Here is a 143,496-nt window from a genome sequence, read left to right as displayed (position 1 = left end):
AAACCAATGACGACTCTAAGGAAAAGTTGAAGATTGAGGGTCCATTAATTGTTAGTTCTGTCTGTGTATAATTATACATGCAATCATACATCTATACGTACCTATAAACTCCCCCTTTGAGAGGAGGAAAATACAATTGGGTTCACAATGTGGCGTCCTGACTCCTGAAAGCATTTGACAAGTAGTCATTTGGCTAAACATGGTGTCACGGTGTCAGGCAGCCTATGTCTATAGCTTTACTATGTTGTTTACTTGAAACATGATTATCTATTTTTAACAACGGCTTAAAGACAGTGATAAAACAGCATTTGCAGAGGGCACTGCGGAGACAGATTAGCTTACAGCTTGGGAAGAAATTCATGCATCTTTTAGTGAATGACAGCCTTGAGTTACCCAAATTCTCTTCTAGAGGTATGTAAGCATCCTCTACTTTTTTGTTGGTGGATTAAATCTTTTTTGAAACTCAAATCCAAAAATGGCATTTTCATTATGGCACCAAAAGTGCCATAATTCAGGTTGCTCACTGCTTTTTTCCCTCGGCATTCACAGCGGCTTGAACTTTTGTCCTTGGCATATTGTGCAGTGAGCAAGCTGAATGCATCACTTTTGCCGCTGTGAATAGAGTACTGCACTTGGCTTAAGGGTGTTTCCAGTGTATATATTCTCTTAATGGAGCCTCAATAGTGTACGAAATATGGAAGAAAAACTGAAATAAAGAGCACACACACAAAGAAGAAGAAACATTACTAATGGCACTAGGTATATGCTTGTGGACCTAATGGTTTAACCCATGCATAATATGCACACTATAAGCTCCTCAACTGGAAAAATGGCTAGTGCTGCAATTCCAAACTTTTGGTATAACGGCAGAATCATGCACTGACCAGGTATGGATCTGGTGGTGGTTGCATGTATGGATATAAACCCAATTTAGGTATTTCCTGCACAAGAAGATCTCAACATACAAATAATTGTGCAAGGAAAAGTACAGATTGAGGGACTTGAACCCAAGACTTCCCGTGAACCAAAGGTTTAGTACACAATTAGGCGCCATCATTTGGCAGTCAATTGATGATTTTCTCTTAACTAGGAGAGATGCATCTGTACAGTAGTTTACAATCTTGCTTGTCTATCTCCGCAGATTACTGTCTCCGTCAATTGCCATTGCATGTCTATGTTTTACAACTTAATGGTATGTGATAATGTGTTTGAGGCTGCAGATCAATCAATGACTGATAAGGTCCATGAAAGTCCCAAGAACCGGACAAGGAAATATAAGCGTTCTGTTTCAATGAATGCAAGAAAAGTTGTTCTCCTCTTCTCTGCCTTGTAAGCTCAGACCCATCATATCCTATCCTTTAATTATGATAGAAGCTCATTTTAACACTATTTACCATGAATTGCAGTTGAACATTGTTTTAATTAGGTCTTAGATGTGGAACTTTAAAAGGATAATGGCTTTTTTTTCTTCTTTTCTTTTCGTGCCAATTTGTTGGGAGCATGTTACTTGAATGAGGCAACAATGTGTGATCTAGTCCTTAGTCTTTTGTCTCCTTTCATTTTTATGGATCAGTAGACAAACGAACAGGCGTGCAATTACCATGACTAAACTATTTGAATAATGGTCTTGCTATTGTCAGCCCATTGGGCTGACGATAAGCACACTAGAAAACAAGAAAAACACGTATTTCTGTGTATTTTTTATACCCTTTAATACACATTCACACACTCACTATTGTCAGCCCATTGGGCTGATTTTAGAATTTTCCTTTGAATAAAGCCAAGATGAGATCTTGTTGTGCATAAGCTTTGCTGGTATTATATACTTCTAGTGAATTAGCTCAGAGTATGTAAGTGACGAATGCGGGGATATGCATTTTTGAGGTAAGATAACTAAGACACAAGATATGTTGAAAATTCCCAATGAAGAGAGATACATGAGAATGGTTTGAACTGGGGCAGGATGATTATGTGTGAAATATCAAATATGGTGGGAGAGACAAAAGCAGAAGTATGTGTAGGCTAGAGTATTAACCAATCAAGTCATGTCCAATTATAATGAACTTCAGTAGAGTATTATTAAGACTTGTACAAATAAAAAGGCAGCGATTGGTGTCCCTAATCATAATTGTCTAAAGTATAAGGGATGTAGATGGTATGTGAGCGGATTTAGGCATATCCAATTCGACATTTGGAACTAGTGAGAGAAGCAATATGAAAGGACAATGACATCCTTTAGTTGTATGGAACATGAAAAGGACTAGCAAAATTGCATGGGAGTCTCGTATGTATCTCAACAGGCAGGGGTAAGCATGATGCCTTGAGTTGAGACCAGTTTTTCCTTTTCTATGAAGTCACTGATACTTTATCCTACCTCCTTTGGAAATTATTTCTTCTTTATAGCTTGTTATTTCAGCTTAGGTTTTAATGTTGGAGCTTCTGGAATTCGTAGCAAAACTAACTAAAGAGAAGTGGAGGCAGAGACAACATTTCCAATAAAATATTAGGCCTCTGAAAATTCGCATGGGAAAATGATTCGTCACATTTTTGCATGACTATTCTGCTGTTGGACATGTGTTTTCTTTCTTAATTGAATAGAATTCATTTATGCAAACTTAGGTAACTCTACTTCCAGTCCTTTCCTGATCGTTGAGTTTTCGATTTTCTTTTCAGGTCCAGTGTGGGAACAATAATCCTCATATACTTAACACTCAGAGTGAGACAGATTGGTGACGGCTCCATTCACAACTGATGAGTTCTACATTTCCATCCCCTCCGGTGTTTGATCTTCCTTTTGTGACCGAGTCTTTCTCTGAGACTGCTGTTAGAGTTTTCATTTCCATTTCTGTTTTTTGTTTCAATTTTAAGCCTCCCTTTCGAGTTGTCCTTTTTTCTTCCCTGTACATAGATGAATTTGAATTTATTGTTCTTCTAATCGCTATCCAGTATTTTACAAGCCATGCGGCCCATGCTACTACTGTGTCTAGGACTTGAGGGGAGCCATACACATCTTTAGCTAAACCAGAGAATAGTCTTTCCGGGACATGAGGAAGAATTTTTACGAGTATTATTAGCGAGGCACCAAATCATGAGTTCAAATCCTTTGCATAAAATTTTCCATGTTGTTCTGGTGCATTTTTTGACAGTTGGATCACGTGAAATTTTAACACGTGATCCAATTGTCAAAAAATGCACTTGAACAATAGGGCAAAGAAATTTGGATACGGAAGACCTGAGGCCTGAGGGGTCAAATTACGTGCTGCTAATGGTTTTTCAAAGCCAATGCCAAATTTTGAATTGCTAGAATGCCAAAATACTCAGAATTATCTGGTGAAGAAAGACTGTGGCCCATCAAGAGAGGTAGACACTCTTAAGATTTGCTTGAGCCAATTGCTGTGCCAAAGACATGATTCAGCAAAGTTATAACTTTTTGGCTAAGAAATAGGGATAATTTTTTTTGTGAAATTTTGTTCAACTATGGCATTTGACGAAGGAAATGGCTTTTAGGTTGAAGCTGACGCAAGTAAACTTTAACAGATATTATAGCACCCGAATGAAGGCTCTCAACACTTAAGAGTCACTCATCAATTCACACCAATTCAAGCAAGAAATTGCAGAACAAAAAACTCTACCAAGAGGACCGTGTGCTGCTCCAGGGGAACCAGCAAGCCACGGCGCCACCATCACCACTGCAGACTGCCACTAGTGCCGGAACTCTTCTCAGGCTTGAACCTGCCACCGCCATCCTGATTATCGAGCCAAGGCAACCTGTGTTTCCAGTTTGACTTGGATGGTCACTCCTTGATCATGCTGCTCTGCGGAAACAAATCCTGTGATGTCGACAGTGGCCTCTTCAGAGTCACGTATGCCTTTTTGTAATTCGGTTTCGCAATCACCCAACCGCCCCTATTTTTCTTCTTCCCTTTCATGTTCAGGGTGTTTACCTTCTCGACCTCGAATCCGTACCTGGCCTCCAAAACATTCTTAATATCGATCTGTCGATCAGATCATGCAAAGAAACACAATAAATACACATCACCAAACCAAATCGACTCTGTAGCCCAATTAGTTATGGTCAATACATGAACTAGGAACCCATTGAGCTCTGTCGGGTGCATTGTCGTTCCTGATTATATCCCAATAAAAATAAATTGGGAAGGCACTACAGAAAAGCTATAATTTCACTGATTATAGCCTTTGACCGAGTGCAGAATAACCAAAACCAAATCATAGAACCAACTCTAATTGATTGACACAAGACTCCAATTAATTAGATTTGGTTTTTCATACGTATATATGTATACACTGGCACACACACACACAGAGAGAGAGAGAGAGAGAGAGAGAGAGAGAGAGAGAGAGAGAGAGAGAGAGAGAGAGAGAGAGAGAGAGAGAGAGAGAGAGAGAGAGATTTGACCTTGGAAGCATGAGGGATGGTTTTGAGGGAGATTTCTTTGATGGGTGAGAGAGAAGATGGCATGAGAAGCTGAATGGGGAGGTCGAGTAAGCTACCGATACCCATCTTTGCTCGTTTTTTCTTGTTTGTGTTTCTTTCTTTCGTTCCTTGCGGTTTTCCGGCGATCGGAGAATGTCGTTGAACCCTGCAAAAACCCAGCGATTTGATTTTGTTTCGTGGGGAGTCCTAATCAGGTGAAGTTATGTTTGGGCTAAAACGAGGAGATCGTATTGGGCTTGTGATGGAAACCGATGGGCTAACTAAAGGGCCAATGGGGACAAACACGTGGTGGGTCCGGGAACGATGACAATCGTGATCGCATTAGGGTAACGATTTTCTCACTCATCTTTTTGATAAATGCGCTCTATTATAGTACTATTTCTTTTAATAGGAGTTTTTTCATATATTACTAGTACATTCATAAAAAAGGAAAGCATGAGAATCATCTGTCTTGATTATAAATCTTATACTAACATAATAACAATGGAAAAGTTTTTTTTTTTTTTTAATCAAAACAATGGAAAAGATAGGAAGCATCTTTTTTATAGGGTGTCGTTTTAATAGTTATTATGAATGATTACACAGAAAACAATGCCACGCACACTAGTGGATTATTATAGCTTCTTTCTTTTTGGCACAAATATTCTTTGCATAGATGGGTCAGTGGAGCCCGCTTTGGGGTCCTCAGAAATGATTTAATTCTTTAATTAATTTTAAAAATAAGTATTTATTTTTTGAATTAAAAGTGATGTATTATTAGAGAATGACTTATCTCGTAAAATGAAAAATAAATACTTAAAAATTAAGAATCTTAGGGGAACGAGCCCTTAATCAAATACATGTAAGTGCTTGATGATTAATTTGGCTTTATTTGAGATATTTGTAATGAATTCCGTTATATAAGTGCCAATGGACAATTATAATTAATATATAGTCTTTTTCATTTTGTAAAAAAAAATCTATATTAATAACAGTCCTTGCTTTCAACATATACAAAAATAACTTATGAGGAAGACCTTGCTCTCAACATAAGAGAAGGAAGCTGCTATCTATGATTTATGTATATTTTATTTCTCACACATCAACCAAGTATTTTTACAATAAAAATTTCTTATAGTTGGAAATGTAAAAGCCTAATCTATTGAATTAGGAAAATGCTAACATCCACTCCGCTTTAAAGACGGAGGATATTAGGTAAAAGGTGTATTGATTTATAAGAAAAGTGTATTGATATATGTGAAAGTGTATTATTAATATTCGGGAGATATGTATTGATATCCGGACTTATTTAAAATTATTGACATATTATCCTCGAACCTGAGGTGAGTGGTATGCAGGAGGTGCACAATACCGTGCTGTGCACAATCTGAGCTGCCTGTTTGGCAATCCAACGGTTCAAATTTCATCTCGGTAATGAACAGCTCGGAGGCTATATGGTGGAGATGACATCTGAACTGTTGGATTGCCGAACGAACAGCTCAGATGGTGTACAACATGGTGTTGTGCGCCTCTTGCACAGCACCATCCCCGTTTCCAGTGTCACGACCGATTAAAATAAGAGCCTTGCTTCCCCGTCCGAAATACCCCGGACAGCCCCACCCCTTAACTAATGCTGTGTTCCCGAATTGCTCACACCTGAAAAAATAAAATGAAGAATAATCAAGTTACTACGGTGATAGAGCATCTTGTCAAAAAAAAACTTTTCATCCACACTCCATAATAGTTGCTCGAAGATGGTATTGCTCGAAGCAGCAATGGAGCATGCACAGATCACCAAATATTTAAAATTCTTTATTTATTTATTTACTTAATTTCATATCTTTATTTATTTGATTAACTCAAATTATATTTTCAATTAAATTTGACTTTATATTTAAAGAACTTTGTATTCCCTGCGTCCCATTATCATTGTCCATTATTCTGTTTCTCTCTTTTATGTCTTTTGTCTATATCTTTTAGTGTGAATCTTAAAAAATATGCAATATGGATCTTGTTTGATAGATCTCGATTAGTTCTATAATACAAAGTTTTCAAAATTATGAAAAATATTATAGATTGAAAGATATAAGCAATTAAAAAATGACACGCAATTCAATAATGGACAATGAAAATGTGACGGAGGGAGTATTATTTAAGAAAATTTGTTAGATGCATGGTTCCACCACCATAATGGCATGGGTGGTACAGGGTGTAAAAAAACTTGCTCGAACCAATTCAGCGAGCGTAGTAGCTTGTCTGCCTAACTCCATGCTGGATAAATCACATCGTATAGATCCTTATTTTGTCGAATGTTACGTTCTCGATTTTCAATATAAATAAATAAACATTTTCGACAAAAAAATCCTCGCATAAGATAAATAATACCCAAAATAGTTCCCACCTGTTTAATTTACAAACAAGTCCCCAGTTTAAGGAAATATACAACTTTGGCACACCAGCCCCAAAATAGACTTAAGTACGAGTACGAGTACGAACAAATTGTTAAGTCACAAATGGTTTGGTCAAAAGAAAATTCCTGAATGAATAGTTGCAAACCCATTTTTATCAAAAGAAAGTCAATTACAAAGATGATTGAGTAACTAGAATATAGTTTGCTTCTAAAAATGTCTTCACATCTCAACACTCGATGTATACACTGTAACGTCCTTTTTAATTGAGGTGCTTAAATGTTATATTTAATAACCTAAAGGACTAAAGTGCGATTTTTTTTATTAGAGTGGTGCATGTGTGCCGTGTGTTTGTGTGAGGTGGTGTGTGTGTGTTTCCTTTTAAAACAAAAGAAAAGAAAGAAAACCCATCAGGAGAGGTTCCAACGTGTGTGAGAGAGAGAGAGAGAGAGAGAGAGAGAGATCAGCCGGTGGAAGAAGGAGAAGAGAAAGGGGAAGTGAGAGCTAGGTTGAATTGGAAACTTTGTAAGGTAATTCATGATCTTCTTTACTTGAATTTATGATTTTGTTGTTCAATTCCCTACCTGGCATCTAGTTAGAGGTGAATTGAATTCATGGGAGAAGGGTTTTTGAGGTTGGAATTGGGTTTAATTTCAGAAAATTCGGGGTATGATATGAATATGCATAACTGTGTTGAACCAAATTGAAACTGTTCTATTTTTGACGAATTTATTCAAGGTACCTAGAAATCTTCTAAATTCTTGAAAAAAATCCTGAAGGTTCATCTGTGAGTCTATTGCATCGTGTTAAATTTTCAGAAAATAACTCAAAGTGGTTTGGCCTACAAAATTCGTGGACTGAACTGGTGTCTGATTCGCGTCTGTGCAGACAGCACAGACACGTGTTGGAAAAACGGGCATAACTTCTTGCTCGGGTATCGGTTTTACGCACCGTTTCTTGATTCCGAAACTAGACTCGTATATCTTTCTGAATATGTATGGGTTGTGTCGTGGTTCTTTCTAGATTATAGCAGTTTTTGAATTAAAGTTCAGGTTTTGGTACTTCTGAAATTCTGGACAGCTTTTGGCTTGTGTTCGTCATGAAATTCCTCAAGATTAAGCATGCTGGGTGGACATGGGTTCTCATGAGTCTTAAACATGGATCAATTGGTGATGTTTTGGTGTTGGAATTATTGGAAAATATTGAGTATGTGATTTTTAATGAGCTTTCGATCGCAGACTGTTCTGCTGAAAACTGTGAATTCTGCTTTAGATATGTAACTTCATTTGAGCGTATCCTGGTCATTCAGACTCTGTTTAGGACAAATTTTATATCAAAATTCATGTACCGGAGGTGTACTTTCTAATGGTGGTGGTTTCATAATCTGGTTTTAACCCTATAAGAAGTTATAAGCAGAATACGACAGGCTGGTCATAGATTTCAAACCAAATGTAGGGGTTATGTGGTGTTTGAGTGTTACGCTTGTTTAGGGACACTTCTAAACCTTTGAGATAGACATGTTAGTATGCGTTAAGTATTGTTAATCTATTGTTGGTATTATAGAGTATTGTTAGGAGGTAGTTTTGACGTTTAAGCGTTCAATAAACTGATATGGTTAGCTTGTGGTTAGGTAACAAGCCGATCAATTGGAGAGATTCCGAAACTGTAAGTTTGGCGTACCTCGATCGATACAAGGTGAGTGTGTCTGATATGGTTCTTCCCAATAAAATGTTGCTGTGGTGGTGAGTGTATATCTTGCTAATCGTAGTAAGCTTTCGATATGGTTATCTTTAATGAGATATTGCTGTAATGGTGAGTGTATATCATGCTATTGTTGTTTAGCTTATGATATGTGAGTGTTTGATTCATATATGTTGTTCTATATTGAATTGAACTTGATTGTTGGCTTAGTGCCCGGTGATTGGCTTAATGCCAAAAGGCTTTATGCCTTAAATTATTGGCTATGTGCCCGGTGTTGCTCTTAATTTTTCGATAAACTGTTGACAAGTTGAGATTATCTTTTAGCTGTTGGATATTACTGTTATGTTGTAATTGGAGGATGTGGTGATTATATCTGTTATGTACATTTGAGTATCTCAGATATGTTGAGAATTTATATTTTGGTTGTTATTTATTCGGTTGTTGCTATATTTTGTTGAGCATTTCTACATCTCACACACTCTGGCTTTCCTTTTTGGTCTGCCAGGTAGCAGGTTGCGTAGAGTAGGTCCACTACCGGTCATCGTGTTGAGAAGTGTTTGGGCTAGCATTAGATGATGTGGATGAACGAGTTGGTTGTAGGTAGTAAACTAAAAAGTTGATTTATGTAAGTTATAAATAAGTCGTTGGTGGATGTATTAAAGTGTAAAATTTTTAAAGTATTGTAAAACTATATTGTTGTTTAGTTGTGCGAGATCGTGGTTGGTTGGTCGATACGTCGACTCATTTTTATGTTAAGGTGATAAGTCTTCCGCTGGGTGTTATTCTGACAGGTTGTGAGGTGTGGTTCGGTTTTGGTGTGGAATGTCACGTGGTCGCGTCGACTCGGGCCCACATTGGGTGCCGTTTGCGGGGCGGGGCGTGACATACACCCTATTGGCCGGCATTTAAACCTGAAAAGAAAGATTAGGTTGAGTTATACTAATCCAGTAGAAAAATCTTTACAAAATCTATATATGAATGAGATGATAAACGTAGACACAATGAATCAAGCTAAATGACAAGTCCTTTAAGCAAGATGTAAGTTATTAATGATTCTAAATCTTTAGAGCATAAGGAATAAGCACGCAATAATACATCCAATAACTGCTTGTAATAACGCCATTCATTAGTATCAAAACATTCTCACACATATACATATGCACATTCCTTCCACCAAATTATCACCCCTTGCGATTCTGTATTTCCATTCCTTGTGTTACAGTAAACTCCACCCCTTGCGTTACAACAAATTCCACACATTCCAATATAAACAAGCACGCCACAAGTACCTCGTAGGCCATAACAACCAAGACAATAAAGAAATGCAATCCTTAAGCCATAAGGTATTTCGCCCAAACCATAAATAACAATCAATTACTAATATCACACGAATTCACTTCATAACATGTAAAGAAAGAGAGAAATCTCTACCAAAGTGGATTTTGAGCAAAATCCTAAGTCTACCAAGTGTTATAAGCTTGAATCCACCAAGAACAAACTCCACCCAAGCTTTGCTACAAGATCTAGAGTAGATATAACCCAAAAATAATATAAATAAGCATAGATCAACAAGTGATTGAGAGAAGAGAGAGAAAAACGTGATTGAGAGCCAAAGAGTGAGAGCAAGAACACAAAACTTACCCCTTGTTCACCAAATGCAAGAATCAAGTGAATTTGACGTAGGAATCCCTTGAATCTTGAAAATTTGAGGTAGAAATCAAGAAATTTGAGTGAGATTGGAGTGGGGTAGGTGAGAGGGGATGTTTCCAGATCTATTTCGTGGGTTTTGGGTGTAAAAAATGGTAAAGGAGGTATTTTATAGTGGGCTGAAAAGCGAGCTGAAATTTCAAAAAATCGACAGCAGGTACTAGTATTAGGCGATTCCTAGCACCGATACTGGAATCCCAAAAATGCCAAACGACACAACTTCTAGACAATGGGTACCGGTACTGGGCGATTCCTAGTATCGGTACTGAACCCAAAAAATATGCCAAACGACACAACTTCTAGACAATGGGTACCGGTACTGGAAAAAATGCAATATCGGTACTGGTTGAAGAAAAAAAATGAATTTTTTTTATTGACGGACGTCGAATCAAACTCCGCTTGCTACCAGCACCTCCAATCATCATTACAACTTCAAAATACGATATTCCACATATTTAAACGGTTAAAGAAAATATAATAATTCACGGGTCTTTACATCGAATCTCTTCACTAAGCTCCTCTTGTTCTCGATCTTAATTATTTTCACTATACCCGATTTGCACGGCTATTGCTCTGAATCCATAATGATCGTCACCTCGGAAGTCAACAGTGTGGGAAATACAACGCTGATAAGTCTCAGGTAATTGCTGAATGTAAGGATCAGGGATGTGTGGAACTAGAGATTGAACATGGATCGATTGAGTGTTGTGAACCTCTGACCCCCTCCCATGTCTCCCGCTCCCTCTCACTTGTGATGTTGCAGTCGGTTGAGCGACCGGTACATTCAAAGTTGATATAGATGCAACCCTAGATCCTGAAGTGGATGCTTCTGAAAAAGAAGGTATGTGATATCTACTTTGCTCATCTCTACCTGTAGGTCGACCTCTATGTTCTGTATTGTACGATGGAGCTCGAACTGTGCTATGAGATGAATTTGTCATATCAACAAGTTGTAATGAATCCAAAGAATAGCTCTAGGCTTTTAGGATGAACCCAAATAATATCAGTAATTTCGTTGGTATCTGGATTTATAAGAAATTCATGGAGGTATTCTTTCTTAATTAATTGACCTAAGACATACTGAGTAGGAGTTAAACCGCCTAGTTTGGCTTCTTGATTTGTGAAAATGGCGTTGTAAATGCTCTTGATTCCCGTAGTATTTGATGGGTCTTTTTCTTTCAAAATACTAAGAATTTCACGAGGTGCGGTGCTGTTGGCAATGTCGACCATAAATTATTTCTCCATTGGTTTAATCTTGACGGGTACTCGTGGCCATCAATATGTTCCGCTGGTTCATGGTTATGAAATTATAGGAAACCCTTAAACGCCAGATGACACCGCCTGGAGGTATTAGTTTACCTCACAGCTCAAATGGGTAATCTCATTTTTTAGTTCCAGTATTCTTTTGCAAAGATTGCCCTTTAACCATATACCGTGGCAGTTTGTACTTTCCTTTTCTTTCACAACCAATAATGCATTTTGGCAGCTTGGTGGCTTTTAAATTAGTGAAAATTTTAATAACCACCACAATGTCATTTTTCAGACCAACTCTACACACCCAAGATAACATATCTTCTCTACTTTCAAAAATCTATAAAAAAAAATATAACGAGTATGTATAAGTACAACTTTAATCAGTCTTAACATATTTTCTCTACTTTTAAAATAAATAACGAATATGCATAAGAACAACGGTGATAACTAACCTAATCAGTGATAAATTTGGGTGTATAATTGCGACCATCGTGGGAGATGCTCTCCCCACTAGAAACATCATTATCAAATGACCAATTATCTGAAATTGAAAAGTTGTAGTCATCCATTATCCCGCCTCGAATTTTCCGCTGTGACGTTCCTAGAAAAATTGGGATTCTCTGTGGCACTAAAACCAAACACTTTTTTTTTTCTTCTTACAGCAGTTTATGACGAAATCCTAAGGAAAATAGGAATACATGACTTCTTAGTGGAATCTATGTACACAAAACTCTTATATGCTTTTGAAACACAAAGTCCTCCTTTTATAGCTTTTAGAAATAACATTTTTGGCACATGAATTAACATTTTTGGACCAGCCGATCGCCTCCTTATCTTGGCACACGAATCAACATTTTTGTTTCATTTTGTCTGGTCTTTTTGTTAAACTAATAATAGGCCACATTTATTAATTGGCACACAAATCAACATTTTCGGCTTCTTAAATTCGGTGATTAAATGGATTAATCTTTGCAGTACTGTAATTGTCCCAAGAAGATTTTAGACTGTCTAAAACGATCAACGTTGTCCGATCAAGTCTCGAGATATGTCAATTTTCTCATATCGGCGCACACATTACAATAGTGAGGTTGAAGGAAAAAAAGAAATAGATAAATAGATAAATAAGCAAATAAATAAGAAATGAAGTTACATGAACAATATTAAATAAATAAGATAAAAGAATTAAAAAAACAAAAAAAAATTAGTTAAAAGGGAGGGATATTTCGGATAAATAAAAGAGAAAAAGTATATAAAAAATATTTAATAAATAAAAGAGAAAAAAGATATAAAGAAAAAGAGAAAAATATATAAATAAATAAATTAATTAAAAAAATAAGATAAAAGAATTAAGAAATTAAATAAAAAAGAAAATTTAGTTAAAAAGAAAAGATATTTCGGACTTTTTGCATGGGACCCATGGAATGTGTGTCATGAGGTGAAAAAAGCAAATTACTTTATAATGTGGCCCAAATATCTTATGGAAAAGACCCCCCAGAAAATATTCAACTGCACGTCTGCACCCAAGCATTTCCTACAATTTCCAGATTCGCATGTCCGGGCCCACCACAGGAATCTTTCAAAAGCACTGCCCTAAGAGCATCACAATTTAATAATTAAAATTAAAAAATTACTAAAATTAACAATGTGTACTTAAAAAAGTGATTATATTATAATAATTAAAATTAATAACCTCTTAATCAATAATTAAATTTAGTCATTTGAATAATCAAAAATAATAATGTGAAATTTCACATTGTTAATGTAACGACCCTGATTTTTGGTAAATAAAAATTTCGTTAAATATTTAAATTTTATTTTAACTACTTGGATTTGCTACTAAAAATTTCTTTTTAATTTTAATAATCCGTCATAATTAGATTTGAGACTTATAAAATTATATCTTTCACGCCGGAACAATCTAGTCATTTTCTAAAAACAAGTATGCTTATAAAAGCACTTGTATATTTTCCTAACGAGTTAGATAAAATCTTTAAATTATATTTCTTGGCTAGAAATCCTACTTGGCAAGTAGAATTAGTTTCCAACCAATTCGTTAGAAAACCTTAATTACCGTTTCAATCTAGTTACAATTTCCTAATCCTAGATGGACCTTTTTGACCGTTTTTGAGCCTTTTGAACCCCCGAACCCTAATTGAACCATTAGACTATAGGAGTAATCATTTTATTCCTATGTTTAGTCATTTCACTTTACCTAGCATCATTACTCACCCTACCTATTGGATAATAAAGGCAAGGGAAAACTTTAACCTTTGGTCCATAAATGTTAGGGAAAATATTATCCCTTGGACAATAGATTTCCATGACCAGTCATATCAAATTATTACCAATATCCCTTTACCCCTTGGTCCATAATTGTTAGGGGAATTTTTGTCCCTTGGTTATTAGACCTTTGACTTGCCTAAATACATGACAAGACAAGTCATACAAGAATCCCATCATTTTGCTTCCAAAAGAAGCAACCTTAGACTTGCCATAATGAGAACCTAGATTTGACTAGTCATTCAAGCCCATACTTACCTTCTTTAACCAATGGTTAATAAATGCTAGGAGAATTTTTGACCATTGGTTAATAGCAATTAAGTTGCCAATGAAGCCTTGATTTGACAATACAAAATCATGGGCTAAGGAATCTCATCATTTTGCTTCCAAGGAAGCAATGCTAGCTTTGCCATGCATGCACACCTATGTTCTAGTCTTAAAATCCTAGACTTACTTTCCTAGATTTTCTTGGATGTATATAGATACAAGTGAGAGAGAGAGAGAGAGAGTGAGAGAGAGAGAGAGAGAGAAGGCCGGATGGAGAGAGTGGGGTGGAGTGTGTGCATGAGTATTGATTACTTACACAAGCAACATTTATAGCCTTAAGCCTATTTTTTTGACTACATGCCAACCCATTTCTAGTCTTTCAAAGTACAAAGCTAGGCCATGATTATATTCCTTCTTGCAAGCAACCTCCCCATAGACTTGACAAGTCCAAAACCCTTCATGATGACCTAAGATTTGGCCTACAAATGGAAGTGACAAGTCATGGAAGACTTGGCATGCTTTCAAGCTTGATTGGACATGACAATGGAGCAAATCCATGGGAGGGAGGAGAGAAGGGGGGGCCGGCCATAGAGGAGGAAGGAGGAGCTCAAGTGTTGGCTATAAATAGCACCCCATGCCTTCCATTCAATTCACACCATCACTTCTTGCTCTCACTTCTCTCTAGAAACCATTTCTGTTTTTCCAGGCAGCTTACTGCCCTCCACGAATCTCTATTTTTCTCCTGCTTAAAGTAGTTTTTAGAACCAACTCCCTTCGAGAAAGTTGTAGAGCACTTCGAAACCTTTAAGTTAGACCCAAGAACCATCCCAATCGGTGAAGAAATGACAAAGATATTGGCATCCGAAGTTCAGTAAAAATCTCGGATTTCCATTTCCAGACAGCATACTGTCTCTGCCTTTATCACCATTTTTCTCCTATCTAAAGTAGTTTCTAGGATCAACTTCCTTCACGAAAGTCGTAGAGCACTTCGAGAGCTTCAACTTTGACCCAAGAACGATCGTATTCGGCCAAATATTGACCGAGTTACTGCCATCCAAAGTTTGGTCCAGATTTGCAAGTTTCACCGCCCGTAGAAATCTTCCAACTAGCTTATTCGGCCCCGACTAAGTTTCGGATCAAGGTAGATTAATCTCTACTCATTTTCCCTAGTATAACTTTAGTTATTTTGCTTATGATAAGGCAAGTTAAAGTATTAGGAATAAATAGCAAGCTCGTTTTACAAAATCTTGAAATGACATTACGATCATGTAGATTTTCTCTACTCACTTCCCTAAGTATACGTAGAACCCTAATCCAATAACTCTACGTATAGTATAAAATCTACGTTAGAGAGTAGCATGTTCTTGATTCAAAGTATCAATATCGTAGATAAGATTATCTATTGTTTGGTTTCAAGTAAATAAGCTTATCGTTTAAAATGCATGATTGTCAATAAGTTTATCTCACTAATGGAGGTATGAACATGTTGGATAAATGACTTTGTCTTAAATAAACATATGTTGTATTGAATTTCTCAAAAAGTAAGATATAACGATTTTCGAAAGATAAGATTTTAACGCTTGATTTGAAGTATTCATATTTTGATCTTTTCGAGCATGCTTAGCAATATAGAATTGGATGATCTTGTTAGATTACAATGAATGATTTATGGTTGCGTATGTGAAAAGTCCTACCGCGGAGTCTATGCATGAAAACGAGACACGGAAATCGAGGAAATAGAAACATGACACCTAGGGTGTGGTTAACAAGAAAATGTGTTTTCGAAGGAGGAAATATTTTTGAAACTACATAATGACCGATTTTGATGGCATTATGTGAAATGTGTGTGTGGATGTGTGCCAATGGGAACCCGGGACGGCGGAACCATTGTGAGGATACTCGGGAACCCGGAACGGCGGAACCGAGGTTGGGTGTGTGGCTTGGTTATCCGCGGAGAGGAGCCAATGCAAATGTGTGCCAATGGGAACCCGGGACGGCGGAACCATTGTGAGGATACTCGGGAACCCGGAACGGCGGAACCGAGGTTGGGTGTGTTAAAAACGGATTTTTGAAAATGTTGATTTGGTGATAAAAAGTGAAAATGGAGACACGGTCTACGATGAGTTGCGTAGGAGAAACACCGAGAAACATGGACACCGACGATACTTGAATAGTGAATGTGGATGTGTGATTGTTACTATTCGTCGTATATGATTTACTGTTTGTAATTTATGAGTTAGTGGGTAGGGTTTACTCTATTGAGCGTTGTAGCTCACGGTGTTGCCTTTTTGGTGACCCTGACATATTATATGGGTGACGACGCCGGTATAATGTGTCAGACCTCATAGACGAACAGGGTGAACATTATACCTTGGAAGCTTTCGGAGCCGAGGAGCTGGCCAGAATGGAAGAAGAGGCGGAGTAGTAGATAGGAACCCTAGTCTACTCTCCTTTTGTTTAATAAAGTACTCTTGGGAGAATTATGTTGTAATATTGAGCCAGACTCTATTTAGTTTTTCAATAAAATTGCCTATTTAACGTTTCCAAAATTGGGGGCGTTACAACTTGGTATCAGAGCTTTAGGTTCAAAACCTCGGCCATGGGTAGAATGGGTAGATCCATAAGATAGTTTGACCGTTGCACAAACGTGAATTGAGTTTAAGTTTACCGTCCCAAATTGGGTGGAATTCTGTCAAAACAGTCCTCGGATTGAAGCAAGGCGCGGAAATTGGCAGTACCGCCGAGCTGGGAATTCCCGAACAATTGGATGATGACTTAAATCAAAAATCGAATGTGGAACTTAGAAATTCGAAATATATTTTTTGTGTTAGTAAACCTTTGCTAATTGAGCAAATTTTATTTACTAGTTTGTGGAGGAGCCGTTCTTGAATTAATATTTTAAGGGACGAGAGTAGGGGCCTAGCACCGAGTGAGTACCGGGCATAGCCCCATTAGGCCGGCAAACCCCACTCCCCCCTAAACTTCAATTTTCAAATTTTAACCTCCAAAAACTCAAATTTCAAAATTTTAAACTTCAAATCTTTTCCCTCCTCCACCCACCTTTTCGGCCCCTATATATACCCCACCACCACTTCCATTTCTTCATCCCTCTCACCATCTTAACTCCTCCAAATCTCCATCCTATCCTATCGAACCGAACCGAACCGAGCTGAGCCATGGCAACCCGACGACGAGGATTTCCGGAAGACGCCATATTCCGAGAAATGGAGCGAGCCGAAATAACCATAACAATCCAAACCTTATGGTTGCAACTCTTCGCCCTCATTATATTTTGTGCGGTAGTCACAATAGGCATGCCACGGTGGTTCGCCGTGAATAACCGTCTCAACACCTTCTGGTACGGGACTCTCGTCGTGGCCGTCGCACTCGCCGCAGTCATAAAGGAGTACGAACGTCAGTTGCGCCAAGCTTACAACGAAAGATGGTAGAGAATCTCGAGGATGGGCGAGACCCGAACCCAACGACGCCATTTAGACGTATATTAGGCCGATTGTAATCCTTCGGGATGTAGGATGTTAAGGATTAAGATCGTGTTCAACTTGTATTAGGAATCTTGTTCTAATCTATTTGTTTTATAGTAGAACTCTATGTTTATGTTTGTAATTCTATGCTTATGTTGTATGATGTTCTTATCTATGAAAAACCTGCTTTACTTTTAAAAGAGTACCGTTGCATACTATGTTATTAAGCTACTTTTGACTTTTGAAAGATAGACCATTTGCAAAAGAAAATTTGTTTTAGTAAAAACCCCTTTCAATTTTCCCTCGTAGATAGTGAATACGTGCCACGGATTTGGATACGATAACGGAGGACCCTCTGAACGCAGAATAGGTCTAACTAAGCTATGGTAGCCATTCTTAGCACTAACCAACCCTAGGCCTAAGCGGCCGGAACCATAGCCGAATTCAAATTGCATCCTATTTCATTGCTGCTTTGAAAATTGGTTCCCGTTTCAAAATCTCGATGGTTTTTTCTCACCTCATAGCCCTTTCACTAGGAGTAAGAACCTTGCGATTTCGAGTTACGCGCCGTTAGGAAACTAGATTGTGAATAACTCCCTACTAACTCTAAAAAGGAAGGACTACGAGAACAAGTCAAGATGCCAGCACCAACGGTGAGGCCGCTACCGCAAGCAACAAGAGCGACATTGATGCAGAAGTTAAAAGAACATCCCAACGCAACGTTTAAAGCCAACAAGATCAACCAATACTCCTAGAGCTTCCGTTTTAACCCCTAACATCGTGAGATTCCTTAGAATCATAAACCATCGAGGGAAGGCGTGAAATTGTTCGAGGGCTGCGGACGCTAACCACCTATACCTGACGCAAACCGGAAACACTTAGATCGAAGAGTTCGTTTAGATTGGGAATGCTCGAAGGGAACGACAATTACGTCTGCAAGCTAAATCCTAGTAGGAAGTATATACCAATCGACTAGTTATATCCGTACTATTTCATTACTTCTCTCAAATCTCTATTTGAAATCAACATCCTTGTGAAGGAAACCCTCATTGTTTCAAGTAATGAAATCATTCATTTTTACTCCTTACGACACTTATTGATAAGAGTGGCGTAATCTTGGGTATCTTTTGTGACCCGACCTAATTGGCCAAGCGATGCACCCTATGGTGTTACTAATCCTAACTATTATCATTTAGAACCTTTCACTATCCCTCGAATTTTTCGTAACTCTTGAGTTTTGAACCTCGAGAATCATAGCAACCATTTTCTTCTGATACAACTTTTATTGACACTTTCGATAATGATCGGCAATGTCATTTCGCAATAACTAAGATTTGATGATTGGTCCATTCCATCATTGATAACTATTCCATTTCGTTCGTAATCAATAAATTCAGATCATCTCTTGATGATATTCAAATCATTTCGGAAAAACTCCTTGTTTCCTTCTTATGGTACGATCATTCAAATTTGTTTGAAACTAATCTCCTTAGGAGATGGGTACCCTTCCTTGAACTAACCAGGTATCATCAATTCCTTATCAAAAGCTTGCGCTACTTGAGGGCAGCTTAAATCAGTCATTCCCGTCCCGACATCTAGGATTATCTTGGATTTTTGAAATTTCGTTTTCAAGATAGCCGTACCTCTGAAATTATTGCCAGAAGTCGATGCCGCCCAGGTTTATTTTCCCGTGACTGCATAGGTTCTTTCAATGCGTTTGCTAAAATATCTGAGCTTTTAGAATATAGTAAGGCTTGCTTGCTGATGTTCGATTTCCCCCTGAATGAGGATGGAGTACTTATGCTTTACGATAATGAAGCGATTTTGCCCAAGCGATCCGTTGTTTCCTAGTTTAGAAATGGGTTTAATATCGTTAGGTGGGAAGCATGCTGATTTGATAGGGACGTGATAAGAAAATGCTTGTGGGATACGAGTCCGCATGATGATTGGTAGAAGTTTTGCATTTGGCGTTGGTATCTACGATGGAAACTTCATCAAAGGCGTACTACGAGGCAAATTGTTCAACGACTGAAGCAACTTCAACCCCGTCTTGTTAAGCAAGTGATGAGGCTTAATTTGATTAACAAAACATGCAGAAGATTGTGAGAGATGCTTGAAACGCTGTCGTCTTACTTCGAGATACTTCTAGGACCTGCCGAAGCCTTAGACAGTAGCCAGGTGATGCCAAAGCGTTTTGTGGGTTGTCAGAGTATTCGAATCTTGATTAGATCGCTGATTGGCTTAAAACATACCTATAGGGTCCTTCCTGATTTTGTAGGGGCATTTCTTTCATTCCTTGACATCACCCCTCTCCGTTCAGTCATAAGTTGAAATCCTAATTTTCGAGCCTGATCAACACTGCAAGGGTACCTATACCCATGTAGCGTATTCTATCCTCTTCCAATCGAGAATCTACCCTTGGAATGGGAAGGTTTTTCCTAAACTATTTATCACTGCATACTTGTACAAAACTAGAAACTGAGCCCATAGGTTCGCCGTTGAACCTATTATTACTTCAGGAGGAGGAATGGCCGTCAACAAAATCCACGAAGGTTACGTGATGGAGATATCCTCAAATGACGAAGGTGATCACCTCAATATCACGCTATTGGTGGTGACCTGCTCCTATTTTAAGAGGGATAGACGATGATTCAGAGACCAGTAAAGCGACGAAATCTGATCCGTAGTCATGCACCAATTTCGAGGACGAAATTATTTTAAGGGGGATAGTTTGTAACGACCCTGATTTTTGGTAAATAAAAATTTCGTTAAATATTTAAATTTTATTTTAACTACTTGGATTTGCTACTAAAAATTTCTTTTTAATTTTAATAATCCGTCATAATTAGATTTGAGACTTATAAAATTATATCTTTCACGCCGGAACAATCTAGTCATTTTCTAAAAACAAGTATGCTTATAAAAGCACTTGTATATTTTCCTAACGAGTTAGATAAAATCTTTAAATTATATTTCTTGGCTAGAAATCCTACTTGGCAAGTAGAATTAGTTTCCAACCAATTCGTTAGAAAACCTTAATTACCGTTTCAATCTAGTTACAATTTCCTAATCCTAGATGGACCTTTTTGACCGTTTTTGAGCCTTTTGAACCCCCGAACCCTAATTGAACCATTAGACTATAGGAGTAATCATTTTATTCCTATGTTTAGTCATTTCACTTTACCTAGCATCATTACTCACCCTACCTATTGGATAATAAAGGCAAGGGAAAACTTTAACCTTTGGTCCATAAATGTTAGGGAAAATATTATCCCTTGGACAATAGATTTCCATGACCAGTCATATCAAATTATTACCAATATCCCTTTACCCCTTGGTCCATAATTGTTAGGGGAATTTTTGTCCCTTGGTTATTAGACCTTTGACTTGCCTAAATACATGACAAGACAAGTCATACAAGAATCCCATCATTTTGCTTCCAAAAGAAGCAACCTTAGACTTGCCATAATGAGAACCTAGATTTGACTAGTCATTCAAGCCCATACTTACCTTCTTTAACCAATGGTTAATAAATGCTAGGAGAATTTTTGACCATTGGTTAATAGCAATTAAGTTGCCAATGAAGCCTTGATTTGACAATACAAAATCATGGGCTAAGGAATCTCATCATTTTGCTTCCAAGGAAGCAATGCTAGCTTTGCCATGCATGCACACCTATGTTCTAGTCTTAAAATCCTAGACTTACTTTCCTAGATTTTCTTGGATGTATATAGATACAAGTGAGAGAGAGAGAGAGAGAGTGAGAGAGAGAGAGAGAGAGAAGGCCGGATGGAGAGAGTGGGGTGGAGTGTGTGCATGAGTATTGATTACTTACACAAGCAACATTTATAGCCTTAAGCCTATTTTTTTGACTACATGCCAACCCATTTCTAGTCTTTCAAAGTACAAAGCTAGGCCATGATTATATTCCTTCTTGCAAGCAACCTCCCCATAGACTTGACAAGTCCAAAACCCTTCATGATGACCTAAGATTTGGCCTACAAATGGAAGTGACAAGTCATGGAAGACTTGGCATGCTTTCAAGCTTGATTGGACATGACAATGGAGCAAATCCATGGGAGGGAGGAGAGAAGGGGGGGCCGGCCATAGAGGAGGAAGGAGGAGCTCAAGTGTTGGCTATAAATAGCACCCCATGCCTTCCATTCAATTCACACCATCACTTCTTGCTCTCACTTCTCTCTAGAAACCATTTCTGTTTTTCCAGGCAGCTTACTGCCCTCCACGAATCTCTATTTTTCTCCTGCTTAAAGTAGTTTTTAGAACCAACTCCCTTCGAGAAAGTTGTAGAGCACTTCGAAACCTTTAAGTTAGACCCAAGAACCATCCCAATCGGTGAAGAAATGACAAAGATATTGGCATCCGAAGTTCAGTAAAAATCTCGGATTTCCATTTCCAGACAGCATACTGTCTCTGCCTTTATCACCATTTTTCTCCTATCTAAAGTAGTTTCTAGGATCAACTTCCTTCACGAAAGTCGTAGAGCACTTCGAGAGCTTCAACTTTGACCCAAGAACGATCGTATTCGGCCAAATATTGACCGAGTTACTGCCATCCAAAGTTTGGTCCAGATTTGCAAGTTTCACCGCCCGTAGAAATCTTCCAACTAGCTTATTCGGCCCCGACTAAGTTTCGGATCAAGGTAGATTAATCTCTACTCATTTTCCCTAGTATAACTTTAGTTATTTTGCTTATGATAAGGCAAGTTAAAGTATTAGGAATAAATAGCAAGCTCGTTTTACAAAATCTTGAAATGACATTACGATCATGTAGATTTTCTCTACTCACTTCCCTAAGTATACGTAGAACCCTAATCCAATAACTCTACGTATAGTATAAAATCTACGTTAGAGAGTAGCATGTTCTTGATTCAAAGTATCAATATCGTAGATAAGATTATCTATTGTTTGGTTTCAAGTAAATAAGCTTATCGTTTAAAATGCATGATTGTCAATAAGTTTATCTCACTAATGGAGGTATGAACATGTTGGATAAATGACTTTGTCTTAAATAAACATATGTTGTATTGAATTTCTCAAAAAGTAAGATATAACGATTTTCGAAAGATAAGATTTTAACGCTTGATTTGAAGTATTCATATTTTGATCTTTTCGAGCATGCTTAGCAATATAGAATTGGATGATCTTGTTAGATTACAATGAATGATTTATGGTTGCGTATGTGAAAAGTCCTACCGCGGAGTCTATGCATGAAAACGAGACACGGAAATCGAGGAAATAGAAACATGACACCTAGGGTGTGGTTAACAAGAAAATGTGTTTTCGAAGGAGGAAATATTTTTGAAACTACATAATGACCGATTTTGATGGCATTATGTGAAATGTGTGTGTGGATGTGTGCCAATGGGAACCCGGGACGGCGGAACCATTGTGAGGATACTCGGGAACCCGGAACGGCGGAACCGAGGTTGGGTGTGTGGCTTGGTTATCCGCGGAGAGGAGCCAATGCAAATGTGTGCCAATGGGAACCCGGGACGGCGGAACCATTGTGAGGATACTCGGGAACCCGGAACGGCGGAACCGAGGTTGGGTGTGTTAAAAACGGATTTTTGAAAATGTTGATTTGGTGATAAAAAGTGAAAATGGAGACACGGTCTACGATGAGTTGCGTAGGAGAAACACCGAGAAACATGGACACCGACGATACTTGAATAGTGAATGTGGATGTGTGATTGTTACTATTCGTCGTATATGATTTACTGTTTGTAATTTATGAGTTAGTGGGTAGGGTTTACTCTATTGAGCGTTGTAGCTCACGGTGTTGCCTTTTTGGTGACCCTGACATATTATATGGGTGACGACGCCGGTATAATGTGTCAGACCTCATAGACGAACAGGGTGAACATTATACCTTGGAAGCTTTCGGAGCCGAGGAGCTGGCCAGAATGGAAGAAGAGGCGGAGTAGTAGATAGGAACCCTAGTCTACTCTCCTTTTGTTTAATAAAGTACTCTTGGGAGAATTATGTTGTAATATTGAGCCAGACTCTATTTAGTTTTTCAATAAAATTGCCTATTTAACGTTTCCAAAATTGGGGGCGTTACAACTTGGTATCAGAGCTTTAGGTTCAAAACCTCGGCCATGGGTAGAATGGGTAGATCCATAAGATAGTTTGACCGTTGCACAAACGTGAATTGAGTTTAAGTTTACCGTCCCAAATTGGGTGGAATTCTGTCAAAACAGTCCTCGGATTGAAGCAAGGCGCGGAAATTGGCAGTACCGCCGAGCTGGGAATTCCCGAACAATTGGATGATGACTTAAATCAAAAATCGAATGTGGAACTTAGAAATTCGAAATATATTTTTTGTGTTAGTAAACCTTTGCTAATTGAGCAAATTTTATTTACTAGTTTGTGGAGGAGCCGTTCTTGAATTAATATTTTAAGGGACGAGAGTAGGGGCCTAGCACCGAGTGAGTACCGGGCATAGCCCCATTAGGCCGGCAAACCCCACTCCCCCCTAAACTTCAATTTTCAAATTTTAACCTCCAAAAACTCAAATTTCAAAATTTTAAACTTCAAATCTTTTCCCTCCTCCACCCACCTTTTCGGCCCCTATATATACCCCACCACCACTTCCATTTCTTCATCCCTCTCACCATCTTAACTCCTCCAAATCTCCATCCTATCCTATCGAACCGAACCGAACCGAGCTGAGCCATGGCAACCCGACGACGAGGATTTCCGGAAGACGCCATATTCCGAGAAATGGAGCGAGCCGAAATAACCATAACAATCCAAACCTTATGGTTGCAACTCTTCGCCCTCATTATATTTTGTGCGGTAGTCACAATAGGCATGCCACGGTGGTTCGCCGTGAATAACCGTCTCAACACCTTCTGGTACGGGACTCTCGTCGTGGCCGTCGCACTCGCCGCAGTCATAAAGGAGTACGAACGTCAGTTGCGCCAAGCTTACAACGAAAGATGGTAGAGAATCTCGAGGATGGGCGAGACCCGAACCCAACGACGCCATTTAGACGTATATTAGGCCGATTGTAATCCTTCGGGATGTAGGATGTTAAGGATTAAGATCGTGTTCAACTTGTATTAGGAATCTTGTTCTAATCTATTTGTTTTATAGTAGAACTCTATGTTTATGTTTGTAATTCTATGCTTATGTTGTATGATGTTCTTATCTATGAAAAACCTGCTTTACTTTTAAAAGAGTACCGTTGCATACTATGTTATTAAGCTACTTTTGACTTTTGAAAGATAGACCATTTGCAAAAGAAAATTTGTTTTAGTAAAAACCCCTTTCAATTTTCCCTCGTAGATAGTGAATACGTGCCACGGATTTGGATACGATAACGGAGGACCCTCTGAACGCAGAATAGGTCTAACTAAGCTATGGTAGCCATTCTTAGCACTAACCAACCCTAGGCCTAAGCGGCCGGAACCATAGCCGAATTCAAATTGCATCCTATTTCATTGCTGCTTTGAAAATTGGTTCCCGTTTCAAAATCTCGATGGTTTTTTCTCACCTCATAGCCCTTTCACTAGGAGTAAGAACCTTGCGATTTCGAGTTACGCGCCGTTAGGAAACTAGATTGTGAATAACTCCCTACTAACTCTAAAAAGGAAGGACTACGAGAACAAGTCAAGATGCCAGCACCAACGGTGAGGCCGCTACCGCAAGCAACAAGAGCGACATTGATGCAGAAGTTAAAAGAACATCCCAACGCAACGTTTAAAGCCAACAAGATCAACCAATACTCCTAGAGCTTCCGTTTTAACCCCTAACATCGTGAGATTCCTTAGAATCATAAACCATCGAGGGAAGGCGTGAAATTGTTCGAGGGCTGCGGACGCTAACCACCTATACCTGACGCAAACCGGAAACACTTAGATCGAAGAGTTCGTTTAGATTGGGAATGCTCGAAGGGAACGACAATTACGTCTGCAAGCTAAATCCTAGTAGGAAGTATATACCAATCGACTAGTTATATCCGTACTATTTCATTACTTCTCTCAAATCTCTATTTGAAATCAACATCCTTGTGAAGGAAACCCTCATTGTTTCAAGTAATGAAATCATTCATTTTTACTCCTTACGACACTTATTGATAAGAGTGGCGTAATCTTGGGTATCTTTTGTGACCCGACCTAATTGGCCAAGCGATGCACCCTATGGTGTTACTAATCCTAACTATTATCATTTAGAACCTTTCACTATCCCTCGAATTTTTCGTAACTCTTGAGTTTTGAACCTCGAGAATCATAGCAACCATTTTCTTCTGATACAACTTTTATTGACACTTTCGATAATGATCGGCAATGTCATTTCGCAATAACTAAGATTTGATGATTGGTCCATTCCATCATTGATAACTATTCCATTTCGTTCGTAATCAATAAATTCAGATCATCTCTTGATGATATTCAAATCATTTCGGAAAAACTCCTTGTTTCCTTCTTATGGTACGATCATTCAAATTTGTTTGAAACTAATCTCCTTAGGAGATGGGTACCCTTCCTTGAACTAACCAGGTATCATCAATTCCTTATCAAAAGCTTGCGCTACTTGAGGGCAGCTTAAATCAGTCATTCCCGTCCCGACATCTAGGATTATCTTGGATTTTTGAAATTTCGTTTTCAAGATAGCCGTACCTCTGAAATTATTGCCAGAAGTCGATGCCGCCCAGGTTTATTTTCCCGTGACTGCATAGGTTCTTTCAATGCGTTTGCTAAAATATCTGAGCTTTTAGAATATAGTAAGGCTTGCTTGCTGATGTTCGATTTCCCCCTGAATGAGGATGGAGTACTTATGCTTTACGATAATGAAGCGATTTTGCCCAAGCGATCCGTTGTTTCCTAGTTTAGAAATGGGTTTAATATCGTTAGGTGGGAAGCATGCTGATTTGATAGGGACGTGATAAGAAAATGCTTGTGGGATACGAGTCCGCATGATGATTGGTAGAAGTTTTGCATTTGGCGTTGGTATCTACGATGGAAACTTCATCAAAGGCGTACTACGAGGCAAATTGTTCAACGACTGAAGCAACTTCAACCCCGTCTTGTTAAGCAAGTGATGAGGCTTAATTTGATTAACAAAACATGCAGAAGATTGTGAGAGATGCTTGAAACGCTGTCGTCTTACTTCGAGATACTTCTAGGACCTGCCGAAGCCTTAGACAGTAGCCAGGTGATGCCAAAGCGTTTTGTGGGTTGTCAGAGTATTCGAATCTTGATTAGATCGCTGATTGGCTTAAAACATACCTATAGGGTCCTTCCTGATTTTGTAGGGGCATTTCTTTCATTCCTTGACATCACCCCTCTCCGTTCAGTCATAAGTTGAAATCCTAATTTTCGAGCCTGATCAACACTGCAAGGGTACCTATACCCATGTAGCGTATTCTATCCTCTTCCAATCGAGAATCTACCCTTGGAATGGGAAGGTTTTTCCTAAACTATTTATCACTGCATACTTGTACAAAACTAGAAACTGAGCCCATAGGTTCGCCGTTGAACCTATTATTACTTCAGGAGGAGGAATGGCCGTCAACAAAATCCACGAAGGTTACGTGATGGAGATATCCTCAAATGACGAAGGTGATCACCTCAATATCACGCTATTGGTGGTGACCTGCTCCTATTTTAAGAGGGATAGACGATGATTCAGAGACCAGTAAAGCGACGAAATCTGATCCGTAGTCATGCACCAATTTCGAGGACGAAATTATTTTAAGGGGGATAGTTTGTAACGACCCTGATTTTTGGTAAATAAAAATTTCGTTAAATATTTAAATTTTATTTTAACTACTTGGATTTGCTACTAAAAATTTCTTTTTAATTTTAATAATCCGTCATAATTAGATTTGAGACTTATAAAATTATATCTTTCACGCCGGAACAATCTAGTCATTTTCTAAAAACAAGTATGCTTATAAAAGCACTTGTATATTTTCCTAACGAGTTAGATAAAATCTTTAAATTATATTTCTTGGCTAGAAATCCTACTTGGCAAGTAGAATTAGTTTCCAACCAATTCGTTAGAAAACCTTAATTACCGTTTCAATCTAGTTACAATTTCCTAATCCTAGATGGACCTTTTTGACCGTTTTTGAGCCTTTTGAACCCCCGAACCCTAATTGAACCATTAGACTATAGGAGTAATCATTTTATTCCTATGTTTAGTCATTTCACTTTACCTAGCATCATTACTCACCCTACCTATTGGATAATAAAGGCAAGGGAAAACTTTAACCTTTGGTCCATAAATGTTAGGGAAAATATTATCCCTTGGACAATAGATTTCCATGACCAGTCATATCAAATTATTACCAATATCCCTTTACCCCTTGGTCCATAATTGTTAGGGGAATTTTTGTCCCTTGGTTATTAGACCTTTGACTTGCCTAAATACATGACAAGACAAGTCATACAAGAATCCCATCATTTTGCTTCCAAAAGAAGCAACCTTAGACTTGCCATAATGAGAACCTAGATTTGACTAGTCATTCAAGCCCATACTTACCTTCTTTAACCAATGGTTAATAAATGCTAGGAGAATTTTTGACCATTGGTTAATAGCAATTAAGTTGCCAATGAAGCCTTGATTTGACAATACAAAATCATGGGCTAAGGAATCTCATCATTTTGCTTCCAAGGAAGCAATGCTAGCTTTGCCATGCATGCACACCTATGTTCTAGTCTTAAAATCCTAGACTTACTTTCCTAGATTTTCTTGGATGTATATAGATACAAGTGAGAGAGAGAGAGAGAGAGTGAGAGAGAGAGAGAGAGAGAAGGCCGGATGGAGAGAGTGGGGTGGAGTGTGTGCATGAGTATTGATTACTTACACAAGCAACATTTATAGCCTTAAGCCTATTTTTTTGACTACATGCCAACCCATTTCTAGTCTTTCAAAGTACAAAGCTAGGCCATGATTATATTCCTTCTTGCAAGCAACCTCCCCATAGACTTGACAAGTCCAAAACCCTTCATGATGACCTAAGATTTGGCCTACAAATGGAAGTGACAAGTCATGGAAGACTTGGCATGCTTTCAAGCTTGATTGGACATGACAATGGAGCAAATCCATGGGAGGGAGGAGAGAAGGGGGGGCCGGCCATAGAGGAGGAAGGAGGAGCTCAAGTGTTGGCTATAAATAGCACCCCATGCCTTCCATTCAATTCACACCATCACTTCTTGCTCTCACTTCTCTCTAGAAACCATTTCTGTTTTTCCAGGCAGCTTACTGCCCTCCACGAATCTCTATTTTTCTCCTGCTTAAAGTAGTTTTTAGAACCAACTCCCTTCGAGAAAGTTGTAGAGCACTTCGAAACCTTTAAGTTAGACCCAAGAACCATCCCAATCGGTGAAGAAATGACAAAGATATTGGCATCCGAAGTTCAGTAAAAATCTCGGATTTCCATTTCCAGACAGCATACTGTCTCTGCCTTTATCACCATTTTTCTCCTATCTAAAGTAGTTTCTAGGATCAACTTCCTTCACGAAAGTCGTAGAGCACTTCGAGAGCTTCAACTTTGACCCAAGAACGATCGTATTCGGCCAAATATTGACCGAGTTACTGCCATCCAAAGTTTGGTCCAGATTTGCAAGTTTCACCGCCCGTAGAAATCTTCCAACTAGCTTATTCGGCCCCGACTAAGTTTCGGATCAAGGTAGATTAATCTCTACTCATTTTCCCTAGTATAACTTTAGTTATTTTGCTTATGATAAGGCAAGTTAAAGTATTAGGAATAAATAGCAAGCTCGTTTTACAAAATCTTGAAATGACATTACGATCATGTAGATTTTCTCTACTCACTTCCCTAAGTATACGTAGAACCCTAATCCAATAACTCTACGTATAGTATAAAATCTACGTTAGAGAGTAGCATGTTCTTGATTCAAAGTATCAATATCGTAGATAAGATTATCTATTGTTTGGTTTCAAGTAAATAAGCTTATCGTTTAAAATGCATGATTGTCAATAAGTTTATCTCACTAATGGAGGTATGAACATGTTGGATAAATGACTTTGTCTTAAATAAACATATGTTGTATTGAATTTCTCAAAAAGTAAGATATAACGATTTTCGAAAGATAAGATTTTAACGCTTGATTTGAAGTATTCATATTTTGATCTTTTCGAGCATGCTTAGCAATATAGAATTGGATGATCTTGTTAGATTACAATGAATGATTTATGGTTGCGTATGTGAAAAGTCCTACCGCGGAGTCTATGCATGAAAACGAGACACGGAAATCGAGGAAATAGAAACATGACACCTAGGGTGTGGTTAACAAGAAAATGTGTTTTCGAAGGAGGAAATATTTTTGAAACTACATAATGACCGATTTTGATGGCATTATGTGAAATGTGTGTGTGGATGTGTGCCAATGGGAACCCGGGACGGCGGAACCATTGTGAGGATACTCGGGAACCCGGAACGGCGGAACCGAGGTTGGGTGTGTGGCTTGGTTATCCGCGGAGAGGAGCCAATGCAAATGTGTGCCAATGGGAACCCGGGACGGCGGAACCATTGTGAGGATACTCGGGAACCCGGAACGGCGGAACCGAGGTTGGGTGTGTTAAAAACGGATTTTTGAAAATGTTGATTTGGTGATAAAAAGTGAAAATGGAGACACGGTCTACGATGAGTTGCGTAGGAGAAACACCGAGAAACATGGACACCGACGATACTTGAATAGTGAATGTGGATGTGTGATTGTTACTATTCGTCGTATATGATTTACTGTTTGTAATTTATGAGTTAGTGGGTAGGGTTTACTCTATTGAGCGTTGTAGCTCACGGTGTTGCCTTTTTGGTGACCCTGACATATTATATGGGTGACGACGCCGGTATAATGTGTCAGACCTCATAGACGAACAGGGTGAACATTATACCTTGGAAGCTTTCGGAGCCGAGGAGCTGGCCAGAATGGAAGAAGAGGCGGAGTAGTAGATAGGAACCCTAGTCTACTCTCCTTTTGTTTAATAAAGTACTCTTGGGAGAATTATGTTGTAATATTGAGCCAGACTCTATTTAGTTTTTCAATAAAATTGCCTATTTAACGTTTCCAAAATTGGGGGCGTTACAGTTAATTTTAACAATTATTTAAATGAATAATCAAAAGCTGACGTAGTAAATTTTGATTATTTACTTTTAATTATTACATTGAAGGTGCTTAAACCCTAATTAAAACATTGGTAAATACTAAATGGAATCTTTTGAAAATCAGGTCCTAATCGACGGCTGCGATCAAATTGAGAAAGCGATAGTATATCGCATGAAAATTCAGCAGCCTGCGTCCTTCATTTCGCTTAAGTCTTAACGCTGTCTACGAGTCTCTCGCCAGAGGTCAGAGAGAGAGAGAGAAACTGAGAATTTTGCACACAAACAGAGAGAGAGAGAGAGAGAGAGAGAGAGAGAGAGAGAGGCGACATGTGCGGAATACTAGCGGTTTTTGGCTGTGTGGACAACTCTCAGGCCAAACGGTCCAGAATCATCGAACTATCGCGAAGGTAATTTCAAACTCAGTTTTGTAATTTCATTTTGGTGTCTAATTTTGGTTTCTTTTTTATTCCATTTCCAATGTGTGAACCTTGGCCGGTAGTGCCGAGTGGTTTGCTCTCTTTTTAGGACTTATTGAGTCGTTCGAGTTGAAAGAATTGATTGGAATGTGGATTGGTCAACAATGAATGCTCGGATTTTTGTTGATTATCCGTTTGGTTCATTGGCTTGGCTACGGAGATGAAAGGGAGTAATTTGATTGTCTTACCAGTTACCAGGAACTTTCTATAAACACCCAGAAAGAAATAATAGGAATTTGGAAACGGTAAAATTCATAGGGCACATATAGGCAATGAAAGAACAACCTTTCTAGGACCCACACATACACTGTACACAAATTTTGGTTTGGGTTTTGAGGGAGGTTTGGGGTAATGAGTGAGGAGAGATAGGTAGAGAGATGAGAGTAATAATTGTAGAGAAAACTTGTTGTTGGGTTTTGTGACCCAAAGCGAACACGAGTCTTACACACACATACTCACATGAGTGGTGGGTCCCATAGACACTGCACGTAAGCATTTGTTTATGTGTGTGTGGTGTCAGAAATTTTAATGAACGAATGGTTAACAAACATGTGTGGGCGGTCACACTACATAATTTCGGTTATTTTGATCAAATCCTCCTATAACGATAGTGATTTTTTTTAATCCTATGGGTTGCCTCACATCTGCGTTTTGGTCCATCCCTTTGTAAAATGCCTCAATTCTGATGGGTTAAGGAACACAGATATTGGAGATATATGAGAAGCTCAATTCAAGTACTAGATAAGATATGTTGACGTGGTATGCTTGTTGGATTAATTTTTTGGTGGTAAATAATGCTTGTTGTATGACTAGAGGTCGTGCTTGTTTTAATTTCATGTGTTTGTTCTGTTGAAGTTGGTTTCCCCGTTGCTAAAATTTGCTTTCTACTTTTGTTTCTGTTTCGTTTTGCCTGTTGCTTGAATTGTGGACAGGTCTATGAACTTCCCTTTCGTGATTAACAATGTCATTGAGGGCAACCTCTGAAAATTGAACTTAGTTAAGAAGTATTGGTGGCAAAAGGGGCTGAGAAAAGTAAATTATATTGTAAGGCTTGATAACATGCAGAGTGCAGTGGTTTCCGATGGGATGAAATAGGGTGTTTGGACTTACAGAGCATGACTTCTCATGTTCTGAAACTGCTATTGATCTTTTTGTTTAAAATGTGCAAGTATCTTTTCTTTAGGATGTGGATGTGCTGTTACTGCTGGATTTGGTATCAATTTAGAATGGGATTAGTGTTATTATTTACCATGATTTTGGATATGTAGATTGCGCCATAGAGGTCCTGATTGGAGTGGCTTACATTGTCATGACAACTGTTACCTTGCTCATCAGCGATTAGCTATTGTGGATCCTGCCTCTGGTGATCAGCCTCTTTACAATGAAGACAAGACAGTTGTTGTCACTGTAAGTCAATTTCTGTCTTTTACCATGTTCTCATTGCACCAGTTTGGGTGTACAAAAGCAGTTCTTGATATGCAATTTTGATATTTGAGGATATAATCATTTTGCATTCCTATACTATAGTCCTAGTGGTAACATCTTTTGTGATCTAGAGTCTTGTACAGATGTCACACATTACATGTTGATGTTTGGATAAATATAGTATTTGTTCTAGCTTGACTATTTGTATTTAGAAGATTAACTTCTCACTTTAGCTTGAAAACAATATAGAGCAAAGGAACAAGCATAGGTCAAAAGTCATTTCTTGGTTCTTATGAGCTCAGTGGCATATATGTAGTACCAGTACCGGGTTGTTGGAAAAGGATGACATTTAGGAATCCACCTTATGATCTGGTGTTCACCCTACACATTTAGTTGGGTATGAGTGACACGAACACTTTTATACGACTGATGTAGATACCAAGGCTGAAACCTGTAGGGTGGCCTTGCTGATTTTCAAACATAGATACGACTTACGAGTAAAATTTAGCATCTGTTTTCGGCAGTAAATAGAAGGATTACATGGATGGATTTTTTGGAGTCCACAATGATGGAAGTCATGGGAATAGAGGTCTTTAGTGGAGAGTGGCGTAACTGCCTACCAAGATGAACTCTGCTTGATGCCAATTTTTGGAGGAGAAATGTTTGACGGGTAAGAGTTTTTACTTTTAGGAGCTGATTTTGGCTCTGAAGACAGATGTTTGTCTTCTGTGATTTAGTTTTATTGGTTTATGGTGTTTAACGTGATGTACCATGAGTAACGTGTGAGGTCCATGTATGAATGTTATTCCAAGTCTATAGAATATGCTTAAGTCAATCTGATTTGACTGGGCCTGTTTGATAAAGCTGAAATATAAGTACTGGAGGTTTTTTAGTGGCGCATGAATTTGGAAATTTAAATACATTTTTCTTTTGATAAATAAAATCCAGTAGAACTTTTCCCACCTGAAATTCTGAGATCAACATGTTAGTTGAGAATAAGATTATAAACCTCATTGATTCATAAGATTACGATATGTGGTTCAAAGAAAATTGAAAACTGTACTACTCTGGGAGTTTTTTTGCTTTATCAAATTCGTCCTTTATGAATTTTCCTTTGCTATATCAAGCTGCCAAATGTCGGATGGGGAAAAAGGTTTTGTTAAATTTATCTATTTTTTTCTGAGCTTTCTGCTGACAGTAGTTGTGTTATGTTTCTTTTTCCATTCCCTTTTGTTTTTCCACCCATTGCAGTTTCAGCTTTGTCTACCTATCTTTAGTCCTCTCAAGGATTATCAGTGTATCATGTAGGTTATAAATATAGAAATCCTGTTCTCATTGCCATTTACTTGGTCCACCCTATGGCTTTATGAACTCAGTCCTCATGCAGTCATGCTTGATTTCTGTTGCTTCCTTTTTTAGGTTAACGGGGAGATATATAACCATAGAAAGTTGAGAGAAAAGCTGATGTCTCACCAGTTCCGAACTGGAAGTGATTGTGAAGTGATTGCCCACCTTGTAAGTGCTTGACTAAATGTTGAGAAGAAGATCACTTGTTTATTCTGATAGAGATCTTTGATGTTTGGTGCTTTTCTTATATATCAGAAAAGATGTCTACTTCCCTAATTGCCTAAATAGAGTAGTTGGTTATTTTTCTCAATTACCCCAAAAAAAGGTTGTTTCATTTCTTTCTTTGTTTTTCATTTTCACTTTCTGGATCAAATTGTCCTCTTTCTTCTCAATTGTTTCTTTGATTTCATCACTTATCCTAGTATGAAGAATATGGAGAAGAATTTGTGGACATGTTGGATGGGATGTTCTCCTTTGTCCTCCTTGACACCCGTGACAAAAGTTTCATTGCTGCTCGGGATGCCATTGGCATTACCCCACTCTACATGGGCTGGGGTCTTGATGGTATGGAAGTGTATTTCATCAGTTTTATGGTTTTGTTGTGACATGTAAATTAAATCTTGTCATTGTATATGCGATTTGCTCTTTTATACTGCTGTATCAATACTATGTTTATTTTCGTGTAATCAAGTTGAGAGCTCATCTTCTGGTGTTTATTTACTTGACGACTTATTTTGCATCTCTTTTTATGAATTTGCTTGGGTTGGCAATCTTGACCCAGACCGTGACGTTGGTTTGAAGTTCGGTGTCAGTTTATTATGACTGTGTAAAGGATCAAAGTTCATGATTTTGCATTGTCAGTGGTTGAGTCGAATTTCTGATTGTAGTTGTCATATCATTTTCTTTTTTTCTATACCACCACTGACTAAGGGCTACTTTTTTTGTGCAGGTTCTGTTTGGTTTGCTTCAGAAATGAAAGCGCTAAGTGATGATTGTGAACGATTCATTTCCTTCCCTCCTGGTCACATATACTCTAGCAAACAGGGTATGCACATATTAACTCATTCTGGATTGAAGTATTTCTGCATTTAAATTTTAGATTGTATGGACTTTCTTAGATGGTTAACTCATTAGTCCAGCACTTGATTCCATAGCCTTTCCTAGCAATTAGTGATCTGTATGGAAATGTTATGATCTATTTAGTCTTTCTTTCCTGTGCAGAAAGAAGTTTGCCTTTCCCAAATAAGTGCAACTCCATATAATTAATTTTCAAACGAAGCTTTAATCACATTAATTGCACAATAGCAGCATTTTGTTTGTGGAAGCAACTATACTTCAAGGAAAAAGGACCTAGAAGACAACAGTCATTTTGTTTAGCGGTAACTATGTGACATTTTGAAGAACTGAGAGGGTTTTCTAGATTGCACCATCATTCTCTGTTAGACTGTTACTGCTATCTACCTCCGTTTTTCACTCTATGAACTGTACTGATTGTTCTGAGTTCGCAAGCGATGCTAACTATTTAGTTTCTTAATGCGACATTTCAGGAGGGCTCAGAAGGTGGTATAACCCACCATGGTTCTTGGAACATATACCTTCCGCTCCATACGATCCCCTAGTCTTACGTGAGGCCTTTGAGAAGGTTTATCTCCTATACCCCGTTATCTCTTCATTAATTTTGTTTCTATTTTGTTAATGTACTGGCTCTGATTCATCATGGAGTATGAAAGAAAGGAAGCATAGTGATGGCTAAGAAAATCTAATATTGTACCCATTCTTATTGTTGATCATGAGATCTGATTACCTTTTTGTGCTTGGGGCAATGACGTAGCCAATGAGGTTATAACTGAGGCACGTCAATTGCTGGTTGAAAACTATTGTTATATGCAACACCAATTCTACTTATTGCCTTTGTATCAAGTGAGCTCGAGTTGAGATTTAGGAAGGCCCATAATAGGTCTTGTCCAAAATAATCATCACTGCAAGTTTCTACTTATGAGTCATAGTCTAGGATGTTTATGTAGAGAATACATGCACTTGTTGCCTTGCCCAAATTCTCTAGCAAATTGAATTGCTATTGGGCTGATTTTCTTTAATTCAGATTTGGAAAAGCCATTTTCATTGTTATGTGGCATCTTGTAAAGAAGAATCGGGTTCTAACTTATAATAGGAAAGTAGTTTCAAGTAAGACAAAACATGTTGAATGAGATTTTCCAAGATTTCCTTGTACATTGTGGTACTTACTTGGGAATTTCAATATGTAACCATGGGTTTTATGAATGTTTGCTATATTTTAAGATTTTGTGGGACCTTTGAATAAAGGGGTTCATGGAGAGAGAAAATTTATCGACTTTTGAGGTGGCAAAGAACTTTCAAAAAGTTTTCCTTGTTGCATTTCTGTAAGTCCAAGTATCGTAGGAACCTACCAAAAGTAGGGGTGTCAAACGGGTGGGTTGTAAATGGGTTAGGTTTTTAATGGCTCATTAACCCATTTATAACCTAATTATCTAGATAATTGGTACCCATACCCAATCCGGCCCATTTCTTTAGAATGAATCTAGCTCGCTCCTTAACCCAATTATATATCCAATTATGCAATCACATATGAAAAAGATGTTTACACACAAAAGGTGGGGTAGCTTTAGTAAATTTCGGTGTGGCATTAGCAATTTTGTTTTCGTGTTGTTAAGTAAATTTTGGTGTGACAGTAGTGATTATGCTATCGTGGTAGTAGTTTGTGTTATTAACTTATTGGGTCATATAGTTTGACCCATTTGACTCAGTTAACCACCCATTTAAGACTCATTTGAGATGAGTCAAACTGGGTGAAGACCCATTGGGACCCATCTCATAAGTGAGTCAGGCTTGATTGAACTTAGAGTGGGTGAGTTTGGATGGTGTCATGGGTTTGCGATATTGACACTCCTAGCAAAAAAAGTAACCGGAGAAAACTTATACAACAATAATAGTACCCGTGTAATCCCAACTGGATGGGGGTATGGGCGGGGGACAGTGTTCTAAATGGCGGCTGCCTAGGCGCTTGACGGCAGCGCCATGATTTCACCCTCGGCGGCTCGTTTGGCGAATTTGGAGATTTGGCGGAACTTGGCGGCTAAGAGAGATTTGGCAGAGCTAGGCGGCGTCTTGGCGGAGCTAGGCGGAGCTTAATTGCCTTAAAAATATTAATAAAATATATTTAAAAAAAAAAAACGCTGAATCACTCAGCGGCGCCTGCCGCCCGACTAGCGCCGAGTGCCATTTAGAACACTGGCGGGGGAAGACCCAAGATAGGCACCTACCCTATAAAAGGTGCAACTTTTCTCCCCCTTGAATTGTATATTCATCTGGAAAAGCGTTTGTTATTCATCCTTTAATTGCATTCTTTTGTGTCTATTTTGTGTGTGTGTGTGTGTGATAGTTAGGACTTGGGAAAAAGAAAAGGAATGCCTCGTTTGTTGCAAAACTAAGTTTTTTAGGAGGTCAGGGGAAGGGCCGTGGCAAGTGAAATACAGATAGTTGTATAGATAACTAACTCTTAAATTACTAATTTTAGAAAGTAAGTACTCCCTCCGTCCCTTTATGTTAGTCTCTTATTCTATTTTGAGATATGCCAAAATATTGGTCCTCTTTGAAGAGTCTAGCCAAAGGTATTTTAAATTTCCAAAGGTGGACTCTCATAAATGATTAGAAATATTCTTAGAAAAAGTGAGAATTGAGGGCAATATGGAAGTCAAAGCTAACTTTCTAAGGAGAGAAATGCATGTCCCCTTAAAAGGTTGGACTACAGGGACTAACATTGAGGGACAGAGAGAGTAGAAAGCTTGTACATCTAACACATTATGTTCCATTAATAATTGGTTGTTCTAGGTAAGATGGTCTTATGTGTTGCACATTCCCTCGTTTACTGCGACCCTGCTTATGTGGTGCAATGTAGCTGTTCTGTGTACTACAATGATCAGTTTGATATGCAGAAGAGTCGGAGCTGCAGATCTGCTCTTTTTCGTATTCCATGACCCCGCCCTTTCTTTGTTTTCCCATAAGAGGAAAAAACTTTCTGAATATTAAGCTAGTATACTTGTTCGCATTTTACTTTGGCTGATGATTGACTATATTATTTTAGTTTACGAATTCAATTTTCCTAAGATGTTTCTGTTTTTTGTGCAGGCAGTGGTCAAGAGACTTATGACGGATGTTCCATTTGGTGTACTTCTGTCTGGAGGTCTTGACTCATCACTTGTTGCTGCTGTGGCCTCCCGCTATTTGGTTGAATCAGAAGCTGCTTGCCAATGGGGATCCCAGTTACATACATTTTGCATTGGGCTAAAGGTTATACTTTTCTGATGTTAAAAAGTTATCACTGGTGCTTTTCACCTTACATGTTCATGTTTATGGTGAAAAATTGTTTGTCCATCCATTCTAACTGTGCTGTCAACAATCTCTGTTACATAGCTTGTGTTACAATCTCTGTTACATAGCTTCTGTATTGGGCCTTGGGTCTCGGCACACACTTAGGCAAGCCTTCAACAAAAGATATTTGCTTTTCCATTGGCGCTTTGTCTTCCTTTTTCTTTCAATTCTATTTTTTCTTTTTTTCCTCCCAATTTTATGGACGCACAATTAATGTTGCCTCATGGAATGGCGTATAGCTGTTTGCTGAGTCAGTCTCTCCTTAATCTCGTTTCCTAATGAAAATAATGGCTACCTTGAGCTCATCAATTCTTGTAATACCTTCACTTTTACGCTTCTTATATGTTTGGTCCCACTTAATCTTTTAACTGATACAATGCCTATTCATAGTTAGGCATTACTCTTGCTATTGACTCTTGATTTTAAATAACATGTTGTGGAGGATACCAGTCATTTTTTTGTAAACAATTTTTAGATGCCTAAGATAATCTGTAGTTCATAAGATTTTTCAGCAAATTACCTCTAAGGATAGAAACATTGCACTAAATTCCCATTAAGGATGAACTCAGTTTTTAGTGGTTTAATCACTTTCATAGGGTTTAAGGTTTTAGGCACTTCATAGGGTACCCTAGGGTTTAGGTTTAGGCACTTTCATAGGGTTTTAGGGTGCACTTTCCTATTAGTGGTTTAGACACTTTTATAGGGGCAATTTTGAGAAAATATTTCAGAATCCTTAACGGTGCATTTCCTTTTTTTTTCTGGAGTGCACAGGAAGAGGGGGTGTGGGGGGGGGGTGTTCAAAATAGGAGCTACACGTAAAAACCTCAAAATTTTTGTTGGTAAGTAAATGGAGTTGTACCAGAGATATAGCTCATAATGTGCTGAATGGATTTTTTTATTCAGAAAATGTGACATGGATGGTCTTTGTTATAAAGATGGACTTGAAGTAGGACATCTTGGTGGTTCAGTAGTTCAATTTTCTTAGGTATGGATTTGCTGCTGCGAATTTCAATCCGTGAAACGTAGCAGAGATGTTACTCTGGTGATTAGGCATGCTTCGCATGAACATGATGGTCCCAATTTTTGTCATTAAAGCCAGTGCGTGGACTCCATATCATGTGTTTTGTTTGTAACATTTTACAATTTCAATTCGCATGACATGAAATATTTTTCGTTGGCGTTGGGTAGGTTTAAAATGAGCAGAGGGAGCTATAACGGAAATTTTGTTGAATTTCTTGTTCTGGGTAAACTCATGGAAAGTTTTCAAACTTACTCATACTTTCTACTTTTGCTTATCAGGGTTCTCCAGATCTGAAAGCTGCCAGAGAAGTAGCAGATTACCTTCGCACTCGCCACCATGAATTTTACTTTACTGTTCAGGTATGGTTTGGACTTTTCAATTAACGGAAGAAAATGAACTCATTACATATATCCGCTGTAGGGCCCATTCTCTGGATTTTCATTTGATTTTCTTTGCTATAATAGGAAGGCATAGATGCACTTGAGGAAGTCATTTATCACATTGAAACTTATGATGTGACCACAATTAGAGCCAGTACTCCAATGTTTCTTATGTCTCGGAAAATAAAATCCTTGGGAGTAAAAATGGTTCTTTCTGGAGAAGGTTCAGATGAAATTTTTGGTGGTTACTTGTATTTCCATAAAGCACCTAACAAGGAGGAGCTACACCAGGAAACATGTCGAAAGGTATTCTCAAACAGTTTTTAATCCCTTCTCTGACAGAAGTAGTTATATTGTGCATGATAAACTAGTTCACTAACGTTTATACCAATACCAGTTCTGATGGATCCTTGATGTTTTATCAGATTAAATCTCTTCATCTGTATGACTGCCTTAGGGCCAATAAATCAACTTCAGCATGGGGTGTGGAGGCCCGTGTACCTTTCTTAGATAAAGAGTTCATCAACCTAGCAATGAACATCGATCCGCAGTGGAAGATGGTAAACTACAGGAATCCTGAATTTTAATTTCACATTAATTTTCTCTATATGAACTCCAGATTAGTTTGAGCTGCTGCCTGCTGTAGTAAGCAACAGGTTACCAAAATATTCCCGTCACTTTACGCAGGAGATATTCCAAATAATTTTAGAGGATATACGCCCATGGTCTCAACTTTTTGTTGAATGCTTTCATTTCCTTGCCTTCCTTCTCGATCAGGCTTGCTATTTAAAATAAAATAAAAACTACGTAACTTGAGGACGCAAATTTGTAGTTTTCAAATGCGGGGGACTAGAGGTCTCCTTATTTATCACTGGTTGTTATAGGATTGTAGTGCTAGATGCTTGATCAATTTTCTCGTTGTTTATTTACATGAGTGTCAGAAGGGCCCGTCTGTGGCTGAGCATCAGATTGGACATAAATCCGTGGGGACCACATATCTTACGTCCGGCTGAAATTTGTGTGGTCATGTGTGACACTCATATAGAAGTGGGATATTTAAAACCTTGGGAGCTGTGGTATTGTTCATCCCACCACTTTTTAGTCCGATGACAATATGTCTTCTATGGGATGAGGTGTCCCTTCACTATTTGTCCTCTCAAACCACTGGGACCTTAATGTCTCCCACTTTCAACTGTAATTTGTCCACCTTCAACAAGTTTTCATGGAATCTTCCATAAATTTCCCGTACCCGTGTTGGATCAGACATGGCTAATAAATCTTAGCTGAATGTGCTTGGACACGAGCACCCATACTTGAGTCCATGTAATTTTCACTACCCACGTTGGACTCGGACATGTCTAATAAATCTTAGCTGAATATGTGTTTGTTTTCCAATGTGCTTGGATACCAGCGCCCATACTTGAGTCCATGTAACAAAGCCCCCCAGTGAAAAAAGAACTAAATGACTGATGTATGCCTGCAGAATTAGCAAAGTTAAAATTAACAAATGATGCACATACCTTTTATTTACTTTATCGTATGATTGCAGGTTAGGCCTGATCTTGGAAGGATTGAGAAGTGGGTTTTACGTAATGCATTTGATGATGAGCAGAAGCCATATCTACCTAAGGTTGGTGTTATTGTTACCTTCTGTACAGGTTTAAGCATTCTAGTTCTCAAATCGCTTCTGTCTAAAACTAGTATATTCAAAATCCTTCACTTTCCCTGGATGGCAGTCTCAGTGGGAAAACTTTTTATCAGGATATTTTTCTCAGTTGTTGAAAAGTCTCTATTTTGGCTCTAGCACATTTTGTACAGGCAGAAGGAACAGTTCAGTGATGGCGTGGGTTACAGTTGGATTGACGGCTTAAAGGATCATGCAAACCAACAAGTATGAATTTTCTTCACTTGTGCAAATATGAAACGATGTTGAATGTATTTGGATCATCAATTTTGACTTTATTAAAATTTAAATCCATTGTTCTGGAATTACAGATCTAATGATTGTTGGTTGAGAGTGGTAAAGTTTTCCTGGGAATTCATTGTTAACTCATATCTTCTTATTCTCTGTTTGTAACTGGGCAGGTGACAGATTCAATGTTGTCGCATGCAAGCTTTGTATACCCTGAAAATACTCCTACCTCTAAGGAGGCTTACTATTACAGGACCATTTTTGAGAGGTTCTTTCCAAAGGTGGGTTTTATTGATTTCCCCTATTTTTTCTTCTATCATTTGGTCTGTTGGAGGATGGTATATATTTAATTGACTTATCATGCTTTTGATTTACCCTTTTTGCTCTCTGAGATGTAAGTCATCTGTCTGTCAATGTAGGGTGCTAAAATATTCACCAAGATGATAATTTTTCCATGTATATGGAAAGTAATGGTAAACATTTAGGTTATTTGTTATTGTCTTTCACAATTGGTTGGAGGGGAACTGGGAGCCGGAAGCTGCAACTAGCAATACTAGGACTTGAACCCAGGCATGACACTTGATGAGGGAGTGCCGCCTCCACCAGGCCAACTCTGGGTCTTTAAAATCTCTCTCTTATTTGTGTGGGTGTTGAAGAGTGTTATCATATTACGACCATTTGTTTCATTTCAACGCTCAGAAACTCTTATTTTGTTTTTTCCCTGTTATTTTTGATATGCTAAACGAATTTGCTTTTTTGACCAGAATCCGGCGAGGTCAACTGTTCCAGGAGGTCCCAGCATAGCATGCAGTACAGCAAAAGCAGTGGAATGGGATGCAGCCTGGTCCAAAAACCTCGACCCATCCGGCCGTGCTGCTCTTGGTGTTCATGAAGCTGCTTATGAGGAAGCAGTAGAGGCTAAGAATGTTACCGTGATGAACGGACCCCAGCAGAAAATCCAAGGGACCGTAGAGAAGACTGCTACAGTTGCTTAATCATAGACTCTACTGCTTGTTCTTCATACAATCTCCAAAGATCTGTTTCCATTCCGGAAAGGTACTTTATTTGGTTAGATATTGGTGGAAATGTTTCCAAACTATATTTGGTGTTTTAAGTGGTATATTGGTCCCAACCTCATGCAGATCTCACAGCGAAGAGTTGGGTGAAGAAGTTTCCCAATCCATGACTCGAGTTGGTGTTAAAAGAGATGGTTGTTTGTAGCTAAATAATAATCCCTGTCTTGCTTGTTCTTCTTTGTGGCTTTATTTCGTAGGCAATATACTCTTTTTTTTTCCCCTTCTCGTTCCTTTGATCAAAAGTTAGAAAGACTAGTTGGAAAATTATGTTAACCTGTTGGTTTGTCTGATCTTAAAGGAGTATCTTGTTTTTGTATGTGGATAACCCTTTATGCTTCTTCGCGTGTAACCTTTATTCCCTTAATCTCGATTCGTCTAATGACCAAATAATAGCCGGATTTTCATCGTTTCTACTTTTATGGCTTACACTTAATCCGTGGTTATGGATTGTGGTGTTAAACATCTGTACTGTAAAGAGCAAAAAAAGATCTCTCTCTCTCTCTAGGCTAAGAATGCTACCGTGATGAACAGACCCCCAAAAAAGAGCTTTAGAATAGCTGGCATAGATGACTTTGAGGACAATATGTTGAATCTGGGATCACTCTCAAAGTATGTTGTGTCTAGAAGTTGAATTAGTGCTAAAAATGATCCTGGTACAATAATACTCAAGAGGTAATTTTCCATGTCAATGTTTGGATTACTCCTGAAATTATATTTAGGAATCCTTCATTAGAAAACTTTTTAGATGAACTTTTTCACCTTTTAATGGATTGAGCTAGAAATCCAAGATTACTGGTGGGGCGAGGGAACAGATTTTCATTTAGTAAGAAATCCAAGATTACATGGTGGGGAGAGGGAACAGATTTCCATTTAGTTTGAAAATGTAATTCCTTGTTGGATGTACAATTGGACCATATTTGGATGCCCATAATCTTCCGTGGAAATGAAAATTTTATTACCAGGAATCAAATTCAATGTCTATTGGAGTACTAGGAATCAAATTCCTAGCAGTTCAATACCCAAGTAATTCTATTCAGAAATTAGTTATTTTGGAAATTTACTAGAGTCCTAGCATTTTTTATGGATTGAGCCAGGAATCTAGGATTCCTATGAAAATGAGAGGGATCAAATTCCTACTTAGTTTGGGAATGTTACTCCAACTAGTTCTAAACGTATGAATCACATAAATATGGCATCACATTCACATTTCTCCTCAAAATTTGTCATCCAAATTGAGCTTTTAAGAATATTCCAATCTGTTCCAAACAAAAGAATTCGGAGACAATTGTATTTCCATCTCTCAAGATTCCTACTACCCAAACTGAGTCTTGACGTCTACCAGAAGGGGAGATCTGTTCCAGCAAGCAGATAGACATTCAACACAAATAACCCAACCCACAATTGAAAGCAATATAAAAGAAAAATATGAAAAACCCTGCAAATGTTCCATGAGGAGTTTAGACTCAAAAGTAGCACCCGTGCACTGCAGCCGCGCTTCATATGTCACTTCGCCAAATGCTCACAACTGTATTCGCAACATCCATTTCCTAAACTCGTTTAAGAAGCAACAAGAATGTCCCAAAGGCAGTATTTGTAGCAGTGTACACCGAATCCCTTTTAAGATTCCAACCTCCTCTTTGGTTTCCGAAGAAACCAAGAAAACCAAAAGAGGAAAAGAATTGACCAAATAAGAACAAGCAGCATTACAAAGAGAAAGTACAGAAAATTGAGTACTTGTTAGATTAACCGAACTAGAGCAGAAAAAGCTGTGCGAAATTCATGAGTTATGGGGTGATGTGTTTTAAACGTGCTCAAGTAGTTCACGGTATAGTCAAAACTGGCCTTCAACAATCACAAACTCTCATTAGATACACAAGAGAGCAGATCCCATTCTGTACAAGGTAACTTGTATGGCTTGATATATACATCTATGTCTTACACCTGCAGTTGTTATTTAGTAAAGCAAACGAGTGCGCGATCTGAAACATCCTGATCCGAAGACAGATGATTCATGACATTGAAAGAGCATGCTCTGCTTCAAGCAAAGATCATTTACCACCGGGCAATTCCAGGTGTCTCTGTCCGCAACAAAGAGACCATCTCTTCATACTTTGAAGCATATACAAAGCCCCACAACTGCGCAACCGAGACAAAAAAACGTGAATACTATCTTTTCTGTTTTATCTAATACATAGTAGTATAAAGGGGAAGTGAATCTGTATTCACGCTATTTTTTGGGTCAAATTTACCCTATAGAACTGACTGCTTCATATATTATCAATCTCTCAATTGCTCTTCTTTTTTTCTCTTTCCTATTTTCCATCCCTTCCTCATCTCCTATGAAAAATGCTTCAGGTCATTTAAAGTTCGATTTCATAGATGTTTCTACAAAAAACGGCTGCGCAGAACCTTCAGTTATTAAAATAAACCTCTTTTGAACAAACATAGCATATGCATCTTGCTTCTGTTGATTACGAATAACAAATGTTGTAAATGTGTGTGTGTGTGTGAGAGAGAGAGAGAGAGAGAGAGAGAGAGAGAGAGAGAGAGGAGGGAGTGGGAGACAAAAAAGAGCACTAGAGTGGAAACAACCTCAATTTCCTTCACTTCAAAATCTTCAGAGCATGCCAAACAAGAGTTCCCGTATGTGTCTGAGGCTGAACTTGATCCATTTAACCTTGAAAGGCAAGACGAAACTTAGATTCCAATACACCAATTCTATAGGTTTGATTGACAAATGGATAGAAGAGAACTAGATATATTCCAAGAAGAGAGAAACACAGGGAGAGAAAGAAAGAAAACAAACTAGATAGAAGAGGGAGAAGAAATCTCACAGATCACCATCCAAATAAAGTGCGAAGTGACTTCCCCCACCCAAAGCTAGATATTCAGTGGAGCACAAAGTGAAGTAGCGATTGATACCTGCTTATGTGGAGCTTGTCAGTTTACGAATTCACATACAAACAAGAACATGGTGGACTAGTAACAGTCCTTGCTGATTTTGCAATTCTTGTTGAAATTTATACATACTTAGAAGAAACATATTTACTTCACAACCCTAAAGAGAGTATGCAGAGACTTAAAAGGTTTCAATTTCAGCCTCTTGCATAGTAAGGGTGCAAAACTGCAAATGCATACAAAACTTCACTCATTGATATCTGATCCAGGAAGTTCTGAGATCGAAACAGGGTAGGAAGAAAGCATTCATGTCCAAATAGGGTTTTACGCCATCAGAACAACAATCGTAATAGGTATTTGAGAGTTTGTTCAATTCAAAACTGATAGGAAAGTACATGGACTAGTTTTCCAATCGGAATTGCAGGGACCAAAGAAAATTTCCCCCCAAAATTTGGGGTAACCAAACATAATTTGCCTTCTACAATAATATGTATCCCAAAATATTCGATGGACAAGTATCACTTTCTCAAGAGATAACTGAAGCAAGCGTAGTGTGATAATCCCATTCTTCGAATCATTGTGTGAATCATATGAAACCATATAGAAAGGAACAAAGATTATAAAGTGCTTTTAAAAGTAGCTGAAATGCATAAAGAGGAATTCCCTGAAATGTACAGGTGGCATGCCTCTTACCTGTGGGCCGAAATATCACTGGATGTCCTGGTGTATTTGTGAAAACAAATGAATCATTCGTTCCCTGATCCAATTTTTGTGGGTCAGAAAATAAGGTTACAAAATACTTGCTAAATAAGTTTAAAAAGTGTTGTTCAGCAGCACCTGATATTTTCTCTTGTTTGTTGCTCTCAAGGGTGCCTCAACTAAGCCACCAAACACTGCACCTTTACGGTCACCAACAACCTGAAAAATCAACACAAGGCCAACACAAAGTAAAGAGAGCTTACTCATAGAAAAAACTTGAACGTACACACACCGGGTGATCTGAAAGCCCAACTGCATCATATTGAAAACTTTTAAGGAGAAAATATTTAGAAAAACCTATGTGAAATATGTTAGGACAACATAATCATGTCCTCTTAAACTATTGGCAAAGACTCTTAAGCTACCGAAGGTTATGTAAGAAGATTCAATTCAATATAACAAGCGGGGGCCAACAAGCCCCTTTGAAGCAAATTCCTGTGAGAAGCTACAGGACATAGAAGCAACCAAAAAGTGGATGGAATTTTTTCCAGTCTAGAGACTGGCAGATTATCTTCAAAACAAATGATTTCATACAGTCATACTCCTGCTTTCAACTACACAAGTGGAAAAATGAAGAGATTAATTCAGGAGCAAATACGCTAGACGAGGTTCCCATTTGATATCCCCCAACGGCCCAACCTAATGGCATTATTCAGAGATGGGTCTTTCAAACACCTAATCTTCTAATAAAGGGTGCACTACAAGATAATCAGTAATGAAGAGATCAAAAGGGGGAATTTATCAACATTGTCTACTATAAACAACTCATGTTGCTTGGAACCGTTGTGGGAAAATTAAGCAATGGATTTGCAAGAAAACTAGAAACACATTGCAAACGTAAAACATTTAGTCACCAAATTGAGTTGTCGTTATCTTAAAAAAAATAACCATGCAAGTGTACTTTCAATTATGAGGACGTATATGATACTTGCAAATGAGCCACAGCTAATTGTGGGGTAATCAAAGAATTTGTACTATCTTTTCCAAAATGAAAGTGTCAGAATATTCAGGAATCTCTTGCATCATTCCAAAATTTGCCCCAATGGTTTAGAGTGTCAAATGAAGCAGCCACAATCTGTCACATTTATGCATTCTAGCTAACTCAATTTTCACCACAAACAAAGGCTTTCCTTTGTCCATGGAACTGCTTTCAAGCAAACAGTGTTCCACCACAACCTTGCATGGAAAAAATCTCTCTCTCGAATTGATGGTAGTTTATTCATTCTCACCACAATCTGTTTAAAGCCAATCAACTCAAATTGACCATGAGAAAAATTTGAGAGCATGTGGTAAAAGATCATAACTTCTGTTAAAGCATCCAACTCGAAACCAATTGGCAATGAGTGGAGAGTCCATCCAGGCTCATATATTAGTTTTGGAGGTTAAAATTAACCCATGTGGGACAAACTCTAACACTTTCCTGCATGTGTGACCCCCAACCTGCACGTGGAGAGGTAAACAACGGATCCATAATATAGGAACCACAACAAATGACGAAACAAGGTGCACTAAGGCATAAGTAACGGGGAAAACAATCAAGAGAGTCTTGTCCAGAAGCCTCCAAAAGCCTAGCTCTGCATGTTAAAGCATCTAACTCGAAACCAATTGGTACTGAGTGGAGAGGCTTTCTAGACTCATACTAGTTTTGGAGGTTATAATAACCGATATGGAATAATTCTAACAGCTTCCACAATTATCCAAAAATAGATTACCAGCATACTAAGACCAGGACAAAGCATGCTTCTCCTGTAAAGCGTAGCAAGTGAAATGCCGTGCCTCCATGTGCTGCAGAAACAAAAAAAAAGGACATCAAATGAGGAGGCAAACTTTGAAAAGCTACCAAATAAGTCCCAGAAGAAACTTTAGTTTCTGGGAAGGATTCACATTCCAATTGGCAAATAGACTCCATGCTCTCATGATTATACCTGTAGAGTAATACCCAATTCCTCCCCTGAACAAGTACTGGAAGTGCATGATAAAGAGTACTCCGTGTTTTCTCAGTCAGAAGCAATGACGGTTCAGAAATTTCTGGAAGATCGTCCAAATCCACTGATTCACTCATCATTTGCAAAGGAATACCCACATCTTCAACAGCTGTAGAATTGTTACCGCCACTGATTGTCATGTCAGAACTGCCCTTGTTTCCTGAGGCTTGGTTTCGATACCCACCTAATCTGGCAGCCTGATAAAGCGCTCTACCGATGGATTGTTTACCCCTAGAAAATAAACTTCTCTTTCCACTACTTTCTTTGATTGCTATTGAGTCAGATGCTAGTTTGCCACTCCCCTCTTTATTCTCTTTTTGCCCTTCAGGGTTGGAATTAGTTCCAGATTTGGACGATGATAGTAGTGAATAAAGAAATGCAGTAAAAGAAGACGTATCAGGCTCATCAACTGAATCCGAAGAACCTTCTTCCGTAACTGACTCTAGTTGATTTGTTTCTGGCTCAGTCTCATCATCCTGATAAACAGATAAGTTGGAAACAGATATGCCAACAAAATGCAGTGATACTTATGAATTATTACATTTAAAAAACTTCCCACCTCCACAGGATTGAGGGCTTAATTTTATCTATTCTACAGAGCAATGACCACATCATGGTGAATCCTTTGAAAGCCCAACAGATCAGAAAATGCTTCCATTTCTCCTTCAAATTGAACTAAATCCTTTCCGTGCTTGTAATATTTAAAGCCAGCATTGCATTCTTTTTCATTATAATCTTTTTCTCTTCCCTTACTAAGAGATAGGCACTGAATCTTTAAACAAACGGTCTAGGAACACAACTTTAGAACACAATGCCGTTGATTTACATGGGCCCATATGCATCGAACGGCTTTGAACACACGTGTCCGGAGTTTTGTTCAACTTCAGAACACACGTGCCTTTGTGTTCATCTTTAAAGTTAGTGGGACAAGTGGGGTGATCAAGGAACATTAACTCAGAAAATGAGAACGAAAAATCAATTAATTTACAATCGTGTCTCTATGAATTAAAGGGAAATTCGTAGAATAAGGGCCGCCGAGAATTTTTCTAAAAAAAAGTTAGTTGCTAAGCAGCAAGGGATGGTAATGAGATCCAAGGGGTAAACCCAAGTAAGTATTCTGAATATTAAATAAATAAAAACAGGTTGTCAACCCCTAAATAGTGCATAAAGCCATAGGTAAACTAGAGAGTATAAGCAACTAAATCCAGGTCCTAATCACTGGTTCAAACACACCTATAGTGCAGTTCAGCTGAACATGAAATCAAGAAAATAATTACTTTTCTCATCAAGTCATGGAACAACCACCACTAAAGATGCTGACGAATAAACGTAGAAATTAGCCCAAAATTTGTTTATGAAGCTACAGAACACCAACAGCATCTATACCCATCAGGGGAAAACCAATATTTCCAACTGGGTATCCTAGTATTGATCAGAAAATGGAAATAGGCAGGAAATCCATCAAATCAACCAAAAAGAATAAGAAGAAGACGTTACTGATTGGGGGTGTTTGTCTTCCGTGGAGGGTTTATCAGATATTGGGTTGAGGAAGACTGTGGTAACGTCAGATACAAAGTGGGCAGCTTTACTCCTCAGAGAACCACCTTGGTCTTGTTTCCTACCCATTTTCCCTTGCTAATACCACCCCTTCACTCTCTCTCTAGAACTAGATTACAAGACTAGAAGTCAATTTATATTTGAGTAGGTCGCAAGGGATCAGACGCAGGAGAAGAGTGTGGTTTAAGTGAGCCACTTTCTCTCTCTAGCCGTTTCTTGGTTATCGTCTTCTTCTTGTCAAGAACCTACACATAGGAGAGAGAGAGAGACTCATCCACCCCATGACTTGACCAACTCAAAGCTCATGGCAAACGAACAGTTCGAGGGTTTGGACGTGAGTCAGGTTAAAAGGAAACTATTAGGTATATTTTCTTATTTTGAAAGAGAAGAACAAAAGGACTCTGTGGCCCAATGGATAAGGCGCTGGTCTACGGAACCAGAGATTCTGGGTTCGATCCCCAGCAGAGTCGCATTCTGTTTCATTTTTTACCCTTCCAATTCTTGGTTCTTATTTTTCTATTTTATGTCCTTCATACCTTAGGAAAATCTTTTTTTCCCTTCCAATTCTTAGTTCTTATTTTTCTATTTTATGTCCTTCATACCTTAGGAAAATCTTTTTTTACCTTCCAATTCTTAGTTCTTATTTTTCTATTTTTTGTCCTTCATACCTTAGGGAAATGATTTTCACATTCTCCTTTTAACCATTCAGTCCATTCACACTTTTCTTTTTGTTTTTATCCATATGAATTTACAATATTATTCTTGAATGTGTGAAAAAATGTATTGAACAAAAAGGCAAGATAGTAAATTCAATTGAATAAAGACAAAAAAAAGAGAGTGTGAAATGTAAAAAGGGGAGTGTGAGAATCAATTCCCCACCATATTGTAATTTCTTATTTGCAAATGGGAATTGATTTTCACACTTTTTTTTTTTTATATTTTAGTGTTGAAAGTGTGTGTATGTATTTTTTTGGCTAAACGACAAAAAATGGAGTGGCTTACAAAAAAAAAATTGAGTGTGAAAATCAAATGCCTTTGCAAAAGAACAAATTTGAAATACCCAAACACGAAAAACAATTGAGTATGAAAAGTTTAAATGTTCTTTTGGCCTTAACTTAAACTTAAACTTAAAATGAGAATTTTGTCATTATTTGAAATTTTTTCGCATTTGTTAGTTTTGTGCCAAACTTTTGTCGGCTATTGATTCATCTCGATGAGAGGAATCGGAAAAGTAAAATTTATTTACTTTTACCCAAGTATTTTGAGAAATAACCACTTTTTAGCACAAAATACTTGAGTAAAAGTGAATTTTTTTTTACTTTTCTCATTCGTCTCGTCTCGGCGAATCATTAACCTACAAAAATTTGGCGCAAAACTAACAAATGCGAAAAAAATTCAAATAAGGACAAAATTCTCATTTTAAGTTAAGGCGAAAAGAATAAGCGGGGGTGGTAAAACCATGAATTAAGGAAATCGTGCTTCTCTTTTGAGTTACTCCCTCCGTTCCAAAATGACTGATCTTTTTGGGACTCCGTGTTATTTTCAAATGCTTATATCTTTCGATTTACGAAGTTTTATGTGATTTTGAAAACTTTGTTTAATAGAAATAATTATAATCTATCAAATAAGATCCATATTGCATATTTTTTGACATTCACATTTAAAGATATAAGCAATTGAAAATGACACGATTTCCCAAAAAGGTCACTCATTTTGGAATGGAGGGAGTATGTGAAAATTATTTTGACGAAATGGGGTAGAGGATCGATGGAGTACAAAATAACAAAAAATCAAAAGAAAGGGATTACCTAACAACAAAATTTATGAATAAAGCTATGGGTACATATGAAATGTACATACCATGTACATATGAGTTCTGTGGGACCCACTTCGGGTCCCACAAAGATGAGTCGAACCATCCATTATTTTTAAAATATTTTTTATAGAGCCCTGTAAAAAATCAGCTCAACTCAATATCGATAAGGATTTTTTCTGAATTTGTAGGGATGAAACTCCATAAAAAAATATTCTAAAAATAATGGACGGTTTGAATCATCTTTGTGAGATCCAAAGTGGGCCCCACAAAATCCATATGTACACTTCAATATGTACACATAGCAGCACTCGCATCTATATTATAAAACAGGACGGGTATCTTATAGAATATTCTATATCAACGGTTCAGATTATTCCTGTCCAAAATTTATCTACCCATTCAAACAAATCCGACGGTCCAGATTTGTCTTCATCCTTCCTTCTACAACATGGCATTTTGGTAAATATTGAAAATTTCAAGACCACAAAAGGAGCTCATTTGAATTGAAATATCCTAATCAATCATGGTAATCTAATATTACCGTAATTTATGGGATAATTGTCTCAAAATAGGAATTTTTTTTGAAGGGATCCTTTTAATTAAGGCATGATTTGTATTTTGTGAAATGAATGAAACTTAATAAAACATTTATGGTAGTAATGAGTAAGTTGACCTTTCTAATTTCCTTTTACGTAACAGCCAAAAAAAAAAAAAATCCTAGGACGTTAATTTAGATCCCAATTAAGATTTTCAAATTTCAAGTTCAAAAAACATCACATTTATGGACATTAAAATGCAAGTGTTCTTTAATTTTCTCGATTGCATTTCTCGGTTTCAATTTTTCAGCAAACTCCCTGTAAGTGTTCAAGTTCTTTTTCTTCAAAGCCATTAGATTTCAATATAGAATCATTGTTGTCTAACATTACAAGGTTTGGTTCTCTCATATATTGGATCACCTTCCTAATCATTCACATCCCACTTATTTGAACTTTTCTTTCCGTTTTGTTCTTCTTATATTTTGATTTTTGGCAATTGACTTGGTGGGTGTGTAATGATTTTGAATAGGCTACATTTGATCATCAACGGTTTTGATCAACTTTTGTTTCATGGAGTTTTGATCCTGAAGGTGGCACCATGGCACATCTACGACTTTAGTGGTAAACACATTAAATTATTGCATATTGTATTGCTAATTCCTTCAACTTTTCTTCTTTTTTTTTTATTTAAAAAAAATGACTTTTGGTTCATTTTAGGTTTCAATTCATGAGAGTATGGTACTGATGATTAACGATTGTTTTAATCGAAACCCTAATTATTTGTTTGATTTTTTGGGAATAAACTTGGATGTATTGAACTCTTAAAATATATAATGCAATAGCCAATAAAATTATTAATTTGGACATGCAAGAAAATAAATAAGACTAATCACGTAATTAATTTAGAGCTAATATGGGAGGGTGGTTTACATTTTGGACCGTTGGATGGTACATATTTTCCACCGTTGGATTGGAAATCCTTTTAAATGCCTTTGAAGTTATCCTTTTAACCAAAACCCTTTCTTTCTTTTATTATCTAATTTCAGTTTTTGGAAATAATTTTTTAAGCTTGATTGGCTTGATTATAATGACAAGTCTATAATGATAGATTTGAATCTTGCTTCCCTTTAACTGCCGATTTTTTTGGGTAATGATTTTTAATGTCAATTGTTGGTCATAATTTTTGAAAGCTTGATTGGGTAATGGGATAGAATGGCGTTGATTTTTGAAAGCTTGATTGAATACTATTATTTTCAGTAATGAATTTCTACACTAAATTTCCCAAAACATTTCTACACTACACTTATTTTTTGATAGTGGCATAAGGAAAGCCACATAAGGAAACAGATTTGAATCTTGCTTTCCTTTGACTGCCGATTTTTTTGGGTAATGATTTTTAATGCCGATTTTTGGTTATAATTTTTGAAAGGTTGATTGGGTAATGAGATAGATTGGCATTGATTTTTGAAAGCTTGATTGAATACTATTATTTTCAGTAATGAATTTCTACACTAAATTTTTCAAAACATTTCTACACTACACTTATTTTTTGGTAGTGACATAAGGAAAGCAACATAAGGAAAATCATTTCAAATCATTTCCTTATGCAATAACGTGTTCCTACTTTTCCAAAATCATTTCCAAATTAACTACATCAACTAATAACCTCTACCCGAGCATAACCTCTAACAAAAAAAGCTTTTATTTGTTTTTCAGAGTTGTTTACAGAGGGAAAAGGTATCACTAACCCAGTCAATCCAATTCCAGTTCTCTCTCCATAGGTATGGCTCTGCTATGTTCTTCACTTTCTATTTGTTCCCCTTTTTGTTTTGTTTTGTTTTCTATTTCAATACATTTTACTAAAAGTATTTTTTTTCACTCACCCCCAAAAAATAATACCAAAAAACTAACTATTTTTTTCACTCACCAAAACAGTGCGTATATACTAAAAATGCCCCATTACCTACAACTTTTTGGGGCATAAAATTTGTTCTACCCCATTAACCCTCAAATGGGACATTTAGTAAAAAGTGCCCCTTAGAACATGCCTCTTTAGCTGTGTTTAGTTGTACTGATCGTATGTGAAAAATGTTTGAATCTTTTTTTTTAAATAACATAGAAGGAGGAACATAGTTATGTCAATCTTCTTCTTTTTTACTAACGTAGTTACCCATCTTCGTTTTTGGTGTCCCGTTTGCAGGATAAATAATGCAAATGAAATTAATATGCAAATTGACCCAGTTGAAGAGCAAAACATGCAAATTGAACCACCAAATGGTACGACTTTTAAACTACATGCGCTTTTTCTCTACTAATAATACCGACTTCCTGTGGTTTATATATATAGATGAAGGAAGCGTTTGTCGGCATGAGAGTGCTTACGAAGAAGATAAAGAAAAAAATGGTATTCAAAAACTGTACACCGTTCCTAATCTCCTCAAATTTTGTAAGTAGAAAAAATATAAACATTGTGTCATTATGTGAGTGAACTTCACGTCTACAAAAAATAAGTGACAACCCGGTAATTTTTCAAGATAAATATCATTATGTGGTGTTTTGGATGGTATTTTTTTGATTTGATCAAGTTTTAAGCGTTTGAGTTTGTTCTATGCGTTTTAGTTGGTTGAATTTGTTCAATATTTATTTGCGTGTACTGAATGTTCGAGCTGTGCCTTCAGGCACGTGCATGTCCTTCTCCCCGCCAAAGAAACAGATTCCGCTACCAATATTGTTTACCCTAAAGTTCTGCTATAGTTTGCTATATCATACCAGGTACAATAAGTTGTAGAGTATTATAATTTAATTTCCTCTCTTATCATATATCATCCCTTGAACAAATGACTTGGCGTACTAACTGGGCTTCTGTTGACATATAATTCTTTTTTAGGATTGTGATCGAGAAGCCTAGAAGCTCAAAAGGATCAATATGCTTGAAGATTTTTAGTCTAGACATGTTTCATGTTCTCTTTTTAGATGTCTCTCCTCGAGGCACTCATTTTCATTAATGTATATAATTTTTTATTTAATTATTTTCTTCGGTGTTTTGGATGGTGTTTTTTGATTTCATCAAGATTTATGCGTTTGAGTTTGTTCTATGCGTCTTAGTTGGTTAAATTTGTTGTTCAGTTTTAATTTGCTTGTGCTGAATGTTCGAGCGGGCATGCGCTAGTAGTTTTAAAACTCACATGACGAAATTGAAATCAGTTTCCAAAACTGGTGAACTTGCCTAAACCCATTTGGCAAATTCTGTTTTGTTGTTTTATCTTTCATTTGAAGTGCCTGTTATAGCAAATTGCCATGACACAACTTCTGTTGATGATGATGCGATTTAGGCAATTTTGTTGAACACCTAACATCGATCGATTAACAGCCGAGGTTCTGACAAATTTTTGTTCTTTTTTCCTCCTCCAAGTTTTACCATCAGCTGCTATATGTTACAGTACCTTCGTTTACGAGTTCATGAAAATAGTTCTCAAGCTGGAGTCGACGTAAAATTCGCTCGTGCCAACACTGGGAGACACGTAAATTGACGCTTATCATGGGGCGGCATTCTCTCTCTAAAAGAGCTCCTGATTTTTGTGTTTGTGTTTGTGTTTTTAACCCTTTACTTCACCCGATAATAATTTACCGGCCTTTTCGATAGGCAAAAGAGAATAGTTGTTTCACACGTGTTCTCGTACAAAGATGGTAAGCAATTTTTTCGAGGACCTGAATTGGAAATTGTTTGCTGCCTAACTTATCAGTAAGCAAAGCATACCAGATCATCCGAATCGGATCGTCTCTGTTTTAGCTATTTCAGATTGGTTTAGGTTAATGCACAAGGTTTAGCCATTTCGGAATTTTTTAGCCTTGACGGTTCTATTGTGACCCATTTTGAGATTGAATATCTAGTGAATACTGTTTTGTAGTTCTGGCCAAGCACATTGCCAAAAACAGGATGTGATGATGTATTTCAGATGAAATTTCTCTGGAAATGAGATCAAGCTCCGAGGTAATTCGCTTTATGAACCATACGCTAGATATGATAATATCTGCACATGTCCAGTTCAGAGAGTTACCGACACGAAATTGAACCAGCACTTGTGCTTCAAAAAACTCTTGTAGCATTAGAAACAAAGGCCGATGGTTCTTCCAATGTTTTTTATCACCCCGATTCAAACGCTATATATCTTCTAACTTGCAGCCATGTGATGTACCGTTATTGAGGCCGACCATATTGCTGAGTCCGATTACCACCTATTGGGTTGGGACCTCTACTGGTACCAGAACCTCCATATTGACCACCTTGGGAGTAGTTTGGCGGGCCCGCTTCATAACCACTAACTCCCCCTGGATACGGCTGTCCCCGCTTCTGTGGTGGGTATGATGATCTCCACCTTGATTCCCACGATCGGGACCACCGGATACTGGAGGCGGGTAATTGTTTGCGGGCCCGGCCCTATGCGATGGAGGATGAGATTGCCCGGTTTGTGGCCTTGTTGGATGGGAGGGAGGCGAGTGTTGCTGTCGATGCTGCAATTTCTGTCTCTTTGCCATTTGCTTTGGCACTGCTGTTGCCTTTTTTTCTTTGTCGGGAACTTGTGTGATGATTCATATTTAAGCAAACTAGGTCATCAAAGAAGTGAAGAACAACAAAGATCAATTACACAATCAAAGAAAGGAAAGTTGAGACACCTTTAGAAGACAAGTAGAAATCCATCAACCTAAGAAGAACAGACATGTCCATCTGCCTCAGGAGTAAACGTGTATAAAACATGGACCCGTTGAGACACTTCACAAACGTGTCAGACACGCTCAAATACATGTCCAATAATGTTAGTCAAACACTTTGGACACACTAGAGATAAAACTCAACTCTAAAAATTCGGGGATGGTAAAAAACAATAGATGCTTAATTTTGGAATATTTCTTTGGTGACAGAAGAAAGTTTCCGAGTTTTGAGAGAATCGAAAAACTCACGTCAACAATAGAGTGGGATCCGGCGATTGATCAAGGGGATTTAAGTGAGTAGTCCACTATGTTAAACTTGCGAATCATTCATTTATGGAAATCATTTAAACCAAAACTAATAACAGAACTGACATTGATTTTTAGGGAGCTTAAAGTGAAAAAATTGGGCATCTTTTGCGACTATTACAAAGGGGGAATTGGGGATCATGTAGTGTGGGGGTGCACTACAAGGTGGTGTAGTGTGGCATCTCAGCCGTCTGTGTCGGCAATTGCCGAGATGAGATCTGGACCATTGATTGTCGAACAAGAGGCTTGAATGCCGAAATAAACCGGTGCACTACGGGATTTAATGGTACCAAAATTGGGAGGGTCCTTAGCATTTGTAATTTTTTGGAGTCTAAAGTCGTATGCTCAGGGGAAGATGCCACAAGTTCTGGTGTTTCAAAAATGTTAATGGTATAGATGTTGTTGGGGTGCTTATCAAGTTTGTTTTGTTTCTGTTATAGCTGCATGTAATTTTTTCTTCTTCTAATTTTCTGTGAATGTTTAATATTAATAGTTTGACTTTTTATTTTTCGGGCAATTGTGCCATGGCGGCAGCTGCTCAGTGTGTCAATACCATGTTGGCGATGAAGGAGTGCAAAGTCATGCTAGGTTGAGACAATGCAAGAGATGTCAAACCAAATACAAGAAAAAAATTCCCCGATACAATTAGCCAAAAAAAGGGTGAGGCTCATTCCGCTCTTGCAACAAGGAGACCGCATTTATTACTTTGGAGTGGGACTTGAAGACTTTCTCCCGTATAAGGGCTATCAAACAAACAGCATAACTCTAGAACGAGTACGTATATACATCCATTGATTATTACTTTTTAAGAAACGTCTATTTATGTTTTACTAGTTTTCTTCTCCTCCTTTTTTCTTCCCTCCAGGCCCCAAGGATTTGGTTAGGCTCCTATACCTATGTGGGGTTGAAGAAACCCCCTGGATGAGATTTCGACTTTACAAAATTGACGAATCCAAAGTTCTTCATTCTCGAAATTCTTGACAAGCACCCCGTTGTTGGATCCTTAAAAATATGTCTGTTCTTTGCTAGTCTCAAGCATGTACTAAAAAATAAGCTAAAAAGAATAGGTATCTGCTTTTGACTAGTAACGAACGGACATATTTTTAAGGATTCAACAACAGGATGCTTGTCGAGAATTTCGAGAATGTTAACTTTGGATTCGTCAACTTTATGAAATCGAAACCTCGTCCAGGAGGTTTCTTCAACCCCATGTAGGTATAGGAGCCTAACCAAATTCTTGGGGTCTGGAGGGAAAAAAAAAAAAAGAAAAAAAAAAACTAGTCAAACATAAAATTCTAATATGAAAGACTGTTTCTTAGAAAGTACAGTACTAATAATCAAAGAAAGTACATATACTTGTTCTGAAGTTATGGTGTTTGGTTTGTTTAATAGTCCTTGTACAGGTGAAAGCTTCAAGCACCCCCCCCAAAGTATTGAATATACATAAATACGTTCTTCACGTAGCAAGAGCAGAATGGACCCTCACTCTTTTCTGGCTCGTCGTGACAGTACCGGAAAATTTATCCTACATTTGGTTCGACATCTCTTGCAAACTCGGTCTCAATCTCGCATGACTTCACACTCCATTCTTCATCGCCAACATGGCACTGACACATTGAGCAGCTGCCGCCATTGCATAATTGCCTAAAAAATAAAAAATCAAACTATTGGTATCAAACATTCGCAGAAAATCAGAAGGAAAAAAAAAAAGGACAGACATGCAGCTACAGCAGTCAGCAGAAACAAAACAGACTTGATATGCACCCCAACAGCATCTATACCAGCAACAACTTTAAAACACCAAAACCACTTGTGGCATCTTCCGCTGAGCATGCGGCTTAATGCCCCCCAAAATTTTCAGATTCTAGGGGTCCTCCCAATTTTGATACCCTTAAATCCTGTAATGCATCGGTGTATTGCAACATCCGAACCATCTGTTCGGCAATCAATGCTCTAGATCTCATCTCGATAATTGCCAAAACAGGCGACTGAGATGGCACACTACACCCTGTAGTGCATCCCCATACTACAGTATCCCCAATTCCCCCTTTGTAATAGTCTATCAAAAGATGCCCAATTTTTCACTTTACGCCCCTAAAAAGTCAATGTCTGTTCTGTCATTATTTCATGGTTTAAATGATTTCATTAAATGGTTCGAATTATTTGCAAATTTAACATGGTTGACTACTCATTTAAATCCCCCTTAATTAGGGAGTGTTCGGAAAAATAAGCCAAAGTGACTTATTTTTTGTCCCTTATTCAAATTTTTTTCGTATCACTTGGCTTATCCTCATTTTTTTGGGGATTATTGCATCTTCATGACGAGAGGAATCTAAAAAGTATAAAATTTTGATCGAAATCCAATATTTTTTGAATAAAGACGAAAAAAGTGACTTATTGGCTTATTTTTATTTTTATGTGGGTTTATTTGGCTTATTTTTTGCGGGAAAGCCAATGACTTTTTTTAGAAGAACAAGCCCTTAATTGCCGGCAGAAAAATCACTGAATCCCACTCCATTGCTGACGTGAGTTTTCCGATCCTCTCAAAACTCGGAAACTTTTCCTCCGAGTCTTGTTCCATTCTATATTCACTTACCCCGAAGGGTTTTAGGAGGACTCGGAAGAAAAGTTTTCCGATTGCTGTCCCCAATGATAATTTTAGGAGGACTCGGAAACTTTTCTGCCCCCAATTGCTGTCCCACCCCCCTTTGGCCGGCACATGTCCTCCTTCTTCCTCTTCCGATCAATGATAATTTGGGGAAATCTCTTCTGCCTCTTCGGATCATTTGGGGCAAGAAATCCCAATGGACTTCCACTTCTTTTCCTTCTCTCTTCACCTCTTTTTCTTGTCACCCAATTTTCCTCCTAACTGTATAATAATAGTCTACCAATAAAACCCATCTCTATGAATCTCTCACCTAGGTGGTGGTTCTTATTATTAGGAAACAAAGCTTCAACACCGTGCCCCATCACACACCCAAAAAAAAAAAAAACATTTGTTGCGATTTGCTCAAATAGAAACCCCAAAACTAGTCCTCTGCGACTTATAATTTACCTGCTAATTTCAATGGGAAAAAAATTAGCTACGTATTTATTAATTTCCTAATGAACTTTGGACTACTGTGGCGGTGCGATCTATGGGCTAACTTTCTATCACTTTTTATGCTCCAGATACCTGTTATTTAAGAGGCATTTTTGGCATCTTGAGTACTCTTCAAAAAAAGGGTAGCATCAATGAACAACACTGTTTAAGACTACTAGTGGCATAGTACAGCAGCAGAATCTAGAAAAGAGTTTCTATAGTAATTAGACTATTAGTAAGAGAGGTTAGTGCATTTTGAAATATCATGGGAGGTCCTGGCCAGCCATCAGTCGAGAGGAATTACCATAAGGGAAGAACCATATAACATAAGCAATGGTGCTTTTCTTCTTCTAACTAAACAGTTGAATGTACAGAAACACCATCTAGGGAGAGAAGGAACAAACACATGGACCTCTCCAAAAGTTGCGTCGGGGAAACTCATGAAAAATTTACATTGTCAACCTTGACGAGAAGGAATAGGAGGGGAACTGATCACATTAACTTATCCAAAAAATAAAAAATTTAGATTCTAAGGCTTCAATAGCATTAACTTATCCAAAAAATAAAAAATTTGCTTCAATAGCATCAAACTGATAAAAAAGAAAATATATTCATCTTTCTTCTCATTTTCCATCACCTTTTTTCTCTTGACCGTAGCTTTCATCAAATTTTGTTGGGATTAAACCCAATCCCACCCACAACGGAAGAGAATAAATTTAATAAGCACGCACAAAGAACAACACACAATATAAGTGGTTCGGTCCAATGCCTACTTCACGGGAGAGAGAAATATTCACTATCACCAAGGTTTACCAAGAGAAAAGATCTCACAAATGCCATATCTAACAAACTACAATCAAAGTGGAAAGATTTTACCCAAAACTCTCCAACACTGCTGAAACAGAGGGCCACCAACCGGAACAAATCAGCCCATAAAGGAACTCAGAGGCTACTGCAAATTGTTTCAAGAGAGAGTGGAAAGTGGCTCTGCCTTAATCTTCTTCTTAGCACTGTCACAACACAAACACACACACTGAACTCACGGTTTTTCTCTTTTCCCAAAACTTCCAAGAGAAGCTAAATACTAGTAGGCTCCCATGTGCAAATCATGTGCCAAGGGTTGTGTACAATCTTCCAAATAAAATTGCAATCATTCTACACGAATCCAGGGTGCGTGTTGGTTAGGGACAACATGCGTGTTGTCCCTCCCAAAACACGACCTAGTTTTGGAACAAACTTACATGGAGAACAACACCCCGTTTGGCACTTGTTTTTTTTTTCTTTACCACCGACGTTTCGGTGATAAAGAAAAAAAACCCCAAATCTGAACAAGAGGGAAACTTATTCATAGAGGAGCCATGAATAAGCTATTCACATCTCCGCAAAATCTCATCCGTCCATTTCAGCTATCAATGATTGAGATGTATTTTTAATTTTGACTGGTAAAAAATATTTTTTACCCGTTAAAATTAGTTTTCAATCTTGTAACGCCCCGATTTTTCGGAAGCAATATAAAATAAAATCTTAAGAAAATTTGCTAAATAAATATAATTTTCCAAAATAAAGTTTAGCTATTACAGTCACAAGATAAATTTACAGATTCAAAATACATTAACTTCAGAGCTGACTCTAGGCTTGATACAAATCCGAAGCACACTCGATCTTCGTTCCTGATATTCTTTCTGTGTCGAACTGCACCATCTTTGAATCCTCTCCATTGAATCCTGCGCCCTCTGGCAAATTGATCGCCGAAGCAAATGATTTGACAGGATACAGACGTATCCGTGAGTGATAAATCACCCAGTAGAATAATCCAACCCAACCACCCCTTTTACTTTACAATTAGCAGGTAACAAGATAATATTGAATCGAATAAGCCAAACAAATATTCTCCACATAAGCCAGTTCATTACTATCCATAACCTAATGTGAAATCTAAGATCTCTCCGCGAGATCTTTCCTCCCTCAACCGCTAGCCATGCTCGGTCCCATGAGGTCACTTCCCTTTGCTGTCGCAGATACACCTAAGTTATATACCGAGTGTGCACCCCAATAACTACAACAAGGGGAAAGCTTATCATGCCTGAATCACAACTAGGGTTTGCCTATCTTATATACCACTTCACAAATCACTTCACAATCATCATTGGACTCCCGCCAGTCTATCAATTCATCACTGGACACCTGCCAGTTTCAATCTCATCACAATCTCATCACATCTCAAAATCACGCCTGCAGGCAATCTAAAAATAAAACTTTCCAATTCATCCATTATTTAGCATCGTCTAGGTGAATTCTACTCGCATACCACCCCATGTCTCTAGGGTCTCATCTAGCATTCCAATCAAATAATAGTGCAATATACAATTAAAACAAATAATAATTAAAACAAACTACAAGCAAAACAATCACACAACCTTTTATGAATGGGCCGTTGCCCTTAATCTCGTATGGCCAAGATGATAATAAGTAAGAGCTTTTTCAAAGAATTTAAAAAATATTTTTCTAGGCTCTCATTAATTATTTCTAAGTAATTAGATTAATTAAAAACTAATTTGATGCATTAATTAGGTAAAAATATTAAAATAATTAACGTGACCTGATTAAGAGTCCGAGAGGTCCTATGCAACCAGTTGAGTATCAAAAGTTGGGTTCGGAGGGTCGCGGGATTATTTTAAATGAAGACGTTAAATAAAGTGGCCGAAAGTGAAGTAAATAGATAATAAATAATTTACTTATTAAAATATGTTGAGGTTAACAAAGTTTCATATTCGGAAAGTAATGAGTCTAAATAAAATTACTCGGGCATTAATAATAAGGTTTATAAGGTCATAAGGTAATTTTGATTGAAAATACTATAAAAATAACAATAAATAATAAATTAAATAAAAAAATATTAAATTAATCAAGATATCATTTTTGATATGCAAGGGGTCTAGAAAAAATAGTTTGGGTGTTTAAACGTTGTTTGGAATGTTGCAAAGATTTTTGTTTGTAAACTTTGAAAGGTAACTAATAAATAATTTAATAAATAGGTAATTAAATAAAAAAAATATGATCTTAACAAGTTATGATCTTTGAGGTGTGAAAAGCCTAGTAAAAATAGTTCGGGTGTCAAAAATGAGGTTTGGAAGGTCGCAAAGTTGTTTCGAAACATCAAAAATTACTAAATAGGAGTATTATTAACTTAAAAACTTTTATTAATCCACCCAGTCTACCAGATAAATTAAACTAATATAATTAATACGTTTTATACTAATATGATATTACATTGTAAGAAAATAATATCAATTCAGTAATTTTTCATAATGTTAATATCAGAAAGAATGTAAAATAAATATCATAAGGGTTATCTTCTTCTTAATTAATTATAAATAAAGTGTCAGGATAAAAAATAATATCAAATTGGTGAATACGGCAGAAAACGCGCAGTGAACTATATTTTTTTTGTTTGGGACATAGGGTTAAGCATATAAACACTTAATATACTTGGAGAATAGGTTAGATAGGATTATAATACCTTGAATCGGATCGAATTGGTTTAAAAACGAATCTTGAATTTTGCGAAAGAAGACTTCGGGTTCTTTGATGGGAGACTTTGGGATCGGATTGAGGCTTGTTTGGGGATGCTCTGGGTTGTAAGAGGTGACCGGGATGGTTGAATTGAGTTTCGGTTGGGCGTAGTTATGAAACCCACTTTTCTCTCTCTTTCTTTCTCTCTCTAAAACTTCATTGATTGGAGTTTCTCTTTCTTTCTCTCTCTAAAACTCCATTGATTGGAGTTTGGGTTTCTTCTGTTTTTCTCTTCTTTTCTGGTCGGTGGAGTGTGGGAAATATCGTGGTATTTTCGTGGGTCAATGGGGTAGGGTATTTATAGGAGAATTTTGGTAAAAGAGGATAATAGTGAATTTAATGGGGTTGGGTTCATGGGATTTGGAATGGACGAATTGGGCTTGATTTTAGGGTTAGGGAGAAAGTAGAGACTGAGTAGGAGACGGAGAGACGGAAGGAGTTTGAGGTGAGGGAGGAGAAGGAGTGTGCATGTAAACATGTGTGCGTAGGAAAATTTTAAAAAGAATGTATGTATATATTGCATGCATAATTGTATTAAAAAAAGAATTGCATTAAGAAAAATAATTCTAATAATATTATATTTAGAAAAAAAATTTGGTCAAAAATCCGGATCGTTACAAATCTGAACACTTTGATTGCAAAATGGAAGATGCCGTTGATATTTTGGTAAAATCAAATCTGTATTTCATAGCAAATAACGCTTTTTTCTTTACCATTTTTGAACACTTTCATAGCAGATATGCCGTTGATTGCAAAACCCAAATCCTTCAAACCAAAATCTGTATTTCATGCAGTGGTTGTTTTGGTGGGTGGAAGGCAAAAAATGAGTGCCAAATGGGGTGTTGTTCTTCATGTGGGCTTGTTCCAAAACTACGTCATTTTGGGAGGGACAACACACATGTTATCCCTTTCTGGACAACATGCACCCCAAGTTCTACACAAACACTTACACAAACAAACAAAAAAAAACTTACACAAATATTTACAATAACCCACTCATATTCACATTGGGGCTCACACGCACTACACATTCAATGTGTGTGGGACCTACTAAAAGATGTGAATGTGTGTATAGTGTTTGTGTGTATAATAATTGATAAACTGACCCCCAAAAAAGAATCATTTGAGCCTAGTGGGTGGGTTTGGATTAAAAAGTTGAGTGACTTATTTTTATCCTTATTCAATTTTTTTTTGTTGCATTTATTAGTTTTGCGTCAAATTTTTGTGACTTATTGATTCGTCTCGACAAGAAGAATCGAAAAAGTAAAAAATTTTGATTGAAACTAATAGTAATTTTTTGAATAAAGACAAAAATAAGTCAATAAGTCAGTTTTTTAAACTTATTTTTGTCTTTTTGAAAAAAATTATGAGTTGCGATCAAAGTTTTTTACTTTTCTGATTCTTCTCATCGATACGAATCAATAAGTCACAAAAGTTTGACGCAAACTAATAAATGCAATTTTTTTTTAATAAAGACAAAAAAAAATGTTACTATTCTACTTTTAAAGCCAAAATTTTCATGGGGAAAAACCCAACAAACAACCCCTATTGCTCATGAGAAATGCATCCCTCTTCTTTGGCCTCACATTCCTTTACTCAGGTGCCTCGCACTCCCACACCCGAATGCCTTGCACCCCCTCACTTGGATGCTTATCTGAAAACATCGGCAACCAAATTGGTTGCAAAAAAAATTCTTTTTCTTGAACACATTTTCACTTCGTCAACCTTTTCAAAATTCATCACTTGAACCACTTTCAATATTGCTCTCCACGCATAGAGATTCATTTGCTTGCGCCTTTTACACGCCACAATTGTGTAATCTGACGCCTATCTTTTTTGCTTGCTTGGTGTCCAACACTTGCATGCCTATCTCAACACGCCCTTGAAGCTTGTACAAAATTTCCACCATTTTTTCTTGCAATGCTACTTCTATCAGTCTTGAAAACTTCAAGAACTCCATCCCTTGATGCAAAGCTACAACCATTTGAATCTAACATTTCCAAAGAAATTAGATTTTTCCTCAATCACAACACATGTCGAACTCCGGTTAAGCATACAGACCTTCCATTGGCCACTAGAAATCGTACCATTTATATTCCAACAACCTTGTTCACCATGTTGTTTGCCATTCTAACGGTACTTCCATCACAAGACTCATATGAACAAAAATATTTTCTAAAGGAAACAATTTATTACTCTATCATAACTTTTACATTCCCTGTAAAAAGTAGAGTGTAATAGAACATTTAATGCAATTCTATCATATGCCCTTGGAGCACATATTAACAAGACCCAACCTTTATTCATACATATTATAGTAGTAATACCATAATTAGAAGCAAGGTAACATGATAAAAAATCAATCCATAGTTCATTTCGACCATTTATCTTTCAAATACTACTCTTGTTGCAAAATGTATTTTGTAGATATCTCCCAAAAAATATATAGATTCAATAATACATTCTGACCATAATCCATATAATCCGAAAGTCAAAAAATTGAAAATGAAAAGCCAAAAAAGAGCATCCCAAACAACCCTTTTCATTTAAAGTTATTTCGTGTTAAATTCCTTTTGTCAGCGGTGGAGACCATGGGTTTTCCACCATCATCATTACGTGCCCCACCATGCGTTGATGGGTGTTCTAAACTGTTCATCTTATAGGGCCTGCAGAGTGGTACGTTCAATTAAAAATTTAGCTTGGTCAGATATTGATAGGTGTATCGAAATTTGAATTTTGATTTATAAAATCAATGGTCATGAACTGTTTAGCTTTAAAATTATTGACAAAATTAGACCGTCTATTTTATAAACTAAAATTCAACTTTTGATGATACATTTATTGACGTCCGATTAAACTGATTTTTTACATGAATATACTACTCTGTGGCCCTACAAGATGAACGATAATTATAACAATAGACACACAATGAGAACCACCACGGCGGTGGAGGAAAACCCACTGTTTTCACCGCCGGTGGAAATAATTTAATCTCAGTAAAAATTCAGTTTGAGGTAACGTGGCTTTTGGAAAACTTTTTACGTCTTTTTTGTGGAATTTGAAAAACTTTAGGCACCATTTAAATTTTTTTCATTATGGCATACTTCTGTTTTTTCAAAAGTTTTTATTACTTTTGAATTAAAACTATTTAGATTATTCTTCATCTTGACAAGAAAAGTTTAAGAAGTAGGAAAGTATGAATAAAAGGAAAAAGAATAATTGAAGAGATAAAAAATATTATAAACCAAGATAATTTTTAGACTTGGTTTAGATTTTTATTTTTTCAAATTGGGTAATATACTTTAATTTTTTAAAATTTATCTCATCCAAACAAGTTTATAAATAAATAATTCCACAAAAATTTGAAAAAATTCTAACAGCAGAATGAATCAACTGAAAGAATAAATTACGACAAGCCCAAACTTCTTAAGATTTTGCTCTACAAATTTTGGTATTAACAGAGGTAGTAATTTTTGCACTCTCCTTATTTACTACTTGTACTCTTTTTATTTGATCAGCGAAAGTCATTATTTTTATAAGAGAGCTGATTTTGCCACACCCTAAATTGTTAACGCCACACCCCTTTTTGTTTTTATTGAGTGAAGTTACTAAAATACCCTTGGGTTCTTTATGATGCCTATTTTCTCTCACTTGCCAAATGACTGACTTGACCCTTTCTCTCCCGCTACAAAAAAAAAAAAAAAACACATTTTCACTTCTTTTCCCTTGAGATTGAGATCCCAGTCGAATATGAGGAGTCCCCTTTTTCAAGGGCAGCAAGGGAGGAAAAACGTTTGGATAGGTTGCAATCCTATTTCAACTAGTGCACGTCCATTATTCTTGCTTATTCTACCAGGTAAGTGTCGATCCAACTTTACCAGTGACTATTTTCCTTCTTCATCCCCTTCCAATTTATTGTTTATTCTCTTTCTGAGTCAGTCTCTTGTTTGCAAGTTCAACAATGGATGATGATGGTGAAGACCTCTATGACTTGCCACAAACCATGGAATTTACACATGAAGATTTCTCTGAACTGAATGATATAATAAATCTCACCGCCACAACTAACAATGAAGAAATATCAGAGATGTACAAATCATTCAACTCTACAACTGATGTTGGTAATATCCCTTCATTTATGCTTGGGTTCTAGATCTAGCGCTTGGGTTCTAGATCTAGGGCTTTTTTTTTTGAAATTTATTCTTCTTCGGCTTATGCTATAATAGAGGAATTTTACTTGTGAAGTTTTCCCAAGTTCTAATTGATTCTAGGTTCTTCTTGTTTCTGGAAACACTAGGGGTATTCTGCACCTCATTTATATACGACTGGTTTGGTCCCCACCTACTGACTTGATTTTGGACTATAGTTTGATTAAGTCGATTTTTTATACCTACTATCAGGACCCCACATTCATATTATAGTTTGACTACTTCAATTAGTTTAATTTTTTATACCTACTAATTTGCTTAGGTTAATTTCTTATTCGTAGGATAACATTAGAACTCTAACATTGAATATCCACTTTGTGGATTCGTACTTTAACAGGTGGTGACATAGAAAATGAAATGACCAAAGTGGACAATGTCGAGACTAATGGGCTAAAATCATTGTTAATCGAGAATTTTTCAACTCGAGAAGAGCTCCTTGATAGGGTCCGCAAGGTGGGATTAATGGAAGGCTATGTCACAACAATCAGGAGATTGAAAGTAGGTCGTTATGTTCTTATTGGTTGTGATAGAGGTGGGAAATATCGAGCTCGTGGCACTAGTATTTCATTGGATGAAAGGAAAAAAATATCAGCATCTCGCCTTATAGATTGTCCTTTCCAGATAAAGGGAAAAAAGAAAGTTGGTGAGAGTTGGAAAGTGGAGATTATAAATGCATCTCATAATCATGGATTGTCAAGTGATATGTCCGGACATCCCTATTGCCGTCGTTTTTCACAAGAAGATATGTTAAGCATAAGACAAATGACGTTGGCCGGTATACCACCTCGACAAGTCTTTCTTCATTGCGGCTGAGTGATCCCAGTTGTAAAGCAATAGCAAGGACAGTGTATAATGCAAAAAATGCCATCACAAAAGAAGTTTTAGTAGGTCGTACAATGGTTCAAGCATTATTTGATGAATTGGGTAAAAGGGATTTTTCTTTCGACGTAGAATGTGATGGAGATGGCCATTTGACTCATTTGTTTTTTGCACATCCTTCTTCAATTGCACTAACCAAGAGTTATCCATATGTCTTTGCAATGGATTGCACATATAAGACGAACAAATATAAGATGCCATTGCTTGATATAGTGGGAGTTTCAAGTTTTAATGGATCATTTATTCTTGTTTCGCCTTCATGCAAAAAGAGGAAGAAGGAGATTATGTGTGGGCATTGGAAAGATTCAAAAAACTTTTGGGTCATGACCAACAACCTTCGGTGATTTTATCGGATAGAGAATTAGCACTAATGAATGCTATTCAACTTGTTTTCCCAGGTACTGCTCATGTTTTATGTGTGTGGCGCATTGAGAAAAATGTTTTATCGAAATGTAAGTCACAATTTGAAAGTGGAAAAGATTGGGAGACTTTTTTATCTACTTGGACTAATGTGATTGATTCGGTTGATGAATATTCCTTTCATCAAGCTTGGCATCTACTTGAAGTTCAATACAAGGAGAAGGAATATGTTATCAATTATCTCAAGAATACTTGGCTCCCTTTCAAAGAGAGATTTGTAAATGCATGGATAGGGAAACATGCATCCACACTTTGGGCATCGTGTCACTTCAAGGGTTGAAGGTGCACATTCAACGCTCAAGAGATATTTGACAGTTTCCACAGGTAATTTCCGCGAGGTGAGGGAAAAAATTTGTCTTGCAATTGAAAATCAATACAATGAAATCAAGACGAAGATTGCTAGTGAAAAGCTTCGCGTTACCCATAAATTTCAGATTCCTATGTTAAAGGAACTTGTTAGTCATGTTTCCTTCTTTGCACTTGGAGAGCTTTTCAAGCAATGTGAATTGGCTCGGACAGATTATGTCTTGGGTCCTTGTACTGACCATTTCTCAAGAACCATGGGTCTACCTTGTGCACACATGATGAGAGATAAGAAAGATGGAACTTTGCTACTTGATGATGTACATCCACAATGGAGAATTGATAGATCCTTTACTGATATGGATCGTGGAGTAGACACAAATGAGAGTGAAATTGAAAGTCTTCTCAAGAGGTTCCATGATAAATACAAACAAATGCCTCTTGCTCAAAAAGAAGATAGCCACAGGCGAATTGCTGAACTTGTTGATGATGAAATTCCGTTGACTCTTGAACCTAACATTCAACCCCACAAACGATGCCCATTGGGTTCAAAGAAAAGAAAGGGTGATTCCTCTACCACTCGTCATCCTTCAGCGTTTGAGATTGCGGAAAAGACCCGTAAATGTAGTGTTTGCCACCGTGTTGGACACAATAGCTGCACCTGCCCACACAAGGATAAAAGCTCGGACCCTCATTTTTGTCTTGGCCAACCAAGATGTCTCTCTAAATATGCTAGAAACACCATGTAAGTTATCTATTTATTCTATTTCATGATACTTGAGCATATTTTCCTCGACTCATACATGTATCTACCTAGCTTTATTACTGATATACTTTGCAATTACTTTTTTGCAGCTCAATATGAGATCAATACGTCATTGCAGTTATAAGTGAGGTGGAGATCATTATCGTGTTGGTGCTCAATTTTTCTGTTTTTTGCAGAGCACAAATTAGACAAAGACGCATCCACTTTTTGCGGAGCACAAATTAGTTGAATGTGCAGAATCAGTTTGTGGGGAACTTGTTGAATGTTTTTGGACTAGTTGAAGAACTAATAGTCATGTGGAACTTGCTAAATTTTTGTGGAAATGTATGTAGAACTAATGAAATTGCATGAACTGTATGTGATGGATGATAAAGCTTTAATTGGAATTGTATGGTTTTAGTAGTGAAGTATGTTTTTTAATGAAGTTTTTTGGATGTTTTTTTTCCCTAAATCAGTTGCAATAGAAAGGAGAAGAAACCTTTTCTGGGTTTTTTTAGTTCTTGACTGCCCCTTTTTTTCTAACTCAGTTGCAAGAGAAAGGAGCAGATTCGGGTTGTAATTTCTGTGTGCTCTTTTATTTCCTTTGTAGTTGGAGAGAAAGGGGCAAGTCAGTCATTTGACAAGTGAGAGAAAGTAGGCATCATAAAGAATAAGGGTATTTTAGTAACTTCACCCAATAAAAACAAAAAGGGGTGTGGCATTAACAATTTAGGGTGTGGCAAAATCAGCTCCCTTTTAGAATAGTTAAGATTGATACATTGAAAGGTCGGTATCCTCTTTTTAATAAAAAATTACCTGTGGGTCTAGAAAACCAAGACTTAATTCCTATTAAGGATGAACTCAATTTTTATTTACCTCAATTTTTTTTTATCTCATTTGAAACTACAATATTAACTTTTTAATAGTTCACTTTTTAAACGTGCGATAATATATATATTTAAAAGAAGAGTGTGAATGTGTGATTGTTAAAAAAGGAAGTGGAAAACTGAAAATCAGTTTCCTGAAAATTAGTTTTTGCATTTAAGTGATCCAAAAGTTAAAACAAACATGAATCTCTTATCAGAAAGGCTACACACAACGAGAAATTTTCCAGTGCTGATGGGCACAGCCACGTGGTGTCTGTGCCTGCATCCAGCCGTCCAAATGTATTTTGAACTAAAAAATTACCCAAACAAATCTAGGCCGTCCAAAAAATATTTGGACGATCGAGATGTGTGCACGGGCACCATGTGGCCATGCCACCCGGCACTGAAAAATTTCTCCCACACAACAACATGCTGCACTTTTTTTTTTTATCCGAAGTAGCAATGTCATTGTAAAAGTCATACAACATCTACGTGATTTCCATCTAATACAGAGACAAAGATAAACAATAAGCCTAAAGAGGTAAACTAATGCCTAAACCCTAATTACGAGCACAAAGCTCCCAACACGTTATTGCCAAGACAGATCGACCAAAGGCTGGCGTAGGTGAGGTTAGATAACCCGACATTGAATCGCCTCAGTATAACGGATCATCCCTATCTAACAGTGATCCATTCATGTGACCTCTTTCTAACAGTGGTCCGTACATGTGAACTTGTGTGCATCGAAATTGCGGACGTTTGTCGGGAATTGTGTTTCACACGTCTATGTCAGGATGATAACAATTCACACGTCTTTGTCAAGATAATAACGTGGATTTGGACGTCGGTGCCATTCTCCTTTATTAGAGAAAAACCGCAAACGTCAGTGATATCTCCAATCGCGTTTTCCGTGTCCCTGTAGTGAGAGAAAACCGACTTTCTGAGAGAGAGAGAGAGAGAGAATGGCGACTGTTACGATACCTCCATCGGTTCCATCTCCAGCAGAAGACTGTGAACTTCTCCGAAAAGCCTTTGCAGGTCTCCATTTTCTAACCTCCTCCTAATTTCGTTTCAATCACTATGGAATTTCGCAGACATTTTGATGTTTGTTAGCTTCGTCATCATCAGATGGGTGATTTCCGCATTGGATCTCCTCATCATAGTGCATAACGAATATACACATCACGGAATCACCACATATGTACGGTATGAAAATATCTACAGCGTGGATGGTGGTCGAAGCTACCCTTCTAGCTTGATTATGGATCCAAGAGTTCGGTCAGAAATGTTCAGTTTGTGGAGTTCGTCCAACCGATATATCATTTCACGTAAAAAACTAGCATGATCGAACAAAACAGATATGTACAAGAAAGAATCAACGTAACATATATGAGATACTCCTTTGTTATGGGATTTCATCGTAATTAAATAGGATCTAGGATTATCATGATTTTCGCCGATAAAACATAATGCGAAAAACATTCACACACAAGTTACATACCCGGATCCATTATAGAGAAATCGTGTTCTATGTAATAGGTGATTCAAAGAGCTTGAGCCCTTGAACCTGCAGTCATTAATGAAGCGAATGATGTCTCATAAATTTGCTTAAGTCTTGCCTCTTCTTGAATAAGCATACTAGCCAAGTCATTCATATTCCACTTGTCATTCATAGTGTTATAGTTAATCTGGACTAACTCGGATTGAGGAGACAATGATGAACGGTGTTTACTATATAGGTTACCCTGGAAAATCCAAAGGCCCAGATTTTATTGTTCTAACCATAGGAAGAGAATTGTAGAAACCGGAAATGCCATATTCATTGAGAATGGTGAAATCAGTGGGAGTGATAAACCACGAGAGGTGGTTTTTCAGGAAGTTAGGATGCAGGCTCCCTTGCCCATAACTTTAAAAGAAACGGTGTTCATATAGTTATTGAACCACAAAGGAATGATCAGCCACTCCATAATGAGATCGTCACCAACAAATAAATTGTACAACCCTATAAGAAATAGGCTTACGAAGATCCCAAAGGGGAAGGAGATTAACTATTTCAGATGATTGTTGTTTATTTACAAGAATCTGACACTGGGACTCGTGAGTAATCTGGTTTCATTTAAATAGATTAATGTCATGAGCTCTTTCAACAAACTATTACATAGGACATGGTTTTGTTGTAATTGATCCAGGTATTAATTCGTGTGTATGTTTGAAACTTAGACCGTCTATTTTTTCATGCACAAATTTATTTTGTTTACAGAGTTATCCATGTTTGATCTGGATAGTTTTTTTACGTGAATGAGCTATTGGATAGATGAGCTTATAAAATGAACAGTTCCAATCATTGTTGTATCCTGGGCTCACAAAGGTCCAAACTTGACCAGACTGGACCATAAGCAAACTGGATGGGAGCTTCGTCTGTGTATGATTGGCCTCTCGTTATTAAGTTTAATTTTGTTTATGGGAACTTTATTAACCACTAGTGTCACTTAGCTTTTAAGGTCGTTACGAAGAACTGGACGACGCTTTTATCAGATTGTAAATATGCTTTATTGTTCCATACAATCTGCACAATAATATCTTTCACTGTTTGGTTTCAGTATCGCGGTCTTTTATATTTTAGTCAATTTGCAGTAGTGTAACATCTCAGAATATGATTCTGGAGAGTGTTTCCCTGCAATTCGTATCTAGTTCTTTAATAGAACCCTATGTTGGCAACTTTACCTAAGACAAAAGTTTGGGTTTGGGGGGTGATAGTGGGAAAATTGACAGCTAAGTCACAAGGATGAATTGCATTCGCTGTTCAAAAAAAGGATGAATTGCATAAAAATAGCCACATATAGCTGTAACCTTTGCACCTTTGCACATTTCATAAGGCTCCATGTTGAGCGGCTCGGCCAAGATTGTTCTTTTGCACTTCAATAAGCCCTGCCTGAAATGGCCCTGATAGCAACTCGAGGACAGGCGTATTATGGATTTCCATAGACACATAAATAGCCTCTGCCCGAAGCCACTGCAGAAGCCCATTGAAGTGCTGGTCTATAGTTTATCAGTTGGCCCTGCTTACAACTCAAATGTGGGGAACCGATTGAGAAGCTGGAAGTGGTTGACTTCGATTGCTGTTACTGTTACTGTTAGCTGTTTGGCTATCTAATTTGCATTGACTTGTTCCTTAGCTTCTGCAGAGATGTATTGGATAGATTAATGATCTGCTGTTGTGATCCATATCATTGCAGGATGGGGAACGAATGAGGATTTGATTATTCAAATTTTGGCACACAGGAATTCAGCCCAATGCAAGTTAATCCGGCAAACTTATGCCGACCTTTTCAAAGAAGACATATTGAAAGAACTGGACAAAGAACTTTCAAATGACTTTGAGGTCAGTCTTGAATGTACCTTTGTACGTATGAGATACTCTCCATTAATTTAATGCAATGGACAGTTCCATTGCACACCTAAAATGCTGCCACTGTAACTGAAAAGTAAAACTACGGTCTAGATGAAAACCTTATATTTCAAAACTTACCACCGGTTCTAAAATCTTATTAAACTAGTTTAAAATTTCCCCCTCATTTTCTTAGATCTTATTCAACAGGGGCATATGGCTTTAGACCATTGTGTTACTCTCCATTAGCGGTGGCAAATCTAGATCCGTAATGGACCTCCGTCACATTGATGTGGCAGAGGATCTTGGTCCCTCGACTGATTGAATTATTATGCTTCCCAGGGCTGTTTAATTAATTGTTCCACATAAGTCCTCATGTTGTTTATTTATGACTTTTATTCTCCTTTACCTTGTTTGGCTTCCTGTTTATTGGTTTGAGGGTAAGTGAGGAAGCATTTCCCCATTGTTACTTTTTGTTAATGCTTACTGTCCTATTGCTTCTGTTACACAGCGGGTAGTTCTGCTTTGGACAATGGATCCAGCTGAGCGTGATGCATTCTTGGCTAATGAAGAGACAATGAGGCTAAGTGCAAGCAACTGGGTGCTTATGGAAATTGCGTGTACCAGATCTTCACATGACCTGTTTATGGCGAGGCAGGCATATCATGCTCGTTATAAGAGATCCGTTGAAGAAGATGTTTCGTATCACACAACTGGGGACTTTCGTAAGGTACCTCCATAAACTTCCTAGTCATTACATTTGGTTCTTGTGATTACTATTTGCTATGATAAAGTTTGGTGAATATCCGGCCTCTACTGGTAAGAGTGATGCCAAAGAAAGAGGTTGGGCATAGCTTTCATGTGGTGCACAATATGCTCTTTTAAATCCATCTCGAGCATGATCTCCCAATGTTGAGCCATCTTTCCTACTCACTGTTGTGGATCATCGATGGATGATGAGCAAAGAACCCGAGGAGAATTGCTAATCTAACTAGAGGGGCGTATTGAGCAATCCAGGAAACAGATTGATGGTATATTTGTAGTACTAGTGAAATAACTTAATACCTTTGATTCCTACATTTGAAATAGACTGGAACAGAAAAGTGTTTCCAGTGACATGTATAAATTGAACACATCAGATTTAGGGTATTCGATTCTTTGTAATCAGATTCTGTCCCACAAAAGATTGCAGGCATCCAAACATAGGCTTTTCTGAAAGTCAGTACATTGCACTTTTAATGTATTCCTGCTCATTTCCTAAGTTACTTCAAATGAAAAGTCATGTTTCCTTTGACTGCAAATATTGTGTTGCAGTTTGTTTATTTATAGGTTTAATTTTGACATAGCTTTTAGTTCCCCTCCTGAGTTCATTCCGGTATGAGGGGGAAGAGGTGAACATGAGAGTGGCAAAATCAGAGGCCAAGATACTTCATGAGAAGATATTGGAGAAGGCATATAACCATGAGGAGCTTATTAGGATTCTGACTACGCGGAGTAAAGCACAGCTGAATGCAACCCTCAACTACTATAACAATGAATTTGGAAATGCGATCAACAAGGTTTGTGCATCTTCTCCGAGTCCACAAAAAATGAAATCCATTACAACATAGCATTGAAAAGCAATCTAGTCTTGAAATGTTTTTAGTTTCCATAGTTTGAAAAGCTTAAAAAAGTGGGCACTCAACTCAATCGATACTATTCGTGTTGTTGTTGGTAAGGCTTTATGCAGCCATTTACACCCTTACCACCTTTATAGTGAGCAACCACATCTAAAGGAGAATGCTTGTTGAAGTTTCACTTCAAACTTTTTTGGAACTATAAACTCGGAACTTTCCTCTCTGTTTTCGTGTCTGGTTTTGTTAGAAAATACTTCCCAAGTTTTTCTAGCTTGTCATAAATTAGCTTAGAGCCCAAAGCCATCTAGGAAAAGAGTACAGAGAGCCATCTATGAAAAGAGTACAGAGAGGGTGCCATTTTAAGTTCACATTTCACCCTTTGATCTCTGGTCAAGGGTCTGTTCAAAACAAGAAATTAACAGAAGGGCTCTGCTCAAGGATGTGGATAAGAATTTTCTTGTTTATTCTGTCATGGGCTGTATTTTTCAGGATCTAAAGGCTGACCCCAAGGATGAATACCTCACTCTTCTGAGGGCAACAGTAAAGTGCTTGACTTGCCCTGAGAAGTACTATGAGAAAGTTCTTCGATCAGCAATCAACAAGCTAGGGACCGATGAATGGGCTCTCACTCGAGTTGTTGCAACTCGTGCTGAGGTTGACATGCAACGAATCAAGGAGGAATTCCACCGGAGGAACAGTGTCCCTCTGGATATTGCCATTTCCGGAGACACTTCTGGGGACTACAAGAAAATGCTACTAGCTCTGATAGGGCATGGGAATAATTAAACAAGCTTTCCTGGTTGTAGGCAGAGCTGCTTCCCCTTTGAAAACAGTTTGGTGATTCTGCGGGTTTTATTCAGACTCTGTTTTGTCTAATTCTGCAGATTTTATTCGGACTCTTCTCTACTAAAATGTTTTGTCTAATGACAGTATAAATGTGAGGGTGAACCCCTACTGTTTCTCTTTCTTCCATAAAATCTGTGGAATTCAGATGATAGTGAGTGCAACATGGATTTATACCAAACTGTTTACAAGTTGTAGACTGAAAGGGCCAGCAAGTGCGTGAGGCTTCCTCTATCGATTAGTATTTCTTAACTTAGCACAAAAAAAAGAAAAAGAAAAAGAGATTATATTGCTAAATTGTAATTTTACTTTTATATATTTCTTGAAATAGACAAATACACAAAGTGAACCAAAGCGGCCCGAATTCTACTCCCCAATCCTCTCGATCGGGAAACGACCCCAGCGGCCTAGTTTGGATACAGGAAGTAAGTTCGATATATAGTCACGAATGAATAGGAATTTGCCTTTTTTTGACGAGCAAGATAATTGCATTTATATACTAGTAAAAATAAAAAATACAAAATACAAAGAATCGAAACTCCATCGATTCGAAAATACAAGAAAAACAACAAATAATACAATGGTGTTGTCGGAACCTAGGAGGAGGGTATAGAGTCTGGAATTTGCCTTTTATGCATGGAAGATAGTGTGCTGTCAGTTTATAAAAAATTGAGGAAAGGAAGGAAGCAAAAAGCAGTCATCTCGGGTTCCAAAAAATCGCAACACTTGTGTTTTGTTTGGAACACGTGGAAAGAAAGGAAATGAAGAGTAGGTTAAGAATAATTTCCTCCATTTTTTTGGTTTCGGAGGAAAGACGAGAGAAAATGTCAAAATGATGTGAATAGTGAAATCCCCCCCCTTCCCCTCTTTTTCTCCCATTTTCCTTCATAATTCTTCTTCTTTCTCTTCCCTCACTTTTCACAAGTTCCAGCATTAGTTTTTAGCTTGCTATTTGAAACTATCAGAGATGCTCTAAAAAGATTTTGGTTACTTGAACCCCTGCATCATTGTTGACTCTTAGCTTTTAAATTCCGGCAATGTATGTGACAAAAGAAATGCTAACGAGATTCTCAAAGGCCTGAGATATAGGAGTTTGAACTTAGCAACAATATATATATATATATATATATATATATATATATATATATATATATCATATAGTATTGGAGTTTGATATATCTGAAGTCTCAGGTTCGAAATCTTTTGAGTGCTATCAATTTTTGTGGGGTCAGTTCTTACAGGAATTTCCTCCGGGTTTTTTGTGTTCACTGCTAGTGGACAATATATAGGATTAGTTCAAGTGCGCGTAAACTAATTTAGACACTCAAAACCGTGTAAAATTATGTGAAAAATACATTGAAATCAAATAATGGAATAAATTGATTTCTCAATGATGAATGCTGGTCGATGTCACCAAACCACCCCCCAACCCAATTGGCATTGTTTCACAATTTAAGGACAAACCAAGTAGAGAAACTAGGTTTGTTGATCTGTAGCTGTAGGACCCCGGTGCCTAGGCGGTTGCAGATGTTTATATGTTGTCTCCCAAGTCGAAGTCAAAAGACCTGATTTATTCCGAAGCACAAAAAAGAAAGAAAGAAAGAAAGTCAATAGCCTTAAGATTTCTTGTCCCCGTTAAAGTTGAATATATTTATAATCACTCATTTTTACAAACAAATTTGCACACTCATTCTATAAGTATTATCCAACGAGGATTGTCTTCACTGGTCAGGGGTACTTTGCTTCCGTCCTAGAGATGTGAGTTCGATTCTCAGGGGCAAACTAAACGTCTGGGAGGTGAAAGTCCATGTGGGTAGCCTCATGGGCGCGTCCAGTGGTCCACCCTCCTACTTACTTCTAACTGCTATCCGTGGGTGTTAGTTCCCTCCGATCGGCCCTAGGTGGATCTCACTCTCGTTTGGCTGTGGGGATACATCCTATGTCGTCAAAAAAAGAAAGAAAAAAGAAACAAGTATTGGGATCCATTGCACCACCAATGTGTGTGGAGCCCATTAATTATGTGAGTATGTATATAAGTTTGTAAAGTAGTTGTAGAGCGATTGTTAGAATTTGCTTAAATAAATGTTAATGTTGCTATTAGGGTGTGTTCCATTAACTAAAATAAATAGTAGTACTTATTTTTCAAATAATGTGCAGCAAGGACATTAAGGTCTGCAAATGTGTAATGTTTAAGAAAATGAACATTTTTTCACTAATGTGTATCATTTTCATTTACCATAAACTCTTCAGCAGAACCATAAATTTTTAGAGAAAAAGAAAAAAAGAAAGAAATATTGTCCAGATGTGAGTATGAATGAACGCTATGTTCTTAAAATTTAAGAATCATAATGGTGTGTGTTTGGACTATACTATTAGTGTCTTTTCATTCATCTTCTCCGAATTTTTTTTAGATTCATGTTTTTTTTTTAAATTTAATTTAATCATGTAAGGAGAGTGAAACATGAATAGGTCGGCGCCGGGCCTGACTTTTCGGAGCCTAAGGCAAAAGGCAAAGATGAGGCCCTTTACGAACTTTTATAAACAACACATAAAGTAGATAAGTTACTTTCCCGAAATAAATTCAAGTATTTATCAACAAAAAAATCTTAAATAGTAACCCAAAAAATGACGTTTCAAAAACATCACTTAAACCTAATCCTAAAAGATATAACCGAATATTGTAAAATTTTGAAAGCATCACTTAAATATTACTCCCTCCGTCCCTAAATAAGTGTTCGGCGTGCACACCTAGGTATTTAAAAAGATGCATTTTTTATTAAAAAAATTCAACTTATTTTTACAACTTAAAAGAACTCATTGATGTCTATTGATTTGTGGAAAAAAAAATTGATTCTTTTAATGAAAAAATGCGTCATTTTAAAGACTTAGGTTTGCACGCCAGACATTTATTTAAGAACGGAATGAGTACTATACTATTTTTGTAATTTTTGCCAAAAAGAAAAGAGCGAAGTGATTTTGGCCGTATAATGAATTTTACCGAAAGCCTCTTCATCTTTGAAAGCATCTTCTAGCTTGGAAAATTTTATTTTGAAACATCGACCGTTCGTACAATTTAACTTGTACACAGTAAACAAAACAAAAAAAATCTGACAATATTCATCTCTTTTATCTCATTATGTATAATTTTGCTTTAGAATTTTATACTGTAGGTGGTACCAAAATAGGACCCTCTATAATTTGGAGCATATGACTTTAATCGAGAGCCGTCACTGCATGGGGCTGTTCAATTGAGATTCGATCTATCGAGGGAAGGATCCAGTTCAGTTTGTTCTGACCAGTTTGATCCATTTTTTTGCACCCGAGTCGTCCAAATCTATTCTGGGTGTTTTGGGTATTTTGTAATAAAAATAAATCCGAACAAATTTGAGCCGTCCAAAACACTTTTGGACGGCTCAAATGCAACAAATGGACCTAACTGATCTGAACAAATTGGACTGGATCCAATCCCTCTATGGAGAGGGCGATTTGGATTGGTTAAAGATGCAATCAGCATTTACTTCTATTTACAAAGTTTTGTTATCAAAGAGTATTCGTCAACTTTTAGCTTAATAGGTTAGGTACCACGTCAAAATTGTACTAGTAAATAAACGAAAGTGAAGTAAATGGACCTAACTGATCTGAACAAATTGGACTGGATCCAATCCCTCTATGGAGAGGGCGATTTGGATTGGTTAAAGATGCAATCAGCATTTACTTCTATTTATAAAGTTTTGTTATCAAGGAGTATTGTTCAACTTTTAGCTTAATAGGATAGGTACCACGTCAAAATTGTACTAGTAAATAAACGAAAGTGAAGTAAATGGACCTAACTAATCTGAACAAATTGGACTGGATCCAATCCCTCTGCGGAGAGGCGATTTGGATTGGTTAAAGATGCAATCAGCATTTACTTCTATTTTCAAAGTTTAGGTGTTATCAAAGAGTATTGGTCAACTTTTAGCCTAATAGGTTAGGTACCACGTCAACATAGTACTAGTAAATAAACGAAAGTGGAGTGAGAAAATATAAAAGAATCTGATTTTGGACCGCAGAGGTGCTGTTCATGTGATCGCAACAGTTGAATGATATTTTTAATTGTTCAAATTTATTTTTATATTTTCACCGGCAAGAATATATTTTTACCGGTAAAAGTTTCAGCAAATCTGAACCATTGATTATCAAGATGAACGGTTCAGATTGAACTGCACACTCTTCTTTGCAGTTGACTATAGAGAAACCAGATCCAATATGAAATTGCCGACGGCCCCTTTATATATATATATATATATATATATATATATATATTATAGTTCCTTAAATTTTAGTTCTTTCCTTGAACCAGTTCTGCCGAAGATAGTGATAGTGATAAGAACCAAGACAAAAATAAAATAAAAATAAAATTGTCATTTTGAATATCTGCTAGTGATAAGTAACAAGAAAAACGGAGAGATTGACTTGCAACATATTTGCTGACGATTTTGTGAAGTAATCTGTCTACATATCTATTTTTCAAAGAGAAAATTGCCATTTGATAGTGATAAGGGTGAGTTTCTCAAAATAAGCTGAGTTTATTGGCGCGGGTACTTTGTTTACGAGAAAAGGCTCTTTAGCTCCAAAAATTGATGTATGTGAAAAGAATAATCCGTCTCAAAATCCGTGTTTGCTGGGACTAAAACTCTACTCTTTTAACCCCTTTAGCCCTGTTGAAAAACTCACCCTAATGAATTTTTATTTTTATTTTGGCTAAGCCTCCCAGATGAATTTTTAGAGTGACCTAAATAAACTATTTCATTTGATAGTGATAAGCATTGAAATTCATTCGGTGGTCTTGGCCGGGTTCCGTCATGTAGAGTCGCAACACTTTATTCATCGCATATTTTTGTGAGGTTCAATATGTGATGAATAAAGTGTGGACCCCATAAAAAGTTGGTGAAAAAATGTATTGAATCACCAAGTGGTGGTGTCCGAAGTACTTTATAGAGTTACTTACACAAAGAGGGGTAAATTATAAAAAACCATCTCGAGATTTCTAAAAATTATAGATTGCCTCCTTATGTTTGGAAAATTACAAAATATTCCTATCGCATAACAAATCACTCTCTTATTGTTGGTGTATCCGCTAGAAAATTTAACAGAGTTCATCTGGCATCATCAAATCTTAATTATAATAGACCACACTGTTCTTTTGTGGCTTATGAAAAGACTGCAGAAATGTGAAAATAGCCTTCCATAGGTTAAAAAAATATTGTTTGGACTATTATAATTAGGATTTTATAATGTCAAATAGTTACCGTCAAATTTCCTAGCGGCTGCACCACGACAAGGGATAAGTTTAGGTAATTGATCCCTTGCTTCAATCCGACCTCGGATGACAGATCGGGTGAGGCTTCCTTGTCTTTGTATCGGTGTTTATTTCGTTTATTTGGCCTTTTTGAAACCTTTAATGGCGGAGTGACATGGGATATTTTGTAATTTCCGAAATGTGAGGGAGCAATTTGTAATTTTTAGAACCTTGGAGGTGGTTCTTGTAATTTACCCAAAAAACAAAACAAAGAGAGCTGTACCAAAAACGAGAGAGAGAGAGAGAGAGAGAGAGAGAGAGAGAGAGAGAGAGTTGCAGTAGCATGAGGAGATCCTGACCCTACATCTCAGTTAAGAATTTAACTACTTTCCACCGTTGACATAAAAGATGCAGTCATCACTGGATCCCACTTCCCAAATTTTTTTGAACCTTCTCTCTCTCTCTCCCACACTCCACTAGGCCAAAATCAAAGAAGGAATGGACAGAGCTACACCAATAAGAAAACCCCACACATCCACCGCCGATTTGCTGACGTGGTCAGAGGCTCCTCCGCCGCCCGCCACCGACTCCGCCAACGCCTCCCGTCCTCACCAGGTACTTCCATTTTCCGTGTCCGTCCTTTCGGTAAAAAAAAATTCCCGTGATTTTTATATCCTCACATTGTAATGATAAATTTACAGCCGTCGGATGGGATCAGGAAGGTGGTGTTTGGAGGTCAGGTGACCGATGAAGAAGCCGAGAGCCTAAACAAACGGTGAGACAGAGATCTGTTTGGATTTGGTGAATTTTGATTTAGATCTGTTAAATGTTTTTGATGATTTTTCAATGTATCACTTGACTGATTTAAGTTCAACAAGGGATTCGAAATGTAATTTGATTTTCATTTCCGTTTTGTGTGTGTGCGTGCGTGTGTGTGGTCTTGTGAATTTAGCTTAACGAATCAAAAGGCGGACCCGTCTGTCGGTAGTAATTTCCGGATGAGCTTATTTTTATTTTTTAATGCTTCTTGATAGTCAGATGTCTAGGCCCAGGGACGGATTCAAAAATGTCGTTTAGTGGGGCACCTTGTCAATCATAGTAGCGAAAATTTATTTTTCTAGTTAACCACAATAAGATCGTTACATAATTAAGGCATGCAATACAAACTACAAAAATATATAACACATACTTTCACTTAAATTATGTAAAAATAAGCACAAAATGTTATACAAAATTTGAGAGAATATTTTTTACATGCATATCGACAAGTTTTAGAATGATCAATATAGTTTTATTAATGATATTATTTTAAAATATTACTCTTAGACGGTTAAAAATAAGTACAATTAAGAAAGAATCGATTCAAGTAAACAAATAGTTCGAAAATCAACACTTATAAATGCACCATATGACAAAATTGAAACATAAAACTAGTTTTATATGTATATTTTCAAGATATATGCACTTGTTTATGTGTAGTAGCACACTTAATTTTGTAATTATGCGAAATATACGAAAATATAACAAAATCATTTTAGTTTCGAGCGGGGGCACGTGCCTCCACGTGCCCCCCTTTCCCTCCATCTCTGTCTAGGCCACCTTGCGTGCACCTCAACCAATTTAGGCCAGCTTGCGTGCACCTCAACCAATTTAGGCCAGCTTGCGTGCACCTCAACCAATTGCGCGGTGCTGAAATTAACGGTCAGGCGAACCCTCCAGTGGCCCCAATTAATAATTGGAATGTTCGGCCTCCGTGGGATTTGAATATGCAACCTCACGGAGGACAAACACTTATTAGCTTTCTTATTATGCCCACTTGGCCAAACCCAGTGTTCCGGATCAGCTTATTTCCAAACTGTTGATCACATTAGGCTTTCCAAAGAACCAAAAAAAAAAAAAAAACTGTTGATCACATTGCACTATATGACATTTATAAGCTTTAACACATTGTTTTAGCTTGTAGCTTGTTTGAATTTCTACTCCTCGTTTATTAGCTTTAAAAATTAATGGCTTATTATGGAGAATTTTACGCTGCAAACAAACCAAGCTGAGCGCGAGCAGCTCGAGCCTCGGCTCGGCTCATTAGTAAACTAGTTGAGCTTGAGTTTCAAGCTTGTTTAGTTGACGAGCCAAGCTCGAGTTAGTTGTGATTTGGCTCCTTTGCAAAACCTTGGCCGCTTGGCGGCTCATTTTATAGAGGCTCGTTTGGTAACGAACTGGCGTGAACAACTCTATAATAAACGAGCCAAGCTCGAACAACTCGATAATAAATGAGTCGAGCTTGAGCTAGACTAGCTTTGAACGAGCTGAGCTTGAAAACTTCAAAGCTCGGCTCGTTTGCAGCCCTAGATTGGTGATTGCTGAACTCTTTTTTTGGCCCAATTACTAGGAAATGATTCCTCAAAATTATGGAAATTAGAACCCCAAGAGCTTTCATCAAGTCATCAATGCAGAAATCCACAACAATTGCAACCATTCAATCAAACCCAACGACCAAATGAACCAAAGAAATAGCCTATAATGGTGAATAAGTAAGCCAACAAAGAAAAATCCCTGAAAAGAGGGGAGAAATTATGTATACTTACATACAACACAATTCGATCCCCTGACATCCTAATTAAGAGAATACAAAGGTATATGATGGTGGCCAACATAGCTAGACTCAGTTTATTTTGTAGTCTAAATCTCTCACACAAGTGATTATAATGTATCAGGGTTGGTTTCCTATTTCGAACACATCAAATTTATATTTCTTTGACGCAACTGCTAAATTTGCTGCTTTCAGGAAGCCTTGCTCAGGGTATAAATTAAAGGAAATTACTGGAAGCAAAATATTTGCTGGTGAAGATGGAGAGCCAGAATCTGGGGACAGAACAACAGTTCGGACTTATCAGGTACTTACCTTGTACTAGTGTGACCCAAAAACGCATATGAGCATGCCTAAAATGTCATGTTGCAAATTTCCTGAAGTTTCACCTTTGAGTTTTCAGCAAGCAATGAATGGAATAAGCCAGATATCATTTAGTGTAGAGGAGAAGGTTTCTCCAAAGAAACCTACCACTCTCCCTGAAGTGGCAAAGCAGCGTGAGTTAAGCGGGACCCTTCAAAGTGATGCAGATGCAAAAACTAACAAGCTGCTGTCTGATGCAAAGAGCAAGGAACTGAGTGGGAATGACATTTTTGGCCCTCCTTCGGAAATTCCTCCGCGATCATTGGCTGCAACACGCACCTTGGAAGCCAAAGATAACAAAGACATGGTCGAACCTGCACCAAGGAATGTGCGGACATCTGTCAAAGTTTCTAATGTAAGTTAGTTTGTGTCCTTTATCGTTTCTGGTTTTTGTTTGCTATGTACTTTGATATCGCCCAGATTTCCCTCGCGTTTCATCTGATAACATTAAACTTTAGTAGATGTAAAAAATGAACCATCTAGCTGGCCTTCATATTCTGAAATTGAAAACTGTGATTTTAAATAAAGAGTCAGACAACCAGTCCCCTGAACTGGATCACTGCCAGGAGAAGCTTTTCCAGGAATACGTTTTGCTACTCTATAACATTATTAAGCATGTCCAGTACTCATAAGTCGTTACCTTGAAAGGAATGATGCAATATTTTGACCTAGTGGAATATTTGTGAACAGTTCTCATAAAATTTTGAGTATTTAACTTTCTTCATTTGTAAAAAAAAAATCGAGAGTACAAAATTCCTGTTAAAAATCTTCATGTGGTAGTCTTGCCTTTTTCTTTACAATTACGTCTCTTCTTAGATGCAATACTATTTCCTGAAGCCCAAAGTAGAAACAAATTTGTGTAAGTCTTCTTTTGATTGAATGCACAAAAGCATGTTTTGCCTCTAGATTTATGTTGTTATACATAGTGCAAAAGAAATGTACGTCCTTTTGACACTCCCTAAGCTTTCATGCTCCAGTTTCAGAATTCAGACAGTGGTGGAGCCACATAATGAATCATGCTTTCAATTTGCCCATTTAAAAGTGTTGTGTTCGTAGGTTAAATCTTCTATAGTTGTTTATTTGGCTCAGAACTTCCCCTATGAATTGTAGACCACTGGAAGCTCTGCCCCTCTGTGGTAGTGTGCATTATACCTAACATAGTCCTACCCTGTTTATTGAGATTGACAGCATCTTGTGTTATCATCATATTCTATCATGTGCATTGAAAAGTTGCCCGTCTTTGTGTTTAATCTTGTTTCAACCTACATTGCCCCTCCTGCATTGATTTTCTGGCTCTTCCACTGGTTTCAACTCCAGATTTACATTAAACCTCATTTTGAACTTTTTTCATACTGGCAGCCTGCCGGAGGTCAGAGTAACATCCTATTTGGCGAAGAACCAACAGTCAAGACTGCAAGGAAAATACACGACCAAAAGTTTGCAGAGCTTACGGGGAACAACATCTTCAAGGGAGATGTTCCTCCTGGGTCAGCTGAGAAACCACTGAGCACGGCTAAGCTCAGAGAAATAAGTGGCAATGATATATTTGCTGATGGAAAGGCGGAATCTAGAGACTACCTAGGAGGCGTTCGCAAGCCACCTGGTGGCGAGAGCAGCATTGCCTTGGTTTAATGTGTTACCTTTATTTCCTTATGCATTTGCCACGATGTTTGGCCCCTCTATTCCCCAGTGCGCCCCTTGACAGACATTTTTTTATTGGTGAAACGTACTTGGACTGCTAAATGTAGTTTGTTGCATTAAAAACAGTTTTAGTGCTTTAATCTAGGTTAAAAAGATGAAAGATGCATGACCTCCATCATTCTTCTAGAGGAATGGAGTGACCTAACCACTGTGCCACAACAATCGGAGGCCATGGCATGTGTTTGTCTTCTTATTTTTGTTGTGCATTAAACTATCGTGAGTCCAGAGTCCAGAATTCTAAGCACCGTCTATCACATCATATGAAGCTAACAAAAATGATACTCCTACTAATATTTTGCCACATCCCGTTGTCTGGGAGTGAGATGAAACAGATGGAGTACTTGTGAAACATACTCAGATTGGTAGTACAGGATAGATGCAGAGGGCGTACCTGACTCATTCTGTTAGCATAATAGAACAGGAAATGTGTTTTGCAGGTACATATTGTGCATTTTTATCGTTTTAGTAGAAACTAATCAACAATCAACGTGCTGGTATAAATCCATGTTGCACTCACTATCATCTGAATTCCACAGATTTTATGGAAGAAAGAGAAACAGTAGGGGTTCACCCTCACATTTATACTGTCATTAGACAAAACATTTTAGTAGAGACAGAGTCCGAATAAAATCTGCAGAATTAGACAAAACAGAGTCTGAATAAACCTTCCATTTTTTCTACTACATAAGACTTTTGTTACTGGGCATGCATTTACTACAAAGACTTTAGGTTACAGACTTATAGGCATTTACTACTTTACAACTACTTTACAAGACTCTAAATACGCAACAGTAAATTCCCATAATTTCACCCTCTCCGGAAAGAGGACAATATTACCACACTTTAGTTTACAGTACACACCAATAATATGATACAACAACAAACCCGCAGAATCACCAAACTGTTTTCAAAGGGGAAGCAGCTCTGCCTACAACCAGGAAAGCTTGTTTAATTATTCCCATGCCCTATCAGAGCTAGTAGCATTTTCTTGTAGTCCCCAGAAGTGTCTCCGGAAATGGCAATATCCAGAGGGACACTGTTCCTCCGGTGGAATTCCTCCTTGATTCGTTGCATGTCAACCTCAGCACGAGTTGCAACAACTCGAGTGAGAGCCCATTCATCGGTCCCTAGCTTGTTGATTGCTGATCGAAGAACTTTCTCAGAGTACTTCTCAGGGCAAGTCAAGCACTTTACTGTTGCCCTCAGAAGAGTGAGGTATTCATCCTTGGGGTCAGCCTTTAGATCCTGAAAAATATAGCCCATGACAGAATAAACAAGAAAATTCTTATCCACATCCTTGAGCAGAGCCCTTCTGTTAATTTCTTGTTTTGAACAGACCCTTGACCAGAGATCAAAGGGTGAAATGTGAACTTAAAATGGCACCCTCTCTGTACTCTTTTCATAGATGGCTCTCTGTACGCTTTTCCTAGATGGCTTTGGGCTCTAAGCTAATTTATGACATGCTAGAAAAACTTGGGAAGTATTTTCTAACAAAACCAGACACGAAAAAAGAGAGGAAAGTTCCGAGTTTATAGTTCCAAAAAAGTTTGTAGTGAAACTTCAACAAGCATTCTCCTTTAGATGTGGTTGCTCACTATAAAGGTGGTAAGGGTGTAAATGGCTGCATAAAACCTTACCAACAACAACACGAATAGTATCGATTGAGTTGAGTGCCCACTTTTTTAAGCTTTTCAAACTATGGAAACTAAAAACATTTCAAGACTAGATTGCTTTTCAATGTTATGTTGTAATGGATTTCATTTTTTGTGGACTCGGAGAAGATGTAGAAACCTTGTTGATCGCATTTCCAAATTCATTGTTATAGTAGTTGAGGGTTGCATTCAGCTGTGCTTTACTCCGCGTAGTCAGAATCCTAATAAGCTCCTCATGGTTATATGCCTTCTCCAATATCTTCTCATGAAGTATCTTGGCCTCTGATTTTGCCACTCTCATGTTCACCTCTTCCCCCTCATAACGGAATGAACTCAGGAGGGGAGCTAAAAGCTATGTCAAAATTAAAACTATAAATAAACAAACTGCAACACAATATTTGCAGTCAAAGGAAACATGACTTTTCATTTGAAGTAACTTAGGAAATGAGCAGGAATACATTAAAAGTGCAATGTACTGACTTTCAGAAAAGCCTATGTTTGGATGCCTGCAATCTTTTGTGGGACAGAATCTGATTACAAAGAATCGAATACCCTAAATCTGATGTGTTCAATTTATACATGTCACTGGAAACACTTTTCTGTTCCAGTCTATTTCAAATGTAGGAATCAAAGGTATTAAGTTATTTCACTAGTACTACAAATATACCATCAATCTGTTTCCTGGATTGCTCAATACGCCCCTCTAGTTAGATTAGCAATTCTCCTCGGGTTCTTTGCTCATCATCCATCGATGATCCACAACAGTGAGTAGGAAAGATGGCTCAACATTGGGAGATCATGCTCGAGATGGATTTAAAAGAGCATATTGTGCACCACATGAAAGCTATGCCCAACCTCTTTCTTTGGCATCACTCTTACCAGTAGAGGCCGGATATTCACCAAACTTTATCATAGCAAATAGTAATCACAAGAACCAAATGTAATGACCAGGAAGTTTATGGAGGTACCTTACGAAAGTCCCCAGTTGTGTGATACGAAACATCTTCTTCAACGGATCTCTTATAACGAGCATGATATGCCTGCCTCGCCATAAACAGGTCATGTGAAGATCTGATACACGCAATTTCCATAAGCACACAGTTGCTTGCACTTTGCCTCATTGTCTCTTCATTAGCCAAGAATGCATCACGCTCAGCTGGATCCATTGTCCAGAGCAGAACTACCCGCTGTGTAACAGAAGCAATAGGACAGTAAGCATTAACAAAAAGTAACAATGGGGAAATGCTTCCTCACTTACCCTCAAACCAATAAACAGGAAGCCAAACAAGGTAAAGGAGAATAAAAGTCATAAATAAACAACATGAGGACTTATGTGGAACAATTAATTAAACAGCCCTGGGAAGCATAATAATTCAATCAGTCGAGGGACCAAGATCCTCTGCCACATCAATGTGACAGAGGTCCATTACGGATCTAGATTTGCCACCGCTAATGGAGAGTAACACAATGGTCTAAAGCCATATGCCCCTGTTGAATAAGATCTAAGAAAATGAGGGGGAAATTTTAAACTAGTTTAATAAGATTTTAGAACCGGTGGTAAATTTTGAAATATAAGGTTTTCATCTAGACCGTAGTTTTACTTTTCAGTTACGGTGGCAGCATTTTAAGTGTGTAATGGAACTGTCCATTGCATTAAATTAATGGAGAGTATCTCATACGTACGAAGGTACATTCAAGACTGACCTCAAAGTCATTTGAAAGTTCTTTGTCCAGTTCTTTCCATATGTCTTCTTTGAAAAGGTCGGCATAAGTTTGCCGGATTAACTTGCGTTGGGCTGAATTCCTGTGTGCCAAAATTTGAATAATCAAATCCTCATTGGTTCCCCATCCTGCAATGATATGGATCACAACAGCAGATCATTAATCTATCCAATATATCTCTGCAGAAGCTAAGGAACAAGTCAATGCAAATTAGATAGCCAAACAGCTAACAGTAACAGTAACAGCAATCGAAGTCAACCACTTCCAGCTTCTCAATCGGTTCCCCACATTTGAGTTGTAAGCGGGGCCAACTGGTAAACTATAGACCAGCACTTCAATGGGCTTCTGCAATGGCTTCGGGCAGAGGCTATTTATGTGTCTATGGAAATCCATAATACGCATGTCCTCGAGCTGCTATCAGGGCCATTTCAGGCAGGGCTTATTGAAGTGCAAAAGAACAATCTTGGCCGAGCCACTCAACATGGAGCCTCATGAAATGTGCAAAGGTGCAAAGGTTACAGCTATATGTGGCTATTTTTATGCAATTCATCCTTTTTTTGAACAGCGAATGCAATTCATCCTTGTGACTTATCTGTCAATTTTCCCACTATCACCCCCCAAACCCAAACTTTTGTCTTAGGTAAAGTTGCCAACATAGGGTTCTATTAAAGAACTAGATACGAATTGCAGGGAAACACTCTCCAGAATCATATTCTGAGACGTTACACTACTGCAAATTGACTAAAATATAAAAGACCGCGATACTGAAACCAAACAGTGAAAGATATTATTGTGCAGATTGTATGGAACAATAAAGCATATTTACAATCTGATAAAAGCGTCGTCCAGTTCTTCGTAACGACCTTAAAAGCTAAGTGACACTAGTGGTTAATAAAGTTCCCATAAACAAAATCAAACTTAATAACGAGAGGCCAATCATACATAGACGAAGCTCCCATCCAGTTTGCTTATGGTCCAGTCTGGTCAAGTTTGGACCTTTGTGAGCCCAGGATACAACAATGATTGGAACTGTTCATTTTATAAGCTCATCTATCCAATAGCTCATTCACGTAAAAAAAACTATCCTGATCAAACATGGATAACTCTGTAAACAAAATAAATTTGTGCATGAAAAAATAGACGGTCTAAGTTTCAAACATACACACGAGTTAATACCTGGATCAATTACAACAAAACCCTGTCCTATGTAATAGTTTGTTGAAAGAGCTCATGACATTAATCTATTTAAATGAAACCAGATTACTCACGAGTCCCAGTGTCAAATTCTTGTAAATAAACAACAATCATCTGAAATAGTTAATCTCCTTCCCCTTTGGGATCTTTGTAAGCCTATTTCTTATAGTTGTTGTACAATTTATTTGTTGGTGACGATCTCATTATGGAGTGGCTGATCATTCCTTTGTGGTTCAATAACTATATGAACACCGTTTCTTTTAAAGTTATGGGCAAGGGAGCCTGCATCCTAACTTCCTGAAAAACCACCTCTCGTGGTTTATCACTCTCACTGATTTCACCATTCTCAATGAATATGGCATTTCCGGTTTCTACAATTCTCTTCCTATGGTTAGAACAATAAAATCTGGGCCTTTGGATTTTCCAGGGTAACCTATATAGTAAACACCGTTCATCATTGTCTCCTCAATCCGAGTTAGTCCAGATTAACTATAACACTATGAATGACAAGTGGAATATGAATGACTTGGCTAGTATGCTTATTCAAGAAGAGGCAAGACTTAAGCAAATTTATGAGACATCATTCGCTTCATTAATGACTGCAGGTTCAAGGGCTCAAGCTCTTTGAATCACCTATTACATAGAACACGATTTCTCTATAATGGATCCGGGTATGTAACTTGTGTGTGAATGTTTTTCGCATTATGTTTTATCAGCGAAAATCATGATAATCCTAGATCCTATTTGATATTATAGATAATTACGATGAAATCCCATAACAAAGGAGTATCTCATATATGGTACGTTGATTCTTTTTTATACATATCTGTTTTGCTCGATCTTGCTAGTTTTTTACGTGAATGATATATCGGTTGGACGAACTCCACATATTGAACATTTCTGACCGAACTCTTGGATCCATAATATAATCAAGCTAGACGGGTAGCTTCGTCCATCATCCACACTGTAGATATTTTCATACCGTACGTATGTGGTGATTCCGTGATGTGTATATTCGTTATGCACTATGATGAGGAGATCCAATGCGGAAATCACCCATCTGATGACGACGAAGCTAACAAACATCAAAATGTCTGCGAAATTCCATAGTGATCGAAACAAAATTAGAAGGAGGTTAGAAAATGGAGACCTGCAAAGGCTTTTCGGAGAAGTTCACAGTCTTCTGCTGGAGATGGAACCGATGGAGGTATCGTAACAGTCGCCATTCTTCTCTCTCTCTCTCTCTCTCTCTCTCTCTCACAGAAAGTCGATTTTCTCTCACTACAGGGACACGGAAAACGCGATTGGAGATATCACTGACGTTTGCGGTTTTTCTCTAATAAAGGAGAATGGCACCCACGTCCAAATCCACGTTATTATTATCCTGACAAAGACGTGTGAATTGTTATTATCCTGACATAGACGTGTGAAACACAATTCCCAACAAACGTCCGCAATTCCGATGCACACGAGTTCACATTTACGGACCACTGTTAGAAAGAGGTCACATGAATGGATCATTGTTAGATAGGAATGATCCGTTATACTGAGGCGATTCAATGTCGGGTCATCCAATTTCACCTACGCCAGCCTTTGGTCGATCTGTCTTGGCAATAATGTGTTGGAAGCTTTATGCTCTTAATTAGGGTTTAGGCATTAGTTTACCTCTTTAGGCTTATTGTTTATCCTTGTCTCTGTATTAGATGGAAATCACGTAGATGTTGTATGACTTTTACAGTGACATTGCTACTTCGGATAAAAAAAAGAAAAAGTGCAGCATGTTGTTGTGTGGGAGAAATTTTTCAGTGCCGGGTGGCACGGCCACGTGGTGCCCGTGCACACATTTCGATCGTCCAAAATATTTTTTGGACGACCTAGATTTGTTTGGGTAATTTTTTAATTCAAAATACGTTTGGACAGTTGAGATCCATGCACGGGCACCACGTGGCCGTGCCCACCAGCACTGGAAAATTTCTCGTTGTGTGTAGCCTTTCTGATAAGAGATTCATGTTTGTTTTAACTTTTAGATCACTTAAATGCAAAAACTAATTTTCAGGAAATTGATTTTCAGTTTCCCACTTCCTTTTTTAATAATCACACATTCACTCTTCTTTTTAAAAAAAAAAATTATGCATGTGAATTTTCTACATTATCACACGTTTAGAAAGTGAACTATTAAAAAGTTAAAATTGTAGTTTCAAATGAGATAAAAAAATTTGAGGTAAATAAAAATTGAGTTCATCCTTAATAGGAATTAAGTCTTGGTTTTCTAGACCCACAGGTAATTTTTTATTAAAAAGAGGATACCGACCTTTCAATGTATCAATCTTAACTATTCTAAAAATAATGACTTTTGCTGATCAAATAAAAAGAGTACAAGCAGTAAATAAGGAAAGTGCAAAAATTACTACCTCTTTTAATAAAAAAAATTTGTAGAGCAAAATCTTAAGAAGTTTGGGCTTGTCGTAATTTATTCTTTTTAGTTGATTCATTCAACAGTTAGTATTTTTTCAAATTTTTGTGGAATTATTTATTTTATAAACTTGTTTGGATGAGATAAATTTTAAAAAATTAAGTATATTACCCAATTTCAAAAAATAAAAATCTAAACCAAGTCTAAAAATTATCTTGGTTTATAATATTTTTTATCTCTTCAATTATTTCTTTAGCCTTTTAATCATACTTTCTTACTTCTTTAACTTTTCTTGTCAAGATGAAGAATAATCTACTATTGCGATCACTTGAACAGCACCTCTGAGGTCCAAAATCAGATTCTTTTATATTTTCTCACTTCACTTTCGTTTATTTACTAGTACTATGTTGACGTGGTACGTAACCTATTAAGCTAAAAGTTGACCAATACTCTTTGATAACACCTAAACTTTGAAAATAGAAGTAAATGCTGATTGCATCTTTAACCAATCTAAATCGCCTCTCCGCAGAGGGATTGGATCCAGTCCAATTTGTTCAGATTAGTTAGTTACTTCACTTTCGTTTATTTACTAGTACAATTTTGACGTGGTACCTAACCTATTAAGCTAAAAGTTGAATAATACTCCTTGATAACAAAACTTTATAAATAGAAGTAAATGCTGATTGCATCTTTAACCAATCCAAATCGCCCTCTCCATAGAGGGATTGGATCAAATCCAATTTGTTCAGATCAGTTAGGTCCATTTACTTCACTTTCGTTTATTTACTAGTACAATTTTGACGTGGTACCTAACCTATTAAGCTAAAAGTTGAACAATACTCCTTGATAACAAAACTTTATAAATACAAGTAAATGCTGATTGCATCTTTAACCAATCCAAATTGCCCTCTCCATATAGGGATTGGATCCAGTCCAATTTGTTCAGATCAGTTAGGTCCATTTACTTCACTTTCGTTTATTTACTAGTACAATTTTGACGTGGTACCTAACCTATTAAGCTAAAAGTTGAACAATACTCCTTGATAACAAAACTTTATAAATACAAGTAAATGCTGATTGCATCTTTAACCAATCCAAATTGCCCTCTCCATATAGGGATTGGATCCAGTCCAATTTGTTCAGATCAGTTACGTCCATTTACTGCACTTTCGTTTATTTACTAGTACAATTTTGACGTGTACCTAACCTATTAAGCTAAAAGTTGAACAATACTCCTTGATAACAAAACTTTATAAATACAAGTAAATGCTGATTGCATCTTTAACCAATCCAAATCGCCCTCTCCATAGAGGGATTAGATCCAGTCCAATTTGTTCAGATTAGTTAGGTCCATTTGTTGCATTTGAGCCGTCCAAAAGTGTTTTGGACGGCTCAAATTTGTTCGGATTTATTTTTATTACAAAATACCCAAAACACCCAGAACAGATTTGGACGACTCGGGTGCAAAAAAATGGATCAAACTGGTCAGAACAAACTGAACTGGATCCTTCCCTCGATAGATCGAATCTCAATTGAACAGCCCCATGCAGTGACGGCTCTCGATTAAAGTCATATGCTCCAAATTATAGAGGGTCCTATTTTGGTACCACCTACAGTATAAAATTGGGAGAATTTTGCATAAGTCCACTATAGCAGTTTCCAAACCCATCTAGTCCACTTCTAAGTTTCATAATCCACTAAGTCCACTAATAATTTTAATGACAAAAATACCCCACCTAAGAAATAAGGGCCTTGTTTGGCTAACACGAAAATATATTTTTTCCATTTTTTTCGCAATCACGCCACATATAACGTTATATGTGTAACAAAAAACGTATTTTTTGATTTTTCTAGATTTTTTTAATGAAACCTGCTATACTTAACATTTAATGTTATATATGTGACAAATTTCTCTTTTTGTTTTTCCTATTTTTCTTGTATTGATTTTTTAACGTTATATTAGTGACAAAAATTTCCTAACATACAACATTATATGTGTGGCAAAAATTTTCTAACATGCAACATTTCTTTTTGGTTTTTCTTGTTTTTAGTCTTTGACGTTATATGCTGGTCCACACAAAACATATAACATTATATGTGAGTTTTTGAATATCTAAATATCCCAAAAAAAAAAAAGAACATATAATATTATATTTAAGTTTCTGCAACTTTGAATCTCAGGAAAAAATAGAATAGAACATATAACATGATATGTGAGCTTCTGTAGTTCTAAATCTCAAAAAAAAAAAAAGAATATATAACATTATGTCTGAGCTTCTGTAGCTCTAAGTCTCACAAAACATGACATAAAATTATATATTCTCAAAACATCATCTTTCCAACAATATTATATATGTCAAAAAATAACATTATATGTTCACATATCATGCCACTATTATTCTTGTTTCCAGTCGCGCCTTGAATCCCAAGTTGAATGTTGATGAGGCTACAGGGGGTCGAGCTTCATTTTTTCATCGTTTCTTCATCAAAACCTTCATCGGATCCTTCAAAATTTTGATTTTCTGCCTCCGAATAGCATTCTCATAACCTCTATATCTACATATATACATATTCAAAACAACATAAATAACATTAATATATCTCAAAAATGAGATAAAAGCACATATCACACATGACAAAAGTTCACATATAACGTTATATACTCCGTTGTCTATCACTTATTAAATTGGTCCGCGCAGCGGCCTGTTTGACTTGCTTCTGATAATATATGGATATATCCATATGTGCTTTGAGAGGCCGCTGCGAGAACCTATTCAATAAAAGAACATAAAATGTTATTAGTTCCACTTTTTTTTTTTTTAGTTTTACAGGACAAAATCTCATATACAACGTTATATGTTCTCTATGCAAATTGATTTTTTTTTTTTGTCAATACAAGCTTATATATATATAACGTTATCAAGTGCAAATTGTGTCACATATAACATATATGTCTCAGTAGAGAAGATTATCTATAACCAAACCACATCGCTAACCGAGCTTCAAACTACATATTTTCACATATAAGTCGGAGAGGCCGCTACGTGGATCAATTCAATAAGTGATCGACAACGGAGCATATACCATTATATATGACAGAAGCTTATATATAACGTTACACAGTACAAAATGTCATATATAACGTTATATGTTCTCTTTATTAAATAACATAGAATATTTCTAATCTAGAATGTTATATATAACAATATAACGTTATATATTATTATATCTCTCTCTAACTGATAATGTTTTAAAAAAATGACATTAAATAACAACAAAAACACACAAAAATATATATTTTTTGTGACACAAAAAACATACATATAACCTTATATATTTTTTCAAAAAACACAACTTGTTCCAACTTTATATGTCTAGCCCTAAAAAAAATACACATATAACCCTATATATTTATTCAAAAAACTCTAAATATATCAGAAGCAAGTCGGAGAGGCCGCTGCGTGGACCAAATCAAGAAGTGATTGATGAAAAGCACAAATATAACCTTATATATTTATTCAAAAAACTTCAGATCTCTAACCCTAGGAAAAACACATATATAACCTTATGTATTTATTCAAAAACTTTCAAATCTGATGATACCGAACACGGGACAAACAAAAGACCGGATCAACCTTCTTATAATATTTTATTTTTTATTTTTACTACTCCAGATTTCTCTCCATTAAAATAAATAAAAGACTGGATCAACCTTCTTAATATGATAGACAAACAAACTTTAAAGCACGTTTATGAAAAAATGGAATAACGTTATATAATTGATTGAAACTACAAATTTCACACATAACAAGTCAAAAATCCAAATTCGTTCAAGATTAGTTTAAGAAATAGACTATAACCTTAAATATCAAAGAGATCAAGATACAAAACAACAAGTACTACGATGAGGAACAGGTATTATATGTATAAGATGAGATTACCGATTCCGAGGTCTGGGTGAATGGCTCTTCTCCATGACTTCGCGTATGTTCTCCCTTCGCTGCTTGGTGAAACGATTCACGGTGATTTACGGGCCAGTCCATCTCTGGCCATGGTGGCGGCGTCCATCGAGGGCCATGTAGACGGCGTCCATCAAGGGCGGGGGCGGCGACAACAACCGCCTGATGGTAAGCATCACCGATATGGGCAATGCGGGCCCGATCCAGTTTGTGGTGAGTGAGGGAGAGCTCGTCGGCGTGGAGAATTTGGAGGTATCACAATGTATCATAAATAAGATGAGAAAATTCAGCCCCTCCACTCCCTCTGCTGTGTCATTCTACAACAGGAAAATGGGACCAGGAAGACAACCCACCACTGGACTACTGATCCCGCAGCTTTGGTATCGTAGGAACATGAGCAACGAGGCCACAATACGCCATTAGTCGAACCAAACTTCCAACTTCATTATCTATCTGCCGAATCAATCTCCGATTGCCTTCTTAATCGACCGGGACGGTTCACCAGGGGAGGGGAGGAGAGAGAGAGGGGGAGAAGGGAAGCTCAGATCTGTTTTATGATTTAGGGTTTCTCTCTATATGTTATATAGGAGGGTTTTTTGGTCTTGAAAAATATCTCTTGTTAAGTAAATTGGAGTTATTAGGTTAAATAACTATATTAGTGGACTAGAGGGGTTATGAAATTTAGAAGTGGACTAAGTGGGTTACAAACATGCTACAGTGGACTTCACACCAATTTTTTATATAAAATTCTAAAGCAAAATTATACATAATGAGATAAAAGAGATGAATATTGTCAGATTTTTTTTGTTTTCTTTACTGTGTACAAGTTAAATTTTACGAACGGTCGATGTTTCAAAATAAAATTTTCCAAGCTAGAAGATGCTTTCAAAGATGAAGAGGCTTTCGGTAAAATTCATTATACGGCCAAAATCACTTCGCTCTTTTCTTTTTGGCAAAAATTACAAAAATAGTATAGTACTCATTCCGTTCTTAAATAAATGTCTGGCGTGCAAACCTAAGTCTTTAAAAAGACGCATTTTTTCATTAAAAGAATCAATTTTTTTTTTCACAAATCAATAGACATCAATGAGTTCTTTTAAGTTGTGAAAATAAGTTGAATTTTTTTTAATAAAAAATGCATCTTTTTAAATACCTAGGTGTGCACGCCGAACACTTATTTAGGGACGGAGGGAGTAATATTTAAGTGATGCTTTCAAAATTTTACAATATTCGGTTATATCTTTTAGGATTAGGTTTAAGTGATGTTTTTGAAACGTCATTTTTTGGGTTACTATTTAAGATTTTTTGGTTGATAAATACTTGAATTCGGAAATGTAACTTATCTACTTTATGTGTTGTTTATAAAAGTTCGTAAAGGGCCTCATCTTTGCCTTTTGCCTTAGGCTCCGAAAAGTCAGGGCCGGCCCTGACCCATCCATGTTTCACTCTCCTTACATGATTAAATTAAATTAAAAAAAAAACATGAATCTAAAAAAAAATCGGAGAAGATGAATGAAAAGACACTAATAGTATAGTCCAAACACACACCATTATGATTCTTAAATTTTAAGAACATAGCGTTCATTCATACTCACGTCTGGACAATATTTCTTTCTTTTTTTCTTTTTCTCTAAAAATTTATGGTTCTGCTGAAGAGTTTATGGTAAATGAAAATGATACACATTAGTGAAAAAATGTTCATTTTCTTAAACATTACACATTCGCCGACCTTAATGTCCTTGTTGCACATTATTCGAAAAATAAGTACTACTATTTATTTTAGTTAATGGAACACACCTTAATAGCAACATTAACATTTATTTAAGCAAATTCTAACAATCGCTCTACAACTACAACTACAACTACTTTACAAACTTATATACTGTAACGATCCGGATTTTTGCCCTATTTTTTTTTTGATAAAGAAATTATTTTTAATCAAATAGTCTATAGTAATCGATTAATTATTTAAAAAGTGTTATTAATAATAAAATTAATTCTTTTCCTTAATAGATGTATACAAATATAATTATAATTCTTTTCCTTAATAGATTTATACAAATATAATTATCTTAGTTTTATTTTTTACATGTATACTCCTTTCGTCTCTCCCTCTTCTACTCAGTCTCTACTTCCTCCCTGACCCTAAAATCAAGCCCAATTCGTCCATTCCAAATCCCATGAACCTAACCCCATTAAATTCACTCTTATCCTCTTCCACCAAATTCTTCTATAAATACCCACCCCATTGACCCACGAAAATACCACAATATTTTCCACGCCCCACCAGTCCAGAAGAGAGAGAAAAGTCAAAGAAAACGGAGCTTCAATCCATGGAGATTTAGAGAGAGAAAGAAAGAGAGAGAAAAGTGGGTTTCATAACTGCGCCCAACCGAAACTCAATTCAACCATCCCGATCACCTCCTACAACCCAGAGCATCCCCAAACAAGCCTCAATCCGATCCCAAAGTCTCCCGATCAAAGAACCCGAAGTCTTCTTCCCCAAAATTCAAGATTCGTTTTTAAATCAATCCGATCCAATTCAAGGTATTATAATCCTATCCAACCTCTTCTCCAAGTATATTAAGTGTTTATATGCTTAACCCTATGTCCCGAACGAAAAAAATATAGTTAACCGCACGTTTTCTGCCGTATTCACCAATTGATATTATTTTTGATCTCGACACTTTATTTGTAATTATTTACGAAAAAGATGACCCTTATGATATTTATTTTACAATCTTTATGATATTAATATTATGAAAAACTACTGACTTGATATTATTTTATTACAATATAATGCCATCTTAATATAAAACATATTAATTATATCAGTTTAATTTATCTAGTAGATTGAGTTAGTTTTAAATGTTTCGAAATAACTTTGCGACCTTCCAAACCTCATTTTTAATCCCCGGACTATTTTTCCTAGACTTTTCACACCTGAAAGATCATAACTTGTTAAGATCATATTTTTTTTATTTAATTATCTATTTATTGAATTATTTATTAGTTATCTATCAAGTTTACTAACGAAAAATCTTTGCGACCTTCCAAACAACGTTTTAACACCCAAACTAATTTTTCCTAGACTCCTTGCATCTCAAAGATGATATCTTGTTAAATTGATATTTTTTTATTTAATTTACCATTTATTGTTATTTCTATCGCGTTTTCAATCAAAAATTCCTTACGACCTTATAAACCATGTTATTAATGCCCGAGTAATTTTATTTAAACTCCCTACATTTCGAAGATGAAACTTTGTTAACCTCAACATATTTTAATTAGTAAATTATTTATTATCTATTTACTTCACTTTCGGCCACTTTATTTAACGTCTTTATTTAAAATAATCCCGCGACCCTTCGAACCTAACTTTTGATACTCAACTGGTTGCATAGGACCTCTCGGATTCTTAATCAGGTCACATTAATTATTTTAATATTTTTACCTAATTAATGCATTAAATTAGTTTTTAATTAATCTAATTACTTAGAAATAATTAATGAGAGCCTATAAAAATATTTTTTTAAAAATTTTTTAAAAAAAGTTCTTACTTATTATCATCTTGTCCACACAAGATTAAGGACAACGGCCCATTCATAAAAAGATGCGTGATTACGTTACTTACTGATTATTTTGTTTATTATTTGATTAATTGTATGTTACACCACTGCTTGATTGAATGCTAGATTGGACCCTAGAGACATGGGGTGGTATGCGAATAGAGTTCACTTAGACGATGCTAGGTAATGGATGAATTGGAAAGTTTTGTTTTATTTAGAATGCCTGCAGGCGGGATTTTGAGATGTGATGAGTTGGATGTGATGGTTTGAAACTGGTAAAGTAAGCCCAGTGTTGAGTGATGAATTGATACTGGCAAAGTAAGCCCAGTGATGATTGTGGTGATTGTGAAGTGGTGCATAAGATAGGCGAACCCTAGTTATGATTCGGACATGATAAGCTTCCTTTTGTTGTAATGAGAGGGATACACGCTAGGTACATAACTGAGGTGCAATCCACGACAATAAAAGAAAGTGATCTCATGGGACAGGGCATGGCTAGCGGTTGGGGAGGAAAGATCTCGCGGAGAGATCTTAGATTTCACATAAGAATAATGAATAGTAACAAATTGATGTTTGTGAATCTCTGTTTTACTTCTTCGTACCATATTTATCCTGCTGCTTGCTAACTGTAAGGTAAGAGGGGTAGTTGGGTTGGATTATTCTACTGGGTGATTTATCACTCACGGATACGTCTGTATCCTGGTAAATCGATTGCTTCGGCGATCAATTTGCCAGAAGGCGCAGGATTCAATGGAGGAGCGGTCGGACACAAGAGGAATATCAAGAACGAAAATTGAGTATGTTTCGGATTTGTATCAAGCCTAGAGTCAGCTCTGAAATTAATGTATTTTGAATCAGTAATTTTTTCTTGTAGCTGTAATAGCTAAACTTCATTTTGGAAAATTATATTTATTTAGCAAATTTTCTTAAGATTTTATTTTATATTGCTTCCGGAAAGTCGGGGCGTTACATATACATACTCACATAATTAATGGGCTCCACACACATTGGTGGTGCAATGGATCCCAATACTTGTTTCTTTTTTCTTTCTTTTTTTGACAACATAGGATGTATCCCCACAGCCAAACGAGAGTGAGATCCACCTAGGGCCGATCGGAGGGAACTAACACCCACGGATAGCAGTTAGAAGCAAGTAGGAGGGTGGACCACTGGACGCGTCCATGAGGTTACCCACATGGACTTTCACTTCCCTGACGTTTAGTTTGCCCCTGAGAATCGAACTCACATCTCTAGGATGGGAGCAAACCCTTGACCAGTGAAGACAATTCTCGTTGGGTAATACTTATAGAATGAGTGTGCAAATTTGTTTGTAAAAATGAGTGATTATAAATATATTCAACTTTAACGGGGACAAGAAATCTTAAGGCTATTGACTTTCTTTCTTTCTTTTTTGTGCTTCGGAATAAATCAGGTCTTTTGACTTCGACTTGGGAGACAACATATAAACATCTGCAACCGCCTAGGCACCGGGGTCCTACAGCTACAGATCAACAAACCTAGTTTCTCTACTTGGTTTGTCCTTAAATTGTGAAACAATGCCAATTGGGTTGGGGGGTGGTTTGGTGACATCGACCAGCATTCATCATTGAGAAATCAATTTATTCCATGATTTGATTTCAATGTATTTTTCACATAATTTTACACGGTTTTGGGTGGGTGTCTAAATTAGTTTACTCGCACTTGAACTAATCCTATATATTGTCCACTAGCAGTGAACACAAAAGACCCGGAGGAAATTTCTGTAAGAACTGACCCCACAAAAGTTGATAGCACTCAAAAGATTTCGAACCTGAGACTTCAGATATATCAAACTCCTATACTATATATATATATATATATATATATATATATATATATATATATATATATATATATATATATATATATTTGTTGCTAAGTTCAAACTCCTATATCTCAAGCCTTTGAGAATCTCGTTAGCATTTCTTTTGTCACATACATTGCCGGAATTTAAAAGCTAAGAGTCAACAATGATGCAGGGGTTCAAGTAACCAAAATCTTTTTAGAGCATCTCTGATAGTTTCAAATAGCAAGCTAAAAACTAATGCTGGGACTTGTGAAAAGTGAGGGAAGAGAAAGAAGAATAATTATGAAGGAAAATGGGAGAAAAAGAGGGGAAGGGGGGGATTTCACTATTCACATCATTTTGACATTTTCTCTCATCTTTCCTCCGAAACCAAAAAAATGGAGGAAAATATTCTTAACCTACTCTTCATTTCCTTTCTTTCCACGTGTTCCAAACAAAACACAAGTGTTGCGATTTTTTGGAACCCGAGATGACTGCTTTTTGCTTCCTTCCTTTCCTCAATTTTTTTTAAACTGACAGCACACTATCTTCCATGCATAAAAGGCAAATTCCACACTCTCTACCCTCCTCCTAGGTTCCGACAACACCATTGTATTATTTGTTGTTTTTCTTGTATTTTCGAATCGATGGAGTTCCAATTCTTTGTATTTTGTATTTTTACTAGTTTATAAATGCAATTATCTTGCTTGTCAAAAAAAGGCAAATCCTATTCATTCGTGACTATATATCGAACTTACTTCCTGTACCCAAACTAGGCAGCTGGGGTCGTTTCCTGATCGAGAGGATTGGGGAGTAGAATTCGGGCCGCTTTGGTTCACTTTTTGTGTATTTGTCTATTTCAAGAAATATATAAAAAGTAAAATTACAATTTAGCAATATAATCTCTTTTTCTTTTTCTTCTTTTGTGCTAAGTTAAGAAATACTAATCGATAGAGGAAGCCTCACGCACTTGCTGGCCCTTTTCAGTCTACAACTTGTAAACAGTTTGGTATAAATCCATGTTGCACTCACTATCATCTGAATTCCACAGATTTTATGGAAGAAAGAGAAACAGTAGGGGTTCACCCTCACATTTATACTGTCATTAGACAAAACATTTTAGTAGAGACAGAGTCCGAATAAAATCTGCAGAATTAGACAAAACAGAGTCTGAATAAAACCCGCAGAATCACCAAACTGTTTTCAAAGGGAAGCAGCTCTGCCTACAACCAGGAAAGCTTGTTTAATTATTCCCATGCCCTATCAGAGCTAGTAGCATTTTCTTGTAGTCCCCAGAAGTGTCTCCGGAAATGGCAATATCCAGAGGGACACTGTTCCTCCGGTGGAATTCCTCCTTGATTCGTTGCATGTCAACCTCAGCACGAGTTGCAACAACTCGAGTGAGAGCCCATTCATCGGTCCCTAGCTTGTTGATTGTTGATCGAAGAACTTTCTCATAGTACTTCTCAGGGCATGTCAAGCACTTTACTGTTGCCCTCAGAAGAGTGAGGTATTCATCCTTGGGGTCAGCCTTTAGATCCTGAAAAATACAGCCCATGACAGAATAAACAAGAAAATTCTTATCCACATCCTTGAGCAGAGCCCTTCTGTTAATTTCTTGTTTTGAACAGACCCTTGACCAGAGATCAAAGGGTGAAATGTGAACTTAAAATGGCACCCTCTCTGTACTCTTTTCATAGATGGCTCTCTGTACTCTTTTCCTAGATTGCTTTGGGCTCTAAGCTAATTTATGACATGCTAGAAAAACTTGGGAAGTATTTTCTAACAAAACCAGACACGAAAAAAGAGAGGAAAGTTCCGAGTTTATAGTTCCAAAAAAGTTTGAAGTGAAACTTCAACAAGCACTCTCCTTTAGATGTGGTTGCTCACTATGAAGGTGGTAAGGGTGTAAATGGCTGCATAAAACCTTACCAACAACAACACGAATAGTATCGATTGAGTTGAGTGCCCACTTTTTTAAGCTTTTCAAACTATGGAAACTAAAAACATTTCAAGACTAGATTGCTTTTCAATGTTATGTTGTAATGGATTTCATTTTTTGTGGACTCGGAGAAGATGCACAAACCTTGTTGATCGCATTTCCAAATTCATTGTTATAGTAGTTGAGGGTTGCATTCAGCTGTGCTTTACTCCGTGTAGTCAGAATCCTAATAAGCTCCTCATGGTTATATGCCTTCTCCAATATCTTCTCATGAAGTATCTTGGCCTCTGATTTTGCCACTGTCATGTTCACCTCTTCCCCCTCATACCGGAATGAACTCAGGAGGGGAACTAAAAGCTATGTCAAAATTAAAACTATAAATAAACAAACTGCAACACAATATTTGCAGTCAAAGGAAACATGACTTTCATTTGAAGTAACTTAGGAAATGAGCAGGAATACATTAAAAGTGCAATGTACTGACTTTCAGAAAAGCCTATGTTTGGATGCCTGCAGTCTCTTGTGGGACAGAATCTGATTACAAAGAATCGAATACCCTAAATCTGATATGTTCAATTTATACATGTCACTGGAAACACTTTTCTGTTCCAGTCTATTTCAAATGTAGGAATCAAAGGTATTAAGTTATTTCACTAGTACTACAAATATACCATCAATCTGTTTCCTGGATTGCTCAATACGCCCCTCTAGTTAGATTAGCAATTCTCCTCGGGTCCTTTGCTCATCATCCATCGATGATCCACAACAGTAAGTAGGAAAGATGGCTCAACATTGGGAGATCATGCTCGAGATGGATTTAAAAGAGCATATTGTGCACCACATGAAAGCTATGCCCAACCTCTTTCTTTGGCATCACTCTTACCAGTAGAGGCCGGATATTCACCAAACTTTCTCATAGCAAATAGTAATCACAAGAACCAAATGTAATGACCAGGAAGTTTATGGAGGTAGCTTACGAAAGTCCCCAGTTGTGTGATACGAAACATCTTCTTCAACGGATCTCTTATAACGAGCATGATATGCCTGCCTCGCCATAAACAGGTCATGTGAAGATCTGGTACATGCAATTTCCATAAGCACCCAGTTGCTTGCACTTAGCCTCTTTGCCGCTTCATTAGCCAAGAATGCATCACGCTCAGCTGGATCCATTGTCCAGAGCAGAACTACCCGCTGTGTAACAGAAGCAATAGGACAGTAAGCATTAACAAAAAGTAACAATGGGGAAATGCTTCCTCACTTACCCTCAAACCAATAAACAGGAAGCCAAACAAGGTAAAGGAGAATAAAAGTCATAAATAAACAACATGAGGACTTATGTGGAACAATTAATTAAACAGCCCTGGGAAGCATAATAATTCAATCAGTCGAGGGACCAAGATCCTCTGCCGCATCAATGTGACGGAGGTCCATTACGGATCTAGAGTTGCCACCGCTAATGGAGAGTAACACAATGGTCTAAAGCCATATGCCCCTGTTGAATAAGATCTAAGAAAATGAGGGGGAAATTTTAAACTAGTTTAATAAGATTTTAGAACCGGTGGTAAATTTTGAAATATAAGGTTTTCATCTAGACCGTAGTTTTACTTTTCAGTTACGGTGGCAGCATTTTAGGTGTGTAATGGAACTGTCCATTGCATTAAATTAATGGAGAGTATCTCATACGTACAAAGGTACATTCAAGACTGACCTCAAAGTCATTTGAAAGTTCTTTGTCCAGTTCTTTCAATATGTCTTCTTTGAAAAGGTCGGCATAAGTTTGCCGGATTAACTTGCGTTGGGCTGAATTCCTGTGTGCCAAAATTTGAATAATCAAATCCTCATTGGTTCCCCATCCTGCAATGATATGGATCACAATAGCAGGTCATTAATCTATCCAATACATCTCTGCAGAAGCTAAGGAACAAGTCAATGCAAATTAGATAGCCAAACAGCCAACAGTAACAGTAACAGCAATCGAAGTCAACCACTTCCAGCTTCTCAATCGGTTCCCCACATTTGAGTTGTAAGCGGGGCCAACTGGTAAACTATAGACCAGCACTTCAATGGGCTTCTGCAGTGGCATCGGGCAGAGGCTATTTATGTGTCTATGGAAATCCATAATACGCCTGTCCTCGAGCTGCTATCAGGGCCATTTCAGGCAGGGCTTATTGAAGTGCAAAAGAACAATCTTGGCCGAGCCGCTCAACATGGAACCTCATGAAATGTGCAAAGGTGCAAAGGTGCAAAGGTTACAGCTATATGTGGCTATTTTTATGCAATTTATCCTTTTTTTGAACAGCGAATGCAATTCATCCTTGTGACTTATTTGTCAATTTTCCCACTATCACCCCCCAAACCCAAACTTTTGTCTTAGGTAAAGTTGCCAACATAGGGTTCTATTAAAGAACTAGATACGAATTGCAGGGAACAGGGCCGGCCAGGGGGTAAGCCCCGCAAGCCGGCCGGCTCGGGCAACCCCCCGGCAAGGGGCAACAAAAAAAAAAAAAATTGTATGTATACAAAAAAAAAAAAAAAGAAATCCAGCAAAAAAAAAAATTTATGGGCATCATCCAAAAAATTTTGTACATATTTTAAAAAAAAAGTAAATATGTATGGTTTTCACCTACTTTAAAAAATTATGAAACTTGAGAAAATTAGAAGGGTAAAAGAGAGGACGTACCTAGGGTAAATAATAGATAAAAAAAATTAGGAGGGCAAATTATTAAGAGAGAAAATTAGGAGGACTATCAGATAAGAAGAAAAAAAAGAAAAAGAAAAGGGACGCTATAGCCAAAACGAGAAGGGACGGATGATATAATTCAAGCTAAATGGACAATATAATATTATTTTTGTCCTTTTTTTTGTTTTTGCTTGTATGACTTTTTTTTTATTTTATAATTAGCACTAGTGGGCAACGAGTCCTGTTATTCGTAATAAAGATTTGCAGATAACTCACATAAGGAAAAACTCGTTTGGATCCATTCCAGGTCCCACAAAAAATCTAGAAAAATATCCATAAACTTTTTAATATTATTTTAGGGGGCCCTGTAAAAAATCAGCTCCAACGGACATTAGTAAGTATTACTTTTGAATTCATATGGGCGAATTGAGCAATTTCACTCCAACGAATCCAAAAGTAATACTTACCAATCGATATCTCTTGGAGCCGATTTTTTACAGAGCCCCATAAAATAAAATTAAAAAAAATTGGATATTTTTCTAGATTTTTGTGAGACCTGGAATGAGCCCAAACGCATTTTTCCTTGCGTGGTTCCTTGCAAATCTTCTTTGCGATTAAAATTTTCAAGTGGGCAACCAAGCGGAAAATCGAGCTTGGGTAACCCAAATGTCGGGGCCGGCATTGGCAGGGAAACACTCTCCAGAATCATATTCTGAGACGTTACACTACTGCAAATTGACTAAAATATAAAGACCGCGATACTGAAACCAAACAGTGAAAGATATTATTGTGCAGATTGTATGGAACAATAAAGCATATTTACAATCTGATAAAAGCGTCGTCCAGTTCTTCGTAACGACCTTAAAAGCTAAGTGAAACTAGTGGTTAATAAAGTTCCCATAAACAAAATTAAACTTAATAACGAGAGGCCAATCATACACAGACGAAGCTCCCATCCAGTTTGCTTATGGTCCAGTCTGGTCAAGTTTGGACCTTTGTGAGCCCAGGATACAACAATGATTGGAACTGTTCATTTTATAAGCTCATCTATCCAATAGCTCATTCACGTAAAAAAACTATCCTGATCAAACATGGATAACTCTGTAAACAAAATAAATTTGTGCATGAAAAAATAGACGGTCTAAGTTTCAAACATACACACGAGTTAATACCTGGATCAATTACAGCAAAACCATGTCCTATGTAATAGTTTGTTGAAAGAGCTCATGACATTAATCTATTTAAATGAAACCAGATTACTCACGAGTCCCAGTGTCAGATTCTTGTAAATAAACAACAATTATCTGAAATAGTTAATCTCCTTCCCCTTTGGGATCTTTGTAAGCCTATTTCTTATAGTTGTTGTACAATTTATTTGTTGGTGACGATCTCATTATGGAGTGGCTGATCATTCCTTTGTGGTTCAATAACTATATGAACACCGTTTCTTTTAAAGTTATGGGCAAGGGAGCCTGCATCCTAACTTCCTGAAAAACCACCTCTCGTGGTTTATCACTCTCACTGATTCCACCATTCTCAATGAATATGGCATTTCCGGTTTCTACAATTCTCTTCCTATGGTTAGAACAATAAAATCTGGGCCTTTGGATTTTCCAGGGTAACCTATATAGTAAACACCGTTCATCATTGTCTCCTCAATCCGAGTTAGTCCAGATTAACTATAACACTATGAATGACAAGTGGAATATGAATGACTTGGCTAGTATGCTTATTCAAGAAGAGGCAAGACTTAAGCAAATTTATGAGACATCATTCGCTTCATTAATGACTGCAGGTTCAAGGGCTCAAGCTCTTTGAATCACCTATTACATAGAACACGATTTCTTTATAATGGATCCGGGTATGTAACTTGTGTGTGAATGTTTTTCGCATTATGTTTTATCAGCGAAAATCATGATAATCCTAGATCCTATTTAATATTATAGATAATTACGATGAAATCCCATAACAAAGGAGTATCTCATATATGGTACGTTGATTCTTTTTTTATACATATCTGATTTGTTCGATCTTGCTAGTTTTTTACGTGAATGATATATCGGTTGGACGAACTCCACATACTGAACATTTCTGACCGAACTCTTGGATCCATAATATAATCAAGCTAGAAGGGTAGCTTCGCCCATCATCCACGCTGTAGATATTTTCATACCGTACGTATGTGGTGATTCCGTGATGTGTATCTTCGTTATGCACTATGATGAGGAGATCCAATGCGGAAATCACCCATCTGATGATGACGAAGCTAACAAACATCAAAATGTCTGCGAAATTCCATAGTGATCGAAACGAAATTAGGAGGAGGTTAGAAAATGGAGACCTGCAAAGGCTTTTCGGAGAAGTTCACAGTCTTCTGCTGGAGATGGAACCGATGGAGGTATCGTAACAGTCGCCATTCTTCTCTCTCTCTCTCTCTCTCTCTCTCTCTCTCTCTCTCTCTCTCAAAGAAAGTCGGTTTTCTCTCACTACAGGGACACGGAAAACGCGATTGGAGATATCACTGACGTTTGCGGTTTTTCTCTAATAAAGGAGAATGGCACCCACGTCCAAATCCACGTTATTATTATCCTAACAAAGACGTGTGAATTGTTATTATCCTGACATAGACGTGTGAAACACAATTCCCAACAAACGTCCGCAATTTCGATGCACACGAGTTCACATTTATGGACCACTGTTAGAAAGAGGTCACATGAATGGATCACTGTTAGATAGGGATGATCCGTTATACTGAGGCGATTCAATGTCGGGCCATCCAACTTCACCTACGCCAGCCTTTGGTGTCTTGGCAATAATGTGTTGGAAGCTTTATGCTCGTAATTAGGGTTTAGGCATTAGTTTACCTCTTTAGGCTTATATATTGTTTATCCTTGTCTCTGTATTAGATGGAAATCACGTAGATGTTGTATGACTTTTACAGTGACATTGCTACTTCGGATAAAAAAAAAAAAGTGCAGCATGTTGTTGTGTGGGAGAAATTTTTCAGTGCCGGGTGGCACGGCCACGTGGTGCCCGTGCACACATCTCGATCGTCCAAAATATTTTTTGGACGACCTAGATTTGTTTGGGTAATTTTTTAATTCAAAATACGTTTGGACGGTTGAGATGCATGCACGGGCACCACGTGGCCGTGCCCACCAGCACTGGAAAATTTCTCGTTGTGTGTAGCCTTTCTAATAAGAGATTCATGTTTGTTTTAACTTTTGGATCACTTAAATGCAAAAACTAATTTTCAGGAAATTGATTTTCAGTTTCCCACTTCCTTTTTTAATAATCACACATTCACTCTTCTTTTAAAAAAAAAAAATTATGCATGTGAATTTTCTACATTATCACACGTTTAAAAAGTGAACTATTAAAAAGTTAAAATTGTAGTTTCAAATGAGATAAAAAAAATTGAGGTAAATAAAAATTGAGTTCATCCTTAATAGGAATTAAGTCTTGGTTTTCTAGACCCACAGGTAATTTTTTATTAAAAAGAGGATACCGACCTTTCAATGTATCAATCTTAACTATTCTAAAAATAATGACTTTCGCTGATCAAATAAAAAGAGTACAAGCATTAAATAACGAAAGTGCAAAAATCATTACCACTTTTAATAAAAAAAATTTGTAGAGCAAAATCTTAAGAAGTTTGGGCTTGTCGTAATTTATTCTTTTTAGTTGATTCATTCAGCAGTTAGTATTTTTTCAAATTTTTGTGGAATTATTTATTTTATAAACTTGTTTGGATGAGATAAATTTTAAAAAATTAAGTATATTACCCAATTTCAAAAAATAAAAATCTAAACCAAGTCTAAAAATTATATTGGTTTATAATATTTTTTATCTCTTCAATTATTTCTTTAGCCTTTTAATCATACTTTCTTACTTCTTAAACTTTTCTTGTCAAGATGAAGAATAATCTACTGTTGCGATCACTTGAACAGTACCTCTGCGGTCCAAAATCAGATTCTTTTATATTTTCTCACTTCACTTTCGTTTATTTACTAGTACTATGTTGACGTGTTACCTAACCTATTAAGCTAAAAGTTGACCAATACTCTTTGATAACACCTAAACTTTGAAAATAGAAGTAAATGCTGATTGCATCTTTAACCAATCCAAATCACCTCTCCGCAGAGGGATTGGATCCAGTCCAATTTGTTCAGATTAGTTAGGTCCATTTACTTCACTCTCGTTTATTTACTAGTACAATTTTGACGTGGTACCTAACCTATTAAGCTAAAAGTTGAACAATACTCCTTGATAACAAAACTTTATAAATAGAAGTAAATGCTGATTGCATCTTTAACCAATCCAAATCGCCCTCTCCATAGAGGGATTGGATCCAGTCCAATTTGTTCAGATCAGTTAGGTCCATTTACTTCACTTTCGTTTATTTACTAGTACAATTTTGACGTGGTACCTAACCTATTAAGCTAAAAGTTGAACAATACTCCTTGATAACAAAACTTTATAAATACAAATAAATGCTGATTGCATCTTTAACCAATCCAAATCGCCCTCTCCATATAGGGATTGGATCCAGTCCAATTTGTTCAGATCAGTTAGGTCCATTTACTACACTTTCGTTTATTTACTAGTACAATTTTGACGTGTACCTAACCTATTAAGCTAAAAGTTGAACAATACTCCTTGATAACAAAACTTTATAAATAGAAGTAAATGCTGATTGCATCTTTAACCAATCCAAATCGCCCTCTCCATAGAGGGATTGGATCCAGTCCAATTTGTTCAGATCAGTTAGGTCCATTTGTTGCATTTGAGCCGTTCAAAAGTGTTTTGGACGGCTCAAATTTGTTCGGATTTATTTTTTTTACAAAATACCCAAAACACCCAGAACAGATTTGGACGACTCGGGTGCAAAAAAATGGATCAAACTGGTCAGAACAAACTGACTTGGATCCTTCCCTCGATAGATCGAATCTCAATTGAACAGCCCCATGCAGTGACGGCTCTCGATTAAAGTCATATGCTCCAAATTATAGAGGGTCCTATTTTGGTACCACCTACAGTATAATATACATAATGAGATAAAAGAGATGAATATTGTCAGATTTTTTTTGTTTTGTTTACTGTTTACAAGTTAAATTGTACGAACGGTCAATGTTTCAAAATAAATTTTTCCAAGCTAGAAGATGCTTTCAAAGATGAAGAGGCTTTCGGTAAAATTCATTATACGGCCAAAATTTCGCTCTTTTCTTTTTGGCAAAAATTACAAAAATAGTATAGTACTCATTCTGTTCTTAAATAAATGTCTGGCGTGCAAACCTAAGTCTTTAAAAAGACGCATTTTTTCATTAAAAGAATCAATTTTTTTTTCCACAAATCAATAGACATCAATGAGTTCTTTTAAGTTGTGAAAATAAGTTGAATTTTTTTAATAAAAAATGCATCTTTTTAAATACCTAGATGTGCACGTTGAACACTTATTTAGGGACGGAGGGAGTAATATTTAAGTGATGCTTTCAAAATTTTACAATATTCGGTTATATCTTTTAGGATTAGGTTTAAGTGATGTTTTTGAAACGTCATTTTTTGGGTTACTATTTAAGATTTTTTTGTTGATAAATACTTGAATTTATTTCGGGAAAGTAACTTATCTACTTTATGTGTTGTTTATAAAAGTTCGTAAAGGGCCTCATCTTTGCCTTTTGCCTTAGGCTCCGAAAAGTCAGGGCCGGTCCTGACCCATCCATGTTTCACTCTCCCTACATGATTAAATTAAAAAAAAATAACGTGAATCTAAAAAAAATTCGGAGAAAGATGAATGAAAAGACACTAATAGTATAGTCCAAACACACACCATTATGATTCTTAAATTTTAAGAACATAGCGTTCATTCATACTCACATCTGGAAAATATTTCTTTCTTTTTCTCTAAAAATTTATGGTTCTGCTGAAGAGTTTATGGTAAATGAAAATGATACACATTAGTGAAAAAATGTTCATTTTCTTAAACATTACACATTTGCAGACCTTAATGTCCTTGTTGCACATTATTCGAAAAATAAGTACTACTATTTATTTTAGTTAATGGAACACACCCCAATAGCAACATTAACATTTATTTAAGCAAATTCTAACAATCGCTCTACTACTACAACTACAACTACTTTACAAACTTATATACATACTCACATAATTAATGGGCTCCACACACATTGGTGGTGTAATGGATCCCAATACTTGTTTCTTTTTTCTTTCTTTTATTGACAACATAGGATGTATCCCCACAGCCAAACGAGAGTGAGATCCACCTAGGGCCGATCGGAGGGAACTAACACCCACGGATAGCAGTTAGAAGTAAGTAGGAGGGTGGACCACTGGACGCGCCCATGAGGTTACCCACGTGGACTTTCACCTCCCAGACGTTTAGTTTGCCCTTGAGAATCGAACTCACATCTCTAGGATGGGAGCAAACCCCTGACCAGTGAAGACAATCCTCGTTGTGTAATACTTATAGAATGAGTGTGCAAATTTGTTCGTAAAAATGAGTGATTATAAATATATTCAACTTTAACGGGGACAAGAAATCTTAAGGCTATTGACTTTCTTTCTTTCTTTCTTTTTTGTGCTTCGGAATAAATCAGGTCTTTTTGACTTCGACTTGGGAGACAACATATAAACATCTGCAACCGCCTAGGCACCGGGGTCCTACAGCTACAGATCAACAAACCTAGTTTCTCTACTTGGTTTGTCCTTAAATTGTGAAACAATGCCAATTGGGTTGGTGGGTGGTTTGGTGACATCGACCAGCATTCATCATTGAGAAATCAATTTATTCCATGATTTGATTTCAATGTATTTTTCACATAATTTTACACGGTTTTGGGTGTCTAAATTAGTTTACGCGCACTTGAACTAATCCTATATATTGTCCACTAGCAGTGAGCACAACAAAAAAAACCAGAGGAAATTCCTGTAAGAACTGGCCCCACAAAAGTTGATAGCACTCAAAAGATTTCGAACCTGAGACTTCAGTTATATCAAACTCCAATACTACATGATATATATATATATATATATATATATATATATATATATAGTATAATATACGGGGCGGTTCAAGGGACACCCAAAAAAACACCTAAAAAAATATCCCAAATCTCAATCTCATAGTTCCCGATCAAATTTTTATGATCTGAACCGTTCATTGTGTGCAGAATGTGATTTTAAGGGTGCTCGCGAGAAATTAGCCAAAAAAAATGACCAAGAAAGGCTTGATTTGAGCAGTTTTTATTTGGACCGTTCAGTAAAAAACTGTTTGGATCAAGCCCTTTCCGGTCATTTTTTTTGCTAATTTCACGCCGGTACCCTTAAAATCATGTTCTGATCACATTGAGCGGCTCGGATCATCAAAATTTGATCGGGAACTATGAAGTGTTTTTTTTGGGTGTCCCTTGAACCGCCCTGATATACGATATTATATATATATATATATATATATATATATATATATATATATATATATATATATATATATATATATATATATATATATTTTTTTTTTTTTTTTTTTTTTTTTTTTTTTGTTGCTAAGTTCAAACTCCTATATCTCAAGCCTTTGAGAATCTCGTTAGCATTTCTTTTGTCACATACATTGCCGGAATTTAAAAGCTAAGAGTCAACAATGACGCAGGGGTTCAAGTAACCAAAATCTTTTTAGAGCATCTGTGATAGTTTCAAATAGCAAGATAAAGCGGATCAAAAAAAAAATAGCGAGCTAAAAACTAATGCTGGAACTTGTGAAAACGGAGGGAAGAGAAAGAAGAATAATTATGAAGGAAAATGGGAGTAAAAGAGGGGAAGGGGGGGATTTCACTATTCACATCATTTTGACATTTTCTCTCATCTTTCCTCCGAAACCAAAAAAATGGAGGAAAATATTCTTAACCTACTCTTCATTTCCTTTCTTTCCACGTGTTCCAAACAAAACACAAGTGTTGCGATTTTTTGGAACCCGAGATGACTGCTTTTTGCTTCCTTCCTTTCCTCAATTTTTTTTAAACTGACAGCACACTATCTTCCATGCATAAAAGGCAAATTCCACACTCTCTGCCCTCCTCCTAGGTTCCGACAACACCATTGTATTATTTGTTGTTTTTCTTGTATTTTCGAATCGATGGAGTTCCAATTCTTTGTATTTTGTATGTTTACTAGTATATAAATGCGATTATCTTGCTCGTCAAAAAAGGGCAAATTCCTATTCATTCGTGACTATATATCGAACTTACTTCCTGTACCCAAACTAGGCAGCTGGGGTCGTTTCCTGGTCGAGAGGATTGGGGAGTAGAATTAGGGCCGCTTTGGTTCACTTTTTGTGTATTTGTCTATTTCAAGAAATATATCAAAAGTAAAATTACAATTTAGCAATATAATCTCTTTTTCTTTTTCTCTTTTTTGTGCTAAGTTAAGAAATACTAATCGATAGAGGAAGCCTCACGCACTAGCTGGCCCTTTTCAGTCTACAACTTGGTAAATTTTCAACTCGAAAAGCCATTGCATTAGTATTGGATCATGAGAGAGAGAGAGAGAGAGAGAGAGAGAGAGAGAGAGAGACCTCTAGGGGAACCCCCAGGTTTCCCTGGTGGTTATTTTATTTATGGGGAAACCAAAATGATTTAAGCATCAAGTTTTCTTTTTACAACATACAAGAACCAGCTATGAATAGCAAATAAATGCCTATACATAATGCTAAATATATAACTCAATAAATAAGAATGAATAATCTCTAATATGGTACTAAGAAACAGAACACCTTTCTGGTATGCTAAGCTTTGCTTTCCGGCCCTAATTGTGCGCGTGCCGCGACCAGCCGTAGAACAGTTAAATTTGAAAGTGCTCGCACCACCACACATCCAGGACATGACGACGAATTGTATAAGAGAAAATAGCAGAAATGGTGATTGACAGTATCAACTCACTGCTTAATTGCACGAAGCTCCCACTTGCCTTCACCGTCAATAAATCGTAGTTCCGTCGAATGGAATGGTATTAAAGCGGGACGCTGTGAGAAGCAAAAGATCTGGCTATATCAGCTGGAAAAAATGGATAACATATGAAACAGCAAAATAAGTGTATCACAGCAGATATCCAAGGATATCAATGAGTGACGTTTTGCCATAGTAGCATGCTCAGTTATAGGGACTCTCCTAAATTCGGAGTGATGCGTCTGATTGCATCAGTAGTGAACATACAACCACCATGTTTACATAAAACTTTGCATGGGTCTTTCCTTTATACGTATTATGTATCTAGTATTAAGCATGGTTCACATTGGAAAAAAATAAAATAATATTTAGTCATAATGAAATCAAACCTCTTGGTGTCCCTGGGATCAAGTTATTAGATAAATCAGACACTATCGCATACATATCCGCACCCAACCCCGGACCCAGTCCATGTAACTGTTGTAACAATTGGTGATCTAACATAGCATAAACGCATTAGTCTCTGGATGTCTAAGAGTTCCAAGTCTCTTCTTTCGCATTTGTCTCCCATTTGGTTTATGCTTCTCACCTCATCATTTTGTTTCTCTCTATGTTTGTATCCCCATGTGCAAGAAGGGGTTGCATGTGAGGAAGGGTGCTGAAATGGCTTGATATAAATCGTTGGGTAAATTTTCTAACATCTTAAAGTTGTGGGCCATTTGGTGATCTAAGAGTAATATGTTATGTGTTAAAGAGTTTGTAGGAGATTAATCTGTCACATTATGATGTAGAGCACGCTAAGTTGTATAGTAATATGTTCTAGAAGGCAATTGATTAAAGAAATCCACCAACTTCAGTGCAACACAAACTAACGGTGGCCATGCTTTCGGGCTATCATTTACTTACCTGGGAGGAGGTAACAACAGTGATCCCCATTTCACGTGCTAGCCTATAAAGGTGCTCTTCGACATCAACACTTGTGGCACTGCAATTAGCAAATCATTGAAATGAAAGAATGAGATATCACGAAAGAATGGAGGAAAGAGAAAAAACTGCGATGTCGTTTTGTTGCATACTTGGTGCACTCGTCAAGAATGCCGAATTTCGGCTTGTGAAAGAAGAGGCGTGCCTTGAAAAACAGAAAATATCATGTAAACAAGAAGTTAAAACGATCCATGTCTGATTGGAGAATCTTATTTGTTTGAACAATAATGGGGTCAAGGAGGTACATGTTTAAGTGAAGCTTACCATGCCTAATCTCTGCTGCTCTCCAAGAGAGAGGATGTCTTCCCAGTTCTGGCTAGTATCCCAACCACCTTCTCTTTCCAGGAGATAGAGCAATTTAACATTCTCTAGAATCGCTTTTAAACGCCCATCAAGAATCGTTGTGGGGGGAACTGACATTTCACCTGAATTTAGTATCATTATGCCACCAATAATGTACATAGAAACAATTCTGAAACTCATAAGCATATAAACCAACATACGGCCCAAAACTGCTGTGCTTTGAATTTATGAGAGATTTGAGGGGGTTCATAACATCCAGAAAGCAAGCTGATGTTCAGACCCCAAAAAAATTGTATGAGATTTGGGGAGAGAAAAGGATCACTCCAGTACCGTACTCATTTCTTAAAGAATACGTCTACATCGTCCCTTGGCAAGGTTGAGCTGCACCTCTCTAACTGGTGAAAAGTGGTTGGTGTCCACTAATGGGTAAAAAACAGCTATGCCTAGATCAAAGGGCAGAAGAAAGACTCAAAATAATGTCCTTCAAGACCTAGACTATAGAAGGATTCTTTCCCGCTCCCGCCACGCCTGGCGGGCAAAGAATTAAACAATAAGAAAGAGGTCAAGAATTAACAAATCAGCAAAACCAAAGCCTGAATTTGCTTAACAATAACCAAATGGGTGGGCTTTGGTTTGATATGTGTCAATACTTTATCACTTTCTTTGGTTCAAGTCTCTTTCTGTTGAATGGAAGAAACCAGGTTCTCCATGAACTTTGGCAATTTTTAGATCGGATAGTGGCCAAGGACAAGAAAGACTTCTGCTACGACAACTGTACCGGAGTGATGGCAAGGAGATTTCCACCAAAACAACAAACAAAGAATGTTCAAAAGTGGAAATCAGAAGCACCAGAGGGAGTGAAACATTCTAATTTCAGAGGAAGAATAATTAAATAGGTAAAAGCAAGAGAAAACAATGCAAAAGAAAAAAACAGATATAGGGAGACTTACCATTTCTATACAAAGCTAAGGTCCTTTCCTCTGCTTCCTTGAGAGAGAGTGGATATATGATTTGATCCCTTAGAGTTCCTAAGCACGTATAAGGTCGCTGCGGAATATAAAAGATGCCACAACCGCATCCAGACTCTTCATCAAGCTGTTGAGATGGCTTGACAAGTCTTCCACTGACAACTGGCCAAAGGCCTCGAAGGACTCTGAAGACAGAACTTTTCCCACTCCCGTTTGGACCTTCAAAATTGCATATTATCAGAGTTGTAATTGCAGCACAACTTGATCTAAGGATATAACACTAACCAGTAACAAGCAGGCTTTTCCCTGGTACTATATCACAAGTCAACTTTGTAGCCAGCATTTTCTGTGCGGGGCTAACAATATCAACCTTGGAGAAGGAAATGATATCAGTAGAGAGAGGTTCTGTCAATTGAATTGGCGATTCATCAAAAGCAACCGGATCATCTGTATGAGCAATGACTTTAATCAGCTGGAATGCACAACTCACGAGTTTCAATTTGACACTAAAAACCACCAAACTCGACTAAACAATGGAGGTGATAATCACAAAAGTTTTTATTTTTCATTTACAATACCGGAACACTGAACATGGAGTAATACTTTGTGGTAATTGTCATTATGCTATTCCCCAATGGTAATTCAAACTTTATGTCCCCTAGGTTCCACCGAAGTCTCTCTATTCAACCTAATTATCAGTAATACTCTATAACTTACATTAGCAATACACAAGATCTTTTGTTTCTCTTTTGCATTATATTGCGGTATCAAAGGATTGGGGTTTGATTGATTGCACTGGTCGCCTCCATCACCAGTTTGACTGCTTCCGTCCTCTTCTCCTATTGACTAAGAATAGAGCAGCACGCACGCACCAAAGAACACACTCAAAGTGTGTGTCATACAGAAATTTCTCTTTTTTATCTGGGAAGTAATAAATTTATGTGCGGAGGAACTCAACTTAACTCAGCCAGCCTCGTCCCAGTTACTCAACTCAACCCAAATTCTACTTGGCCTCCCTCTAATCCTGTGCTTTATTACGTTTCTTATTGCAATGTTATTTCTAAACTTTTGGATAGCGTTCAAAATCTAAACGTGGAAATTAGGAAAAGAATTCAAATGGCTCACAATAAAGAGCAGGGTTTTAAAAAACGGCCGTTGCGTAACATAAAGATCGTTACGTAACGTGTTTTCAAAGGTCTGAAACCGTTGTGGGTGAAAATAGCGGCGTTGCAAAAATTCACGTGCGTATCAACCATTACGCACCGCATAGAAGTCCATAACGCCTACGAAAGACTGAGAACAGCTGTTCTTTTTTTTGTTCTTACTTACAGACTTCTATATACTGCTTAAAACATTCAATTTGGTCATAAATCAGAGCATATGTGTCAATAAATTTTTTAGCATTTGCTAGTGCTTGAAAAAAATTCACGAGTGTAGTGTCCGATTGCCATTACACATTGACCGATACTCCCGATATCCGTTGCTTGCGCGCGCGACCGTTACACCGACTGACACCACGATTTAAACCATGCTCCAGAGGCTCTAGTTCTGTTGCCCAAGTGCTCCTACTTCAGAGGCTCTAGTTCTATTTTTATTTGGATAGATTAAAGTTCATTACCCCTTCAAGGTTAGGCCCGAAAATACGTTACGCCAACAAGCTCTTCTAAGACACCAAAAACATAGCAAGAGGATCTAAAGATTTCAACATCCTAGAAAAAGGTTGTACCCAGTGTCATTGGCACACAAAAACTTGCAAAAAGAAGAGACAAGGGACGCACCTTTTTGAGCAACATCAAGAAGCTCCTCCAGCTCAAAAATTCGATTTATACCTCCAGAGAGTTCAAGGTACTTCCTATGTAGTTCAAGAATATCACCAAAAGCCATGAAGCTTTGGGATACGACAGATGCTAAGAAACGCAGTGCATGAGCCAGCTCGCCTGAACAAAAATTAGAAGTACAAAACAAGCAACCTTCATATTCTCAATAAATGAATCATTATCTCTCCAGGTTCACCAATATTCTACTTGTACTCACCTTGAGTGGAAGTTGAGGCCCGGTCTCCCTTGTGTTCCATAGCATACAACAAGCTCAAGCCCCAAGTAACGTTATGCGGGAGTTGCTTGGTGATAAAGTCATCAAGTATACCAAATAACCATTTCTTCTTAAGAAGTATCTTAGAGTGATCAAGAAGCTCCTGGAATCTTGATTCGACCATCTGCTCGTCACAAAGAGCACCACTAGAAAATATCAGGATGATATAGTGTTTTGGCAAAGAAGTGGCCTCCAGGATAAATTAATGACAATAATATGCTGAACCATGATTCTCATTATATATCCAACTTCATATCGTTTTTTTATATTCTTCAAGTAGAAGACACTGGCCTCTGTAGAAAACAGTTTCTGGCCTTTCCTCTTGTCGCATTCAAAGACTGGATGGAGATACATTCCTCACAGCATCAAAGAACCGTGACCAATATTGAAAACAAGCCCAAACATTGAAATAACATTTCTTACAGAAAAAAACCTATGTTATGGGAACTAGGTGCAGGTGTATATCTATGGGTTGGACACATCAAACTCCAAATTTTAGGATACACGGAATCAGCATTCAACAGTTACATACATGGTAAGGAAGTCGTAGTATATTGGGATATTTTCATATATTGACGTACAATTTATTTGTGATACATCATCCAGCATACAACGATTCTGACAATAATCTCAATATACTTGCTATGATTTTCCAATGCACTACATATCCAAAGGATAGACCTATCAATTCAACATTTCAATGTATAAGCTCCTCAAACAGCCTTATCTTCTCTCACTTGCAAATTACAGCTCAATAACTCCTTACATTAACCCAAAAAGCATCCCAATGCACTATGAGAATCGCGTCCCCCTAAAAACAATACCTGAGAAAGCCACTACTAAGGCTGGGCAAGTGATATACAATAGAAGACTATAAGATCAACTTGTTAACGACCGTGAAATATAAATAGCCATTTTCAACAACAAATATAGGCATTCAAGAACCCTGCCAAAAAAATCAAACTCCTACAACAATGAAGTAACTCAAGAACATTGTTATCAGACCCAAACTTGAAACATCAGGAATAATATCAAATTCAAGAAACCTACCATTTTCTCTCGGGCACCACCCCCAAAAAATGCAACAGATTCAGCATGTGTACGCAGTCTCTCATGAATGAACCTAATTAATACGTGATATAGTAGGTCAGACTGCTGTTCAGTAATATAGCTCTTAAAATAAGAACAGTAGCAAATATAAAATGACCTAAAGCTTCCTTCAAGTTGTTGTTCTCGACTGGCCAGGTCACCAAAATCAGGAGCAACACTTCTTAGAAAACCTAGACCAAGTAACATATAAGCATATAAAATGGCAACTCCTCTCCTTCCAGTCAGCAGCTTCATTCTCCAGGTGAACCTAAAGAATTGCACATTTATTAAGATAAGAACATTTAGGGTTATCTCCACATATCAAATACTTCTAATGAATCAATAGAAAGCTCACCCTAACCCCCGTAAAGAAGACAATCATAATTGCAAACACACTCACCATAAAATGTCAACAGATGGCTTTACCATTCCCGTAACCAGCCCTGACAGGTCAGTGGTTAACTTCTCAAGGTCTTGAGTTAGCCTCTGATCTGCATCAATATTCATTCTCGACATGTGGATCACCTGCAAAAAGACACAATTGCCATCATTTTGACAACATCTAAATCATCTGGCATCCTAAAGTTTGAAAGCGTACAGCTCATATCTCATTGATCAAAAGCAGAAGCCAAAATCTTTTCTAAAATTCAGAGTACAGCATGAATTCAATGCACTAGAAAAATATATCTTTTCGCAGAGTACTGCGTGAATTTATCAAGGGTGGTCCAGCATACGGAAAAGTAGCTAATGAACAATAAATGGTGCGATAGCATTTTTTAGGGAAGGAAAATGAAGCATGGCTTAGCAAGAGAACAATCCAAATTGTAAGTTCCACTGAGATAAAGATGTCAAATTAAACAGAACAAGGGAATCCTACATCAAATTAACCTTGTAATATGCATTCTTTCTCAAGTAGTTCTTCAGTAAATGTTGTGTCAACCGAAACCTCCATCCAAGGGCAAGCCTCGCTGTCAAGTGTCTATAGAACAAGAAACACCAAACAAGGATTTAGAGATGAAGACCTCCATTGTGCGACAAACTTAAGATGTTAAAAAGCTTCAGGAACAATTTGACCATCTAAAGGATCCGAGTTTCTCAGAAACCTTTTCTCGTTTTTTGATAAACATCAGCCAATTTCATAACTAAGCTTATTAAGAAGAAAAACTGTTCTTATTTGATCAGATCATTCCCATTCAAATTATCAGGAAAAAAGATTAATATTTAGCATTAGACATGAAATGATCAAGCATGGGAGAATTTTGGCACAAATTTCTCAAATTGTCAATCACCATGCCTATTGAGTTCAGGATGAAGGAGGTAGGTTTTCAGAATTCTGAATGTGACATACGAATAGAACCATGCTAATCGAATGCAATTACAAGTTTCCAGTCGAAAAGAAGCCAAACATGAGTTCCATCCAATGCATGCAAGGAATAGTTTACCTCAAAGAAGGTGCAACGAAAGAAGATGCAGCACTCTGAAGAACACTGATACCAATCAACCGAATGAAGGCGTCCTTATCTTGCTCCAAGACATACTTTACAGTGGTACCTAAAAAAATTAGCTTTAATCAAGGAATTCAATATTTGCTTTAAATAAGAAAGAAGAAAGAAGAGAAAGAAAAACCATTTAGAGAGGCAATGCGGTCTGATATCCACGTTCGCGAGATCACAAGTAAAGCAACTGCAAGGAGTTGTGCTCCCTGTTTATCAAGCATTGTGGGTACCTGAACAAGCAGCCGCAAGGATCAAAATTGCATGTCAAGAGTGTTCGTTTCACTCAGCTCAGATAATTCAAGATATGAGAGAAGCAAAAGAAACAGCAGAACAAATTAAAATTCAGGGAAAGAGCAGTAATGTCAATTAACTCATGAAGATAAGCCAAATTACTGATTGATTGAAGCCCCCTTTGGCCTAACTTTTTGTCGCGGTCTTTTTTTGGTTTTTTTCTCTTACTTCTTAGTAGATTTAGTACAAATTTTTACATCATTTTGACTGACTTTTGGGGTCTTTTTGTCGTCTTATATGTACTTTTTTTTCCAACTTTGGTCAATATTATTAAAAAAATTCAATTCCACTCATCAAGACAAACGATGTGATGTAAAAATTTGACCCAAATCTAGCAAGAATTAAGAGAGAATAACCAAAAAGACGACGCTAAAAATTTGGCCACAGGGGGCCTCAGTACGAGAATTGAAGCCTACATATCTTTCCAAATAAGGATTCTAAAGTTGATGTTCTCGAGAACACCAAATAACAGTAATCAACAAAATATGGCGATGCTGTTAAAAAAACACACACAATATTGCAATGAATAGGACAGTATCACAACAGAAAGTAGACTGATCTAACCAATAGAACAACCAAAGTGCAATATGTAGAAATTCAGGCGATAATAATTAGTAACATCATCTTACGATAAGCAATTAAGCACTCGGACCAGTTTTCCCAACCTTACGCCCCTCCTCTGCTCCTTACGAGGGGATTTATATATCTTGCTCAATTTTTTAGGTCTTAATGTGCTGCCTTTTGTTATGACTGGGACAATAAATATTGCCTTCTATTAGACGTATTGCCGAACATTCACAGAAAGGAAAATCTAAACAGCTATGGCATATTGGAACCATTTTCAGTATCGTATCCTTATCCCGTATCCGTGCTTCTTAGCAGCTAACTGACATAATATTGTTCTTAGTAAGACACAATATACAGGAACATGATATCTATATAGAACACAGAATATGTAGAGCATCATCCCATTAAGTGCAACAAACAACAGTTCCATGCTTAGTGCATGGAGTCTTGTCTTTTGGATGCTTGTGCAGACAAAATGATTGAACAATTATGAAGTCAAACAACATGATAGACTTAGTCTCCGCTAACTGTTATGTAGGTAATGAATTTTTTTTTTATCGGCGTTTATGTAGGTAATGATTGAAGAAATACCAAAGAGTAAGTTCACACTAAGTCACTAACATTGCCAAGTCAAGTGAAACATTCAACTACCACCGTTACAACTGGGGAAAAGACTATATTAGTGAAATTTTAGCCAGCATATTCCATAACTGAAAAAGTTCACAAAAAATTAATACATGATCAAAGAGGTGATAGATACAGAAAACATGTGCATAGAGTTTAATAGGATTGCACACTAGCAGTTTCCATTCAGATTGTTTAACCTAACGAAGCTATCAATCTTACAGATCTCATCTATTTTCTCATAACGAAAATCAAAATGCAAGTTTTAGTGAACTTTTTCAGTTATGGAATGTGCTGGTTAAAATTTCACTAATACAGTCTGTTCCTAGTTGTAACAGTGGTAGTCGAATGTTTCGCTGAACTCACTCTTTAACATTTCTTCAATCATTACCTACGAAACAGTTAGTGGAGACTAAGCCTATCATGTTGCTTGACTTCATAATCATTCAGTCATTTTGACTCCACAGGCATCCATCCAGAAAACAAGATTGCATGCGCTAAACACGGAACTGTTGTCCGTTGCACTTAATGGGATGATGCTCCACATATTCATGTGTTAGTATATAGATATTATGTTCACGCATATCATGTCTAAGAGCAATATTATGTCAGTCAGCTATGGTTGAGATTTAGAAAAATCTAAGGGCTGGATACTGTCTTACTCATGCCGTGGAGAGGTTATTTAGTGCCCCTGGGGCCTACACACTTTGTCTTTGGGCCCCACGCCATTGTGTGGTGGAAAAGAGGCCTGGGGCATCACATGGGACGTGGCGGTGCCTGAGGAGCACTGATTAATTTTTTCATGTGGTCAGCTCACGGCGCCTGGGTTCAACCAGGTCAACCACCCTCTCTCCAATTTAAGGTCGTTCTCGTTTGATCAACAAAAGTAAATGGAATCCATGAGTCTTTCATCTATCAATATCAGAATGATTGTTTTCCGTCTCTTGACCAATTTTTAGATTGGTTTGAGCTTTTCCAGTCACATAGGAGTGCAAGTGAATAGGGTCTATTTGTCGTGTGGCCTTTTATTGTATACACATTCCCTAAATGCCTTTTAGGTAATATAATCTTTCACTTATCAAAAAAAAATTGCACAACTTAGGAAGGGGCATGTATCCGCTAAAGACTTCAGGCAAAGGAAAAGACTTCATGCGGAGAGGTTTACACGTCATTTTTTACGAATTAAATAAAAAATGGCGTAACACATCATACGAATTCCAATCACTAACATTTGCAAAGAAAATAATACATAGATTTTTTGGAAATTACTTTTGTAATGGTAATAAACCAAACAAGGAGAAACAAAAAGAAAAAAAAACCAAAATGAATAGCTGAACTCAACTTTGGTTTGTCAAGTGCTACGTTGTGTTTTCAACTCTAAGTCAGTTCAGCCAAACACAAGTACTAAGTTAGTAAGTTAGCTAAATGCAAAAGAAAAGCCTCTACACGAGCACACAACTCCAAATGTCCTCTGAGAGCATAGGATAAAGTAGAAGCCCGAGGTTCTGACAAATACAGGACAAACATGCTAGTTTTAAAGATCAAAAGGAAAAAATGAATCATCCATATAGATAAGAATCCTGGATTGTGCTCAAGTCACCCTGAGACTGATTTTGTTCACCCTCATTTAAAGAAGGTGGACATTACCCTCACTTTGTTTGGTGGAAATTGTGTAGGGTCCACGGGATCAATACACATTTTGTAAATAATGGGGTTAGTTTGTGGTGGGACCCACACTTTTCCCACCAATTAGAGTGAAGGTAACGATCACCCTCTTTTAAGAGGTTGAACAAAATCATTTTCAGTCACCCTTGCTCAAAATCAGATTGAAAACACAACCCACCACCTTGTATAAACATCAAAAGCATTTCTAAAATATTTACAAGACACTACTAAGAAGTCTACTTCCAGCCGAAGACACTCACCAGTATTTTAAACATGGCAGCTACTCTCAGTGGTAATAACCTTGGAGCACTCTGGAGTTGTGGAACGACAGGCAATTTGACATCACAGTCCACAAAGGGAGATGACGCTATTAACTCTGGAGTATATGATTGTGACTTTCCGTTTGCGAATGAAGAATCCTGGATATAAAATTGCAATTAACAAGTGGAAAAAGCATAGCTAGATTCCATGACATGAGCAAAACAATACTTTCACATAAAAAAATAAAAAAAAATGAGAGTTCTCAGTCCTTTCATTGAGGGCTGCACCTTTCTGGTATTGGCAAACGCACGTTGAACAGCAATTGCACCACTTTGGCGTTCCGTATCAGAAAGCTTCATTGTATTAACGTCACATTCAGTAATAACTGGAGAATCATCCCTGCAGATTTCGAGAATGTAGAATAAATTACTATCAGCAGTTCACGTAATGAATGGACATCAATTACTAAGTGACAAAAATCCCAACCTCTTGTAATAAACACGCCAGCCTCCTTCTCCATCCAAGGAAAGGACCACATCATGAAATGCCACTAACGCTGGGCGATGGGATATGGTGATGCAAGATGTTCCCATTGCTCGGACTTTTGCACAAAAGCGTTCCTCCATATCAGTTGTCACGGCACTGGTGCATTCATCAAGAATAGCAAATTTGGGTTTATGGTAGAAGAGCCTGGCCATTCCTAATCTTTGTTGTTCACCCAGAGAGAGTTCATCGCCCCAATTTATCTCCTTTTCAGGTGGGTACCGTTCTAATAGGTACTCAAGGTCAACCTAGAAATGTCATAGGAGTTCCCACAAAAAAGTTATTCAAAAGCAAGTCTTCGACTTTATAACTCATTTGAAAAATGAGATGACTGAGTACCATCACATTCTGACATCGACAAAAATGACATGATTAGAACTCTTACATTTTTCAACAGCTCAACCATTGCACTGGATGTCAGTGGCTCAACCTCTTGATCCGCAGTAAGAGGATAGATTAACTGGTCGCGTAGGGTTCCTACTGCTGTGTATGGTCGTTGCGGCACATAGAAAATTTCCTTATTGAGATCAGAACCGACTCCAGGTTTCACAATATGGCCAGACACCAGTGGCCAAAGCCCTCCTAAAACTCGGAAAAGTGAGCTTTTGCCGCTACCATTCGGACCTTTGAAGGAGAATGCAAAGTTAATTCCAATCTTAAAAATTCAACCCATAAGCACGCATAAGCAAATCAATATTTTAAAACCATCTACACTGCAACAAACTCCAGAGATCTTCATGCAACATTCCTATTTAGGTACAAGCAAGAAGCAATCCTAAGTTCCGATAAGGACTAAAACTCTGCCCCAAGGGGATGACTGGAGACACAACTCTAGCAACAATCACCATGGTAGAAGCTTTATATGATATTATACCAGGAATAAGTGAAGGGGGCACAAAACATTAGTTGCAATAACCAACAGGAAATGGTAAAGTACTGGATTGAATTTTGAATGCACAAACAGATCTGGAGTTAAAGAGATTACCCGTAATTAATAGATTAGATCCTGATTCAACCTTAAGGGTTAAATCCTCCACCAAAACATTACCAGTTGGGGTAACAACCTAGAAGACAATTGGGTAATAAGAACATAATAATGAACAAAGAAACCAAAAACAGGGCAGATAATTTTTCACGTGCCTTGACATCAGAAAACTCGATGTAATTAGCTTCGGTAACATAATTCCTACTCCCATTTCTTCGCAGAGAAGGTGTATCTTGAACAATTAGCTCCCTTGATATGGTCATCAGTTCATGAATACGATCTGCATAACCACTGCATATGATAAACGCCCATAAAGTGAGCTACTGAAATACACACTATTTGAACATGCTTCTTTCCTTCCACTACTATGTTCCCATATGCCCTTAAAATCTGTACAAGTTTGTAACTAAAAATACATTGCAAGGAAGTACTACAGCAAACTAATCAAATGAAGGAACAAGAACCAAAATGCTGTGGAGGTTTGTCATAAGTAATCAAAACTCGGCGTAAAAATATAGAGACCAAGGATGTTCATTTCCAAACAAAATAACTGCGTACGGTAACTCAGCGAAGAATTCAACATGACAAAACACTTCTCGATAAAAAGGAACGTAAGAACCTGAACAATGAATATAATGTCAAAATTCTCTAATACCCCAAATTCGGTGATGAAAATGAGACATTGAAAGCATAAGTTCCTAAAGTGGTTCATACTAAAATCATGAAAATGTGAAGGATCAAGCAATACCTAAGTCGATTTAGCCGCCTTGAACTAATGGAAAGGGTTCCAAGGGACTGAAACAGTGATATTATAACACTAGTATGATATCGTAGATTGCTCAACATCTCTGCCCTTCCTAAAGTTGAAGTGTCAGGTCTTAGGTCACCAGAAAAGAAGGGCTCAATAATCAAGATAACAGCAACCGTAGCACCGAGATACTTAAGCAAGAAATCTTGGATCATGCCAAACCACCAGTGGTCATGAAGAACAACGCTCATATGCCGAACAAGAGTTTTAAACTTCTCCTGAATATGAGATTCTTCTCTAGTTTCACCTCCATAAAATGCTATGCTCTCAGCATGAGTCCTTAATCGTGAGTGAACCTGCCGATACTCCCCTTCCAATTGTTGCTCTTTAGACATTAGTTTCCCGAATGCAGGGGAGAAGTTTCTGATCATTGTCCCCGCTCCTAATACATAGGCCTGGAAGAAAACATTATATTCTGAGATGACTAACTCCTAAAAGAAATACTCAGCAAGATAAGGTCCAAACCAAACCATCAAAAAGAAAAGCCCAATTGAAGTTGTACAAAATCATCTAGAATCAACTCCACAACTGTATTTGAAGAGTTAAAGCAGATCAATGATAGAGATTTACCAGTATCCAGAAAACATATTTTGGGCTTGCGTAAGAACACAGGCGCCAAGTATAGAGCAGACCATCAGTAACGGCTATAAGATCCTCCTGTACAAGGTCACTTAACTCGGAACAGAACCTTGGCACATCACTAGCAAACCTTTGTTCTGGATTAGGTATCCGACCATCAACATGTGATATTTTGTAGTACACCATGTTCTGAAACCAGAAAAAATGTCAATCACCAAACAAAAAAGCTAATGCATTCATGAGGAACCGTATGCAGTAAAATAAAACCAGTCACCACAATACAGAATACAGAATACAGAACACATACCAATAAATAAAGTGATATTTTGATGGGGCAAGTAAACTGTGCCATTGCCATATCGGGAAAAAAATATTAGAGTGTAATTATACCTTTTGAAGTTCATTAATCATTTTCAAGAAATTTCACAAAATGAAATGTTATGTTATCTTCACTGAAGGATCAAAACAAGGAAGACTGAGCACAAGAGGGAACATATTAGCCTCTGCAGCTGACTGATGGTGCAGAGAGCTTGAGACATATATAAACTCTTATCAGTACTCAGGAGAATATGGGAAAGTAAAAGGACAAAATATTTCATGAACGGGTTAAACAGTATAACGAAAGAACAATGGAAAATTACAGATTCGAATATGTACAATAACAATATAGGTAAAAAAAAAGTAGGCATCAAACATGCTGACAACTTTATATGCAATTTCTTTTTAAAACATACTGCTTCCAGATGGATTACAAAATTAAAGTGTTAAAACAAAATAATCATAATATTTATAGTCCATTCCCTCCACCATGCGAAAAGAATAGGTCTCTCTATAGGAATCTGCCAAGATATGCATCAACAATGGACATATACTCCCAGAAAAGAATGTTTAATCATCATCCCAAAGACCACTTAGAATAAGGAAAGTACATCAGATAGAGCAGTTAAGTGCAGACCTATATTAGTACCATCTTCCCTGAAGTTTTTGAGGTTGAGTGAACAAGAAAAAGGTCAGCACAACATTTGTCTACCCGTATTTATACATGTATATTATCATGCTTACATACTAAACAGTTCTCATTGCTAAGATTGTAGCAGATAACATAAAATCTTGTACTTTAGATGTGAATAGTGTTCTTTTCTTTTCCTCTCTGATGGAGACTAACATAGTACTTAAAATCTATGTTCTACTCTGTTTAACTAAAAGCACAGTACTTTTCTTCAGCTTCAGATTACACATGTATAGCGCGAGTCTTTGCTAGCTATGGTCAAATACCCAACTCTTTCTGTGAAGATTATGCATATCATTATCCAATCAAGGAACATGGGCTAACCAGGAAAAAAAATACACAAAATGGGGACCAATTAGCAATATCTCTTCTTTTACTTTCATGTCTCATCAGTTCTCTTTGCCATCTGCGAGGATATAATTTTGGAAATAAAGATTTCCACAATATTTGCACTAAAACTTCCGCTGACGTGTGAAACCAATGTTGCTCTAACTATTCCACATCCTTTTCCTGTCAGTATATAGGGAAGTGTGGTTTGGACAAATCAGTAATATCACAGTTGGACTATGATCTACAACTCACCAAACCAATTTTAAAACTCAATATGCTCCATGGATTTGTGCAAGTGTTTCGTTCCGAGTATTTGTCTAACAACTGTCTAACCCATCTAATTACCATGTTCAAGGACAGCGGCACTCAGATATCCATATTTCTTACAGAATATTATTTCTTGTGGAAACAGCATTCACAAGATCTAAGAGAGCATGTCCGTGAAAGGGGAGATTTACGCATAGGTTATGGTAACCTTAATTTACTAAACAAGCTGCTTGTGTAATGTCCAACTATACTCATTGGACGAACATCTCATACCCTTAAAAAGTGTAAAAGTTTGAGATGGGCATTTCATACATTTAGAAGAGTCCATGTAACAGAGAAAAAAACATTCATTAAACTAGATGCTTTGGTCTACATATAAGCTTGTAAAGCAGTTTATAAGTCAGGTTCACCCAGTCACAGGTCAATTTCATCTATCCAAAAACCCCTGTACTGCAGATGCACTTATAAACTGCTCTACAAGCTTAAATGTATTCGAAAATAGAAATCTATTTTCATCCTCTAACAGACAGGTCCACGCTCGAAGAAATTACGGAGATTCCATTAGATAGATGTCCAGTTTAAGAAGAATAGTTGAAACCTTGGAACATGAATTGGCAAACTGGATAAAGGGGGTTTAAGGCTCCATACAATTATTTAAGACCAGAATATTAAATCAAAAACTTAAACTTCAGAAATAGACATTACTGACAGAGCAAAAGCAAGGTTAGCATTCTGCCTCCGCACAAAGATTCTTTTCTGGTGACAAAAAATGTTGACAACCAGCAAGAAGAATTGGGTCAACCAGGAACGGTATGTTAACCATGAGGAGACAAATAGCAACTGGGGAATAATCGGTAGTGAAAAGCCAAGCTACATACTCATGTGAGAACACCTTTTGCAAGGATAGGTTACTTCACAGCCCCTCCATTGCTTAAAATGTTCATATAGATGGCTTTAAAACAGACACACTAAAAGATAGGACAGAAACATAAAAAAGAGGAAAGATATCAACTCTTTTTAGAATAGCAGCACGTGCATGATTATATATACTATGAGTTTTCACATTTTTAGTCCTGTTAACAGTTTACACATTTACCCCATAAATAAGATTTTACCCCATAAACAAAGACTTACCATATAGAAGAACAAATACAGATCAAACACAAATATCTACAGATCTAACCACCAGCATGATGAGACGACTTGCATTGGGCTTGATTATACCCAAATTTCAATGAATGCATATAACCCACAATGCAGAGGAAATTAACTCAACCACTGTTCCAACTTACTGAAAGAAATTAAAGTTAGCCAAGGAGGCCATAACTATTGAAAGATGGACACTTTTCTGGTAATAACTATTACGGCCATAACTACCTGAAAATACTGGGTATGGATAAGCTTTGTCAATATTTTTCTGAACCGGAGGCTTAAAGTCCCTGTTACGTACTTTGATGTAGAATGCAAGGTTGACTGAAGGAAACAAAGTACAAGATTTTCAAAAATCAGACGGAAAAAGATTGGTACGCGTCGAAGAAAAGCAGCACGGAATAGGAATCCTTGCACTTTTGCTAATCTATTGCTCAAAGCAGTTCGCAACACCTGCAAAAAGTATCAAAAAACAGGCATCAAATAAAATACAGTAACCATTCCTTTCTATTATTATACCCAATAACCCATCATGTTCCACCAAATCAGGATTAGATTTGGTCAGATCAAATATTAATAAAACTCAAATGAAAGACTTCAGAAACCAACAATACTTTCCTGCAATTACAAATTGACAGAAAATACAACAGTATTAAATGTTTTGTTTGTGGGTTTAACCAAAAAACAGTCGTCTACAAAAAAACTATAAGCTTAAGGTACATCACAATTTTCATATTATCAAACAGCCGACACCCCAGCCCCAAAACTATAGTCCTCTTTCACAAAACACAGTATTCTAGGAATACCATTCAAGTTTGCATTACGTGGTCTGGATTATTTGCAATCAAATTGGTAGTTTCTAACAACTGGTGAAGTAGATATCTGAGTCTACTATTGCCTTTTGACCATGATTCAAACATCTGAGAAATGAATTGTGCAAACTAACAATATAACCAAGTCTAATGGGTTTCTGCCGAAACTATGCGTGTATCAGGCTCGACCAAGGTAGGATATCTGGTATGTTTCTTAACATACCAAGGAAAAGTGCAAAACCACATCCCGATATTCTAGAATTCTTACATCTGTAGTCCATGATGTCCATCTAATGGATTATCAAGGACCCTAAAACAACCAACGCTGCTTCCATGTTCATTTACACAAATAAAACAAAAAGGAGAGAAGGTTTTGAAATCTAGTGGAACACGTGACGGTGACAAAGGATAATTCTTAAATGTTGTGGGTATCCGCGAACACCGCCACGTGGGACTTACCGGCTGATCCAATCTCCAGCCAGTAAGGCAAGTGAGCTCTTCTGGAATTGTATCACTTCTCATTCCAAACAAGCACTCTAGGCTGCATGTCCCTCCATGCATCCAGATAGGGAACTCTCCATGGAGCCTCCAAAGCATTGCAATACAATGATTGAGGAGATCCTCATGCATCTCCCATTCTCCACGCACTAAATAAGGCTCTCAAGCCTTGTGACTCTTTCCACGACACCCTAGGTCAGGAGCAAGGACTAAATACGTTGCTCAGTACCTAAGGAGGTATGTGTCTTGGAGGCTGGAACAAAGGGATTGTCAAGACTCACCTCCACGTTTGACCGGCCATAGAGGAGGAGGGGCTGTCACCCCTTACACCCACAAGTGCTAGATCCAAACTCATTTTTCCAAATCTCGATCAGAAAGATGAGGAAACAACAGATGTCGGTTTAAATAGTTAGTGCTTGGGGATACAATTGAAGCTCTTTCATGTCAATCAACGCATATATGCCAAGCATAAAGATTATTTTGTCACCCTAGTAACATCAACCTCCAAACCACAACATTTCAACTCGGATTATCATCACATGTGTTTCACATCAACCTAGAGCACAAACTTCATTAACTTCTGTATCCCTCTGCACTTTAATACTCATACCTACATCTTTAGTTTCCCATCACAAGAATCCCATCTACCAAGGCCCAAAATACGGCATAATCTTCAGATCTGACACAAAAGAATTAACCCAAGTGAGTGGATCACTAGATATGAAACTAATCTCCTTTCCTGTTGTACTTATAAAGTCCATCCACCCCAATGATATTTCTTCATTGTTCTCATCAGCCTCCTCCTTCCACTTCATACCTGTTTTGGAGGTTTAGAAAAGTTCAAACTTTTAGTTTAATCTTTCTTGATGATCTTTATGTGGCTAATGATCTGTGGACAGAGATTGAAGTGCGGGTACCTAGGCTTGTTTCAGAATTTGAATTCATTAGTCCTTTTTAACATTTCTAATCGCATCATCAATATCCTGAACATCAGATTTCTTTAGTTTCATTCAATTGTATTCCTTGCTATATGTACCAATTGACTGCCACCCAAAACAAACTTACAATGGTGGTGATTTCATTCTGCACTCACAAAATGAATCAAGAAAGAATCGCCAGAAAAGCAAGCAGAAAACATAATGGCACACCAACGTCGTCCAGATATTGTAGTTTGAGGGGAGACACATTCCAAGTATATGAAACGGATAAATCCACAATGACATGCATTTTGTGAAATCATAACATAAACTTGTGCATAGTTAAAAGAAGCTTACCGCTATGGCAACTAAAGCTAGAATATCCCTTGCACCAATGCGCCCCATACGAGATAGAAGAATTGCAGCCAAAACTTGAAGTGACTTCAATGCACTTTTCTTTTTTTGCCTACTTTTCTTAACAATATTTTCGTTTCCACCCGCCACCTCCAATTGTTCATTATTATCACTGAGCCCGTTGCAATGACCATAAGAATCAGGCTTTTTGCTACCATACCGAGATTGCAGATATGCAGCAGTCCCACCACCAACTATCACGCCGGTAGCAAGTAATAAAATCTTCCTGTAGAAATAAAGGAAAACACACATATGGGTCCTCGATTGACAGATGGGAAGCAGGCAGCGTGCATGAACTAAAAAAGCAAAGAATTGTATGAAGGCACGGCAGGGAAATGGAGTAAGTGCGAAAGATGGCTCCAAAGCCATAAATTTATAGTCCATCAGAGGACCATTCCCAAAATAAATAAATAAAAATTGAGTTACCTACATTATGTTAAATCTTATGAAAAAAATTCACTACCATCTTATAAGTCAAGAACATTTTATACCCCAAACAAACTTCCCAACTTCCACCAACGATGTTGAAGTAGCCAATTTTATGAAAAAAAACCAGGATTATAAAGTTTCTAAGCAAAGCTATCCTTGAATTACGCCACAATAAGCACAATCCAGGAAGATCTGGCTAAACAAAAGACACTCCTTTGGATGTCACTTATTTATCATGCAAGGGAAGTCCACAACCAATAGGAGTGAGGGTAACATTCACCCTCGTTTGGTGAGGGTGAACAAAACCGGACTCAAGTTTTTCAGCATTCCTAGCCAAATACACTCCTTTTTTTTTGGGGCTTTATTCATCTAGAATTATAAAATTATCATTTAAAACCACCAAGAATTAACACATTCATGAATGGTAAAAATTCACATGAATGAGGACAAAGTGATTCACAAATAACCCCCCATCAACGAAAGTCACAATACAATCATATATTTCAGTATTGTATTTCTCAATCACGAGATACTACTGATCCTTTTTTTTTAATAATCAAAACTATGCCCATAAGGGCTTACAAGGAAAATCTCTAGCGAGGGAATAAAACTCGGAGGAGAAGCCACCCATGAAGGAGGTCCTCCAACAGCCTTGGAAGCAACCACATGAGCGAGTTGGTTGGCCTTTCTTCTGACCCAATTGAAATGAATTCCCAGCTCTTCCCCCAACTGCCTTATATCCCCCACTGATCCTAACAAAGTACCACTGATCCTGACAAAGTATTTGGCCACTACCGATCAAAAAAGACTAAGTATTCTGCCAAATGCGTCGATCAACACTAGACGTGTCATACAACATTCATTTGAAAGCACCACCCACCCACAAATTAACAATAATGGCACTTAAAATCCCAAAAAGTAAAAATAGTCCAAAAAAAATTTGGGTACATCGAAAAAAAAAAAAGGGGGAGCGTATTTGGCTAGGAATGCTGAAAAACTCGAGTCCGGTTTTGTTCACCCTCACCAAACGAGGGTGAATGTTACCCTCACTCCTATTTGTTGTTACCAACTTATTTATCATGCAAGGGAAGTCCATATCTATACCTACATCTATATATATACGACTATACCCCTATAATATACACAGGAGTTTCTTCTCCCCAATTTTGTTTCCAGCTTTACCCTATGCAGTTATTCAATCACAATTTTATTGCTTTCATTTGCCAACTAACAGATGCTTACAGAAAATTTTTTCACATGGGACCCGACGTCATCACCTTGCCTCTTCTTTCTTTCACTTACGGTGATGCCGTTATAATCCGCAGGCCACCATTTTCTAATGAACTAAGAATATGGTTAACCACGTCAGTTAAAATACATGACACAGTCAATGACAAAAACAGCAATTGATGGAATAATGAGTGGCGCACTAACCAGTATCAGATATTAGGACCCCCAACAATAATTACAGGACACAACTTCGTACAAAGAGTCTAAGAGCAACAATACTTATAAGCATTTAATGAGTCCAGACCTATATGACTGACAATATTAAGTTAAGTCGTCTTATATCTTAGAACTAAGAACCACAACATTTAATTTTTAATTATCATTATAAATGAACTGATTTATTGGCCTAAAAAATAGTTATAAATCCCTACCATTTGACAATTAAAACGACGAAACAGAAGAGAGAGGAGATTAAGGCAACTAATATATTTGATGGGCATTTGAACAAAAGAAATATAATGAAGGCAACTGGAGACGATGTGGCGGCCAAAACTGCCGATGCTTTCAACGTTTTTAGTAGAGATCGGAGGTGTTCTCAGAAGTTATGTAGAAAAAGATATCTTTACGTTTCTTGGTATCTTTGTCCCTCTTGGTATCTTTATCTCTGTCTTAATTGCCAATAATAAAGGTGACCATTCAAAACATGGAGAATATCAAAGTTAATTGTTGGTGCATAATAATAACATGCTCTTCTAATAACAACCATTCAATGTGATCCAATGTAAATATCAATTACAAACACTTTGCCTTGTTTGGATGGGATTTTGAAAAAAAAATTCGAACTCAAAAAACACTAATTACCCCTACTTTTAATCATTACACTCATTTCTCTCTCTCCTCTTCAATCATTATTTTCATTTCTCTCTCTCTCTCTCCCCACTCATTGCTCATATCTCCAATTATTACCCTAATTTCTCTCTTCATTCATTACTCAAAAAATTTCAAAACACCATCCAAACAAGGCATTATTGATCATAATGTGACAATGGGGCAGCATAACCCATTATGGTATCAGAAATATCATTAATTATAGAAGAAAGAGTAGAATCGTCAGCACCTCTTCGAACCCAAAAGGCTGCGACCACGTTCAGTTAACTGCAATAGCTGAAGAGAAGGCATGTTGACGATGAACCTTCACCAATAAGAAAAAATATCAGTACCTGGGACGGCTTTGTCTTACTTTTTGAGGCGGAAAAAGAACCCAAAAAAAAAAAAAAATCAATATTTATTGACAACAGTTTAATTGGTCATTCCATGAGAAAAAAATACTAGTAACAAGTATAATATTTCAGTGCAATGCGGAACACCATGTACCAAAGATTGTTTTAGGGAGACATCAAATTACTGCAACAGACAAAAATGTTTTGCAGAACCGCATTCCCTCAATAACAGAAGTTCAAAAAAAATTCAGATCGGGGTTCTAAATCATACTAGCATCAGGCGTAATGGTCAAGGATGCAAGTTAACGGCTAAGGAGAGTATTGGAAACAAATTCTTCGAAAACAGTCCGCTCCTTTCCGATTATCAATGGACCTAGACTGCGACTCTTCCAGCAACTATGGGATTAAATCATTTCACATCATACAACATTTGTTTCCTCATGTTTATTTTCCATCCTTGATCATTGATTTCACCAAGAATTGCCTATATACAACTTATGAATACCTAAACATGGAAGCACCTAAGCCCTAAATAAAGCTGCAGTTCTCATCCATTCATCAAGCATCTCCTCAGTCTGTAAAATTTTGTGAACAAATTAGCTAACCTAATTGCTCCATAGTCTCCTACACTCTTTAAAGATTCCATAAGAATTCAATGTCGTCTTACTATGATCCCTATTTTATCCCTTTAGATCTTACCTCAGTTAAACAAATTCAGAAGGCCTTCACCAAACTTATCCAGAACTCTCAAAAAATTTGGAAACAACTCCTCCGTCAACTTCATTTCATCTTCCCTTTTCAGCACTCTCTCATCTTCACTTCTTAATACAATTCCTACATGGATCCTTTTCTACCATTTAAGCACTTCATAGAATTCCTGTATGAACCCTTTTCTCCCTTTCTTATTACCTAGCAAGTCATGTGCATCCATTTCATCAAGTACTTAAAACTTAATCAAGGTCTTTTTAAGCCTCCTTAACCATCTTCTTCACACCATTTTAGTTTTTTTATAGTTTCTAGAAGTTCTCCTTTTCTCATGTGTAGTAGACAAATGAAGTGCCTTCTTGTTCCTAACGGCAAAGTAGGATCGTCCTGCCACCTCCAAGTTTCCTTACGAGCAAAAAACTACCTTTAGATTATCGATGAAACTTTTTCCGCGACTTTTGCAGCAATTACCGGAGTGAGTCTTTCAAAGCATAATATTTGTTTCCTCGAGTTTCTATTTCCATCCTTGATCCTTTCGTTCGAAATCATGTGTATTCAATGTATCAATGCCTAAATAGGCAAGCACCTAAACCCTATACGGGCGGTAGTAATGACCCGATTCTCAAAAAAAAAAACCATTTAGTTCGACAAGCAATTACAAAGGTGAATCCTTCTTTGGCATATCGTTTGAAGACCTAACAAGAAGGTAAGCCTCGATAATAAGGATGAAGGGTGAATAAGTTACAGATTGGTCAATACCTAACCTATCATAACTGCTCTAATTTTCAAATCATTTGACACAGCCGGAACGCTTTGCCATAAATAGGACTTCCAAAGGGCCTAAACAAATATCTCAAAGTACATACGCTAGTGCAGAGATTTCCAGGGTTCCAAGCCAAGGGAAGCTCAAGAAGTTTAAATGAACTAATAGTCTGATTATCAAAAAAAAACTAATAGTCTAATACCCATGCAAGAGAAAGAAGGGACAACAAATGGTTTTTTTCCCAGTCTCCCAGGTTTGCGAGTTCTCTTTTTCAGGTCAATCGTGTGTTTCCCCTCTTGTTTTTTCGCCTAGCCTTGAGGGTTTGTGAGAGTGTTCTTTCTAGGTTAATTATACATTTTGCTCTTGTTGCAATTCACTTGATGACCGTGTTTTCATATGGGCCGTTTCGGGGAGTAGAATGAAATTCGTTGTAACATCTAGTTTTCAGTTAATACATAAGTCAATTACTCACTACCTCCAAAAATCACAAAGTTTGTCTTCTTTTTAATTTGTTCTTTCTAGACTGACTGTGTATTATGCTATTGTTGGGGCTGGGTTTTGCAGATGCCACACCACCCCGCCCCCCCCCCCCCCCAACTATAGCATCTATTAGTTAAGTGGGTTGGGGTGCGAAGAGCAAACCCTCTTTGATCTCCGGGTCAGTTGGATGGGAATGAGACAAAGGGGTTATCTATGAAGCATATGAATTTCCCCTTTCTGTTGGAATAGTTGAAATTCTTCTTAGGGGATTTCCTTTTTCCTTTCCAACATAGAGTTGGAACTTAGCCATGTAAGTTGCAAGTGGACCAGTGTGAAGCTTTAGCTTCGTTGCCGGCCAGAGCTCCTAGCCGATGACCAGCTACCCCTTTCAAGCTCAGCTGACCCGCTTTCTTTCTTTCTTTCTTTTTGTGCCTAACCCCCAGGGTTCGTGCCAAAAGTTATTTCCAGGCTAATTTTGAGTTTCGCAAAGGTTGCAACTAGCTTGCCAAAATCGTGCTTTTTACGTGTGCCATCTGGTGAAGTGTAATGAGCTCCATTAGTAATTCTAGTTTCTAGCTAACATAACTTACCACCAACAAAATTAGAAAACTACCAACACCAAACAACTGCCCAAACATGATTAGGAAGGGCAAAACACTAGTGCCTCGACAGTTTTAATTCCTCCAGCTTTTCAATCAGGCAATTACCTCGCTACCTCAGGAAATCACAAATTATGTCTCAAAATAATTTGTTAAAAAACAATAGTACATGTTTGATGATCAACTACGATATCATTAACCGATTACAAAGAAAAAGAAAAAGAAAAGATAAAACACGAAGCAGAGTCCAATAAAACAAACAGACCTCAACCACCGAGAAGCCTAACAGAAACGATTCCCATGTTGAAGCGCGCACCGAAAGCGAGAAGACGGTGACTTTTCCAACTCTCTCTATCTCTCTCTCTCTCTCTCTCTCTCTCTCTCTCGATATATATGTTTGTTATGACTTCTGAATCCGAATCGGATCGAGCTGGACAGTTGGAGGAGAGTTTCTCGGGAATCAAAATCAGACAAAGAACCGAGATCTTCAAACAACAACTAGTCGTAGTACCTGAATCGGACAGGGTGAAAGCCCTAGAATGTGAATACACGTGCAGTAAGCGCAGGAGTATTAATCATCTTCAATACGTATATGTGACAGCCTCGATATAGCGTATGAGAACCGCACCGAACTAAGACACAGTCCTACCAACGCGAGAGAGAGAGAGAGAGAGAGAGAGGAGAGAGAGAGAGCTTCTTTTTTTTCTTTTTTTTCTTTTTGGAGAAAGAGAGAGAGCGTTATATACGGTAGGGACTAGTCCGGGGATGATTGTATAATTAAGAAAGTAATAATTGCATGGATTTGTTTGTTGGAGCAAGGCCCCGCTCCACTTTCTTCCAAAATCTGTTTTTTCAAAAAAAATATAATTTCAAATTCAAATATAACGAAAATAACAAATGATTTTTCAATTTTTTTGCACCGTTTAAAAGATCTCAATAAGATCTATCAAATAAGATCCATATTGATGAAAAATTATTTACGTAAACACATAATTTTTTAGCTTGAAAAACGAACGGCTTCTGATTTGTTACCTCACAAATTTCATTGCAATAACAGTTGTCCTGTTTGGAGGAATCAATTTTAACACTCCATTTTTTTCTTTATACTCCTCCGTTCCAATTTAAATGTTTTCTATAGAAAACTGTCTAACTTTGACCTATAAAATAAAGTAGTTTCAGAATTAATTTTTATTTTTTTGCGCTTTCAAAGGATCCCAGTGAGTTTTTTCAAACGGTGCCAAAAAAAAAAGAGAAAACATTACAAAAATGCAATTTTTTTTGAGGTCAAAGTCACATGGTCTCCCATAGAAAACATTTAAATTGGGACGGATGGAGTAACATTATTTTTAGTCTGCCACAGGCAAAAAAGATATTTTTATAAAGATAAATGCGTAAAAAGAAGAATTACAATGTGAAAGTCGATTCTTGATTTGGATAATAAGGCCCCGTTCCGATAGCGGAAATAAAAACTTATTTGAACTTGTTTTTTAAATAATTAATTAATTTTTGAATTAAAAGTGATGTAGCATAAGAGAATGACTGATTTCGTAAAAGAAAAAAATAAGAACATTAACGAAACGGTATCTAATTAGTTAGTGGAACTTGCTTGCCACCGCCCTGAGTATCGCTACTGCTTTTTGAATTAACTTTTCAACAACTATCACCGCCATTGGAAGAGAGGTTAGAAATACGAGTGCTGCTATTGGTACATACAATATGTATATACAATGTACATATAGATTTTGTGAAGTCTAATTCGGGTTCCACAAAGATGATCCGAATCGCTCATTATTTTTAAAACATCTCTTTATGGAGCCCTATAAAAAATCAGCTCAACCCGATATAGTTAAGAATTTTTTTTGAATTTGTAAGGGCGAAACTAAGCAGTTAAGTAGTTTCGCCTCCACAAATTAAGAAAAAATCCTTACCGATATCAGGTTGTGCTGATTTTTTACAGGTCTCAAAAAAAAATGTTTGAAAAATAATGGGTGGTTTGAATCAACTTTGTGGGATCGGAACCTTTTTGTCTTGAAAAGAATGGATCCGAAACACTGGATCAAATCTACTAGAATCCATTATTGGCAAGTTATATGTGTTCTGATCAGGCACTTAAAGATATCCGATCAAACTGATTTTTTGCATACTTGTTCAACTTGACGAGCTCTACGAAGTGAACGTTTTCGATCGTCGAACTAAGACCGGAGCGGGACCCCCTGAGCCGGGACAGCACGCTGCTGTCCCTTGAGGGGGCAGCAGCCCCCCTGAGTCCATTTCATATGTACCCCTAGCATTTTTGTATTTCACCTCTGGGGGTACCATTTTAAGAAAGATAGGTTGAATGTGCAAATCCTCCTCTCCACAAATTTTTGTGCTCCTATCACATCAAACAAATTAATGAATTTTTAA

The 143,496-nt window shown here is 37.2% G+C and overlaps 10 protein-coding genes and 2 non-coding genes across 14 annotated transcripts in view; 7 read left to right on the top strand and 5 right to left on the bottom strand.

The window, feature by feature from the left end:
- LOC131302477 (uncharacterized) overlaps window positions 1–2,956 on the top strand; it is a 4,999-nt gene extending 2,043 nt beyond the window's left edge. The window contains exons 2-5 of the mRNA XM_058329145.1: window positions 1–50; window positions 306–411; window positions 1,221–1,329; window positions 2,674–2,956. The exon at window positions 1–50 is cut by the window's left edge and continues 238 nt beyond it. Coding sequence (XP_058185128.1) covers window positions 1–50; window positions 306–411; window positions 1,221–1,329; window positions 2,674–2,752 — 344 coding nt within the window. The 3' untranslated portion in view covers window positions 2,753–2,956. The remainder of the gene's footprint in view (window positions 51–305; window positions 412–1,220; window positions 1,330–2,673) is intronic.
- Window positions 2,957–3,488: 532 nt separating this feature from the next.
- On the bottom strand, window positions 3,489–4,624 carry LOC131302476 (uncharacterized). Its single transcript, XM_058329144.1, has 2 exons — window positions 4,418–4,624; window positions 3,489–3,995 (listed from the first exon to the last, which is right to left on the bottom strand). The coding sequence occupies exons 1-2, from the start codon at window positions 4,520–4,522 to the stop codon at window positions 3,795–3,797; spliced, it is 306 nt and encodes a 101-aa protein (XP_058185127.1). The 5' UTR covers window positions 4,523–4,624; the 3' UTR covers window positions 3,489–3,794.
- A 26,204-nt stretch (window positions 4,625–30,828) lies between these two features.
- LOC131302475 (asparagine synthetase [glutamine-hydrolyzing] 2) lies at window positions 30,829–42,995 on the top strand. 2 transcript variants are annotated; one of them, XR_009191751.1, is made up of 15 exons: window positions 30,831–31,042; window positions 32,380–32,518; window positions 33,956–34,051; window positions 34,306–34,447; window positions 34,833–34,928; window positions 35,431–35,525; window positions 38,048–38,209; window positions 39,590–39,670; window positions 39,776–39,997; window positions 40,117–40,251; window positions 41,241–41,321; window positions 41,496–41,582; window positions 41,777–41,884; window positions 42,368–42,659; window positions 42,746–42,995. XR_009191751.1 is itself a non-coding variant. In XM_058329143.1 (14 exons), the coding sequence occupies exons 1-14, from the start codon at window positions 30,963–30,965 to the stop codon at window positions 42,596–42,598; spliced, it is 1,755 nt and encodes a 584-aa protein (XP_058185126.1). In that variant the 5' UTR covers window positions 30,829–30,962; the 3' UTR covers window positions 42,599–42,995. The 2 variants fall into 2 exon arrangements, 1 of the variants encoding a protein (XP_058185126.1); XM_058329143.1 differs by having other exon boundaries at window positions 30,829–31,042; window positions 42,368–42,995.
- On the top strand, window positions 35,688–35,842 carry LOC131305739 (U4 spliceosomal RNA). The gene has a single exon (XR_009193301.1). It is a non-coding gene; the product is annotated as a U4 spliceosomal RNA (small nuclear RNA).
- Window positions 42,996–44,476: 1,481 nt separating the features above from the next.
- LOC131302474 (uncharacterized) lies at window positions 44,477–50,190 on the bottom strand. The gene is made up of 8 exons (XM_058329142.1): window positions 49,819–50,190; window positions 48,262–48,797; window positions 48,049–48,121; window positions 46,415–46,495; window positions 46,271–46,334; window positions 45,514–45,601; window positions 45,272–45,356; window positions 44,477–44,815 (listed from the first exon to the last, which is right to left on the bottom strand). The coding sequence occupies exons 1-8, from the start codon at window positions 49,945–49,947 to the stop codon at window positions 44,732–44,734; spliced, it is 1,140 nt and encodes a 379-aa protein (XP_058185125.1). The 5' UTR covers window positions 49,948–50,190; the 3' UTR covers window positions 44,477–44,731.
- Window positions 50,191–50,275: 85 nt separating this feature from the next.
- On the top strand, window positions 50,276–50,348 carry TRNAR-ACG (transfer RNA arginine (anticodon ACG)). The gene has a single exon. It is a non-coding gene; the product is annotated as a tRNA-Arg (tRNA).
- Window positions 50,349–67,728: 17,380 nt separating this feature from the next.
- Window positions 67,729–70,917, top strand: LOC131302473 (uncharacterized). Its single transcript, XM_058329141.1, has 4 exons — window positions 67,729–67,757; window positions 67,841–68,022; window positions 68,447–70,456; window positions 70,567–70,917. Exons 2-3 carry the CDS (start codon window positions 67,863–67,865, stop codon window positions 68,920–68,922), a joined length of 636 nt encoding a protein of 211 aa, XP_058185124.1. The 5' UTR covers window positions 67,729–67,757; window positions 67,841–67,862; the 3' UTR covers window positions 68,923–70,456; window positions 70,567–70,917.
- A 1,292-nt stretch (window positions 70,918–72,209) lies between these two features.
- Window positions 72,210–77,286, top strand: LOC131302472 (annexin Gh1-like). The gene is made up of 5 exons (XM_058329140.1): window positions 72,210–72,360; window positions 74,559–74,704; window positions 75,222–75,440; window positions 76,057–76,269; window positions 76,816–77,286. The coding sequence occupies exons 1-5, from the start codon at window positions 72,285–72,287 to the stop codon at window positions 77,110–77,112; spliced, it is 951 nt and encodes a 316-aa protein (XP_058185123.1). The 5' UTR covers window positions 72,210–72,284; the 3' UTR covers window positions 77,113–77,286.
- A 5,464-nt stretch (window positions 77,287–82,750) lies between these two features.
- LOC131302471 (uncharacterized) lies at window positions 82,751–87,181 on the top strand. Its single transcript, XM_058329137.1, has 5 exons — window positions 82,751–83,065; window positions 83,152–83,225; window positions 85,236–85,344; window positions 85,441–85,755; window positions 86,760–87,181. Exons 1-5 carry the CDS (start codon window positions 82,949–82,951, stop codon window positions 87,030–87,032), a joined length of 888 nt encoding a protein of 295 aa, XP_058185120.1. The 5' UTR covers window positions 82,751–82,948; the 3' UTR covers window positions 87,033–87,181.
- Window positions 87,182–87,752: 571 nt separating this feature from the next.
- Window positions 87,753–93,009, bottom strand: LOC131302470 (annexin Gh1-like). Its single transcript, XM_058329136.1, has 5 exons — window positions 92,820–93,009; window positions 90,458–90,603; window positions 89,722–89,940; window positions 88,893–89,105; window positions 87,753–88,346 (listed from the first exon to the last, which is right to left on the bottom strand). The coding sequence occupies exons 1-5, from the start codon at window positions 92,893–92,895 to the stop codon at window positions 88,050–88,052; spliced, it is 951 nt and encodes a 316-aa protein (XP_058185119.1). The 5' UTR covers window positions 92,896–93,009; the 3' UTR covers window positions 87,753–88,049.
- An 11,478-nt stretch (window positions 93,010–104,487) lies between these two features.
- On the bottom strand, window positions 104,488–110,570 carry LOC131302469 (annexin Gh1-like). The gene is made up of 5 exons (XM_058329135.1): window positions 110,399–110,570; window positions 107,086–107,231; window positions 106,352–106,568; window positions 105,522–105,736; window positions 104,488–104,975 (listed from the first exon to the last, which is right to left on the bottom strand). The coding sequence occupies exons 1-5, from the start codon at window positions 110,472–110,474 to the stop codon at window positions 104,679–104,681; spliced, it is 951 nt and encodes a 316-aa protein (XP_058185118.1). The 5' UTR covers window positions 110,475–110,570; the 3' UTR covers window positions 104,488–104,678.
- Window positions 110,571–116,647: 6,077 nt separating this feature from the next.
- On the bottom strand, window positions 116,648–141,796 carry LOC131302467 (ABC transporter D family member 1). Of its 2 annotated transcripts, XM_058329134.1 has the most exons (27): window positions 141,602–141,765; window positions 141,356–141,520; window positions 138,441–138,515; window positions 135,608–135,890; window positions 133,252–133,476; window positions 130,260–130,457; window positions 129,630–130,084; window positions 129,037–129,172; window positions 128,882–128,960; window positions 128,282–128,520; window positions 127,840–128,144; window positions 127,641–127,752; window positions 127,353–127,511; window positions 124,076–124,175; window positions 123,892–124,000; window positions 123,338–123,428; window positions 122,850–122,974; window positions 122,568–122,717; window positions 122,411–122,483; window positions 121,304–121,484; window positions 121,048–121,206; window positions 119,555–119,716; window positions 119,252–119,488; window positions 118,263–118,423; window positions 118,091–118,143; window positions 117,921–117,999; window positions 116,648–117,091 (listed from the first exon to the last, which is right to left on the bottom strand). In XM_058329134.1, exons 3-27 carry the CDS (start codon window positions 138,500–138,502, stop codon window positions 117,005–117,007), a joined length of 4,020 nt encoding a protein of 1,339 aa, XP_058185117.1. In that variant the 5' UTR covers window positions 138,503–138,515; window positions 141,356–141,520; window positions 141,602–141,765; the 3' UTR covers window positions 116,648–117,004. The 2 variants fall into 2 exon arrangements, with proteins under 2 accessions (XP_058185117.1, XP_058185116.1); XM_058329133.1 differs by having other exon boundaries at window positions 141,356–141,796.
- Window positions 141,797–143,496: the final 1,700 nt, after the last annotated feature.

Source organism: Rhododendron vialii, chromosome 10a (assembly GCF_030253575.1).
Source record: "Rhododendron vialii isolate Sample 1 chromosome 10a, ASM3025357v1".
Lineage (NCBI taxonomy): Eukaryota > Viridiplantae > Streptophyta > Magnoliopsida > Ericales > Ericaceae > Rhododendron > Rhododendron vialii.
The sequence above is the reverse complement of the archived record's forward strand: the minus strand, read 5'-3'. Positions and strand labels throughout refer to the sequence as shown.

Coding starts and splice junctions, on each gene's coding strand:
- LOC131302476 (XM_058329144.1), bottom strand. CDS start 4,522: ATGGGTATCGGTAGCTTACTCGACCTCCCCATTCAGCTTCTCATGCCA. Junction 3,996..4,417: donor CCATCCCTCATGCTTCCAAG/GTCAAATCTCTC, acceptor TCTGATCGACAG/ATCGATATTAAGAATGTTTT.
- LOC131302474 (XM_058329142.1), bottom strand. CDS start 49,947: ATGGGTAGGAAACAAGACCAAGGTGGTTCTCTGAGGAGTAAAGCTGCC. Junction 48,122..48,261: donor AATTGGGTATTACTCTACAG/GTATAATCATGA, acceptor TTGTTTCTGCAG/CACATGGAGGCACGGCATTT. Junction 46,496..48,048: donor GTCCTGGTCTTAGTATGCTG/GTAATCTATTTT, acceptor TTGATTTTTCAG/GTTGTTGGTGACCGTAAAGG.
- LOC131302471 (XM_058329137.1), top strand. CDS start 82,949: ATGGACAGAGCTACACCAATAAGAAAACCCCACACATCCACCGCCGAT. Junction 83,066..83,151: donor ACGCCTCCCGTCCTCACCAG/GTACTTCCATTT, acceptor ATAAATTTACAG/CCGTCGGATGGGATCAGGAA. Junction 83,226..85,235: donor GCCGAGAGCCTAAACAAACG/GTGAGACAGAGA, acceptor TGCTGCTTTCAG/GAAGCCTTGCTCAGGGTATA.
- LOC131302467 (XM_058329133.1), bottom strand. CDS start 138,502: ATGCCTTCTCTTCAGCTATTGCAGTTAACTGAACGTGGTCGCAGCCTT. Junction 130,458..133,251: donor TCCATACCCAGTATTTTCAG/GTAGTTATGGCC, acceptor TTCTGGTTTCAG/AACATGGTGTACTACAAAAT. Junction 118,000..118,090: donor ATTCTTGACGAGTGCACCAA/GTATGCAACAAA, acceptor TGCTAATTGCAG/TGCCACAAGTGTTGATGTCG.
- LOC131302475 (XM_058329143.1), top strand. CDS start 30,963: ATGTGCGGAATACTAGCGGTTTTTGGCTGTGTGGACAACTCTCAGGCC. Junction 35,526..38,047: donor TACGTGAGGCCTTTGAGAAG/GTTTATCTCCTA, acceptor TTTTTTGTGCAG/GCAGTGGTCAAGAGACTTAT. Junction 38,210..39,589: donor CATTTTGCATTGGGCTAAAG/GTTATACTTTTC, acceptor TTTGCTTATCAG/GGTTCTCCAGATCTGAAAGC.
- LOC131302472 (XM_058329140.1), top strand. CDS start 72,285: ATGGCGACTGTTACGATACCTCCATCGGTTCCATCTCCAGCAGAAGAC. Junction 72,361..74,558: donor TCTCCGAAAAGCCTTTGCAG/GTCTCCATTTTC, acceptor ATATCATTGCAG/GATGGGGAACGAATGAGGAT. Junction 74,705..75,221: donor AACTTTCAAATGACTTTGAG/GTCAGTCTTGAA, acceptor TCTGTTACACAG/CGGGTAGTTCTGCTTTGGAC.
- LOC131302469 (XM_058329135.1), bottom strand. CDS start 110,474: ATGGCGACTGTTACGATACCTCCATCGGTTCCATCTCCAGCAGAAGAC. Junction 106,569..107,085: donor AACTTTCAAATGACTTTGAG/GTCAGTCTTGAA, acceptor TCTGTTACACAG/CGGGTAGTTCTGCTCTGGAC. Junction 104,976..105,521: donor TTGGAAATGCGATCAACAAG/GTTTGTGCATCT, acceptor TGTATTTTTCAG/GATCTAAAGGCTGACCCCAA.
- LOC131302473 (XM_058329141.1), top strand. CDS start 67,863: ATGGATGATGATGGTGAAGACCTCTATGACTTGCCACAAACCATGGAA. Junction 68,023..68,446: donor CAACTCTACAACTGATGTTG/GTAATATCCCTT, acceptor GTACTTTAACAG/GTGGTGACATAGAAAATGAA.
- LOC131302470 (XM_058329136.1), bottom strand. CDS start 92,895: ATGGCGACTGTTACGATACCTCCATCGGTTCCATCTCCAGCAGAAGAC. Junction 89,941..90,457: donor AACTTTCAAATGACTTTGAG/GTCAGTCTTGAA, acceptor TCTGTTACACAG/CGGGTAGTTCTGCTCTGGAC. Junction 89,106..89,721: donor CAACTGGGGACTTTCGTAAG/GTACCTCCATAA, acceptor ATTTTGACATAG/CTTTTAGCTCCCCTCCTGAG.